Here is a 141,811-nt window from a genome sequence, read left to right on the forward strand (position 1 = left end):
TTTTGGTTTTTCAAGACAGGGTTTCTCTGTGTAGCCCTGGCTGTCCTGGAACTCACTCTGTAGACCAGACTGGCCTTGAACTCAGAAATCCGCCTGCCTCTGCCTCCCCAGTGCTGGGATTACAGGAGTGCACCACCACACCCGGCACCTTCTTCTTTTTTTTCCGAGACAGGGTTTCTCTGTGTAGCCCTGGCTGTCCTGGAGCTCACTCTGTAGACCAGGCTAGCCTCGAGCTCAGAAATCTGCCTGCCTCTGCCTCCTGAGTGCTGGGATTAAAGGCATGCACCACCATGCCGGGCGCTGGTCTCTTCTTAATCACCACTAATTTCTTAGCTCCAGCTAACCAGCATCAATGGTCCTATTAGTCCCTTCTATTTTTCACTCTAAAGCCAGAGCCACATGGCTGAAGCTGCCGAGTTCTGCTGCTTGCAGGATCTGGAGCATGGCCCCTTGTTCTATTACATCACTAGCTTCCTCTTTTCCAACTTCTTCACTGCCTAAGCTTGGCTGTTGTGGATCTTGCTCTATAGATTGACCTCGAATTCAGAGATCTGCATGCCTGTCTCCTGGGATTAAAGGTGCGTAGCACCTTGCCTGGATCTAAGTTTAGCTGGCTAAGATCTTCCCCCAAAGCCCCACTCCCTTATTTGTTATCTCCTTGAGCACAGGACTCAGCTCCATTTCACTCCCTGGTGCCCCTTTAGTATTCGAGCCATATATTTTATATTTTTCCTTTCTCAGCTTGCTATGCTTGTTTAAAATATTCTTCATGAAACTTAACCAGATAACAAAGTCCATAGACTTTGAGAGTTTCTGAGGCTTCCTTTGTCAATGCAATTAATCCAAGTCTCTTTACCTTAGCCTCAGGTGCACTCTTCAGACAAGGACAAAAGCAGCCACATTCTTCACCAAAATACCACAGATACAGTCTCTAGGGCACACATTGAAGTTCTTCTCCACTGAAACCTCTTGGGCCATGTCTGCACAGTTCAAATCACTCACAGCAACAAAGTCTTCCATATTCCTACTAGGATAGATAGCTAATTAAGCCCCACTTAAAACATTCCATGGCTTTCCAAATCCAGAGTCTCCCAAATCCACATTCTTTCAAACAAAAACATGGCCAGGTCTATCACAGCAATACCCCAGTCCCTAGTACCAACTTCTGTCTTAGTTTGGGTTTTATTGCTGTTAACAGACACCATGACCAAGGCAACTCTTTTTTTTTTTTTAATATTTTTTATTAGGTATTTTTCTCATTTACATTTCCAATGCTATCCCAAAAGTCCCCCATACCCTCCCCCCCACTCCCCTACCCACCCACTCCCACTTTTTGGCCCTGGCGTTCCCCTGTTCTGGGGCATATAAAGTTTGCAAGTCCAATGGGCCTCTCTTTCCATTGATGGCGACTAGGTCATCTTTTGATACATATGCGGCTAGAGTCAAGAGCTCCGGGGTACTGGTTAGTTCATAATGTTGTTCCACCTATAGGGTTGCAGATCCCTTTAGCTCCTTGGGTACTTTCTCTAGCTCCTCCATTGGGGGCCCTGTGATCCATCCAATAGCTGACTGTGAGCATCCACTTCTGTGTTTGCTAGGCCCCGGCATAGTCTCAGAAGAGACAGCTATATCTGGGTCCTTTCAGCAAAATCTTGTTAGTGTATGCAATGGTGTCAGCGTTTGGAAGCTGATTATGGGATGGATCCCCGGATATGGCAGTCTCTAGATGGTCCATCCTTTCATCACAGCTCCAAACTTTGTCTCTGTAACTCCTTCCATGGGTGTTTTGTTCCCAATTCTAAGAAGGGGCAAAGTGTCCACACTTTGGTCTTCGTTCTTCTTGAGTTTCATGCGTTTAACAAATTGTATCTTATATCTTGGGTATCCTAAGTTTCTGGGCTAATATCCACTTATCCGTGAGTACATATTATGTGAATTCCTTTGTGATTGGGTTACCTCACTCAGGATGATCCAAGGCAACTCTTATAAGGACAACATTTAATTGGGGCTGGTTTACAGGTTCAGAGGTTCTGTCCATTATCATCAAGGCAGGAACATGGCAGCATCCAGGCAGGCATGGTGCAGGAGGAGCTGAGAGTTCTACATCTTCATCTCAAGGCTTTTAGCAGAATGTTGACTTCCAGGCAGCTAAGATGAGGGTCATAAAGCCCACGCCCACAGTGACACACTGTGATAGTTTATATATGCTTGGCCCAGGGAGTGGCACTATTAGGAGGTATGGCCTTGTTGGAGTGGGTGTGGGCTTAAGACCCTAATCCTAGCTGCCTGGAAGTCAGTCCTCCACTATCAGCCTTGAGATGAAGATGTAGCACTCTCAGCTACTCCTTCATCATGCCTGCCTGGATGCTGCCATGCTCCTGCCTTGATGATAATGGACGGAATCTCTGAACCTGTAAGCCAGCCCCAATTAAATGTCATCCTTATAAGAGTTGCCTTGGTCATGGTGTCTGCTCACAGCAGTAAAACACTAAGACACACACCTACTCTAACAGGGCCACACCTTCTAATAGAGCCACTCCCGGGGCTGAGCCTGTACACACCATCACACCAATAAATCTCTTGCTTAGGGTCTATTATGTGGTCTGATCTCTGTCATTCCTTGTGCCTAATCTGCCTTGGTTCTCTTCCACCACAAACCCTACTGAAAAACCTTTCTCCCTGTACATACATTAAAAAAAAATGTAGAAAGGGATGGCCAAACGTAAGGGACCTTTGGGGTTGGAGAGATGACTCAGTAGTTAAGAGCACTTAAGAGCACTGACTGCTCTTCCAGGTGTCCTGAGTTCAATTCCCATCAACCACACAGTAGCTTACAACCATCTGTAATGGGATTTGATGCTTTCTTTTACTGTGTCTGTAACTCATATATATGTGTGTGTGTGTGTGTGTGTGTGTGTGTGTGTATATATATATATATATATATATATATATATATATATATATATATATCACCCCCTTGTTTAAAAATCGAGGCTGTGGAATTGTTGGTTAAGGAAGCCTTGGATAAATTGACCCAAGGCCAGAATCTGTCATATCTCCTCATGCCATGCCATGAAGGGAATCCTTGGAGGATCCCCATAGCAATGGGTCTGCAATCCCCCAGGAGCCCACTATCAACCCCTGCTACTGGATCAACCCCACATAAGGTTGAGGCCCCTTTAAATCCTGCCAGTCTCCTCCTGGAAGGGGATGGAGAGATGCTACCTCACATGGTTGTACAAAACAAGTACAGCTCTGTTTATACTCAGATATGTCCCCTCAATCGACCTGGACATAAGTCTGTTCACAGATGCAGTCGGCCTCGTGGTTAGTGGTGAACTGTCATAGACACAGACTTCTGCTTGCCAGGCTGAACTGCTAGCTCTCTCAAAAGAATTCTTGCTTGCCCAAGGAAAGAGCGTTTCATAACGACGATTGCTTTGAATTTGCCACCCTCTCTACCCATATATGAAGAAATCACCTGCAGGGGACAGAAACAAATAAGATTGGGGGGCTAGGGAGATGGCTCCACAGCTAGGAGCATTGGCTGCTCTCACAGAGGACGGGAGTTCAATTCTCAGCACCCACATGGCAGTTCTCAGCTGTCTATAAAACTCCAATTCCAGGGGATCCAACACCTTCACAAAGACGTACATGTAAGCCAGACACCAAATGTACATTTAAAAAAATAAACTTTTATCAAGTATTCCCGATTGGTGGCAATGTGTTACCATTTAAGAAAAAATAAGATTGAGATCCTAAACCTTTTGTGGAAACTATGGAAGCAAAAGGAACCTGGCTAGCTGACCGAGCAGCCTGAGACGCAGGCACGAGGTATGTAGACTCCTGTCTCACCTCGTTTCCTTATTCTACCTCTGAAGCCAGAGACCAGGCCTGGGCTGAAAACGCAAAACCCCCATGAAGACATAGAGGGAAAGTCCTAGCAACTAGGAATTAGTGAATGGGTTCAATGCATGCAGGTAAAATCATAGCCTTAGACCCTAGAACAGGCCAACCTGTTCTTAAGACCATGGCAGAGACCATGGCAGAGGGTAGGGTAGTTATTGAACACCAGAGTTTGGTATGGCTTCAGGGAAAAAAGTTTTTGTTTTTGTTTTTAAGATTTATCTATCTATCTATCTATCTATCTATTTATTTATTTATTATATGTGTGAGTTTGGTATGGCTTCGGGGAAAAAAGTTTTTGTTTTTGTTTTTAAGATTTATCTATCTATCTATTTATTTATTTATTTATTTATTTATTTATTATATGTGTGTACACTGTAGCTGTCTTCAGACACTCCAGAAGAGGGCATCAGATTTTTGTTACGGATGGTTGCGAACCACCATGTGGTTGCTGGGATTTGAACTCAGGACCTTTGGAAGAGCAGTTAACCGCTCTTAACTGCTGAGCCATCTCACCAGCCCCCAGGAGAAAAGTTTTTAAAGGGGCTTGGGAAAAACAAAGTTACGCATGTCTGGTGTGGGGGAGGTGCACTGCAAAGCTGTGGTGACTGAGACTGACCACTGTGCTCACTGGGACTGTGAAACCATAGCTGATGGGCAGAAGTCAGAGCTCGAAGACCCGTGGAGAAGTACCGTCAAACGCCATTGGGGTCTTTCAACCTCCTCCACACAATAACAGTATTGGGGGGGGGAATAGGGTGAATACGGCCAAAATGATCGGGAAGCATGTACATGTATGAAAATGTCATGATGGGGGGTTGTGGGGGCCGGAGAGATGGCTCAGTGGTTAAGAGCACTGGCTGCTCTTCCAGAGGTCCTGAGTTCAAATCCCAGCAACCACATGGTGGCTCACAACCATCTGATGCCCTCTTCTGGATTGCAGGCATAAATGCAGGCAGAATGGTGTAGACATAATAAATAAATAAATAAATAGATAGATAGATAAATAAATAGATAGATAAATAAATAAGGAAAAAGAAAATGTCATGACGAAACAAAACATTGCTTACAACTAATAGATGCTGATTTAAAAAAAAAAAAACCTTCAAAAAAAGAAATGGAGTCTCACAATAATCTGGGCTCTTTGGCAGGTGTTCTGTTTGCAACATCCTAATAGCCAGAAATGGTTTTTCCATCTTTTGGAAAGATAATTGCTTTCTCTGTTAGCTTGTAGACCAAGCTGGCCTCGAACTAGGAGATCCTCCTGCCTTTAGAGAACTGGGATTAAAGGCATGTGCCACCACTACCTGGCTTCGTTCTTTTTTCTTTTCTTTTTTTTTTTTTTTTTTTTTTGTTTTTCAAAACAGGGTTTCTCTGTGTAGCCCTGGCTGTCCTGGAACTCATTTTGTAGACCAGGCTGGCCTCAAACTCAGAAATCCGCCTGCCTCTGCCTCCCTAGTGCTGGGATTAAAAGCGTGGGCCACTGGCTTTGTTCTTTAAAGCAAACTTGGACTTAGTTACCCAACACTCAGCTGATGGATATATAAGTTTCTCCTCTCTAGAGGGGATAGGAGAGCTACTCTGATTGTTAAGCAGACAGAGAAAGAGGCTGGGGAGTGGATACAAAATTACCCTCCAGACAATGAGCTTTAATGGGGCTGGGTGGGAGGAAAGCTGGGGGGAGATGGCAGGTGACCATAGGAACCATGGTTCCCATAAAAGGGGGGCAGGGGTAGAGAGGAAGGGGGAGAGATGTGGGGAGGAGGCAGAAGCCCCTTATTTTTAAGGCTTCCCTAGGGATGGGCGGGGCCATAGCTCAAAGCCTGTTTCCCAAGTTGGTGAAGCGCTTTTGTTACACCTTGGTTAAGTCCTGAGGCCAGAGGAGCCAGAGTGGAACAGCTGGAGGCTACCTCATCCCGCACAGTTTAAGAGCCTGGAACCTTGAAATGGTGAGGGCAGCTATAGAACGAAACCAGGTGGTGGTGGCACAGACCTCTGGATGCAGGTGGATCCCGGAGTTCAAGGCCAGTCTGGAAGACAATTTCCAGGCAGCCAGGCCTACACAGAGAAACCATGTCTCTAAATAAATAAATAAATAAATAAATAAGATGGAAAACCATTTCCCACTATTAGGATGTCACAAACAGAGCACCAACCAAAGAGACCAGACCCAGTGCAATCCTGAAACTCCCATTTCTTTATTTGAAGGTTTGTTTGTTTGTTTAAGTCAGCATTTCTTAGTTGTACATGATGTTTTGCCATGTGCATGCTCCCCCGCCCCCACCCCGCCCCCGACTCTGGCCATATTCACCCCCTGTCATAGTGCTACTACAGAGAGGAGGAGGTCCCAGGACACTGTTGGCTCTTGAGTCAGGGGACCAAAGGTGAATCTGGTTGGACAGCATTCCTGTATGAGGTCTTCCTTGGGGGAGGGTGGGCTGCTTCACTGATATTTGCTGATTTCAGATACTGCACGGCAGCTGCCTAAAGTGGTTCATTCCCAGCTGCTGTGTGAGGTTCCAGTTATTCCCCTGCCCCAGGGCTTGGTGCTGCTTGGACAGGAGAAGGCCTGTTCTTCCCTACCACACAGGGAACTATTGACCAAAATGACCCACTGTAAAGGTGAGAGAACCACGACCAGGCTCCCTGACTGGTTTATACTCAAGTCAAAGACCAGAAGAACCCAGGGAACACTATAAAACACTATAAAACTATAGAAACAAAACAAAGTCTACATAAACTTGGAAATAATCATAATTGCATGTACATTGCCCACGTGATTATATAAAATGTAGCTTTGAATGTTTACCTTAGAAGAGAAGAAAATCCTTTTATTTATTTAATTTAAACGTATTTATTTGGAGACAGAGTTTCTCTGTGTAGCTCTGACTGTCTTGGAGCTCACTCCCGTATGTAGACCAGGCTGGCCTCGAACTCAAGGGTCTGCCTGCCTCTACCTCCCGAGTGCTGGGATTAAAAGTGTGTGCACCCACAGTCCCGCTGAAAAGAAAAAAATCTCAAAATTAATGAGATAAGCATCTAGTTTTAGACAGAAAAAGCCCAGAAAGGAAAGAATAAGAATAGCAGGTTCTGACAGCCAAGCGTGGTGGCTCAGTCCCTGGGCCCCCACCTCTGCAGGTTTTCCTCTGACCTCTGTACCTCAGCTCCCCCCTCCCCCCACCCCCACCCTGGGGCAGGCTGTCCTGACTCCTGTAAGAAAGTAGGTGAGCAGGCTAGAGCAGGCCAGTAAATGGTCTGCTTTCACGCCTCAGTTCTGTTCCAGCATCATTCCCTCAGTGAGGGAGCGTGGTGGGTGGGGTGTAAGCCGCAGTAAACCCTTCCCTCCCGCGTGCTTTAGGCCACGATCTTTTATCACAGCAATAGACACCCTAACTAAGAGGGGGCATAAACATGAATATTTAAAAGGAAGTCTGACAACACATCCGGTTAGCAAACAACAGTAGCACTTTCCTCTACCGCAGCCTATAACCTCTGGAGCCGTGGGCTTTGGTCCAGGTTCACAGCGCCAAGCAGGAATTCTCTCCTGCTGAGCGGGCCACAGCGTTTGGTTATCCCTGTAACCTTCGCGGCTCATCTTTGACCGGGAACTGTAGCAGGAAGAGCTTGCTGTGAGATCCCTGACGACTTTTTCTTCCCCAGAGGCCTGCACGGCGAATGTCGGCACCTGGAGGAAGTTTTCAGGTCGGGCAGACTTGATTTCTCTCTATCCTTCCACCAGCGTGTTGGATTTTAAGGGAGTAACCCATTCGTAGAAGTACGGTTAAACACACGACAGCATAGGTGTCCCGTAGAAATACTCCCCCACGCTCATGCAAAGGCAGCCTGACCCTGGCACACGTCCAAGTCATACTGAGTTGTAAAACAAGCCAGTTTGCAAAGCAGTGTACACAATGGCTCCCATTGTTTACGCACTTAAAAATAAATATGTCCACACATGTGGAAAAGAGCGAAACCCCTGTGGGTCAAAACTCGCACCATTACGCGCTTTCTAAGTTCATAGAGAGAGGCTGGAAGGAGGACAAGGTGGGCTTGCCTGGAGAAGAGGAGGGAGGACAAGGGCGGGGAGGAAGGAGACATTTCAAGTCTCGCTATATACAGCTTTCACAGGTTGAGATCTTTCTACAGATGTATGCATATAATGAAAACATCTCCAAGTGCTCTGAGACCGACTGGGCACTGAGCTGATGTCCTGCAGACTAAATGCCATGGTATTATCTGCCACCAGGGAGAATTGTTGTAAGTGCACGGAGTGGCTGTGGCTACTGCAGAAGGCCACATAACCAGGTCCTTTACATGGCGGCCTCATTCTCGCCTGTGAGCTATGCACACTTCCTTTCCTCCTGGGTAGGTGGCTGCAAGCTGAGGACAAGGGACCAAGCCTCCCCACTTGGCTCCTAGGGCTGACCGTCCACTAGCACATGCAATCTGACCACACAGCACGGCTCAGCCTGCAGGCTCGCCAGCCCAGGAAAACCTCCCTCCAGAAGGGAGGTCTGTGGGACGCAGACCTGACCTAACACCACCACATACCAGTTGGGTCCAGTATTCTGCTTGGGAAGACAGAGGCTCGGGCAGGGCAGCTTTCAAGGTGTGAGTCTCCCATTCACGGGCCATGATGCAAAAGAGCTCCTCCCCCAAAAAACACAAATCCCCCAAAAGACACAAATCCAAGAGGACAGATCCGACCCCTCCCTCCCGCTTTTTAGCTTGCTTTTTGAGGCTTACATTTTATTTTGACATGCAGTACTGTCTGTCTGCACTCATGTATATGCACACCACAGGCATGCCTGGTGACCACGGAGGCGGAGGAGAGTGTTGGATCCCCAGGAACTGGAGTTACAGACAGTTGAGAGCCAGCATGCGGGTGCTGGAAACTAAACCTTTTCCTCTGCAAGAGCAGGTCTGAGCCATCTAATCTCAGTCCCTCTGATTTTAATTTTAAGCCACCTAAAAACTTCTACAAACATACTGAATTTAAAAATAAAAAACAACAGCCACAAAAAACTTGCCTGTTTGAGTCAGGGCCACTCAGTGAAAGGGGGAGGGGGAGGGGGGGAGAAGGGGAAGGTGTTGATGGCAATGATGATAGTTGCCCTAGTCAGGGTTTCTACTGCCTCCACGAAACGCCATGACCAAGGGAAGAGCTTATTTCCCTTATTTGTAGGTCACACAGTCCATCACCAAGGGAAGTCAGGGCAGAAACTCAAGCAGGGCAAGGAGGCAGGAGCTGATGCAGAGGCTAGGAAAGAACACAGCTTATGGCTTGCTCAATTGACTTCTTGTCACACAAGCACATCGCCGAGAAACCATAAATTTCCTTACTTCCTCATTCTCAAGATCTTATATCAATATCACAATTCAAACCATCCCAACTTTTTTTTTTTTTTTTTGGTTTTTCGAGATAGGGTTTCTCTGTGTAGCTCTGGCTGTCCTGGAACTCACTCTGTAGACCAGGCTGGCCTCGAACTCAGAAATCCGCCTGCTCTGCCTCCTGAGTGCTGGGATTAAAGGCGTGCGCCACCACCTCCCGGCCCATCCCAACTTTCAAAAGTTCCAGTTTAGCCGGGAAGCGGTGGCACACTTGGGAGGCAGAGGCAGGTGGATTTCTGAGTTCGAGGCCAGCCTGGTCTACAAAGTGAGTTCCAGGACAGTCAGGGCTACACAGAGAAACCCTGTCTCGAAAAACCAAAAAAAAAAAAAAAAAAAAAAAAAAAAAAAAAAAAAAAGGTCCCGGCTTTACAAAGGCAAACACTTTTAAAGTCCAATCTCCTTAAACATCCAGAGTCTCTTCAAAGCTCAAGTCTTTCTAAGATGTCCACAACCTCTCTGAGCCTCTAAAGTCTCTCAGCTGTGGGCTCCTGCAGAGAAAAATCAAAGTAAGTTAAATACATTTTTATTCCGAGAGGACGGAACCAGGGCACAATCAGATCAAGACACAGCCAAAAATCTAATAGTTAAGGCGCAAAGACAGACTTGCCATACTCATGATTCTCTGGGCTCCAAAGGGCTTGTCACAGCAGCTCGTCCCCTAAGCTCAGGCCGGATCCGTGCCACCACTGCCGCAGTCCTTGGTGGCCATTCCATGGTACTGACATCTCCAAAACATGGGGGTCTCTGCAACCAGCTGTACCTTCACCCATAGCCTCTCCTGGGCTCTCTCGGGAGCTCTAACCCTGCCACATGGTTCCAAGCCTCAACTTGTATCCATGACCCCTTCAATCCCGGGGCACCTACTGCCCACCGGGCTGCACCTTCACCCACAGCCTCTCCTGGGCTCTCTATAGGGACTCCAGGCCACACCACACAAAGCCACAGCTGTTCCCCGTGATCCCTTCATGTCTTCAAAACCAGTATCACCTGGGTGACTCCTACACATGATCAAGTTCAAACAGCACGTGAGACGCAGCCTTGGCCCCCTCTGGATCACAGCTTCTGTGTGCTGACCCTAAGGAAGCGCATCTGGATTTGCCATCCGCTCACTTCTCAGCGCCAGCTAATGGATGCCAATTGTCTCAGACCGGTTAGGCTTTCGTTCACTTCAGTGGGGCCGGTCTCTTGCTAATCACAGCTCACTCTTTAGCCCCAGCTGACCAGAACCACAGATTCCTGACTCAAAATAAGCAGCGGCCCAGAGAAGAGTCTTTAAGGCGCTCGCTCTCAAGCTTCCGCTGGGACTTTGGCCAGCCAGGCTGTTCTCAGGTGCACCACCTAATCCTCCAGGAAGCCGAGCTCCCACAGACCGGCCCAATGAGATAGACGCGAGCACTCCGTGGCTCTTCCGGCCTCAAGTTCCAAACTCTTTCCACGATCCTCCCAAAACACGTGGTCAGGTCCATCACAGCAACACCCCACAGCTCGGGACCAACTTGTCTCAGTTGGGGTTTGTACCGCTGTGATAAGACGCCATGACCAAAAGCACCGTTAGAAGTAAGAGTTCTTTCAGCTCACACTTCCACAGCCCAGTCCCTCACTGAAGGAAGTCAGGGCAGGAAGAGTGGGAACCCGGAACCCGGAACCCGGAGGCAGGGGGCTGATGCTGAGGCCATGGCGGGGCGCTGCTGACTGCCTTGTTTGGCCTGCTTTCTTAGTCCAGGGGTAGCACGGCCCACGGTACTCACGGTAGCTGAGTTCTCTTACATGAATCAAGAAAACGTACCACAGGCTTGCTCATAGGCCAGTCTAGGCAGGGACGCCTTCTCCATTGAAGCTTCAAAATGACTCTAGCTTGTGTCAAGTTGACATAAAAGCTCAGGAGCAGATGAGTGACATGTCGGTGGTGATGTTGAAGGCGTTTATGCCGAATCCCAAATCTGACCCCTTCTCAGTGCTGAGGCTCAGAACTGTTCAGGCTACCTCAGGGCTCCACGCCCAGGGAACACTGGGCACTGGGAAATGTACTCGCAGCCCCCAGGTGAACTGGAAGGGCTCCTGCCCTTGGCCCTCACTCTCTTGTCCCATGGGGGCTCAGGCTTGGAGCTGGTCTGTACCACAGACTGTCATGTGTGAGCCAGTCCTGCAGCTCCTCGGGGGCTGAGGCCTGGCTGCTGTACACTCACCAAGGCAAATGGGAGACATATTCCTTTAAAAAATCCCAGAGGCCTTTGCAGAAAGAGCTTTGGAAGTTAACGTTCTTCATCCTCTGTGGACCATGAATAGAACATGGACCAAGGGACCAGCCTCCAGGATGACACAGTTGGCCACACACTAAATGCTTTAAGAAATGTGTTTTGCGTGTCCAATGCCAGGGCCAAAAAGGGGGAGTGGGTGGGTAGGGGAGTGGGGGTGGGTGGGTATGGGGGACTTTTGGTATAGCATTGGAAATGTAAATGAGCTAAATACCTAATAAAAAATGGAAAAAAAAGAATAAAAAAAAAAAAGAAAAAAGAAAAAAAAAAAGAAATGTGTTTTGCTACATCCTGTGGCTTTTGTAACACACCATGACAGAGGACAGATGGAGTCATGACTTCTAAATCAAGGTTTTCTTTTCACAGTGGATGGCTCTCTGTCTGGTTGCCAGACAGGCTGACCTGTCGGATGGAGCCGGTACCTGTATCACTCACGGGCAGAGCCCGGCTCTCTGAGCTTTTCTGTCACCTTTTGAGACTCGGTTTCATGGGATCCAGGCTGGCCTCGTTTTTGATATGTAGCTAAAAGTGATCTTGAAGTCTGATTCTCCTACCTCCCGTGCCCAACGTTGGAGTTGGATGCGTGTACAACTCTCGTTGGCTTGTTTGCTTTGTGGTACTAGGGATCAAACCCGGGCTTTGTGTATTGGGGGTAAGGATGTCCAGCACTCAGGCTGACGCAGGAGCACTGTGAGCTGTCTTTACAAAACCAATAGGAGGAAACTGCAGGTACCAAGGCCACTCCCAACGGAAGGGCCCCCACCCTTAGGTGCTAGGTACAGAAGTGCTGAGTCTTCCTCTTGTGGGATACCACTTTGCACCCAATGGTCCCTACCATCCTGCCACCCCCACCTACTCCCCCACACCTCCCATCCCCCTCCCCCCCCAGCAGCCCACAGAGCTGGCTCGGAACTCAGCTGAGGAAAGCCACTCCTGCAGCTGGCTTAACGCTCTGAGTGCCTGGCCCCATGAAGATGATCTTGTTTCAGTCACGGGAGCTGAGCTCTGGGCAAGGGTCAGGATTGGATTTGGTAGGAGCAGCACAGGCTTGGGGCATTGGGGTGGCTGCGCTATAGCACTCTGAGGTGAACAAAGTTTTACAAAAAAAAAAAAAAGGATCGAACAGACAGTCTGAGCCACTCCAGACTGAGAAAGAGGCAGCCCACTGACAGGCCACACCCAACCCTCCCCCACCCCCTCAGTTCCAGGTCCCCAGCCACCTGTTGGAGAGAAGCAAGCTGGACTAACACTACAGAGTAGCCCAGGGGCTAGACTCTTATCAACCCCAGAGCCAGCAGGCCACAACTGGTCAGAGCTGAGGGTTTGATGAGCTAGCTTCCTGGAAGAGTCCACTCCACACCCCAGGGGCTAGACTCTTAAAACCCCAGAGCCAGCAGGCCACAATTGGCCAGAGCTGAGGGTGTGATGAGCTAGCTTCCTGGAGGAGCCCGCTCCACACTCCAGATGTGCAGATCGATACCACTTTCAGGGTTGGCTGTCCAATCACCTCCTGCTGCTCCAGGGTGGGACAGGAGCACACATCTCTCCCGCTATAGATGGCATTCCAGGAAACCATGGAGAGCCAGGGGTGCTACTCGGGATTTGGAGTCTGAGGACAGTCATCACCAACAGTAAATTACTTACAGAGAATAGTTTGTGACTGTCGGGATAATGTGTCCAGAGACAAGGGTCTCTAGCTCAGGCTGGCCTGGAACCATGTGACCCAGGCTGGTCTCAACCTCAGACCTGCAGTTCCAGATGTCAGCCACCACCCCTGGCCTTTGGTTTTCATGACCATATGAAGTATATTTATAGGTACCTCAAATTCAAGCTGAACCCCAAATTCACCCTGTCTCTGCCATCTCCTCTACCTGCTGAAATGTGAGCAGCTTCCGGCTGCCTTCCAGGCCTGAGCACTCTCCATTGTCATTAACCCTGCCTTAGCTGGCCAGGGGTGCTGCTTGCTCCAATGGTGAGGCTGGCAACTGGGCCCCCGCCACCTGCTCCTTGGCTAGCTTTGGTCACCTCTCCAGCCTCCATTCACCGGCTCCTTCTCATGCCACGCCTCCCTGCTCCTCCATTACCCCTAGCCAGCGGCTGCTTGGCCTTTGTGCTTTTTCTTTCAGGTTTGCTTGAGGCCTCTTATCAGAGACCAGCCTATTCGTTCTCAGATTTCCCGGAGACCCTCATCAGGAGTCTTGTGCTAGCAGGCAGGAAACTCCATGTTTTACCATAGGACACGAGTGTGCCTTGAGCCCACAGACTGACTCCCCGGACCTGGCACACATTACTCGGTGGAAGAGGGACTGAATGAAAAGTCCTGCTGTAGCCCAGGCCGTCTCTGAGCTCACTGTGAGAGAGCTGAACTTGTGGACAATCCTCCTGCCTCAGCCTTCCTAGTACTAGGGTCAAAGCAGTGCCCGCCACAGCCCCAACCCCCACAGTAAACACAGTCCTCAGGCTGCCCACCACTACCACCACATCAATGAAGTCCCCGTTGTTTCTCCCTCAGCAGCCTCTGTATTATTTTTTTGGTTTTTTTTTTCTTCTTTCTTTTTCAAGACAGGGTTTCTCTGTGTAGCCCTGGCTGTCCTCGAACTCAGAAATCCACCTGCCTCTGCCTCTCAAGTGCTGGGATTAAAGGTGAGCACACCACTGCCCAGCCCTCTGTATTATTTTTACTAGTGTTTATTACGGTGTGCACTTATCCCCAGTGCTCAAGAGGCAGAGGCAGGCGCGCCTCTGCTGTGTGAGGCCAGCTTGCTCTACATACTTAGTTCCAGAGCTACATAGTGAGTCCCCGTCTCAAAACAATGTGCAGTTTCCAGCTTTGCTTTCTTGACAGGAGCTGCCAGGTCCCTCCTGAGGACTGCAGGTGTGTTCTTTCTTCACAGTGACAAGATGGCTGCCAGTACTCCATCTTTAAGTTCCTTCGTGGCTATCCCAGCAGAGAAAGAGAATACCCAAGCTGAGCCTTGTCCACTGACCAGCCTAGCCTGGGCTACATGGTCAGGGCAGATGAGGCCCAGCCCCAGCACATTTTACTCCTCAGTGAGAGCCCAGTGACTCTCAGAGCGCCTGAGGAGCCCAGGAAGCGCCCGCCATCAGAGGCCGTCCGTCTCCGCAGCAGGAGGGGCCGAGCTGCTCCGTCAGTCTGCAGCTGCACCAACAGCAACCACCTGCAAATGTAGCCAGCCACAAAAGACCCCAGACACAAAGGTAGCTGGCAGGAGCTTGGTAAACTGTTTATTCTACTAGCAAGGTTCAGAAACATACAGACCCGGGATGAGAGCCCCGTGTGGCGGCTGCTTCACATACTACTGCTGAGGTTCCCTGGGCTCTGGACACACCAGTGGGCTTCCAATGCCTGCTCAAGCGTGGGGCCCAGGGCTTGGGCTCTAGTCTTTGAGAACAAGCGGTGCCTTCACTTGGTTGGCCATGTCTTTCCCCACGAGTGCCTCCACAATGGCTAGTGCAAACTCAAAGCTGGTCCCCGGCCCGCGGCTGGTGAGGATCAGGCCGTCCTTCTCCACGCGGCTCTCTGAGTAGCTGTAGTGACCTACAGGGAGCAGACAGTCACTCTACACACACTGCTGCCGCCATTCCCGAGGTCTGTCTCCTCTGCCCTCCAGACTACCGGGTACTGTGGGGACGATGGTAAAGTGACTGCAAGGGTGGCTGGAAGGGACCAACAGCGCACGTGGGAGAGCTCTGTGGGCACTGGTGATGGACTTCTCCACTGCCTACTTTGTTTGCCACAGGGCTGCTGTGGCAGAGGCAGGGCAGCGGTGAGGACAGAGACTGCCTGGTCCTCTGCAGTCCCAGACCACACAAGACCAGCACATGAGGTCTCTTCCTCTGCCTCTCCCTGTTCCTCTGAAACAATGTGGTGGGCTCCACCAAGACTCCCCACGTCTCCCCCACTTTCTGTCTCGTACGACAGGACCCAGGCTCCAAGCACCCGCCTGCCCTCTGGGGCCTTACTCATCTCACACCCTCACCCCACAGGCCAGAGTTGCTTTCCGGGAGCCTAGCCGTGTTCCCAGCATCCGGCCCTTGGGCCAATCTAGTGTGGTCCTGAAGCAGGCCTGCTGGGGCCACAGCTGGGGCCTGCTGCCTGTCCCCTCCAGCACCCGCAGCAGCTGGGACCCTTTGCTTTCTTATATCATCTGCTATTCAAAGTGCTTGGGGTCTCTTCTGTTCTCGGTCTCTGACCAGAACACGGAAGCAGGTTTCGTCCAAAGTTCCTGACTCAGTCCCCCAGGCAGTCTCTCTACTGTTGAAGAAGGGCTCTGCACCAGCATCTCACCCTGGCCAGCTCTGTCTCCCTCCGCACCGAGGGCACTGTGTGGAGGACCTCACTCTCTCAGGTCCCTGTAGGAGACCCTCTGCCCAGGATATCTGGGCTTGGGCCTTGGCACAGAGGCAGGGAGTGGAAGGGCTGGTCGGAGACAGAACTTTAGGGAAGAGATGGATGTTGGGAAGGGAGGGCGGCCAGAGTACGGGAGGCCTCCAGGCAAGGACTCCTGCAGGAGCAGGGTCACGTGCGGACGTGAGGGCGGACACCAAGGATGATCAGGAGCTCCACATGCAGCCCTGTGGGAACCACCAGCATGGCCCCAACCTGAGATGCTTGGGCACAGCTTCATGTACCCTGTTTCTGCCCGAAATGAAGAACCCAGGACATCCAGAGTTCACTGAGAGCCCTCAGAAGCGCGTTTCTCCTCCAAGCGGGGCAGCCACACCAGGAGGAGCCTGCCTCTCTATCTCATTCAAAACTCCATCTGCATCTGCTGACCAGACAGAACATACCAGAACCTTCCCACTTACAGGACGGTAAAGAAAACAGAGACCGCCACTGGAAGGGACGTCTCGGTTCACCCAGCCCTACTTTCTGATGGCTAAACCAGGACAAGACCTTTTAAATCAAATACTAGAAACCCAGCCTCGGCCTTAACCAGGAAGTTTAAAGGTCTCAAACAGGGTTACCACTTGTCCACGGCCCCCACCTAGTGGCCACAGTGAGGAACAGCCTCACAAAGTGTACCAATGCAGCCGGGGCTGCTGTGGAGCCTGGGGGAAGGAAGAGGATTTGGCGGTCAGGATAGATTTGCAGACATGAAAGAATCTCTTCAGAGAAAGGCACTCACTACTTAGGCCTGTCTATGACAATCAGGGAACACCATTGCAGAGCAGTTTCCATAGAGACCCAAAGCCCAGAGAGCCCAAGTCCTTGGCCCTTGATCCCTCAAGAGAAGGCAGTCAGCCTCTGAGCACGCGCCTCCTCAGCCTGCCCTCAGGCCTTGCTGCCTGAGTACTCACTCATCCAACACACTTCTGAGGACTACTGCTGCTGCCATGGGCAGGGGGAGCCCAAGCCAAGTGTTACGGAGCCCCCAGAAGAACCTCGCCTACAAGAGTCACGTGGAGGATGGCTACTGTCCCTCAGACTGCTTTCAAAGGGTACAATGGACAAAGAGTGTCCTAAAACCAGGACTTACTGACCCTGGCAATGATGTAGGGGAGGGAGAGCCTTCATTACAGAGAGGAGGGGAGGGGAGCCGGGTTCCTTGCCTTGCCAAGACACCGTAGGCTCCAGGTAAGCTGGGCACTGTGTAGGCTATGAGGTCCCACTGTGTGCCCTCAGTACCCGTGTTTCAGAAGCTCAGGTGACACAGGACCAGCATGTGCTTTGTCCCCTTGTGCGCATGGTACACATGGCGCACACGGTGCACAGCGCAGCCTGAGTTCGTGCCATCCTTCCTACCCTGACCTCACTTCCTGAGGCTCACACAAACTCAACTCCCAAGAGCCAGAGCTCATAACAGAGCGGTTTCACCCAGTTTGACAGTCAGTCTCCCTCTAATAACTGAAACAGAGCAACAGGCTTTCAGGGAAACAACACTTGGGACAAAGCTAAGAACACGCGAAAGTGCAGTCACAGAGCAACTCCATGTGTCGCTGCACACCAAACACACACTCTACTGCTGAATCTTAGCCTCTAAAACAAAAAGGTACGAACTTTTAAAAACTGCGTGTACACTATTTTACTTCAAAAAGGGAGCTCTAGTTATGCCCAGGTATGTATTTAAGAATGTTCTCAGGGCTGGAGAGATGGCTCAGTGGTTAGAGCATGTCCCGCTATTGCCAGAGGACCCGGGTTCCATTCCCAGCACTCGCGCCAGACAGCTCACCACTGCCTGTAACTCGGCTCACAGGGGACAGAACATCCTCTCCTGGCTTCTGTGCACACCTCCTCATGCACACACATAACTGAAAATTAAATAGCAACTTAAGGAAGTTTCTCGACAGCATGGGTTCACATAGGCAAAGAAGCAGAAACCAACCACAGCCCACACCCAGGAGCCAAAGAAACAAGCAAGACACAGGAAATCCAACTAGCAGTGAAGTCAACCTGCCAAAGCTAAAAAGGTAATGACGAGGTTGAGGTGAGAAGGTGCAGCCTCATATGGCACACACCTGCACGCCCATTTAGGCTGAGGCAGGAGGATGGCTTCAGTCCAGGTCAAAGCTACCTGTGCAACACAGTGAGGGCCCATCTCAAACACAAAAGCAGGCTGCAGAATGGCCTAACTAGATCTGAATAACAAACTACCTGGAAAGGCTACAGCGGAGCTTTAGAGTCACAGAGGACACGTCACGGGCCTTACTGACAAGCGCAAGGAGGAAAGCGCAAGGGGAGGGGCATCCAGCCTCGCGTCAGCCCTCCTACCCTGTCTGCTCACTTCACCAGAAAGAGAAATTGCTTTCAGAGGGTTAATAAAACTCAAATGCCTAGCTGATAGGAAGGAAACGCATCACCAAGCAAGCTGGCCGCCCACTGAAGACATTGCCAAAGGTCTGCAGCACTGTGCACTGTGGGCAAAAGGCATTTGCTGAAACTGCTGTCACGGATTCGGTAAAAACACTACCTAAACTAGCACTTCACAACCCTCCCCGCTGTCGAGTCAGGGTTCTGGTGGCCAGGCTGAGGCTGGGCTGGCGCCGCTGAGAAGTGCGTGCAGAGCCAGGAGCCCTCCACTTGGCTAGGATTCTGTCATATAGGGAAGCACAGGGAGGGAGGGATATACTCACTGCCATTCATCATTTTGTCCTTAGCCAGTGGGTGTGTTGTGACCTTGCATCCAAAACCTACTTCGTGAGCCAACAGAGCCGTAGGACCTAGGAAGAAGATGTATATATACAGATGAGAGGGGAGAGAGAACCTGTGCTGTAAAACAGAAATACAGCGTGTGAGGTGGCGCACGCCTGACCCCAGCCCTTAGGAGGCAGAGGCAGGCAGATCTCTGTGAGTTCCAGGCCAGCTTGGTCTACAGAGTCAGTTCCAGAGCGTGTCCCAGGTCAGTGAGGACTACAAAGAGGGCTCTGCCCCAGAAAAACAAAGACAAAACAAAGAGTTTACCAGAAGTATTCTTCTAAAGCAAACACCCGAGTCTGAACAGTCACGGCTCTAAATCCCACTGCTTAAACACAACAGAGGCGCATCCTCCCGCCATGAGCCCCGTGAGCACCGGGCAAGGTGTGCACGGCCGCCTTCCTGTCATAGTAAGTGACTAACTAATGTGGTCAAAGGCCTGATTTGAAAATGAAGACAAAACAACTTACCACTGCCATTATCTGAGCCTCTAAAGAAGGCCATGCCCAGCCGGGCGTGGTGGCACACGCCTTTAATCCCAGCACTCGGGAGGCAGAGGCAGAGGCAAAGGCAAAGGCAGAGGCAGGCGGGTTTCTGAGTTCGAGGCTAGTCTGGTCTACAGAGTGAGTTCCACGACAGTCAGGGCTACACAGAGAAACCCTGTCTCGAAAAATCAAAACAAAACAAAACAAACAAAAAGAAGGCCATGCCAAGAGTTAGCTCTGGGAACCGGCAGCAAGCTCAAGGCAGCAGACCCCACCCTTTCCTACAGCGCCACCTGGTGGACACTTGAAGAACACCCCACCAACTACAAGTCCTTGGGTGTCCTGGTTCCTGGTAAGTCCTTCCACTCCCTGCTTCTGGCCACCTACAAGCTTCACTGCAAGCTTCCTTCTCTCCCCTCAGGAAAGCCTCCCTGCGATGACTTTCTTCTGGACTCAGCAGCACCGAGGGTGATGCTAACAACGGAGCTCCTGACTGTAACATCACGGTCACTCTTGACTGCTGATTGAAGACAGGCTTCATTACAGAGCTCCACTCCCTGCCTGGGCCACCCCAGTTTTCTGTTTATCATCCCGAGACCGTGACACAGGACAGTCTGCTAGTAATGTTTCTTTTTTTAACAGTGACTTGGTTCGGAGGAGGGCCAGGCCCTCAGGTCTGACTGAGCGCAAGTGAGCGAGCCAGCTGCTGCTGTTCCAGTCAGCGACTCGGAACACGATGACACTGCAGTTTACCTTCAGCCAAGTCTAAGAACAAACCCAGGCAAACCCTAGGGAGGCCGGTCTCCCAGGTCAGCGAAGGACACCAGCCCCCTGATGACTTCGTACCCACCGTCAGGACAGTCCAGGTTACAGGGATTGCAAGACCACCAACCAACAGAAATCCCTGGGCCTCGGCACGGCAGGAAGTCAGAGCTGTGGGAGCCTAAGACGGGATGCCCAGGGCAATGCGTAGGTGCTCCCAGTGGCTCTCTAATGTGCTCTCAAGCATGCAATCGTGGCATCCCATGATGCCCACAACCTCTGTCACTTCAGGGAGTTAGAATGGCTTTGTATGTCGGTTTTGAATGGAGCTTCTCACATGCTAGGCACATACAGCTCAGTTATGCTTGGTCCTAAACTGGGAACTTTTAGAGCTTTTTCCACATGTTTTCCCTCCATTCTTTCCTTCAGTGGAGAGAGGCTCTCTTACGTAGCTAAGGATGGTCTTGAACTCACAGCAGCCCTGCCTCTCCCTCAGCACGGCAGTTACAGCCTGGTCTCCCAGACAACCCAAATGTGATTTTTTGTTTTGTTTTGTTTTGAATTTAACTTAATTTTATATGCATTGGCACAAGGGTGTCAGATCCTCTGGAACCGGAGTTACTGACAGTTGTGAGCCACCATGTAGTTGCTGGGAATTGAACCCGGATCCTTTGGAAGAGCAGTCAGTGCTCTTAATTGCAGAGCCATCTCTCCAGCTCCCAGGAAGGATCTTAAAACAGGGGAGGAGCACACAGCCTTTGCCCGAAGGATGGCGCTTGTCAGTCTGATGTCATTTCAGTAAGACAGCAGCCACAGATGTCTCTACAGTATCTGCTTTGTCCCCTGGGGGAGGCAAGGGCACCAGAGCTAAGATAGAGTCCCTTGGTCCCCAAACAAAACCATCCACTCCTCAGTCACTGATTCACCTGTTCTGTGACACACTTAAAAGGCATCTGATGAGGAAGACGCCGGATGCCAGACCGTCACCTGAGAGGAAAGCCACATCAAGGATTTGAAATGGGCCAGGAAGCAAACTGTTATAGTCTCAAGGCTCAGGATATGTACGAGAGAGCTCATCTGAAGCCATGGGTTTCAAGAGCACCCAAGCCAAGACTCAGCACGCACCCAGGCAGGCGAGGCCGGGGGAAATGTGTGGCGTTTGTGCCGGTCAGATTCTTGCTGACTCTCCTGGCAGGCCTAACTGCTGGCACAGAGATGCGCCGGAACAAGCTGTTTGCTGGATTCCAGAAGCCTGATTTTTCCCTGAGGTCAACCAAACAGGGCAAACACTGAGTTTCACAGATTAGCGACCTAGGGCAGACAGAGACAGAAAGCTCAACAATTGGGCTCAGTGCTGCCATGACACGAGTTCATGCCACCCAAACCAAACAGCCAGTGTGGGCGCCTTTTGGCTTCCTGAAGGCAAGCTGTGTGCAGTCAAGCTCCCAGAGACAGGCCAGCCCCTCGCCAGCTACAGCTCCACACCCGCACTTACTCACCTGCACAGATGGCAGCTATGAGGCCCTTCCTGCTCTCCTGCTCCTTGAGGATCTCCTTCACCATAGGCGACTAGAGAGAGAACCCAAGCACCCAGTCACCATCGAGACACGGTCTCTCACGGGAAAGCTGGGACCCTCACTCCCAGCTTAACTCGCTTCTAGCTGTTTCCCAGAAAGCGCTCTAACCCGGAAGTACAAAAGTGGCCAGGTTCCTAACATGTCTGTGCTCTCAAGCCCGGCCAATGGCACTCACCCCAAGGGAAAGGCCCACCACAGTGACGACAGGAAGGAAAAAGCAATGTCACCAAGGCACGTAACCCTGTCCTGTGCTCTAGGAGAGGCAGAAGCGAGGGGACACGGGGTTCAGCAGCTACAGATGGCAGAGACCCCAGAAGGAACAGCCCACTCCCTACTCCTGCCTCCTTTCCTGCATGACTCTTCACATAGAGCTGGAAACGAGAAGCAATGGCTGCCTCTGATGCCATCCTGCATTCACACTGTCACTGTGGTCCCACAGCGGTCCTGGACCCTCGGCTGAGCAGGCAGCACTTTCTAGGCTTAACCCACTCCGCTGCTGCAGCACTGGTCCACTGACCTGGCTAACCTTGCTGTAGTGTCCTTTGTCATCCTGCTTGCATTAGGCTGTTGTAGTTTCCCATTGACTTTAATCACAGGACATGGTAGTACTAAGAGACGCCCTAAGGGATCTCCTACACTCCAGACAATCTTGCTTACCACCATTGTGAAGAGGTAATCCAATTTCCCCATGGTAATCTGGATCTATCACCCCTCCTAACACTGTTACTCCTTTTTTAGCCTGTTGGTTTAAGGGCATTAGAAGCCCAAAATGACCAGGGGGAAGTCTGAGCTTCCAGTTCAATGGAATGTTTGTTGTAGCTCCTGGTAGGAGCACTCCCCTCTCTGGAGCCAAAACTTCTAAGCCAGCAGAACCTAGAGTTATGGGGACAGGAAGCAAAAATTTTCCTAGAGGGTCACTAGGAGTGATAGTAAGTGGAACTATTCCGTTTTCCACCCCTTGATTCCTGGACCCATGAATCCTGGCTATGGGTGAAACTGTACCATATATCGAGCGCTGATTCAAAGCATATACTGCCTTCTGAAGAACTCTGCCCCAGCCTTCCAAGCTGTTACCACCTAATTGGCGCTGTAACTGCATCTTCAAAAGGCCATTCCATCTTTCTATCAGACCAGCTGCTTCAGGATGATGGGGATTGTGGTAAGACCAGTGAATTCCATGATCGTGGGCCCACTGACTTGTGCTCTGCAGCGTGAGACACTCACTGCCAACCTCTGCTGTCTCTCCTGTGCCTACAGCACACCCATGAAGCACAGAAGGGCAAACGCAAGACAGCGAAGCAGAAGCTGCGACTTTCCTCACAAGCCCTTCGCTTAGGCATGACTGTGCAGCTTTTACCTCAGATAAATTCTGTGCACCCAGATTTCCTCCTGGAAGAACCACCACATCGTATGGTCCCTGCGAGTTGGGAAATAAAAGGAAACATTTCATTTTTACTGTGTTAAATGGCAGCCCAGTATCTGCCAAAGAAAACTATGTGTGCCTGGGGTGGGGGCGGAGCTACATGTACCTCTGTGGCAGAGCCCATTCTTAGCAAGCATGAGGCCCTGCGTTTGACTCTAACACCAAAAATGACTAAGTGCTAGTCATAGTAGTGCACACCCATAGAAAGAGGTAGAAGCAGGAAGGTCAAGGGTTCAAGGCTGCCCTCAGCTACTTACTCAGTGTAAGGCCAGCCAGGTACACAAGACCCTGTCTCAAAACAATAACAACAACAAACCACCCAAAATGAAACAGATAAATAAAGGTGTATCCCTCTGGTGGAACATTGTAACCAATAAAAAAAACAAAAAACAAAAAAAAAGAAAACAAAAACAAAACAACAACTGCAGGTCTGAAGGCTGGCGAGATGGCTCAGTTGTCAAGAACTCTTGCTGCTCCTGCAGAGGACAGGAGCTCAGGTCCTGCCACCCACACAGTGGCTCACAACTGCCTCTAACTCCAGCTGCAGGGGATCCAACACCCTACCCTGTTCCCTGGGTGTGCGCGTACACACACACAGTGTCTTATTTAAAATGTAGAAAACTGTGATGGAACCTGTCTGAGAGGAGGCCCTGCGAGCATGTGTAGTGTAAATGCACTTGAGTGGCGAGGAACCCACACGGAGCACGGGCCTTGGAGAGACACCCGGTAGCTGACAGGGACCAGCCTGAGAAAAGAGGGGTGTGGGGCTGGAGAGATGGCTCAGCGGTCCATGAAGAGCACTGACTGTTCTTCTGAAGGTCCTGAGTTCAATTCCCAGCAACCACATGGTGGCTCACAACCATCATCCATAACGAGATCTGATGCCCTTCTCTGGTGTGTCTGAAGACAGCTACAGTGTACTTACACATGATAAATAAATCTAAAAAAAAAAAAAAATACCCACAGAAAAGAGGGGTGTGTCACTCTGACTTTATATATAAACGTCTTTACCATGTGACTTTTTCAGTAGAAATACAGATAGTGATATTTTTAAAACTATTTTTTAAAAAAGATTTATTTATTTAATGTATATGAGCAACCTGTTGCTGACGCACCAGAAGAGGGCATCGGATTCAATTACAGATGGTTGTGCACCACAAAGTGGTTGCTAGGAATTGAACTCATGACCTCTGGAAGAACAGACAGTGCTCTTAACCACTGAGCCATCTCTACAGCCCAGGTAGTGATTTTTAAAAGTTTAAACCAACCAACCAACAAAACAAAACAAAACACCCAAATATTAAAAGGCAAAGAAAAAAAATTAGCAATCTAAAACTTTGTGAAGAGAAAAATCACAGTATTGTAGTGACTTAAACACTCAAATATCCAAGAAACCTAATTCATTTTAAACTTGCTGAAATTAAAAAGAACAAAGAGAGAGAGTGAGAGCACTATCATAATAGTATAAACTGCCATACGTGCCATTTATTTAGTCTTTATGGTGCTGGGCATGGAACCCACAGACTAGCTAAGCAAGTGTTCTCCCACTGAGCCACACCGTGCCCATCCCCACCCACCTTCTGACACAGGATCCAGACCCTCCACCCAGGCCAAGTCCTTCTCCTAAAGGAAGTCTGTTCTAACTGCAGTCACGGATACAGCCAAAAGCCGTTCAGAGAACTAATAAGCCCCAAGAAGAAAGAGTCCAGGTGGACAAAACAAACCTGCGTTTTTGCATCTTCCAGACTGGTATCTGGACAAATCATTACATCACGGCTACACTGCACGGGGTCCTTCCCAGCCAAGCCTGCAACAGTGACTTTGATCTAGAGAAAGAGCAGATAGATGTTCAAGACCATGAAAGCACAGACTCCGGGCAGCCTGACACCCATTCTGTGGTTTGTAAGTAACCTGTCGGGGAGTACAAGACCAAGCCCAGGCAACGGTAAATAACACCTGGTCTCTTCTGGTTTGCCAGGGACAGCCCTAATTTGTAGCTGAGCCACTACTCTGGCTCTGCCTGGCTAGAACACCCTCTATTCCACAAGTGCTGAGTTGGGAGATGAGTTACCGGGCCGTCCTAATAATAACCCACGGGTTGAGGGTGGCATTATCATTACAACCGTATGGGCTTTTCTTAAAGTAGAAGTGCACAGCACACAACTAAACAACACTTTATCCTGTAAAACATTGAGTAGGTGACACTGCCAGTTGCTAGTCCCCGAAGCTCAGGAGATACCCGACAGTCCTGGGGGAGGACAGGTGAGTGCACTGGAGGCAACTTTTCAGAACCCAGTGATGCTGACTACACAGTCAGCAACCCCACCTTCAGGTGCTGAGCCTGAAAAACCATCCTCACGTTTGCACAAATAAACCCCACAAGAGAATATTTATTAAAGAGGCTGCAGAGATGGCCAGTGGTTAAGATCACCCCGGGGTTTGGTTCCCAGCACCGACATGGCGGCTCACAACCACCTCTAACTCTAGTTCCAGGGGATCAGGCTCTCATGTGGTGCACAGACAAACATGTGGGCAAACATTCATATATACACAAAAGATGAATGAACGCCTCGAAGTATTTACTCCAGTGTCATAAGGTTGTCACTGGAGGGGAGGGGTGGTGGCTTTCCTATGCTGTCCCAACTGTGCAGCGATGTGAAATGAAGAAACCGGGTCTGAGCCCTGCTCTAACTGGAAATCAGCGCTGCTGAGCGTCTCTGCCTGGGGTTTGTGAAAAGAGGCAGAGAGCTGACCATGCTGCTGCCAGGTCTGAGTGAGGAAATGCTCAGGGTGAGCCTGGCAAACCTGAGTGCATCCCATGCTCACCGTGTCACATAAACACAGAGTGGGGAGCCCAGGCTAACACGGAAGACAGCGCACAGCCCCTGACCGCCACATCTGCACCACGGGATGCAGCTCACACACAACATTAAACAAATAAAAGTGACTTGGAGTCCCCTCGTTTTTAAAACAGGGAGAGCTAGCCCATGAGGGGAACTCACCCCGGCTCGCCGCATGACATCCACAGGAATCACTGTCTCCATCTCCTCTGCTCCTTTGGCCAGGATGACCAGAGCTCTTTTGGAAGCCATTTCTATTTCTTAAAGACTTAAAAAAACAGGAAAAAAAAGTGTTCAAAATGTTGCCTCTGTAACAACCATCTGTTCACGCAGAGTAAATAACTTCTGTGTGACAGGTTGGGATCCATGGAAGCAAGCAGCTTAGATTAAAACTGGTTCACATGGCAGAGTTTCAGCACTCTAATCCCGGGATGAAAACAGGGTGGCTGGGGTGGGTAGTCTGTGGCTAAGAGCACTGGATCAAGGTTTAGTTCCCAGCACCCACAGGGCTGCTCCCAATTGTCTGCATCTCCAGGTCCAGGGGATACAGCGCCCTCTTCTGGCCTCTGCACATACATATATGCAAGCAGAATGCTGATACATCAAAATTAAATCCTTGCATGCCTTTAATCCCAGCACTCGGGAGGCAGAGGCAGGTGGAGTTCTGAGTTCGAGGCCAGCCTGGTCTACAAAGTGAGTTCCAGGACAGCCAGGGCTATACAGAGAAATCCTGTCTCGAAAAACAAACAAACAAACAAACAAACACCAACCAACCAAAATCTAAATCCTTTAAAAAAAATAATAAATGTGGGATTGCCAATGTGTGCTAGTATTCTTTGCATTTTCCCTTACTGTGCTTTCTTAGGACCAATCTCTAACGAAGACAGGTCACATAACGGGCCCTGCATATCAGTCACACTGTGGAGAGGCTGGTTTTCTTAAAATACTCTGAAGGAGGGAGGGAGGGAAGGAAAAGAATAAGAGAAATAAGAGAAAGAGAGAAGGGGAGGGGAGGGGGAGCGAGTCGAGCGCACACCTTTAGTCTCAGCGCTTGGGAGGAAGAGACAGAGACAGGAGTATCTATCTGTGAGTTCGAGGCCAGCCTGGTCTACAGCGTGAGTTCCATGATAGCCAGGGTTACAGAGAAACCCTGTCTCAAAAAACCCAAACCAAAACAAAAAAGCAAAGCAAAACAAAAAACCCCAAATCCACAATTTCACTGGTAAAAAACCAACTTGTAAATTTCGAAGGTTTTGTTCTTGTTGTTGATGTTCCAATAAACTGCTAAAATGTCAGGACCGGGTTGGGGGAGTCCAAAGGTGCTAAATCTCTGACCACACTGCTAATGATTAATAAAGATGGACTATCTCTTTAGGAGGTCAGCCCTGCTGCGGCCGGGAACAGCTAGCCGCCACTCGGAGGCACTTTCCGCGTGCTTTCCCTGCACGCTCCCCACGCATCACAACTTTGGTCAAGCCTTCCAGTAACTGCGCTCGCTCCAACCCGGAGGATGCTGTGCAGAGCCTGGCCCGGCATGCACTGCGGCCGCTGCCCCCAGCCCGCCCAGCCGGGACCCTCCGGGGCAGCGGGCGGATCACAGCCCGGCCTCTAGCCCCAGGGCGCTGACCTGCAGCCGCGCCTCCTCCACCCACGCGAAGCCACCGCTAGTCCGCAGGAACCTCGCACCCGACGTGTACCCAGCACGCATGCGCGCCACCCGCACTGAGGCTGCGCACAACCCCTCGCTTCCGCCTCGGCCTGCGTCATGTCCGGCTGAGCCCAGGCCCCGGGGTGGGGGTGGGGGGAGGAGCGAATAGAGGCTACTGCGGCTGCGCAGCGCTTGTACCATCTCGCCCCCAGACAACGGTACCGCCCACCCTGCGGGCGCCTGCGCAATTGCCCCTCTCTGCCTCTTCGACGTTTAAGTTGATAGTGGTTCCGAGTTTGAGGCCTGGCTGGGCTACAGCCTGAACCCCACACTTGTAATCCTAGCACATGCGAATTCACAGGCTGAAGTTCAGTCATTTTTGGAAGCCGTCTTACATTACGGTTTTTGTGGACCGTTTGCCTTTCTTGCCCCTTACTGTGACATCCCCTCTATTTGCCCCTGGCCTGCTAGTCTTCGTTCCACGTCATCCCAGGCCTGTCCCTCCCAGCTAGGCCTGGTCACCCTGTCCCCTGGGTCACAGGACGGTGTCAAGCTTTAAGAGCTCTTGCTGGTTTTGCAAAGGACCCAGGTTCGGTTCCCAGCATCCATTTGGGGAGACTCACCACTGCCTAACTCCGGATCCTGAGGATCTAATGCCATCTTCTGACCTCCACGGGCACTGCACTCATATGCACACAAATAATAAAATGTCCTACTGCACCCTCGGGTTGGAGCAATGCTATCATCTACGATAAGATAAATTATTTAATTATCTCATTTTATTTCAGCTTTTTACACTTCTGGGTTGACAGTTACTGTGTGTGCATCTCAACCTGTGCCAAAGGGTGCACGTGGAAACTCACAGAAGACCACTCGCCTTAGTGTGTTCTTTCTTTACTACAAGGTCTCGGATGGAACTCAAATCCTCCGGTGTGTGGCAAGCACCCTTACCTGTCGAGCCCTCCCACCGGCTCTCTCCTGAGTTTTTAATAGTTATCTTTCAGCTTACAGGAGGGAGACCCACCCTCACCTGGTCCTATCTGTACCCACCTCAGAGAAAGCCAGCTCGTTTGGCAAGTCTCAGTACTTTTTATACAAACCCCCGACAGGATATAAACTTGCTTTCCTTCCTATATGGAGATTGAATACCTCACATACATTGGCTGACCTCCATCATAGGTTCATATTGGAAATCTTATAAACTGGAAATTCTTTTTTTTTTTTTTTTTTTTTTTTTGGTTTTTCGAGACAGGGTTTCTCTGTGTAGCCCTGGCTGTCCTGGAACTCACTTTGTAGACCAGGCTGGCCTCGAACTCAGAAATCCGCCTGCCTCTGCCTCCCGAATGCTGGGATTAAAGGCGTGTGCCACCACGCCCAGCTTCAAACTGGAAATTCTTACAGTAGGAGTAGTTTAATTCTTAAAAATTGCTAAGTCATGTATATATACAATAAAACTTGGGCAACTGCTTTAGGAGTTGTGGAATGGACTGGTTCTTCACTATGTGCAAAGGGAAAAGACAGAGCCAGCCCCTTCAGCTTTGAAGGTACGGAAAGCTGGAGTGACAGAAAGAAGACCAGGACAGCTTGTCAGATGTGAGCTTCAAGATCCACAGAGGGTGTTGGGCTTGGTGGCTCATGCCTGCAACCCCAAGTACTTAAGTAAGGAGTGAAACCTGCCTCCAGGGGAACACAGGCCCTTGTCTCTTCCCTTAGGGCTTAATTCAGTGGTGCAGTCCAGGACCCCACTAGGACACTCCATGAAGGCAGCTTCACCTTGAGAAGGTGTGCATCTCCTTTCTGGAGTCTCTGGAATGGAAAGGCAGAACTGTTCCTTTTTCTTCTGTTTCTCTTTCTGACGCTGGCTTCCTCACTCTTTTCTAAAGCTCCTCTCCGCATCGTGTAGCTGCCTGCTACCATGTGCTGACCCCTGCAGCCATGTGCTGACCTCAGTGCCATCTTAACTTTTCTATTTTCTTACTCCGGGTAGCTTCAAGATGAATAGCTTGACTCTCTGGGGGTTTTCTTTTTTTTTTGTTTGCTTTTTTTTTTCCCCCCCCAAGACAGGGTGTTTCTCTGTATAGCCCTGGCTGTCCTGGAACTCACTCTGGAGACCAGGTTGGCCTCGAACTCAGTAATCCGAATGCCTCTGCCTCCCCAGTGCTGGGATTAAAGGCGTGCGCCACCACACCCAGCTGGGGTTTTTCTTTTAAACTCTGCTATATTATCCTCAAGCTCCCATTTGATCCAGTCTTAAATTATTTTAGTAATGAAGAGATCCTGATTATCCACAGTCTCTATGATAACTCCACAGAGACTTCCCAAGATCTGTGGTAACTCATCCTTCTGCCTCCTAAGTCTCTAATTTGCAGAGATTATGAACCCATTCCTGCACCTCTAGACAGGATCATTTGGAAAGTTGAGGCAGGATTTCCAGTACCAGGCCAGCCTGGGCAACTGAGGGAGAGCCTGTCTCAAAGCAATAATGTGGCTAAAGCTGTAGCCTGCATAGCCATGGGTCAGGGCCCCTCATTCCAAACTCCAGAGCCTAGAAGGAAGAACAAGAAAAGGAAGGCTCTGAGAGGTTGGCTGCTGTGGCAAGAAACAAACTCAAGAAAAAAAAAAAACAAAGGTAAGACCCGTGGTGGGCTGGTGGCAATGCCATGACAACACTTTGAGGGGACACAGAAGTTCACACTCCTGACATCTCCACACCACCAGCAGGAACTGAAACAGAGCAGTCTGGTTTTATCCAGTGAATACCCTGTGCACAGTTTTAAAACACACATATTGGGGTTGGAAAAATGGCTCAGTGGTTAAGTGCAGCAGAGAATCTGCATTCAGTTCCCAGACCTACATTGGGTGGCTCACAGCTGCCTGGAACGACTATGTCAAGGGCTCCCATGCCACTCTCTGACCTCCAAGAGCATTTTCACTTGTATGTGAGCACATGCACACACACACAGGAGCACACACACACAAACAACTACACAAAAGAAGAACATAATTAAAAATAAATATTTTTTAAAATCCTGGAATGTTGTTACTTCTGGGAGTTGGATTATCCCTGTGTCCCCAGAAATAATCCTTCCCCCTTCCAGCTGCATGCAGGGTGTGCTTCCTTCCCTTCCCTCTGCCAGTCTTGCCAAGGCAATGTCAGCCCAGGACTGAGCAAAGCTTTGGAGAGCCATGGCCTGACGGAAAGCAACTGCCATGGTTCCTCAAATGACACCGGTGGAACAACAGACTTTGCTATCAAGTAACTGCTGACTGACACAGCAGGAGCTCATCGCCCACCAGTCCTTCCTACCCCAACTCTTTATTCTGCCAAGGCTGGCCTCATGGTGATCTGCCTTCCTCTGCCTCTCAAGTGTTGGGGTTAAAAGCATGTGCCACACCCCCGACTCGGTCTCAGGACTTCTAGCTAGGACGCTGTTTGTTTTCTCTTTGACTTTCGAAGGTGTCTGTCTGTGGTGGTTAATATTGTCAACTTGACAAGACGTGGACTCTGAGCACTGGTGTTCACGGATCTATTGCTTGTGTGACCAAAGCTCAGGCTCCTGCAGGGATGTCTTTCCCTCACGACGGGCCAGGGCCCCTCCAACTGTAAGCAAGAATAAACCGTCCATTCCCTAAATTACTTCTTGTCAGGTATTTTGCCACAGCAAGGAGAGAGTGACTGATACAGTATCATAATTTTCATTTTACAGATATGAAGAGGAAAATAAAATGACTCTATAAGGTCTTGCAGTCTTGGGCAAATTTTGATGTTCTGAAGCCAAAATTCACACTCTGCCCACCACACACAGGCTGCCAGTATTAGTTAATACTGCCAGTAACGCCCAGGACAGCTCAAACATATTTCTCACTACGTATTCATAGAACAAAGCCAAAAAAACCCCCAACCATTTACCAAAATATACTGCTGTAATTCTGGTCATGACGACGCCCCATGCCATCCACCAACTTTTTCACCCAATGTTTCTCAGGTCATTATGCATTGTGGGGAGACGTACAAGCTAAAACCTCCCTTGGGTTTCAAGTAAGTCGGTGAGTTGAAGCAATTGACATATTTAATCTCATTGCTCACATCAGGACTGTTGTCTGTGCAGATCGTGACTGTAACACAGGCCGTCTGTGCAGATCGTGACTGTAACACTGGCCGTCTGTGCAGATCGTGACTATAGCACGTGCCATCTGTAAGCGGGAAGTTAACATTTTCAACTCTTTAATGCTTCCCTTAATCTAAATCGCAGATATCAGACAGAGGAAAGGCCTTTGGGACCTTTACCAAAAAAAGAAAAAAAACTTTTTTTTGAGATTGTCCCACATTGCAGTTCAGTGAACTAGAACTCGAATTAGCGGGCATCCTCCTGCCTCTGATTCCCGGGTACTGTGCATCAAAGACCTGTGCCACCACGCCCCGCTGATATTCCTGTTTTCAATATCGCGGAGAACTTCCCCCTCGGAGCCCACGAAAGGTCAGGTCGGCGCGAACGGAGAGTGGGCGAGCTCTGACCTTTAAGGCCACGCTGGCGCAGGGGGAAATTCTGACTCGGAGACCTGCGAGGGGACTAGACCCGCCTCGCCTCGGCCGGGACGCTGTGAACGCTTCTCGGGGGTGGACCACCCAGAACGCCTCCCACAGAGCAACGCTTGCCGGAAGTGAGTCGGCTGACCGCCAGAGGCGCACGGCTCACTTCCGTCAGGGCGCTGCCGTCGATTGGCTGAGCCTAATCGTAGTGGGCGGGCGCGCGAACTGCTCTTGCGGGACTCAGTGCGCTTGCGCAGCTTCACTCCGACCCGGTTCGCAGCCGGAAAGTTTCTGGGGAGGACACTGCGGTCCCTGGGCACCCTGGGGTTACCGAGTACCGCGACCTTGCGGACTTCCGGGGCAAGAAGGCGGCTTGAAGGTGGGACGCGCTTGCTGCCGACTACTGCAAATGGGCTGGCCAGAAAATGACAGTTTACCGAATTCCCTTTCTGCTTTTTACTGTTAATTCAACGCTTAATTAGCTCATTGAGGACAAGTGGCCCGACCTTCCTTGGGGAACAGATTTTGACACACAGTCAAGATGGATATTAGTTAAATATAACTAGGACCTTTCTGTTGTAGGTTAAGCAGTGGTTCCCCCCAGGACAAAGAAATCCTTGGGTGAGGCGTGCTTATTTGTAGTTCTCTGATCTGCAGATTTGGGCAATGACCCCTAGGTAGGCATTACAATTAATAGGAAGAGTGCCAGCCACATTTCATCCACATTCCACAGCTTGGCTCAACATCTGTAGTCTCAAGGCCCTTTGTCCCAAAACAATAAAGCTGTGTGCATCACGTATGTTGCTCCCTCCTCTCCTAGCTGTGAAGCAGTGCTGTGTCCAAACACGCCTCACAAAACAGGAAGACGTTCATGGCAGTATATATTGTTCTCTGAGTCCAAGGGATGGAACAGTGGACAAACAGTGTCCTTCCCTGGTTATCAGATTCTGTTCAGTGGGGAGAAACTGACGGCAGAGAAGATAATACCCAATCTGTGTCACTGATGACGGAGAACTGTTCTGAGAACTCCATTGTCGGTTTTGTATGGACGTCACAGACGCACATATGCACACTCAGCATCAACATCATTAAGCGAGCACCTTCTGGGACCAGGCTGGTGTGTGTGGTCTGTTGCTATTATATGCAGCACTTCACTCTGTGTGTGTGTGTGTGTGTGTGTGTAGTATGTATTATTTATTCCATGAAGGACCCCAGAGGATGAACAGGTGAATGTGTGTGTGTGCATCTGTAGCAGTCAAGAGTTTATTTTTTCTGTTCTGAGATGGAAACATGAGTAAGATTGGGGTATGACTCACACAGTGGGAGGAAGAGTATTTCAAACTAGAGAGCAGCCATGAACAGGCCAGCCTGCCACAGCGTGTATTTGCTGTGTTGACAGGCAAGAAAGGAGAACACAAGGTGGCATGCTGAGCAGAAGCAGTCAGGACCAGGTGTGGATGCTCCTACAGCCCACGGATGCTGGGTGGAGTGATTTTGCTGACTTGAGAAGAACACTTTATGTGTCTATTTTTGGTAGTTGACACACACTTTGCCTCCAAGTGATACTGGAAGCTCCCAGAAAAACTTAATTACGATAATATAAATCTTGGAAATTACTTGTGGTTGAATATAATGAGTCTCTCTCTCTCTCTCTCTCTCTCTCTCTCTCTCTCTGTGTGTGTGTGTGTGTGTGTGTGTAAGACAAGTTGCACACAGGTATTTTAAAACTTTGATTTAGTGTGGTAACATTTAACTGAAAAAAAAAAAAAAACCAAACAAACCAAAAAGCAATGCTTATACATCAGTCCTTCATCGTGAAAGAAATGTAAGAGAATAGGAGACGGACATGCAGGGAGAGCTAGATTAATCTGAAATTATTTAAATGATGATTTAAAAGCTCAGGGGTAGTGGGGACATGGCTCAGATGTGTCCACAGGCGTGCTGCAGAAACTCAAGGACTCACTTTTTATCCCAGAACTCATGTAGTAAATGAATAAATAAGCCAAACACTCTGGCATGTGCCTGTGATCCCAGCACTGGGGTGGTGGAGACCAGGATCCTCTGGGCTCTCTGACCAGTCTGTCAAGCCAATGGCTAGGCCAGGCCCACTGGGAGTATATAAAGAGGGCAGAAGAGGGATCAACCTCCTGATTGTCTTGTTCTTTATTTGAATAACAATAAAAATTGAATCATAGTTGACAAGAGCTGAACCTATGAAGTAATCAGGTGAATTTGGGGATTGGTTTGGATAGTGTCTTGTGTGTGTGTCATGTCCCCCTCCTGTTTATCCCTCCCTGTTCCTCTCCCACCTCCCACCTCCCACCTCCCACCCCCGTGCAGTGGTAAAACCTGATACACAAAAGTCATACAATTCTAGTTATTGCTTGCAGATGATTCTGTTGGGCTTGTCACAATTGTCACCGCAGTCCGGTGAATATATTTCTTTTGAGTGACATTCAATTACTTTCTAAAATAAACACAGCATATTTTATATTTATTTGCTTTTTTTTTTTTTGGTCACGTGCTCTTGATTTCTTCCTCTTGTTTCTGAGAATTGAACCCCGAACATATCAAGTTTACATTGTACCACTGTGATTAGCTTAACTGTTAACCCAACCTAGAATCACCTGGGAAGAGTCCTTAATAAGGGACCATCTTGGTCAGGTTGGCCTATGGGCACATTGTTAGTGGATGGAGGAAGACCAACCAAGCCCACTGTGGGCAGCACCACTCCCTAGGCAGGGGTCTGCAGCCGTCCAAGAGGAAAAACTGAGTTGAGCACAAGCAAGCAAACATGCGCCCATTCATTCTTCTCTGCTTGACTGTGGATATGTCATGACCAGCTGTCTCTCATTCATGCTGCTGTGAGCCCCCTTGAGTAGACTGTGCTCTGGAGTCCTGAGATAAAATAAGCAGTTCTTCTCTTAAGTTGTCTTTTTTTCCAGGATGTTTTTATTACAGCAACAGAAATGAAGCTAGGATAAAAAGAGTTTGTGTGTGTGTGAAGAGGGGTTTAGATTCCTTCCAGTCAGGGATTGGATGCTCAGAAGACCAGCCAGTAGCACACAGCTCTCTCTCCTAGCCAGGATTTGTAAAAGTGAGGCTCCATGTAGCCTCTGATGCTGCTCCTTGTCACGTCTGTGGAAGGTGGGTGGGTATTCATTTCTCCATTTCTGGGTATTCATTCACGTAGTTGTGGTTTCAGCCTGTGCCCTCAAATCACTGAGTCAACCCCCCTCTTTTTTTTTTTTTTTTTTTTTCATTCACAGGAGTAAAACCTACTCAGCAGATCCGGAGTCAGTCATCTCTCCTGTCCCGGGCTCAGGTTGGCTTCTGAATGAGAAGTCCTGGGTTCCATCCGGGCATCTCCCTCAACTTTGGTTGCCCTTGGAAACCCTGCCCCCTCTGGTGTCAGCCTGCAGAGGCTAAACCCAGCCCCTTGCAGTCTGAGTATTCCTGAGCAAATTACTAACCCCTCTCTGCCTCAGGCTCCAGGCCTGTAAGACCTAATGTGCGTCATTCAGGCTCTGCTTCCAGGAATAGGTGCTGCTGGACATGACCTTATAAGGGGAAAGGAAGTTTAGCTTGACTTCCGGCTACGTGACCTCCTCCATGGTGAAAGCCCCTCCTGCCAATCTCAGGACAAGATTTCCAGGATTTGGTCACATCTCAACTGGCTCTAGCTCCAGGCTGGCTCCTCTGGTCTCATGGCTTTCTCCCCCCCCCCCGCCCCCCCTTGTTTTGTAACGGGGAGAAATCTTCAGAGCCCTGCCTCTAGGTTGGGACTGGTTTGGTACTGAGGCAGAACCTGGCTGGTAGTGACTTCAGCAGGGTTGCTGATGTGTGTTTCAGAGACTTGATGAACCCAGACCAGAAGGAGCAAAGGCTCCTGGCACTGTTGGAGGACAATCTCCTGTTCCTGAAACTCTGTTGTATCTACAATAGGTTTCTCTAACAAAAATTCTCCAGTGGTGGGTGTTGGGAAGATCAGGGAGGGGCTGGGTGGTAGCCGAGTTAGAATGGAGAATCGCAAAAACAACTGTTAGAGTGGAGGAGAGAGAGGCCTGTGCAGCTACCAGGTCATGGATGTCCTTCCAGGACATTCTGTTTCCTCGGGAGTGGCACCTCCTTTTCCTCCTCAGTCCTTGACCCATCAGGGAGAAACAGGCCATCTTCTTGGTTGGTGCAGTGGTATCTATCAGACATTTCTGTCTAGGATACAGATAGGCCTGGGCAGGTCTCATGGAAAGACACAAACCTTGTCCAATCATGAGGAGAGGGTCAGGTACCTTCCATATTCTGTCTAAGGGAACACACAGTCATACCAGGATGGGAGGAGTTAGTCCTGGTGTGTGTCAGTGGATGGATATAGGAGGGTGTTGGGAGACTTTGTAAATATTAAATATATTTAGAGTAGCCAGGGCCATTGCTAATGGCATGTTAGGGAGGTAGGAGATTTTTTTTTGCTTTTAAAGTTGGGATTTTAGAGTTTGATGCATTCTTTCTATGATACCTTGGCTCTGAGGATTGTAAGGAATCCCCATATGATGGTTATCTCTCACTGTGAGCAGAAGGTCTTGAATTGGGAGCTAGTAATTGAGAGATAGTTTTTATCTGTTGAGGAATTCTCATGAAGGCAAAGGTGGAGAGAATGTGGTGAAGTCATCTTTTTGAACGTTCTCCCATTTGGGCTGCAGTGTTGCAGGATATTTGATCACACTGTGAACCCAGAGATTGTGTTATTTACTGGAAAAACCTGTTTTTAGTTGTGGTGTGGCTCAGCCTTAGCACACACACCTTTAATCCAAGAGCTTGAATATTGTAAACAGGATTAAATAAAGTCAACCATAGGTCAAGAGACCAAGCAAGCAACCAGCTGACAGGAAGGGAACCTAGGGTTGTTAAGAAATAAAACAATAAAGTGGAGGCTGTGAACACTCCTTCCTGTCCTGTACAGACCTTACAATCAGGGAGAGCACCTCCCTCAGATATTAGACCTGCCAGGGGACTGTGAGCTCTGACATGCTGGATGGAGAGGGGAGGGGCTTTTCCCTGTAAGAGGATGGAGACATGTATGGGGTGTGGGGGGAATAGTGGGTTAGCATCTAATTTTAAAAGGCTCTTGAGAACCATGGAAGCAAATTAACAGCAGCATATACACTGAGAAAAGATTAAAGAGCCCATTGACGTCTTTGAGAGCTAAAGAAATTGTGTATGGTTCCTTTCATTGGGGGAGTGGTGGGACAGCTCTCTGGAATGGAATAATGTGGGCTCATCCCTGGGAGAGCAGTACATTATTGCTGTGGCTCCCCTCGTTCCTCTGTCAGTAAATACTGAGGGGGCCTTGGTGATGGGTTTTCCCAAAAGCTTTGGAGGGGGGTGAGAGTTAAGGTTTGAGGGAAGGAAACGGTGGGTTTGAGAAGGCATATTGAAGTGAGGGAAATTTCTGTTCCCAAGAATGTGATGGGTGGACTAAGCTGGATTTTGGGAGGAGACATTTTGAATCCTAGGGAAGACAAGGTATTAATGATCGGGACAGGGAGGGGGATGAGTGTCCCCACACAAGGATATCGTCCATATAGTGAATGACTAATACCGTTGGAAATCTAAACAGCATTGGCTTAGTACTTTATGCTCTGATTGTGTTTGGTTTTCTATTAGAAGTTTTTAGTTCCCCCCAATTTTTCCCCCACAAAGGGACCATTAATAATTAGTTACTTCTGCTACTGGACAAAAGCCAATCAAAGAAGAAAAGTCATAAGTTCTGGGCCAGGCTGTGACACTGCAGCAGCAAAACCCCACCCACCGGCCCGCCCATCCTTCCTGAAATTCAGGTGCTGCAGGCAGCCCTCAGCACAGAGAGCTGACAGGGACCCTGGGTCAGGGGTTCTGAGTTCCAGCTGCCACTATTCTTCTTCACCTTTGGGTAAGTTTTGTGCCTTTGGTCTTGAGGGCTCTTAGCCCTCTGATTTGGGACTCCTTTTGATGAGATGAGGTATTTCCCGTGATAGGAAAGGTTTGGAATTGCCCAGGTCAAAGAGAATCTTTCCTGTGCAGCCAGGACTTGAGCCTGCCTGCAAATTTCAGAGAAACCAATGACCATCCTGAGGATGCATAAGTGGTCACTGTGTAACTGTGTTTTGTTTTGTTTTTCAAGGAGCGATAAAGATACCGGCTTTGGCTGACATGTGGGCAGGGGGCTGGGAACCTTCTACCAATGCCAAGGAGTAACCATAGCCAGAAGGTGACATAATAAAAAGAAAATACAAGATGGTAGGCAAAACCAGACTGCCAGTCCTCATGAGGAGGAGGCAGGATCTGGTGGGGCTGATGGATGCCCCCTGGTATGTGTGGGTACTCACCTTCTTCTCAGATGTCCTGGTTGTGTCCGTGTCCCACATTGAGGTGCCAGCTGTCCTTCAGGCCCCACTTCTTTGCCCATAGCAGCACAGTCAGCCTCCGACTACAACCTGTGGATCCTAAGGGGGAGGTGAAGCAGGAACAGTTGAGAGTAAAGAGACCAGAGGCGGCGAGCTCTGGGAGTAAAGAGACCAGAGGCGGCGAGCTCTGGGAGTAAAGAGACCAGAGGCGGCGAGCTCTGGGAGAACAGAGTCTCAGGAGACAGGCTTCAGTGAGACAATTCATTTTAATGGGGGTGGGGAAGCTTTTATTTACTTAACCTTTGCGGGGTGACTAGGGGCTATTATTGAGGTGAGCATACATCACTGGCCAGGGTCAGGATGCCTCATTTGTGTAAGGAGGAATTCCATGTGCTACTGCATGTGACTTTATAAGGAGAGAGGAAGTTTGCCTGGCTTCAGGGCTACAGGACTTCCTCCAGAGGAGCAAAGGTGAAGGGACAGGGCTATGCGTACTGGGACGTGCAGGCCCAAGGCAAGTCGCGGGCCAGGGCAAGTAGGGGTGATCCTACTCGTGCCGATCTCAGGACAAGATTTCCGGGGTTTGGACACCCCTCAACCCCACTCTTGTTCCAGGCCTGCTCCCCTGGTCTCAAGGCTCCCTGCTCCTTACCCCCACCACATCCTGTCCCATGGCTCACTGGTTCCACACTAGTGGCATCTGTGGTTGTCATGGCGATGAAGAGGGGGTGCAGAAGTTGGAACATTGGCCTGCAGTCACACAGTTTTTTCTTCCTCCCACATTAGAATGGTAACCACAGTTCTGAACGGCTATGAGGTTAGGTGTAAGATTCAAACCAGGTGTGGTGGCTCATGCCTGTAATTCCAGCACTCAGGAAGCCAAGTGTCTTAGTCACCGCTCTAGTGCTATAAAGAGACACCATGATCAAGGAAGAAAGCATTTAATTGGGGGCTGGCTTACAGTTTCAGAGGTTCACTCCATTATCATCATGGTGGCAAGCATGGCAGCCTGCAGGTATGGTACTGGAGAAGGAACTGAGAACTGTATCTTGATCTGGGGGGTGGGGAACAAACAAGACAGACAGACAGACAGACAGAGACAAACAGACACCGACAGAATGAGAGAGAGAGAGAGAGAGAGAGAGAGAGAGAGAGAGAGAGAGAGAGAGAGAGACTGACTGAGACTTCCTCCAACAAGGCCACATCTGATCACCCTTTTTTTGTTTGTTTTTTGTTTGTTTGTTTTTGTTTTTTCGAGACAGGGTTTCTCTGTGTATCCCTGGTTGTCCTGGAACTCACTCTGTAGACCAGGCTGGCCTCGAACTCTTTTTTTTTTTTTTTCCTGATCATCCTTTTAATCCTTTCAAATAGTTCCACTCCTTGATGACTAAGCATTCAAATCTGTGAGCCCACGGGGCCATTCTGATTCAAACCCCACACTTAGGAGGAGGGCAGGAGGGCTGCAAGGTCAAGGACAGCCTGTGCTACCCAGGCTCAGCTACAGATGCTCAGGCGATACACGGATCTTCAAACGTACCTCACCTCACCTCATCTCACCTCACGAGGCCCTAGTGCCCACAGATCAATAGGGAAACCAGGAATGTTAAGCACACGGGGTGACCTGTCTTTCCATCCAGAAGTCTGGGGATTGGAGGTGGTTAACAGCATGGTGATCTGTATGATCTGAAAGGCCAGGCTATACCGAGCTTCCAAAACCAGGACCACAGATATGAAACAGTCTAGATGACCCTTAAGTTATCTGTACATTCAGGGGATTCCCCACGCTCCCACGGTTAGGACAGAAGATGACTAATAGCCCAAATGGCCGGCACACTAACAGTATGACTGAGCTGTGACCGGTCCTTCCCTAGGCCTTAAGCTAATGCATGCATGGAGGCTAGAGCTGCAGAGGCTAAAGAAGCAGCTCAGCTGGTCAAAGCAGGCGTCAGCATCCAGAAGAAGCAGTTCACGATTGCCTTTAACTCCAGTTCCTGGGGGTCATGTGCACACATGCAAGACACACACACACACACTCAAGTAAAATAATTTATTTCAAATTTTGTTTGACTTTAAAATATATTTTTCTAAAGATGTCAAAATTATCTGTTAAAATTAAAATATAAGGGGCTGGAGAGATGGCTCAGCGGTTAAGAGCACTGACTGCTCTTCTAGAGGTCCTGAGTTCAATTCCCACCAACCACATGGTGGCTCACAACCATCTGTAATGAGATCTGATGCCCTCTTCTGGTGTGTCTGAAGACAGAGACAGTGTACTCACATACATTAAATAAATAAATAAATACATACATACATACATAAATACATAAATCTTTTTTAAAAATTAAAATATAAACTAAAACAAATTAACCCAAAGTATTTATTTTAAAATATTAAATATGGGATTTTTTTAATGTTTCAAAATTTTCTAAAGTTGTGTTGAAATTTTTTATTTTTTGAGATCCAGTCTCATTATGCAGCCCTGAGTAGCCTGGAACTTGCTATAGAGATTAGATTGGCCTTGAACTCACAGATATGTACCTGCCTCTGCCACCCAAGAGCATAAGCAGGGTATATGGGGACCAGGATCTCCTACATAGAGTCAGCTGTACAAGAGTGGGTCACACCCTCTGTATCTGGAAGGCAGGGACCTTCGCAGGATGGCCACTCACTCGTAGGCACCACCTTCCAGGTCCCAGTCATAGGTCAGACACCTGCAAACTGTGTTGTGGCTTGTAGGCCGGGCTGGAGAGTACTTAGTAACAGATCTTACCTGACACTTTTCTTCTAAATATCTGAATGTGACATTCAGGTATCCCGAGATACCCTGTGCATTGCTTGAGCAGTGCACGGCGAGGATATGCAGTGGACAGCACACAGGGAGAGCTGGCTTCCAGCCCCTCATCTTTCCCTACGTGTTGCTTCCTTCTTCCAGGTCACCCTTCATTGTGATTTTTTTTTTTAAATCCACTTTCCTTTGTCCAAATTTTGATTGATTTTCCTCTTCTGGGTCATGTTCTATTGGTATCACAAATGAATAAATGCCTTCTCTGATATTACCTACTGGGTGGTTGCCCAGGGTGTGGGGTAAAGGCCACAAGGACGCGGGACAGTCCTTGGGTATTCTTCATGGGAAGAGTCTCTTTTCCTTTCTAGTTCTTTCTTCTGCCATGTCCCCCTTTCCCATTTCCCTTTCTTTCTCTCCCCACCTATCTCTTTATGGAATCTCAAGTAGTCAAGGCTGGTCCTGAATAGACTGTGTGGCTAAAGATGACCTTGAACCTCTGGTTCTCCTGCCCACACCTCCAAATACTGGGCTTGCATCTTTATCTTTCTTAGAAACATCTCTTTAGCTCCTTAGAGCCGGTGAGAACTCATGTTGCCTAGGCTCAGAGTCACACCCACCTGACATGTTCATAGACACACAGAGCTGATCCCCAGCTCAGATCTGAGACGGTGGCAGAAGCAGTTTAGTGGGGCTGGCGCTCTCTGTCCGGACTTAGGAAGATGTTTTAGTTTGTGATTTTTTTTTTTTTTAAGATTGCATTTAGAAGACTAGAAAGGCAACGTGGATAAAGCAGTGTTGTGAAAGCAAATGACCACCAAGCACTGTGCTGGCATGGGCAGTGACTCATGTCATCTACCTCTGTGGCCGTGGTAATTTTATCACACGAGACCACAGAGATGTGGTGACAGCTGAGAAGAGCCTTTCGCAGAACACTCCTGGAGCGGTTGGTCTGGTTCTATCAGCTGCAGGCTGATAGAACTAATCTTGACAATCTCTTAACTCAGGAGAGACGTGTCATGGGCAGAGGAGCCCATGAATGTCACTGTGGTGGGAAAGAAATGACATCCCTTCAGGGGAGGTGACGCTCTGCCCACAACCACGAAGATGGCAGGAGTAGGCTGCCGCTCAGCTAAATGTCACCGCCGCGCAGCGGGGGCATAGAGCACACATGCACACAATACACGCAAAGGCCACTGGGTTAGCCCATGGCATCAGAAGCCTCCGGTGACCTGGTCAGCAGTGTGGCTGTGTGTTCTATGGTGTGACAGACTTCAAGAGCTCTGCTTTCTTTGGAAACACATGCCTGCTGCTGAGCTATGTAAACCACGTAACTTTGTTTCTCTTATTCCTCAATACATAGGATTACTATACTATAAAGTCCGATTGGTCACATAAGCATAAATGTGAGAGTCTAGATTTATCCAGGTCAGACTGATGGCGAAGTGTGGGCTTGGCCACCACACCATGCTCTGACTCCCTCCCTCTCAGCAGTCACTTGAGTCAGAATCCCAAGGACAGCAGATCAAACCTCTGTGACTTACCGTGACACCAGCCTCCAGGACGGCCAACCACTTTTCTTAAGTGGAAAAAAATCACAAGTGTTAGTGTGTGGGGACCTTGAAACCCTTGTTTGCTACAGATGGAGTTGTGAATTGATGTAGCTGCGGTGGGAAACAGTGAGCTCAAAGTGAAACCGAGCTACTACTTGGCACAGGAGCCCCACCCTTAAATGTACACCAAAGAGAACGATTCAGTTATGCACACACCTGAATGGCAGCATAAAAGCCATGAGTGGAACCAATTCAGATGTCCATGAACTGCTGAGTGGATAAACAGCACGGGATATCTCTGTCTAAAGGAATATTACTACACCAGGAAAAGGACACATTCGACAACAGGAAAGGAGCCTGTCACAGAAAACCACAGGTTGGCTAATTGTATTTTATGAATGTGTAGAAGAGACAAGATCATTCTCAGGGAGACACAACATATGTGGGATTTGGTCATGTTGTCCCCCAACCCGACCACCAACCCCAGACAGGGTTTCTCTGTGTTTCTGGCTGTCCTGGAATTTGCTCTGTAGACCAGGCTGTCCTTGAACTCAGAAATCTGCCTGCCTCTGCCTCCTGAGTTTTGGGATTAGAAGTGTGTGCCGCTGTGCCTGGCTTTAGATATTTTTGTTTTAAAATATTTCTTAAAAAGCTAGGCTTGAGCTGGGCGTGGTGGCACACACCTTTAATCCCTGCACTCGGGACGCAGGGTCAGGTGGGTTTCTGAGTTCGAGGCCAGCCTGGTCTACAGAGTGAGTTCCAGGACAGCCAGGACTACACAGAGAAACTCTGTTTCGAAAAACCAAAAAAAAAAAAAAAAAAAGCTAGGCTTGGTAGCACATGCCTTTAATCCAAGCATTCAGGAAGCAGAGGCAGGTACAAGTAGATCTCTGGGGCTTTGAGGGCAGCCTGGTCTTCACAGTGAACTCACAGCTGAGGCTTCATACTGAGACACTGTCTCAAAAATTAAAAACAAAACAAAACAAACAAACCATGCTTATGTGTGTTCGCCTGTGTATTACACCCTATACATGCAATGCCGGTGAAGGCCAGAAGGGGGCACCACATTTTCTGGATCTAGAGGTTTAGGCAGCTGTGAGCGGGCCTGTGGAATGCTGGGAGTCAAACCTAAGTCCTCCACTAGAACAGCCAGTGCTCTTGATCACGGAACCAATCCAGGATTTCTTTTTGATTAATGGGAGTGTTCTGTAATCGACTGGAGAGGACAGTTTCCTGTATAGTGAATAGTCTAGACTCTTCTGAATGATGTATAACTCAGATGTTGAAGGGACCTGAGCTGTGAGTTACAGGCTGCTGTGAGCCACTTGGTATGCACTGTGAGTTGAAGCTGGGTCCTCTGCAAGGGCAGTATGTACTCTTAACCACGGAGCCGTCTCTCAAGCCCCTTTTATTTTTAAATTATGTGTATGTTGGGGGTATGTGTGCATGAATTCAGGCATCCAAAAGAGGACACCGGATCTCCCTGGACTTAAAGGCGCTTGTCAGCTGCCCAGTGTGAGTGCTGGAAACTAAACTGAAGTTTTCTGCAGGAGCACTAAGCCACCATAACCACAGAGCCATCTCTCCAGCCTCTCTATTGCATCCTTCTACGGTGAGCAGTGATGTGACTGGCCTCATGCAGACCCAGACAGTTTTCAGCATGTGCGTTACTAAAGGGCAGCTCTCTTCCGGTCTCCCGTCTTACCGTCCAAGAGCAAGCCTCCATTTCTCTTGTGGAAGAACATTTCCTAGTCATTTGAATTCCAGTGGGAAGTCGTCTATCTATTTTAGATAAAACTGACCAAGCCGGGCAGTGGTGGCCCACGACTTGGTGGCCCATGACTAATCCCAGCACTTGGGAGGCAGGGGCAGGCGGATTTCTGAGCTCGAGGCCAGCCTGGTCTACAGAGTGAGTTCCAGGACAGCCAGGGCTACACAGAGAAACCCTGTCTCGAAAAACCAAAAAAAAAAAAAAAAAAAAAAAAAAAAAAAAAAAAAAAAAAGAAAGAAAGAAAAGAAAAAAGAAAAGAAAAGACAAGACCGGGTCTCGTTGCATAACCCAGGCAGACTTGGAACTTGGGACTCGTGATCCTCCTGCTCCAGCCATACAAGTTCTGGAATTACAGCTGTGTGTATGTCCACGCCTTCTTGCTATGACCTCTCCCCAGCTGGCCATCTCCTGAGCATCTTTAGTCACGTGTCATGCTCGGTTTCCATAGCAACCGCGTCCTCCTCTTCCCTTTCCCTCCTCCCTCCCCTCTTCTCCTTCCTTCTTCCTTCCCTCCTCATCTCCCTCCTCTGATCTTCCTCACCCTCTCCTCCCTCTTTCTCCTCTTCCAGTTCTTCTTTTTTTTCCCACTCAATTTAACGTTTCTCTAAAACTTACAGATCTCCACCTTGTTCAGCGACATCACCTATCTCCCGCCCTGCAGTTTTTCTTCTCCCCAATCTCTCACACTCACTCACAGACATCACAGAACATCCTGCCCTGCTGTCCTTTGCCTAGACACACAGCCAGAGCCTTCTCACTTGCATAAGGGCACCCTAATAGTAATACTGGTGAGACAAATTCCTGGGCTTCCAGGGTTGGATGGCACTCTCCACAGTGCAGCTCAGTACTGGGTTTAAGAGGTCTCTCTGTTCTTACGGTTAGGAGATGATTTGTGACAAAAACCACTTGGGTCGGTCTCAGTCCTTAAGTCTTCAGTATTTTAAGGACACATGAAAAGTTTTGCATGGATGAAGGACTGTGATAAGCGACCAAGTCTGTTTCCTAAAGTCGTCCAGGAAACGTCCTAATGGGCAACAGCTGATTCCAAGAAACCCTTCAGAGTGGCATTGAGTGGGGACTGAAGCTCTGGGGATTTTGAGGGTAGCGAGGAGACAAACCACCTCACAGAGCAGCTGGGGATTTCCCAGGAGGCCCTGCTCAGTTGAGTCACAGGTCCTGTGTTTGACCTGTGGTCTTGTGGAGCGGCAGAACCTCACCGAGCTGCCAAGGAAGCAGAACGCTCCTCGCTGCCCTGAGATCGAAAGGTTTGTCTGCTGGGGACTAGTGGGGGACTAGAGGAGTGAGGACGGACTGTGTGCTCCAGTGCAGATTTCTAGACTGTTCTTCCCTTGTAGTTTATAATTTCCATCTCATAGCCCACGACATAAAGATTAAAAAATGAAGTTGGTCCCCCCTTTTCTTTTTTTCTTTTTCTTGAGACAAGGTCTTGTGTAGCCCAGTCTAGTCTCAAACTCTCTGTATAGCCTGACACTGAATTTCTGACTCTCCTGCCTCCATCTCCTGAGTGCTAGGATTACTACTGTACCTGATTGAGTACCTGGGTTCCATGCATGCTAGGCAGGTGCTTCACCGCCTGAGCTTCAGCACCAGCCTTAGAATTTGTTTTTAATTGCCTTTTTTGTTTGTTTACAATCCTCAAATCTCAAAATTGGCAAGTACAGGTCTGTGCTTAAGAAACCCTGACAGTGGGCTGGAGAGATGGTTCGGTGGTTAAGAGCACTGACTGCTCTTCCAGAGGTCCTGAGTTCAAATCCCAGCAACCACATGGTGGCTCACAACTATCTGTAATGGGATCTGGTGCCCTCTTCTGGTGTGTCTGAAGACAGCTACAGTGTACTTATATATAATAAATAAATAAGTCTTTTTTAAAAAAAGAAAAGAAAGAAACTCTGACAGTAAATTAACAGGGGTCTTTTAAAATGAGCCCAATTAAATGTTCAGTAAAAAAAAAAAAAAACAAAAACAGGGCGATAGCCACAGGCTCTCCTTTCATTGAGGGGACCCCTCAGATGGCACTGGCCATCTGGACTTTGCTTCAGGGGCAGCATGGCTGCAATCTGGATGCCAACATGGATACTCTGAAAGTTCTAATGCTTCTGTTCTCATTGTCCCTGTGTTTGTGAAGAACATGAGATTTCACCCTTGGGCTTTGCAGATATGCGCAAAGCCGGTGGCTGCTGTAGAACTCTGAACTTTGTGCTTCCATAGTATCCCAGTTTTTTCTTAAAGGACTTTAAAATGTTAAATTGTCTTTGTATGTTTGGACACTTGAGTGCAGACAGCCGGAGGCATAGGATCCCCTGGAGCTGGAGTTATAGACAGTTGTGAGCCTCCCAGTATGGGGTTGGGAATCAAACCTGGGTCCTTTACAGGAGCAACGTGTGCTTTCAAGCATTGAGCCATCTCTCCAGCCCCAATATCCCAGTCTTAACTGCTCTTTAAAACACTGTGGAACTGGGGGCTGGAGAGATGGCTCAGTGGTTAAGAGCACTGACTGTTCTTCCATAGGTCCTGAGTTCAATTCCCAACAACTACATGGTGGCTCACAACCATCTGTAATGAGATCTGATGCCCTCTTCTGATGTGTCTGAAGACAGCTACAGTGTACTCATATAAATAAAACATATCTTAAAAAATACTGTGGAACTGCTTAAATATGGTTGATAGTGTAGACAGTTCGGGAAAGGAACCCCACCCCACTTATAGTTTACAGAATGACACTTGTGAGATATCCCCCTCTTTTAGAGACAGGGTTTCATGTAGCTCAGGTTGGCCTGGAACTTTCTCTGCAGTCGGGGATGGCCTTGAACTCTTGCTCCTCCCGCTCCCATCTCATGTGTGCTGGGGTTACAGCATCCACTACCACTCCGGGTATCTGCACACTGGTTCCTGTTTAGCAAGCATGCTATCAGTCAAGCAACAGCAGCAGCCAGAGGACAACTCATCTGACTGAGACACTTTCGGAATCTCCTTTGCTAGTGTCCTGTGCATGTGACATTTCGCCATGGGAAACAACTGTTACAACGTGGTGGTCATTGTGCTGCTGCTAGTGGGCTGTGAGAAGGTGGGAGCCGTGCAGAACTCCTGTGATAACTGTCAGCCTGGTAAGTGCCAAAGTGACATGACTGTTGAAGACTCAGTTCAGTTAGCCTGGTGTCTTAGTTAGGGTTCCGTTGCTGTGAAGAGACACCACGGCCAAGGCAGCTCTTATAAAGAACAGCATTTAATTGGGGCTGGCTTACAGGCTCAGAGGTTTGGTTCATTATCATCTCTGTGGGAAGCATGGAATCTTCCCACCAGGTAGGCTTGGTGCTGGAGAAGGAGCTGAGAGTTCTACATCTTGATCCAAAGACTGCCAGGAGAAGACTGTCTTCTGCAGCTACTCATTCCCTTGCAAAAGCTTGTTGAGGGGGCTGGAGAGATGACTTTGGTTAAGAGCACCGACTGCTCTTCTGAAGGTCCTGAGTTCAAATCCCAGCAACCACATGGTGGCTCACAAACATCCGTAATGAGATGCCCTCTACGGGTGCATCTGAAGACAGCTACAGTGTACTTAGATATAATAATAATAATAAATAAATCCTTTTAAAAAAAAAGCTTGTTGAATCCAACAAAGCAGCCATGAGGACTCCACTTGCTCACTTAACCTTGCCACCTTGTCAATTTGCCATCTGAGCTTTCTTTGTCATGGTATTTATATGTTGTTCTTCCTGGCTGCTGGACTGTGCTGACGGTCACCCTGCAAACATGTGCAGTCCTAAAATGCCAGTCATTGTGATGCCAGGAGGACAGACAGAATATTTATTTTGATATCCTCGAAAATGTCACAATGCTGAGAGAACTGGTCATTTGTTGTCAGACACAAATGCCTGTGACAATTCTTGCAGGTACTTTCTGCAGAAAATACAATCCAGTCTGCAAGAGCTGCCCTCCAAGTACCTTCTCCAGCATAGGTGGACAGCCGAACTGTAACATCTGCAGAGTGTGTGCAGGTAGGTCAGTCTGTCTGTCTGTCTGTCTGTCTGGAAAGGAGAGCTTGCTGTTGCCCAGGCTAGACTGGAACCTGTGACTCTTGTTCCTCAGCCTCCCAAGTCTGGAGGTTTGCTTTAGAGGGGAGACATCTTCATCTTTAAGACCATTGGGCAGAGTTAAGCTTTGATCCGTTTACTGACTGATTTTTGATTAAAAGCTTGAGCCTCACAGGTGTGCTAATGCCTCTGTCCACAGCCAGGTGTGGTAAAATTCTTTCATGCAATAACAATCATTTTTTTTTTTTGCTGAACTTTTTGAATAACAGAGCAAATACTCACTTGACGTGAGAGGCATTTTGTTGTTGTTGTTGGTTGTTGTTTTGTTTTGACGCTGGATCACATTATGTAGCCCTAGCTGACCCAGAACTTACTACATAGACCAAGTTGCCCCAGAACCCAGATCCACCTGCCTCTACCTCTGGAGTGCTGAGATTAAAAGTGTGCACAACCATTCCTGGATTGTTTTTTAATTTTTTTAAAGTCCCATGTATCCCAGGCTATCCTTAAACACCTCATCTTTCTGTCTAAATGCTGAGATTACAGGTGTGCACCACCACACAGTTTATGATAGTGGCTCTCAACCTTCCTAATGCTACAACCCTTTAATACAGGTCCTTGTGTTGTGGTGACCCCAGCCATAAAATCATTTTCATTGTTACTTCCCAACTGTAATTTTGCTACTGTTATGAATCATAGTGTAAACATCTGTGTTTTCCCATTATCTTAGACAACCCCTTTGAAAGGGTCGTTCAACCCTGAAGGGGATTGCTACTTACAGATTGAGAATACCTGGTTTATGAGGTGGGATGGGACCCAAGGCTTTGGCACACCATTGAGCCACACCACCAGCCCAAGAAAAGGTTTCAATGAGCAAAGCGTAAAAATATTGTAGTGGAGATTGAAAATAAAACAGTATGATCCAGGCATTACAGCACAAAGAGCCAGCACTAGGCAACTGAAGCAGGAGGATTTTCAGTTTAACGCTAGTCTGGGCCACACTGTGAAACCCTATTTCAAAACAGAAAAAGAAAGTAAACAGGCAAACATGATGTTCTAAAGTTATAATGTCACTAACATATGGAGAGCAATCATGGATATGTATGTACATATATGAGTATATATAGGATGTATATGTGTACATATGATATATGTGTGTATATGATGTATATGTGTGTGTGTATATGATGTGTATATAATATATATCATGAATATGTGTATATATGTTCATATGATGTATATGTGTATATGATGCATATATGTGTGTATGATATGTATGTGTATATATGTACATATGGTATATATGTATATGCATGATATGTGTATATGATGTATATGTGTGTATATATACATATGTGTATATATTCACACACACAAAATTGTAGAACAGAGATTTGCTTCCTGAATTTAGAGGTAACACGGAGCTGGGGCTTTGTAGGCTATTTCAGGTTCAAGAAGTTTTGCTCCTCTACCCACAACGCGGAGTGTGAGTGCATTGAAGGATTCCATTGCTTGGGGCCACAGTGCACCAGATGTGAAAAGGACTGCAGGCCTGGCCAGGAGCTAACGAAGCAGGGTAGGTTGCTCTCTCTCCACCCAGCAGGCACGAATCTGTCAACCTGAGCACAGCAAGCAGCAGACAGAGACACAGAAGTGTTGCCAACAGGTGATTTCATTCCACTCTAGTGCATATTCCATAAATGGGAATAATCAGAAACCAGGACATTTTGTTAGTCATCAGAGCCACGGATCTGTACATGGTTTAGATGAGCACCGTATGAATCCATTGAACATGAGCTCTCCCAGGCTTCCAGGGCAAGCATCATTAAGCAGGTGCTTCAGAGAGACTGCTGCGCTTGCAGAAGACCCAAGTTCATTTCCCAGCATCCACATCAGGCAGCTCACAGCAGCCTGCCATGCCAGCCCCAGGAGCTATGGTGCTATCTTCTGCATTCATTCTGTGGGTGTCTGCACTCACGTGATCATGTGCACATACAGGTACATGCACACATGCATGTGAATTAAAAAAAAAATTAAACAAATCTTCAAGATAACCACTGAGCAGTTTGTGCAGGTTAACCTAATGACCCGAGATAGTTGCTCATCACCAGGAAAGCTGAGAGATGGAAAATGCCTTCTACTGATTCTCAACCTTTCTTCAAGGTTGCAAAACCTGTAGCTTGGGAACATTTAATGACCAGAACGGTACTGGCGTCTGTCGACCCTGGACGAAGTACGTATGCACTCTCATTTTTCTTATAGCACAAAGACCCTGGGGCAAACTGAAAGAGAAGGACACTGTCACTGGAATGACGATCTGCAATGACAACCCCTAGGTGACAGGGAAACTCTGTGCTTACAGAAGTTTGTGTGAATACAGGCATTTCCTCAGAACCTATTCTCTGTGTGCTGTGCTGGCCACTGGAGGGACACAGGCAGTGGAAAGGGTCCAGGTGTGCTCATGGGCTTGCAAGGTTGGCGCTGGGCTCTGGGGGTGGCCACTGGTCCAGGTGAGGTTTGATGCTACCTAGGACAACAGGGATCTGGGCTGGAACGCATGGCTCAGAGGTTGTGAAGGCAAGCTGGCAGTCATACGGACCCCTAATGACCCTTTTTTGCTACTTCAGTTATATGTTTATAATGTTTAACAAGTGTACTGGTGGGTAACAGACTAATGTGTTTTTTTTAAGCTCTTTCAACTTAAATTGATTAGAATGTCCAAGTTAGTGTTTGTAAAATGGGCTGTGAACAGGAATCTAAAGAAAAAGAAAAATCCTATATGGATTTATATGGTGGTGATAGTGATGATGATGGTAGTGATGCAAGAACAGCTGCTATTCATGAGTCTGTGTCCCTGGGGACTTTTTTGTTTGCTTTTATCCCACTCCTGGGAGCACAGGCTGCCCTTCTTTTAAGCTGCTGAGCAAACCAAGGCATAGTTAGGCAGGCTTTATAAATCTCCCGACAGTCACTCTGAAGTACAGACCCAAGGCTTACACCTGCATTGTCTAATGATGCTGCTGGAAACCCTTGTCCCTATTAGTGTCCCACATGTGCCCAGGTCACTCAAAGGAGCAAAACCTCAAGGGGAAGGGTTGAGAGACTCATGAGTCAAAACATGTTGAGTCACGATGGCTGAACTTGGCTGTAATGGAGTAAGATGGAATATATGTGGCTCCTGAGGCTGGGGAGAGAGGAGCCCTGATGGGAGGTGGAGTGAGTGACGCTTAGTGTACCAGGAGGTGAGGGAGACAGGTGCAGGCCAGAGAGCCTCTTGGTACCTCTTGGCACTTTCTCACATCATCTGCTCCCTGCTTGAGATCCCAGGCCTGCCCACTGAGTCACTTGGATACAAAGTTTCTCACGGTGCTGCTCTGTAAATTAACCATCTGATTTCTTTCCCTTGACTTGTCTAAGCTGCTCTCTAGACGGAAGGTCTGTGCTTAAGACCGGGACCACGGAGAAGGACGTGGTGTGTGGACCCCCTGTGGTGAGCTTCTCTCCCAGTACCACCATTTCTGTGACTCCAGAGGGAGGACCAGGTGACTGTCTAATTGCTTTTATTTAAATAAAAGTTAATGAGCAGCTATGGTAGCTTACAACCGGAATCGCTCCACTAGGAGGCTGAGGCAGAAAGTTGGCAAGTTCCAGGATAGCCTAGGCTACATAAAAAGGGGCTACCCTTTTCTTAACCCCTTCAAGAACCTCACCCAAACAACCGCATGATGTCCATTCAGACTCCATGGGCACTGCTGGGTCTCCCAGCTCTTCCCACGGCAGGCAGTTCTGATGTACCATGCTCTTTGTACTGTCTTGTTTCCTGGATGTTGTTACTAAGTCAGTAATCAGTAATAGTGACCCTTGTCCCACACAGGTAATGTACCTTTACAAAGGCCAAGTCCATGGAACTGACAGGTCTCACACTTCCTCTGTGTTTAGTAGGACAGGCTACCTAGTTTCCGCAGGCTTCTAGTAAAGCCGTTACATATAAGTACATTGTCTACATTGTCACTCTCTTCAGACACACCAGAAGAGGCCATCAGATCCCATCACAGATGGTTGTGAGCCATCTGTGGTTGCTAGGAATTGAACTCAGGACCTCTGGAAGAGCAGCTAGTGCTCTTAGCCACTGAGCCATCTCTCCAGCCCACTTTTGGGTTCAATTTTAAAAGCTGCTTAGGTTTAGGGCTTGGGTTGTGACTCAGTTGGTAGAGTACTTACCTCACATGCCGGAAAGGCCCCGGATTCCCTCCCCAGAACTGTATGAATCTGGGCATGGTGGCGTATACCTATGATCTCCACTCTGGTGGCAGAGGCAGGAGTTTGAGGTTATCCTCAGGTATACGTGGAGTTTGAGGCTAGCCTGGGATACATGAGACCCTGTCTCAAAAACAAAACAGAACAAACAAAAGACAGTAAAGTCATAAGGTTATTGAGTTACGGGTGGGGGTGCCTGGGCACTGCCTCTCCAGAGCCCATGCATTTCCAGGGTGAGCTCCAATCAAGCTTGCGCTCACCAACCACTGTGGCATCTGTCTCCTTGCTCCCTCAGGAGGGCACTCCTTGCAGGTCCTTACCTTGTTCCTGGCGCTGACATCGGCTTTGCTGCTGGCCCTGATCTTCATTACTCTCCTGTTCTCTGTGCTCAAATGGATCAGGAAAAAATTCCCCCACATATTCAAGCAACGTAAGGCCAACACAGCATGGGATGTGGGGGCAGGCAGGACACACGTCTGGAGTCAGAGGACAGTCTCTCTCTCGGAATGTGTTGTCTTCCTGTTTCAGGGACTGGATGGACGCAGGTCCTCAGGCTTTCGTGGTGGGAATGCCTTTACTCACCCATCCATATTGCAGGCTTGGATTTTTTTTTTTTTAAGTTATGGGCATACAGTTGGCTAGCCCATGGTTGCAAAGCCAGAACAAGCTTGCTCCCACAAGGATATTGGCAATGCCTGGAGGCAGTTGTATAGCGAGACTTTTGGTTTCTTTCTTTTTTTTTATTACATATTTTCCTCAATTACATTTCCAATGCTATCCCAAAAGTCCCCCATACCCTCCCCCTCACTCCCCTACCCACCCATTCCCACTTTTTGGCCCTGGCGTTCCTCTGTACTGGGGCATATAAAGTTTGCGTGTCCAATGGGCCTCTCTTTCCAGTGATGGCCTACAAGGCCATCTTTTGATACATTTGCAGCTAGAGTCAAGAGCTCCAGGGTACTGGTTAGTTCATATTGTTGTTCCACCTACAGGGTTGCAGATCTCTTTAGCTCCTTGGATACTTTTTCTAGCTCCTCCATTGGGGGCCCTGTGATCCATCCAATAGCTGACTGTGAGCATCCACTTATGTGTTTGCTAGGCCCCAGCCTAGTCTCACAAGAGACAACTATATCAGGGTCCTTTCAGCAAATGCTTGCTAGTGTATGCAATGGTGTCATCGTTTGGAGGCTAATTATGGGATGGATCCCTGGACATGGCAGTCTCTAGATGGTCCATCCTTTTGTCTCAGCTCCAAACTTTGTCTCTGAGACTTTTGGTTTCTTTAAAAACACAGGAATATTATGTGTTTTTGTTTAATTCCAGGTGTGGGATATGGGGCAGCTTCAGACTGTCCGCAACAGCTGTCTACAATTTGCCTCTAACAGGGGCATGATTTTGCCAGCTGCAGATGGTTTCCGCAAGTGTGTGATATATGGAATTCTGGGGACTTTTCAGAGGTTATATAAACTATAGAGCCCTGCTAGAAGGGGTTTGTTAAGTAGTAGGGTGTGAAGAGAAGAAATTAGGCAAAGATCATAATTGCACCAAGGGACTTGCTACCCCTAGTCTAATGATATCATTGCCCTCCCTCCCATTTTATTCTTTTTTCTCTCTTATCTGGTGTTAGGGGCTTGGAAGAAGTGAAGGGGTGGAGAAGGAAGGAAGAAAAAGGACCCACAAAGTAGCCAAGGGTCTGGTGACACAGTTGGGGTGGTTGTGACTTGGTGCTGGGAGGCATAGCTGGAGCAAGGGCTGAGGAAGCTGTTCTATCCCACAGTGCAGAGTGGCCACTAGGGCAGAAATGAAGACAGAACAGAATCTAGGGTACAGATAGGACATCAGACACATATGCCACAGTCCCAGATAACTGTGCACATGTGAGTGTGGGCACCCAGTCAGCCTGTGCCCGTGGCATGGAAGAACCGGAAAAGAACATTGTTCAGAAGCTGGGGGTTGAGGGGGGCATGGCTCAGTTGGCCAAGTGTAGACACACTAACGCCCAGATCCGTGTAAGAAGCAGTGGCATGCTCCCAACAGTGCAGGCAGTGACAGGCAGGTCCCTGGGTCGCGCTAACCAGCCTCACCTAGTTGGTGAAATCAGAGCTAGTGAGAGACCCTGACTCAAAAAAAAAAAAAAAAAAAAAAGCAAGCAAACAAAGGTGGACCTCTGCCCTCCAACACACATGTGCACTTGCACACATGTCAATGCATGCACACCCCTACACCCCTATACAGAGCACCACCCTACTCACCCAGCCTTACCTCTCTGGATGGTAGATAGCCTCGGCCTTGGCTCAGGTCTACACTTAAGTAGAGAGAACTGGAGGGTGTGGAAGTGAGTGTAGGATGGACTGCTACGGTGTGAACAAACGCTTTCAGAGGTGGATTTCACCCACTCATAAGCTAAATAAGATGCTGTTAAGAATCAAGCTAGTGTCTGGCACTGAGTCAGTACCCTACACAAAAGCTTTCAGGGTCTACTCGCATTTTATGGTCCAAGATGGGGCAGCTTGTGCTCTGACTTTGTGAAAGACAGGATGAGGGCACAAGATGGTCAGAGATAAAGAGCATCCAGATGGCAAAATTACAGCTTCAAATGAGAGCGGACCGAAGTGTCGAAATTGATTAAAATATTTGAGGAGAGCTCAGTAGGTTAAGACACTTGCTGCAAAGCCTGATGACCTGAGCTCCAACCCTGGGTAGTAGGAGAGAGCTGACTCCCGCGGGTTGTCATCTGGCACGCAAGCACACGCCCGCACATGCGCCCGCACATGCGCACAGGCACACAAGCGCACTGTAAAAGCCTGAGGCTAGAACCAGAGAGGTGGTCCAGCAGGGTAAGGGTGCTTGCTGTTCACTAGTCAGAGAATCATCTCCCAAGCTTTATTTGTGTTTTTGTTTGTTTGTTTGTTTGTTTGTTTGTTTGTTTTTTAACCTGTGGCGGGGGGATGTGGGAACAAGGAACTGAGGTCGTGTCCAAGGCAGTAGGTCAAACTTTTCCGAAATGATGGGGGGGGGACGGGGACTGTACTGGATGCCTCTTCAGAGAGCTTCGAGTTCTCCACTTGCTCCGCTTCCGTGTGAACGGGGCAGCGCTATTTTTATCTGTCTGGTGGGTGGGGAAGAGGAGCTCGTTGTGTTTTGAATTTACATTTCCTTGATGATGGTTGAAGTTAGCTGCCTTTTGCCTTTTTACATTTGATTGGCTGTTTGGATTTCTTACGCTGAGAAGTCTTCCTGCCGGGCCACCTGCCCTTTCCTTATCAATGAAGGGGACACCGTGCATGTCCCCAGCTGTAGATGTCTGTTCCTTTTCTTTGGTCGTTCTCTCTCCTGCCCAGGCTTCTTTCCGGCGCAGCCCTCTAAACTACCAAAAAAATCCTCATCACACCCCACTCCCAGAGAGCCAACAAGGTTTCTATGAACATGTCTTCAAAGGTATTAATTAGTAATGACTGACCTGCAATTTTATAAAAAGCTTTAAAACCCTTTTAGTTTTTATATAATTACACATTCACAGAAAGTCACAAAGAGCAGGATAGCGTCACATGGCATCCGTGAGACCCTAAGGTCACCACGAGGCCAGGACAATGATGGTGTGAACACACATAGCTGTCAGTCACTTCATTAGCTGTGTAGATTCATGTAACATAACTGAACCAGGCAGCTTGTAAAGTGGGGCGTGGGGTGCAGATCTGGAGCCCCGGCATGAGAGAGACTGAAGCAGGAGGCTCATGGCCCTAGATCACAAGACTCAACAACAATCAAGCAAACAAAATGCCCCCAGACTATCCACAAGCAAGGTCTTGGCCCCCGCTGGCTCTCCTCAGCCCCTACTCCTGTCCCCCTTTCTCTGGCAGCCCCCTCATCTATTTTCCATTTTAACTCCTAGTTGTTTAAAAAGTATATTTATTATTTAATGTGTTACAATTAATTTGTTACAAAAACAATTGCATGAGTTTTATTGTATAAAATGCACGCAGGGACATGTGGAGGCCAGACCCTCTGGAACTGGACTTACAGGCAGTGATATGTCACTGTGTGGCTCCTCTGTGTGGGTGCTGGGAACTGATCTAGGGTCCTTTGCAGGAGCAGCGAGTGCTCAACTACTGAGCCAGCTCTCCAGCCCTGTGATATTTTACTCTTACATGTAAAACAATCAACCCAAACCAAACAAAAACAACAACAACCCACCCCTAAATCTATGGATGCTTATGGGTAGGTTTCATGTGAGGGTAAGTTTTTGTGTCTCTTAAGATAAATGCACCCAGAGAGTCAGATGTTTCTGAGTTTGCTTTTGTTTACTTTGTGTGTGTGCTGAGATCAGAAGACCACCTGCAAAGGGAGATTCTCTCCTCCACTTGGCTGAGTCTCTCTTGTATCCACCAAGCAATGTAGACTAGCTAGCACTGAGTCTCCATCCCCGGCCCCACCCCCATTCCCCACCCCTGTCTTTGCCTCTCATCCATCTTGCCATAGGAATGCTGGTCTCACCACTGGATTTGGCTTCAAAATATTTTCTTAATGGAGCTGGAGAGATGGCTCCTCTGGCTGAGAGCACTGACCGTTCTTCCAGAGGTCCTGAGTTCAATTCCCAGCCACCACATGGTGTCTGACAGCCACCTGTAATGGGATCTTATGCCCTCTTCTGGTGTGTAGGTGTACATGTAAATAGAGCACTGACTTTTTTTTTTTCCTAAAGGAAAAATAGTTTTATGTCTCTCCCTCCCCGAGAGAGAGAGAGAGAGAGAGAGAGAGAGAGAGAGAGTGTGGTGGATGTATGAGAGGAGGAGGTGTAATGAGGCATGAGTGCGTGCGTGTGGGGGCTATGGATGTGTGTGCATGGTGGAATGCATGTGGGGGCACGGGTGTGTGTGGGCAGTCACATGCAAGTGCATGTGTGTAGGTCAGAGGAGTCCCCGTGGGAGTAGGTGCTCTCCTTCTACCACATGGTTCACAGGGATTAAACGCAAGCCTTCAAGCTTCAGCAGCAGGTGCTTTTCGCCCAGCTACCTCGCCAGCCCACATCTAAGAACCCCTCCCTACGTCCTGGGTCGGAAGGGTTGAGACTTTCCCCAGTGGTAGTGTCTACGTTTTACACTTTTGTGTTTGACATTTAAAGCTATAAGTTAGCTAGCTATAAAGTGTCAGAACTTAAGGTCGAGACTTTTTCTTTTTGGGGCTAGGGAGCTGTGCTTGCCATATTCCAGTGTTACTCAAAGAAACAGTCTCCCTTCTCTGTCTACCCACATTTTTATTGGCTCTGTGCTCATGAGGGGGTGGAGTCCCTGATTATTGGCAGTTCTTGTGAGGGGGCGGAGTCTTCTGTTACAGCTGTGTGTCTATTCCTGCACCATCGAGTCTTGATTACTGTGATGATAATATCAGTCTCAAAACTGGGTAGAGAGTAGAGGACCCTCCCCGCCCCATCTTACCTGTTCAGGTTTGTTTTAGCTGTTTATTCTGTTTCTTTTATAGTTCCGTGTAAACTTTATGAGATTCTTATCTGTGTCTACAGAAAGGCAGCTGGTACTCTGATGGAGGTGTCGTGAAATCTGCGGATCTTCCCGCTAGCTGTCCCTCTCCATGAACCTAGTATGGCTCTCCATTTACACTTCCTCTTTCCTTACCGATATTTTATAATTTACAATATATAAGTCCAATATGCCTTTTTTTATTTTTATTTTTTAAGATTTGGGCCTGAGTATTTACTGCCCCCCTTCTTAGCGCGCGCGCGCGAGCACGCGCGTGCATGTGTGTGTGTGTGTGTGTGTGTGTGTATTTTTGCACACATCTGGGCATACCTGTGTGGGAGAATGTGCACGTGGACGCCCTATTTTGGTGTCAGGAATCATCTTTGATTTTTTTCTTTCATCTTTTTCATGGAAGTGGGATCTGTCAATCAAACTCAGAGCTCACCTATATGGCTGGGCTTGCTAGCCATCTTGCTCTGAGGATCTGGTCTCCTCTCTCTACCCCCCAAGTCTGGGATTACAGCCAGGCTGCCATGCTCACGTGGTCATTTTGTGGGATTCTAGGGATCCGAACTCACATCCTCATAAGTAGGTGGCCAGCACTTTAGTCACTGAACTATCGCCTCTGTCTTCTTAAAAATCCTTTTCTAAAGCTTTTCTATGTGTATATATATATATATATATATATATATACATATATATATATATATATGCCTGTGTAAGTGAATGCTGTGTGTATTGGAGGCAGACACCCTGGAGTAGGAGATTGTGAGCTCTCTGACCTGGGTGCTGGGAACTGAACTCAGGTCCTCTGCAAGAACAGCAAGCCCTCTTGGCCACTGAACATCTCTCCAGCCCCATTCCTTTGTTTGTTTTGTTTGCTTTTGTTCTTAGAGAACTGTTTATTTTCTGTATGTGAGTACACTGTTGCTGTCTTCAAAACACCAGAAGAGGGCATCAAATCTATTACAGATGGTTGTGAGCTGTGGGTGAGATGTGGGTGCTGGGAATTGAACTCAGGACCTCTGGAAGAGCAGTCAGTGCTCTTAGCCATTGAGCCATTTCTCCAGGCTCTTGGAATTTTTGTTTGTTTGTTTGTTTTTGAGACAGAGTTTCTCTGTGTAACCCAGACTGTCCTGGGACTATGTAGACAGGCTGGCCTTAAAATCAGAGATCTACTGGGATTAAAGGTGTGAGCCAGCAGTGTCCAGCACTCCAGTCCCACCCCCTCTTTTCTTTAGACAACTGGACATGACATAGGGCCTTAGATCATGTGTTCATTATGTGTAGAAGCGGTGTGCTTGTGAAACTGGCTTCTATCCCGTCTCTCTCATGAACACACCCCCATGGTCAAGGGGGGTGTTTTGCAGAGTCCTTGGGGTTTTCTGTGTAGACCACAATGTCATCTGTAAATAGGGTAACATTTCCCCTTCTGTGTGGTGGGAGGCACTTCCTGCTGGCCTCCAGGATTCTGATAAGAGATCCGCTGTTATCCCAGTGGGTTTCCCCGTAAGTAGCATGGCCGGCATGGCCGGCGTCTCTCGCTGCTCTCAAGACTTTTCTCTGCCTTTTGTCTTCAGAGCTCTGACTGCGACGTGGTGTGGATCCCTGGACCCCTCTGGTTTGAGGTCCAGCTTCTAGAACTTGCAGATTTTGCCTTTTCCCAGCTCTGAGGCGGGTGATGGCGATTCAGCCATTATTCCTCCAAATGCCTTTTAAACCATCCAGCCCTGTTTCCCTTCTCCCGCCCGCCGCGCTCCAGTGATGTCAGCTCGGCTCTCTCATCAGAGACCCCACCTGTCCTTGAGGCTCTGTCTGTCCACCCGTCTGTCTGTCCGTCCGTCCGTGGATCAAATAATGACATTTCCTGCTCCACTCCCCTCATTCCATTGTGAAGATAGTCATCGATTTCCTAAATTTTCAATTATCATAATTTTTCAGTTTTAAAATAGCCACTGGGTTCCTTTCCATTCTCTCTCGGGGTCTCACGCTGTTGTCCCTTCTGGTCTGGAACCCCTGACCTCAAGCAGCATCCTACCTCACCTGCCAAGCAGCTGGGAGTCTGGCCGTTCACCGCGGCATGTAGCTCTCTGTCTACTCGTTGCCCTTGTGTTTCTGATGTGTTGCTTGTTGCTTGTTGGACGTTTTCGATGAGGCTACTTTACATTCTTATCTTAGCATCTGCAACTGGGCCGGTCGTATCTTCTCTAACTGAGCTCTTCCTGGTTGCCTTAGGGATCCTGCATTGGATCCTTCACGTTAGGAGACATGGAGTCTAATGTAAACCTTCTCAGACTTTCCCTGAGGCCACTCCCAGGGGTTCGGCTCTAAGCTTCCTTGGAGGAGGGCCTGCTGTTGTCTTTGTATACGGATCCTTTCAGGCCTCAGATGACATTACCCTGGCTTAGAGGACAGGGCACACTTAGGCACTGCTGTCAGGTGACCTCCACTGACCTGGCGCCCGGGTGCCTCCAGGGGTGGCAGTATAGGCTGAAGCTCTATCAGCTTCCTCCAAGGAAGAGCAAGTGGCCCTGGACCTAGGGTGACAGTGGATGTTCTCCCCAGCCCTTCCCCTGGGGCCTGGGACTGGCCCTGGCCTGTGCTGTGATGATTCCCTGGTTGGCTAGCATAGTGGTTCTTCACCTTCCTAACGCTGCAACCCTTTAATACAGTTCCTCATGTTGTGGTGACCCCCCATCCATAGTAAGATTTTCATTGCTATTCATAACTCTTAAACTTTGCCACTGTTATAAATTGTAATGTAAAGATCTGTGTTTTCTGATGCTCTTAGGTGATCCCTGTGAGAGGGTCATTTGATCCCTTGGGGGGTCACAACCCAGAAGTTGAGAACCACTGGTCTAGAAGTTTCCCATCTTGCCAGGCTATTCTGTCCCTGGCCCTGTAGCTGGAGAGAACAGGATTTCCCTGACCTCCGTGCTGGCATCCGTGAGCTCCCAGGCAACTTATTGCTGTGCTGTTTCTGAGGCCCTGAGATTCTTGGCCAGTCTGTCCTCTCCTCTCTGCCTTCCAGCCACCTTGTGTTTGTTTCCTAGGTTATGTCTGGAGTTTTGGACAGTATAGAACAGCAAATCTGGGATCATATGGCCTCTCCTACCTGAAGTGAATACTTATTATTTTGGCGGATACAATTACAAACAAATATCCCAGCAGCCTTTCTCAGTCTTGACTTAATTTTACTTCCCCCCCCTCCCCTCCCTTGCCTCTCCCCTTTAAAATATGATCTAAGACATAGAAGATGTGGCTTTGGAATGGGGCCTTTTGTTAGGTTTAAAAGAACCAGAGGGGGCTGGTGAGATGGCTCAGTGGGTAAGAGCACCCGATTGCTCTTCCGATCAAATCCCAGCAACCACATGGTGGCTCACAACCATCTGTAACAAGATCTGACGCCCTCTTCTGGAGTGTCTGAAGACAGCTACAGTGTACTTATATATAATAAATAAAATCTAAAAAAAAAAAAAAAAAAAAAGAACCAGAGCTGGAGGGGCTGCTCAGCTGTAAGCGCAGATGTGACAGCCCAGAGCTGCAGCTGCAGAGCCGCAGGTACCGGGGCCGTGGCCCTACACCGATCAGTTCTTTGCTTTCATAGACAGAACTAGTGAGCATCTTTAAACGTGTGCCACAGATCTCATGGAAAAGAAATGAAAATCTGAAACACTCTTGAGAATAAAATAGGGGCTGCTGCACTGAACTCACAACTGTGCCTGCAGCATGGCGTGGGCTGTGCTTCTGGCCGCCGTGAGCTGGGCTCAAGCTTTGGTTGGTTTGTTTCAAGCCATTTTATAAAATATAGGAGATGGTTTTTAAAGCCAAAATGGGGGCCGGGGGGGAGATCCTGGCACATCGGGGCGTGCCTGTAATTCCAGCTCCTGGGAGGCTGATCTGGCGGATCATTACATGTCCTCAAAGGCCAGCTTGCTCTACAGGGAGAGTTGTAAGTCAGTGAGACCACAGAGTGAGACCCTGTCTGTGAACAAACCACAGTAAAAATAAAGATACAGTAAAATAAAAAAGCTATCTCTAGAAAGCTCATACCTGCCATCACCTGGTTTGTAAGCTTGCTCACTTTAGGGTCGGGAATGTTCACAGGTGTGACTCATGTAACAAACTGAGACAGTTGACGTGTCTGTTACATTGTGTCTGTTGTTTTCTAGCATTTAAGAAGACCACTGGAGCAGCTCAAGAGGAAGATGCTTGTAGCTGCCGATGTCCACAGGAAGAAGAAGGAGGAGGAGGAGGCTATGAGCTGTGATGTACTATCCTAGGAGATGTGTGGGCCGAAACCGAGAAGCACTAGGACCCCACCATCCTGTGGAACAGCACAAGCAACCCCACCACCCTGTTCTTACACATCATCCTAGATGATGTGTGGGCGCGCACCTCATCCAAGTCTCTTCTAACGCTAACATATTTGTCTTTACCTTTTTTAAATCTTTTTTTAAATTTAAATTTTATGTGTGTGAGTGTTTTGCCTGCCTGTATGCACACGTGTGTGTGTGTGTGTGTGTGACACTCCTGATGCCTGAGGAGGTCAGAAGAGAAAGGGTTGGTTCCATAAGAACTGGAGTTATGGATGGCTGTGAGCCTTTGTGTGGGTGCTAGGAATCAAACCTGGGTCCTCTACAAGGGCAGCCAGTGCTCTTAACCACTGAGTCAGCTTTCCAGCCCTGCCCTGGACAGTTTTTAAAATTTAACTTAATTTTTTTTTTTTTTTACTTAAGCCCTTAACATTTTTAATAGGACTGTGGGAAGATCAATTTCTAGATTCTCCTTAACAATATACATCATATACATATACACATACATATACATATACATATATATTCTGAGAAAATGACAGTTTCAGTTGGATCTCATAGACCAATGGTCCAGTTAAAATAACTGTAAAATCAGTGTGTGTGTGTGTGTGTGTGTGTGTGTGCAAATATGATGCATGACAATAGCCATAAGATGCAGTATATTACCCTATCCCATTTTCCTTTGGTTTCTCACTCACTATAATAACACCTCCACTGTCTGAAGGGGGAGACCCATGCATCCCTGTCTGGAGGAAGCCTGACAGATTTTGAGGGGAATCTTCAGAGCAGTTCAAGGGCCTGCTTCTCCTGTTTCCTCTGTGTCAGGCTTTTCAATAAAAAGGCCGTTTAGGAAAGGGACAAAGCACTGTGAGGTGGGGAACACCTGTGAACTCACAGTAGGAACGCGGCCTTCCAGTCCACCATGGGCAGACATGGCTGCCGCTTGCCTCTGCATGACTCCTGGACAGCTCAAGAGCTGAGAATGGTTGTTACTTTTCTTTATTTTGAGACAGCACCTCCCTCTGTAGTGCTGGCTGGCCTGGAAGTCACAGAAATCCTCCTGCCTCTGCTTCCAGAGTACTGGGTCTTAAACTGTTCACCACGTCTCCCCTCCCCAACCCCCAAACTAGCCTTTCCATTTTTAAAAGCCAGCTAAAAATATTAAAGTTGTGCTCTTACAAAAGTCAAGCCTGTTTTTTCGCTTCATTCCAGAAATCCCCACCGTGTAGTTATGTACCCTGTAACTGTGTCGCGTGTCTTGAGCTTTCCGATACCGTGCTGTGTGGCGGCAGCTGTGAGCTGCTTTAATCACTCAGAATTGTATCTGTAACTCCAATTGCTGTGTGTAGTACCAAGGGTGTCCCTTCTGCAGGGACTGCCTGCCGTCACTTACGAGTCCGTCCTCCTCAGAGCTATGTTTGGCTTCCTCAAGGGCTTCTCAGTCACTGTGGTGGCTGCTGCTCCTTTTCAGTTGCCCGTACAGGAGAGTCCCTGGGGAGACACCCTGTCACTCGGGAGATACCCTGACATAAAATTGCTGGGTTTACAGCAGGTGCCTTAATGAGTTAGGATGGGCCAGGTTATGCAGAAATAACAAATGATGCCCCCGGATCTCAACAGAGTCCAGCAAAATGAAGGAAGACATTAGTCTTTTTGAATGTGTGTGTTATATGTGTATTTGCATGCTTGGAGGGGAGCCTTGAGTACCATTCCTCAGGCCCCTTACTGACCTATGGCTTACCAAGCAGGCTTGGCTGGCTGGCTGGCCCAGGAGCCCCAGGATCTCCCAGGCTCCACTTTTTCCAGGGCTGGGGATTGAACTCTGGTCTGCATGCTTGTAGAGCAGGCATGTAACTGGCTGAGCATCTCCCCTGCCCCTCCCCCCAACTCATTGCTTACTCTGACCACAGGCCTGTTCCAGCTGTGGCTCTAGGTCGTGGCTCAGGTTTGAGATGTCCGCTACAGGCTCATGCTTTGAATGCTTGGCTCCCCACTGGTGGTCGCAGAGCCTGTAGGAGAAACTCTGAGGGCAGTCCTTTGATGGTCCCTGGTCCCAACCTGCTTTCTCTGCTTCCTGACCCAGTCAGTGTGAAGAGCCTTCTGTGCCCATTCCTGTTGCCACAGATGCCACCATGTGCCCCCGGCACCCTGCCTTTTCCACTGTGATGGACCAAACTGTCCCTGAAACTGTGAGCCCAGATAAACTTTTCCACATTCAAACTGTTATGTCTGCTGCTCTGTCACAATAACACCGCAGACAGTGCCCATGACCTCTGTGAGCTGTCTCTGGTATCTGGGTGGAGGGAGTGGCTTTTAATCAAGAGTACTGGGCATCTTACAGCAAAGGGACAGTTGTCACTTCAGACTGTATATGATTGGTTAGATGCCAGCCTTCACACAGGCACATAGCTGGGTCAGGCAATAACTGGCCATAAATATGACAATTACATGGCGTGGTGGTGTACCTGTGAGCCCAGTATGGTAGTGGCAGAGCCAAGTTGCTTTTCCAGGTGGTCTGGCTCATGTGGTTGTCCTTCCATCTGTTATCCAGCTGCTTTAGTGCCTTCCAGCTTCCCACCCTCTGCCATTGTCACAGCAGACAACCACATGTCAGTTTTTTGGTAACAACAGCGCTTCCTGGGGTCTTAGTTTGCAAGAACAGCCAGTGTTCTTAAGCACTGAGCCATCTCTGCCCTTTGTGTCTCTTCTGAAATATTTGCTTATGTTTTGCCCCATTAAAAAGAATGTGATCACCATTTTCTTAGCAACTTATATAAATTCCTTCTGTATTCTAGATTCTGACCTTTGACTGTTATCCCAGCTTCTTTTCTCGTTGCTGTAATAGAATCATCATGGGGCAGAGCTGGTGAGATAGCTCAGCAGGTAAAGGTGCTTACCACCAATGCCAACATGGCCAACAGAGAGAGCTGATAACCATACGTGCCCCACAGGTCACACATTGCCTGCATGTGCATCCACATGCACAGAGAAGAAAATAAACTAATAAACTAATAAAATAAAGTGAGCCCAACAGCCTGGTCACAAAAGCTACAAAGGGGACTTGGCACAGGGGTGGCATGCAAATGAAGCATGGTAATTCCCACCAATCACTGCACAACTTTCAGTTCCACCAATCAGAGAGACCAAGTTCAGGTCTCCTGTTGCACCAATGGCTGTCTGCAGAGCCACCACCAAGGGTTGACAGTTCTCCTGCATGTCTGTATGAATGATGGGTGAGCTGGGCCACCTGTTTAGATAGGCTAATCTTGGAGGACATCTTCCAAGGCTGATGCAGAGCCTGTAGAGAAGTCCTGACAGGAGCAGGAGCCCTACCTCAGCTTCACAGATCTTAGCAGCTGGGGTGGAGTGTCCCTCAGAATGGGAGGGGAGAGTCTGAACCCTCTTGGGCTGTCTTTGAGACGGTCTGGTTATGGCTAAAGAGTTTCTCAGCTGATGGTTTCCCACTAGAGGCAGCCAGGCAGAGGAAGGGTGTTTCAGGGAAGTATTAAAAAGAATGGCAAGTTCCTGCCGTACACCCAGCTACTCTCTGCCCGTGACGGTCTCGCCATCTCTGTCTTTAAGCTAGCCCCCATCCCCGCCCCCCACAGTGACCGATTGCTGTTTTCTCAGCTCCAGTTTGTGTGTCTCAGTGCCACCTGTACTTTCTCAGCCCTGTGATCGGCGGTCCCACATTCCAGTAACCCAGTAAAACAAAACTCTAGAGGCTTATAATTAATCAGTCAGATTTGTATACCAATAAATTCTCAATTCACAAATTTCCCACACGATAAATTCAGCACCTATTGATAATGATACAAGCTGCACACTTAGATTAGACAAGTTATCCCAATTATTCTTTATGATATTTATAGCACCTGCAGCTATTTAAAACTATGAAAAGTCTGGATCATCTTCCTCTTGCTCCATCTTTCCTCCTTCCCCTTCCTCTCTCCCACATCTCCCTCTCTGCAACTCCTTGCTCCGCCTCCCTTTCCCCGTCCAATCACAGGCTTCTTATTGCATTAATTATTAAATTAATTGGATAGGGAAAACCCTGCTACAGAAGGGAACTGATACCTCCAGCTTCAATGGCTGAGTGGTTCCCAGTCCCCACGTCCAAGCAGTTCAAGTTACTTCAAGAGAGAAACACATTTTATATATAAAATAACATTCTTGTCGGAGCTAACCACTCTGTCAGACTGTCTTTATGGGGAGCAGGGTCTCTACTCATTTAATGTTGGCATTATTTGAGATTTGTTATCTTATGTGTAAAATGTACCTATGTCTGTCTGGGTACGTGTGCATCTGAGTGCAGGTGCCCCTGGAGACCCAAAGGTGGCATCAGATCCCCTGGGGTGGCCTTACAGGTAGCTGTGAGGCTCCCGCACCCAGAGGCTACAGGATCTGGGTAAACTCTGAACCACAGAGCTCTCTCTCCAGCCCCCTTGAGAGTTATTTCTAAGAATTTTGCCTTGTGGTTGCTTTTGAATGGGTTGTTTGTAGAGGCAGAAAGGTGGCTGGTTGCTGTTTGAGCAGCCTTTCTTGTTATTGCACATGACATGTAGGTAAATCTGGCTCTTCGTTGGCAATCAGTTTGTTTACACTGACAGAAGTTTCTTCCTTGTTTAGTCTTTATTGTTGTTGTTTTTGTTTTTTGAGACAGGGTCTCTCTGTGTAGCCCCTGGATGTCTTAGAACTCACTCTGTAGATCAGGCTGGCCTTGAACTCACAGAGATCTGCCTTCCTCTGTCTCCCAAGTGCTGGGATTAAAGTCATGCGCCACCACCACTGCCTGGCCAGTCTCTCATTTCTTACCCTTGAGTTAGGTGGTAGAACTTCATTCAACGATTCTTTTTTTTTCTTTTTCCTTTATACAGGAAATGTAAAATTCTTTGATTAGGTTGAGAAAGTTCCCTCCTATTCCTGGTTTGTGCAGAGAATTCTTTTCTTCTTCATCTTTGTCTGCCTTTTCTTATTTTTTTTCTGGGGGTAAGGGTGTGTGGACATTTAGGAAATAGGAGGCCATATAGCCTAGGCTAGCCTTAAACCTGATCTATAATAAAGGATCATGTTGAATTCCTGATCCTCCTGCCTCCGTTTCCCAAGTGCTGGGGTTACATGTCAGTATCACCATTTCTGGTTTTCCTTTCTTTTTCTTTTCTTTTCTTTTCTTTTCTTTTCTTTTCTTTTCTTTTCTCTTCTCTTCTCTTCTCTTCTCTTCTCTTCTCTTCTCTTCTCTTCTCTTCTTTTCTTTTCTTTTCTTTTTAGCAAATTTGTTTGTTTTGTGACACAGAGAGTCAGGTTGCTGCCAGGCTGGAACTGCCAGGATCAAGGAGCCTCAAGCCTTGGCTTCCCGAACAGCTGGGACAGGCATGTCCCCAACTGGCAACCCCTGTAAGTTCAGAAGTGACTTCTCTTGCCTTTGGACACTTGGTGTCTTGGTCTGTCTGCGCCCCCCCCCCATCCCCCAGTCCACATGTGATGCACCCCCCACCTCTCTGATGCAGCACATCTTGGGTAAGAGAGTTAGACTCTCATTTATTTCCAACTAGGAACACAGAAAGCACACAACAGGGTATGCTTATCCGATGGAGGCTGTGTTAGCTACCTCATCTCTGTGACACAGAGACAGAGTGAGGGAAGGTCTGCTTTGCTTCTGTCTCAGAGGAATCCAGGCTATCCTGGTAGGGAAGGTGTAGCAATGTTAATGTCAATGGGAAGACCATGTTATGCGGTTCCTTGCATATTGGTGGGTAGGAGGCTAGACCAGCACTGGAGGCTCCTATAACCTTCAACGGCCTGTCCTGAATGGTCTACATCCTCCAGCTATGTCCCGGATCCCAAAGTTCCATAATCTGTGGAAACCACCAGTTCTGGACCGAGTGCTCAGACTGTATGATACATTTGTCATAGTGTATTTTGGCATCACAGGAGAGTAATTGAAAAACGCACTAGGATCTTGGGATACGAATCACTGACTGTGCAGTAGATAACAGAAAAGGAGAGGGAGATGGGGAAGATGGTTTCCTCTGGAAGGTCGTTTGGGAAGTCCGATAATGTGTTTGACTAGACTAGTCATTTCGATGATCAAAATAAATGAAATTATCTAAGCTTTCAGATTCTTAAAAACAAACCCACGTTATTTCTGAGACAGAGTTTGATTTTGTTCTTGGTGGAGGATGTCACCCTGATGGAAACTTTAGCTCTCAGGGACGTGGGGCTACTCGAGTGGGTGTCTTCAGCTGGGCCAAGCAGATGTTTCCATTCGTGGGTAGGATGTACCACACACCAGGGCTACAGCATACACAGCACCTGTGTGCTCTGCGTGGGGTGGGGTTAGAACGATTGTTATCAGCGAGATTACAAAAAGACTATCACAAAACCCAAGGTTATCTTTAGGAAGAAAAAAAAAAAGGCTGAAAAAACATAACTTTAGCGTTATAGTGTTTGCGGGGAGGATGCTTGTGCCTATCCGTGCACGTGGAGGCCAACGCAGTGTCAGGTGTCTTTCTTGATTGCTCTCCACCTTGTTTCCAGCACAGGGTCTCTCTCTCAGAACCTGGAGCTCACTGATTGGCTAGTCTGGTTGGCCAGCAAGCTCTCGGGGAACGCCCTGTCTCTCCCTCCCTCGTACTGGGATTCCAGGTGTGTGTTCTACCCAGATTCTCATGTGGAGCTGGGGGAACGAACTCAGATCCTCAAACTTGCACCATAGCCACTTCAGCCAACAAAGCCAGGTCTCTAGCCCAAGCCAACATATGTTAAAAACGTCCTATTATTATTTCAACAGTATTACCAAACTTGAGTTCACACGCTGTACCCTGAGATGCCAGGCTCTGCCATCTGTCCTTGAAAAGCCAATGAATGCAGCCAAATTCAAAGCATAAAACAAACCAAACAACCCCCCACCCCCGCGCCCCGACCCCGCTGCTCACCCGCTCGCCTGCCCGCCCCAACTCTCAGAAGGCTCAGAGGCAGGTTCAAGACAACCTTCTTATTCACTGCAGACATAGTAAGGAGAGACACAAGAAAAGTTTCTATCCCCAGGAGTCCTACCTACGGCAAGGTTAAAATACATACAGGGGGCAGGGATGCGCACAGCTAAGCAGCCCCCACTAAGGTGTGATCCTGCCCGCTGGTAGCACTCTGTTGTCTGGGTTACAGTTTCTCCAGCAAGGTAGTCGCAGTGTCAGCCACCTGAAATCTCCTTGGAGATGAGCTGCCTACTGGCTGGTGCCTCTTCCCAGGAGGCAAGCCGTCCTCTGGCTGGCCCCGGGCTTTAGCCAAGATTCCTGGGACAATTCCAGTTTCTTGGGGTCCATTGTTTCAATATAGCCTGTTTGGAGACTGAGGGAACACGCTGGTCTCTGACAAGCCACTTCCAATGTTAGCCGAATTAAGAGGAATCATGAACAAGTATGACATTCTTGCTAGATAATGGAAACGTGGTGGTCCCAAGTATGTTACGCATTTTCAATGTGGAGCCAAGCACAGTGCATGCCTATGGTCCCAGAACTTGGGGGCAGTGGCAGCGACAGGCAGCCTATGAGTTCAAGGCCAGTCTGGACCACAAAATGAGACCCTGTTCTCAGCTATCTCTCCCTCAAAAATGACTTCATATCTTAGATTCTTTCGCCATCAATAACTTACTTATTAGCTATGTAATGGTTTGTATATATGCTTTGCCCAGAGAGTGGCACTATTTGGAAGTGTAGCCTTGTTGGAATAGGGGTGTCACTATGGGCATGGGCTTTAAGACCCTCATCCTAGCTGCCTGGAAGTCAGTCTTCTGCTAGCAGCCTTCAGATGAAAATGTAGAACTCTCAGCTCTTCCTGCACCATGCCTGCCTGTATGCTGCCATGCTCCTACCATGATGATAGTGAACTGAATCTCTGAATCTGTAAGCCAGCTCCAATTAAATGTTGTCCTTTATAAGAGCTGCCTTGGTCATGGTGTCTGTTCGCAGCAGTAAAGCCCTAAGACAAGCTCCATACAAGAACCCTGGTTCTGTCGAGTTCACAGAAGGAGCGGACATGGCACAGATGATTCTCCCACTGGGTCAGGGCTCCTGAGGCACCTGCTCCCTGTATTCAAAGCCACCAAGATAAATTCCTTCCTGACCAAGAACTCTGAGCCAAGGGAACTGGCAAGGGGACCAGGGCCACATCAGGCAGCACGCACATTCTCTAGGAGGATCCTTCATGACACACAATATCCTGAGGCCCTACTGTGTGCTGGGAATAGACAGTGAGCCAGATCAGGACAGACTGATGCTGCCAGGCAGCTTGGTGCCTGGTGCCTGCAGTGTGAGGGTGGAGGGAGCTCATGTTAGCAAGCTGAGAGAGGGGTGTTTGGGGCTGCTGGGGTCAGAGGTCACAGAGCACACCAGGTCAGCCAAGGAGGGTGAGGCTGAGGCGAGACCCCGGGAGCAGCAACCTGGTGTTCACATTTTCTATGCTAAAGCAGGCATCTGGGATTTTTAACCTGTGGAATCTGGAAGCCCCAGGAGGGATCTGATGGAGTCTCCTTCACTATAAGAAAGATGGATTCAAGAGTGGTATGGCCAGACTCCGATGCCAAGGGACAGTGCAGGAGCCCCATGTGAAGATGGACAAGGGAACCGGGCAGGACTTTATCTGGGATCAGAATGTAGTCTTGGCTAGGGGCTGGGAGGTGAGTCACTGAAAGTCCTAGAGACAATCAGGGGCAGAAGAGACTGACCCAGTGACACCTCGGAGAGTGGAATAAGGCCCAGGGCAGGAAGGACAGCCAAAGCATGAGTGACTCGGTGACAATCCAGGGTTTTCATTCAGATGAAAAACCTGCAGAATGTGGTCTCTGGTGTTAGAATCAAAACTGGCCATCAGCTTGGCAGCTCGGTCCCCATGGCTTGCTTAGTCTTCTCTTGTATGAGGCCAATGACCGCCTGTCTAGGGATGGTACCACCCACAGCGGTTCCAGCCCTTCCACATCACTCACTCAAGACGACGTCCCACAGGCTTGCTTAAAGGCCAGTCTGACAGAGGCATTTTCTCAGTTGAGGTTTCCTCTTCCCAGGTGACCAAAACCTATCAGGTACAACTGACCCCTTGATGTGATACGCTAACTAACACAGCAATATCCAACTACAACCCAGCCAGGAGTGGGGGAACATGGCTTTAATACTAACACTCGGGAGGAGAGGCAGGCAGGTATCTTTAAGCATGAGGCATGCCTGCTCGGTTTGATTCCTAATATATCATGTTTCTATCTCAATATAAAAGACGGTATAACTTTAAAAGTCCCGTGGTCCTTAATAGATTCAAACAGTTTAAAAGGTCGGTGTCTTTAAAATATCGGACATCTCTTTAAAAGCTCAAAGGCTCCTAACTGAGATCTGTAAAATACAAAAATAAATCACACGTTTTTACCATTTCAAAAAGGAGGAGGCAGAGCTCAGTTAAATCACAGCAAAGTCAACGGCGGGCCGTGCACAGACGGCTGCTCTGCAGGCTGCTCCTCTGTGGAGCACACCTGCTGTGGGTGCTTTGCTATGTGCCATCCAAAGTCAGTAGGCTGCATCCTAATCCCAAGGTGGCATCTTGCAAGGCCAGTAGGTCTTGTGGGTGAAGCCTTCATGCATGGAATTAGCACCATCACAAAGGGCTAATCCCACAGTCCTTGTTGGGACATGGTTACAAGCGTCCATCTATAAACCCAAAATGAGCTCTGACCACAGCCCAGATCTGCTGGCTCAAGCTACACCAGCCACTGTCCTTGGTGGTTGTCCCTTTGTGCTGGAATCTCCACTAGGCTGGAGTATCCACTATAGCTGAGGCAGCACCTTCACCAGTGGCCTCTCCTGACATCTTCGGAGACTGACTCTACTGCCTGCTTCCTCAGCATCTCTCCTTGACCCCCTCATGCCACCAAAATGAGCAGCTTATGGGAGATGTTTACACATGAATAATAATTAGTTCGCTTCCGGCTTGAGATGTGGCTGTGGCCCCTCTGGACCATCGCTTTGATGTGATGAGCCCGAGAAACACTTCCTAGAGGCTCTCACCCGAGTGGTGCTGGCCTCTGGTTAGTCCCAGCGGATCCCTCATCTCCAGACGACCAGAAACCACAGATTTCTAATCCAATCCATCACACATGGCCCCAACAGAGCCTTTGCTTGCCTCTGAAACCTCACAGCCAGGCCTCCGTCATTTCTCTCAATAGTCTTACCTCCCAAGCTCCTGCAGAACAGCATGTTACGCGTTGAACGTCCGATGGCTTCTTCAACGCAAAGTTCTATGTACTTCCAAAATCATCCCTAAAACAATGAGGTCACCACAATGGTTTGTTTGCTGTTGCTGTGATAAAACACTGTCCCAAGCCAACTCTGGGAAAGGAAGGATTTGACTTACAGAGTTTAGTCCACCATCAAGAGGAGTCAAGACAGGAGAAGCTCAAGCAGAAGGGGACAGGAACCATGGAGGGATGCTGCTCACTGGCTTGCTCCCACAGCTCACTCAGCCTGCTTTCTCCAAGAACCCAGGACCACCTGCTCAGGGATAGCACTGCCTCCGGCGTGCTGGGCCCTCCCACGTCAACAACCAATCAAGAGAATGAATGCCCCATAGACTTGCCACATACGAAATCTGATGGGGATATTTTTCCAGTTGAGGGTCTTCTTCCTAGATGACCACAGCCTATGTCAAGTTGTCAAACAACAACAAAAACAACAACAACAACAACAACAACAACAAAACCAGGATTTTATTAAATAGCCCAAGCAGACTGAGGCGGCTTCCGTGCCAACGGAACAAAAGCTTGCTCTTCTCCCTGTGCAGGGGACCCATCTTTCCTCTCTGGGGACCTCCTGGGTGTCTCCAGATCTAGTTGTGTTTGCTGTGCCTCCCCTGATCTACACAGTGTCTGTACCCCACCTCTTTTATTTTACCTTAAAGCCCTTCTTGAGAGACACAGGGCTTCCATATCCCTGGTCTAGAACAGGCACTTAAACACACCTAAGGCCCCTTACACCTCAAAATGTTTATAGCTGCTACTAGATAGGAGGACACTCTTTTTGTATTTCTTTTTTCTCTTTTTGGGTGGGGTCTCAATATATAGCTCAGGCTGGCCTTGAACTGGAGACTCTTAGAACACAGCACAGATGCCACACCCCGAGTCAGGCAGCCTCCTTGTGGCTCTCTTCCAGACTTGAGTTAAGAAACAGTCTGTGTTGTAACCTGACAGCTTTCAAACAGTATGCTTTTACTTCATGTTGCTTGTCCTGGCGGAAAGGTTATAAAAGCCGGAGAGCTGTTTGTTTGTTTGTTTGTTTGTTTTTTATTCATCTTTCTTTAGCTTGGGCAATTGGTCCAAACACTCTTCAGGGAGATTGGCCCAAGGAGGTAATTGTGAAGACTGCATGCTCTGAAAAGGCTCCTCTGACCTCCCCTCTCACAGGACATCCCTCTCAGCATGCCCTGCCTCTCTCTGTCTCTGCATGTATTTATGTATGTCTGCCATATGCATGCCTAGGACCTGTAAGGTCAGAGGAGGGTGTGAAACCCTTAGGCCTGGAATTCTAGATGGCTGTGAGCAATCGTGGGTGCTGGGAACTGAGCCCAGATCCTCTGTAGAAGCAGCCAATGTTCTCAGCTGCTCAGCATCTCCCCAGCCCCCTCACTCCCACTAAAGGAAGCTCCTCCCAGACTTGACAGGGATGCCTGTCCTCTCTAGGTCCCATCATGTGGACTCTCCACAGCGTTGATTCTGTCCAGTGCCCTCCTGTCCACCATGAGACCACACCATAGTCCGAGGCTTTTTGTTACGATAAGCCTCACTCTTGAAGGGTATTATGAAGTGCTCCTTAGCTTCCTTCCGCTGACCACTGCTGTTCTTGTTTATATCTCTGTGATAGAGCCGCCTGCATGCTGGGACTGCACAGGCCCCGACCAGCTGTCCCCATTGCCACTGTAAGGCGCACCACAATGGGAAGGCACTGCAGCTCCTGAATTAAGCCGTAAGTTATTTTGGAAACTTGCCAGCCGCCACCTCCAATAGTGTATTCTAGAATGTCTGAACAGAGCAAAACACAAGGCTGTGAGGACCCAGGAGGATCTGAACTGAATGCGTCCCGGTGGAGCAGTTGATTACGGTATTAGACAGATGTCCTGGAGCATTCTGGGTAATCCTCCCACACAGTTATGGATGAAGAAAGAGAGCAGGCTAGTGTGAGACCCACACACACCATTTCCAGTGGGGAGACAGCTTAGAGGTTTAACGTCTGGGATTTGAAAATGTCACAGCTGTTATGTTTTTAGCATAATTTGTAAAGGATGGACTGGCTGATGGTTCCTTAGACAGGGCTGAGCCAGCTCAGTTCTGCAGGGGGTGCTCCCCCACCCCAGTATTGTGCTGAGTGTAAACTTTCCCCCTGGGACCCTAGTCTTCCTCCTTTCCCTCTTTCTCTGATTCATTTTTTAAAAAAATAAGTTTTACTACTTTTAAATTACTGTGTGTGTGTGTGTGTTTTAGTGAGTCCAGGGTCTGTGGAGGCCAGAAGAGGGTGTCAGATCCCCTTGATTTAGAGTTACAGGTGGTTGTGAGCCACTGAATGTGGGTGCTGGGAACCAGGCTCAGGTCTTCTGAAGAGCAGCGAGGACCCCCTAACCACCGGGCCATCTCCCCAGCCCCCGCCTTTTGGTCCAGGCAGGGTCTCACCAGACTGGCCTTCAACTCTCATCGCTCCCGAGGATGTCCCTCAGCTATGGCTCCTCCTCCTTCCTCCTCCAAAGTGCTGGATTCCCTGTGTGTGCTGCTCTGTAGTGTTGGTGGTGGAACCTGGGTGTCGTGCATGGTAGGCAGTTGCCCACTGAGCTACACACCAGCCTCTCAGATTTCCTGCTGCCCAGGCAGAGGGTAGAGTTCTGCTTCACTTTCTTTTTTTTTTTTTTTTTTTTTTTTTTTTTTTTTAAATTTATTTATTGATTATATGTAAGTACACTGTAGCTGTCTTCAGACACTCCAGAAGAGGGAGTCAGATCTCGTTACGGATGGTTGTGAGCCACCATGTGGTTGCTGGGATTTGAACTCTGGACCTTCAGAAGAGCAGTCGGGTGCTCTAACCCACTGAGCCATCTCACCAGCCCTCTGCTTCACTTTCAGTAATAATTCCAGGTGTGTCCACACAGGTCCGCTGTGATTACCTACGGCTCTGTAAATGTCTATAGATCCTGCACACGTGTGAGCCTTGACCAGGCTTCCCTGGCGCAATGTGGCTCCCTGGGTTTGGCACACTTGCCCCAGAAAGTCCTGTTATCCACGTCCATCCTGCTCCTGGATTTTGGTATTGCTGTTGGGCTCGCAGGTTTGGTGGCTTTTTGGCACCAGTACTGATAATTAACCTGGGGTCCCTGGGTTGGTAGCATTGGTGGTGGGTTGGTGTCGGTAGGCATTAGGTTTAGGGTGTGGGTTAGCGTGAGCGTTGGAATCAGGGGTTTGGTGCTGGGTTGATAGCAGTGTTGCGTTTGGTTCCTGGTGTTGATAGTACTTTAGTATTTTTGTCCAAGCTGTGCTCAAGGTGGGGAAATTTGAAGAGTTTCTATGTTCGCTTGCCTACCTTGTGGGAGTAGTAAGAGAGTTGAGGAGCAAATTCTATGGCTGCTGAGACATCAGAAGGTAAAGGCACTTCCCAGCAAGCTTGACAGTCTGAGGAAGGGCTGGCTGTGTGCGTCCATCCGGCACATACCCAGAGACTGCTGACGAAGCTGCTGCTGCCCTCTCCAGCTCCATCTCTGACTAGTTCAGCCGCCTGTGCCATGCTTCCTGGAAATGAAAACAGGAGGTGCCCTTACAGACTAAACATCCAGGTATCAGATACGCTTCTCAGAATTCCATAGGAGCTGGGGAAGTGCCCGCTGGCTACACAGAGGCCTTACCACAACTCAACCGGGTGCCTAATGGGCAGGGCTTCCTGGTCTCCTGATAAGAACTCCACCCTGATGGGAAGCCTCTGACAGGCTGCCCTGTGTTTCCAGCAGGTCCCTAGGGCACCACCCACCTCATGGTGAGAGTCCTGAGATGATGTTCCTGAAGCGACGAGCAGACCCGCAAGATACAACATGTGTGTTCCTTGTCTGCAGGAGCAGGAGAGAGATGGGTATTCCTCGGTAGAGCTAGTGTCCCAGCCTCTGGTTTGAAGGCCATCAGCTGGGTGGAAGAGCCGTCGCTCTTGGACTTTTGATTGACTGGGTAGCACCCTCTCTTCTCTATTTCATTCACCCTACACATTTATTTTAATGTGTTGAGTAGCATATATTAATTATACATAACAACGCTTTCATTATAACACCTTATATGTATATGTAATGTATTTAAGCCATAGTCACATATCCCCTTATCCATTCCTGCCCTCTTCCTTGTCCCCATAAGCCCCTCTGCTCTCGGCTATGTCTTCGTGTATGCTGACTCAGTGGGTCCCTAGGAGCATGTAATGCTGTGCCCTGAGTTCACGGGAAACCCAGACGAGCCCAAGAATTGCAAAATCCACTGAAACTCACAAAAGAGTCTTTTATTTTCAAGTTCAAACTCGGTTTGCCCACCTAGCACCCACTTTGTGAATGCTGGCAAGCGACCCCTAGTCCAGAAAACATTGGGTTTATATATAGTATAGGAAAAGGGGGAGTAGAGGGTGGAAGAGTACTGATGTGGGAGGAAGGGGTTTAATGGGTTCAAGGACTAATTTTAGGGCCAGTCGTAGCTGTCTGTGACCTGACCTCTGTTTAACTTTTACTTTTTCCATGGTCTCCCTTGAGCTTCTTATTTCTCTAAGGTCTCAAGGACAGGCACGTGGAGTTTCCCTGCTCATCAGCAGCAGTGTTGAGTGCCATTCTAAGGCTAGGGGAGGGGGAGGGAGGATGGGAGCCTCTGGCTGGAATGCAGAGGCAAACTGTCTGTACAACACTGAAGTCTCTCTAGTATCAGTAACTCAGGGGCTACAACAGTGTACCTTCTCAGTAGCGTCACCACCAAGGGCAATGTCTCTCCTGCCCTCAGTGACCATTAACTGCGTGTAAGTCCTCATAGAGAAGTGGGGTACCACGAGTTCCCCCATTCTACAACAGAGTACTGGTTTAAAGATAACCCCAGGTTGATATTCTCAAGATCCATCCATTTGCCTGCAAAATTCATGACGTCTTTGTTTTTAAGTAGCTGAATAGTATCCCTTTGTGTAGATGAACCACATTTTCTTTATCCATTCTTCAACTGAGGGACATCTAGTTTGTTTCCAGTTTCTAGCTATTACGTGTAACTTTGATTTTTTTCAGAACCTATTTTTTAAATTTTATTTATTTATTTACTTTATTTAATTTATTTATTTACTTTACATCCCAATCAAAGCTTTCCTTCCCACCTGTCTTAGATAGGGTTTTACTGCTGAGAACAGACACCATGATCACGGCAATTCTAATAAGAATAACATTTAATTGAGGCTGGGTTACAGGTTCAGAGGTTAAGCCCATTATTCTCAAAGTGCGAGCATGGCAGCATCCAGGCAAGCATGGTGCAGGAGTAGCTGAGAGTTCTACATCTTCATCTGAAGGCTTCTAGAATACTGACTTCCAGGCAGCTAGGATGAGGGTCTCAAAGCCCATGCCCACAGTGACATATCTACTCCAACAAGGCCATACCTACTCTAACTGGGCCACACCTTCTAATAGTGCCACTCCCTGAGCAGCATATACAACCCATAACATTCCACTCCCTGTCTCCCATAGGATTGTTCAAACATACGAGTCTATGGAGGCCATACCTAAACATACCATACTAAAAAAGTACATTTAGTCCAACTTCCCAAGTCCCCATAATCTATAGTAGTATCAACAATGTTAAAATTTCAAAGTTTCTTATGAGATCTATCCAGTCACTAAATTGTAATCCCCAAAGCAAGACAGGAAACCAAACCAACTGGGCAAACTACAAACTCTGCATCTCTCTGTCTGATATTAAAGCAGTTTTCAAATCTCCAACTATTTTTTTCACCTTTGTTGTCGGCAACAAACTTCTGTCTCCTGGGCCGGTTCCACTCTGTTAACAGGTTTCCTTAGCAGATAGCTCCTGGCTCTGGCATCTCCAAAGTCTTGGGGTCTCCAAGGCAACTTCAAAGTTACAACTTCCTGTTTCAATGTCTGGGATCCACACATGATCTTCTGGGCTCCTCCAAAGGGCTGGTGTCACTTCTCCAGCTCTGCCCTCTGTAGCACTCTAAACTCAGGTTGATCCACTCCATTGCTGCTGCTGTTCTTGGTGATCATCCCATGGTACTGGCATTGAAAGATCCTGACAGAGTGTAAAAGGTCACAGAAGCCCATGCCTCCTTTTCTGAGAATCCGGCCAGCCTGACGGGTCTGGTAGAGTCTCTTCTCATCAATCCACTTGAGATGATTGTCAGTAGCTCCTCCAGGTTCTGTTTACCAAGGTTCAGAGGTCAGTCCCTCATCATCAAGGTGGGAGTAGGGCACCCATCTAGACAGGCACGATGTAGGCAGAGCTGAGAGTTCTACATCTTCATGTGAAGGCTGCTAGTGGCAGACTCCCAGGCCCTATTTTTAATGATGGTTCTCAAACGCTTTAGCCTCCCTTGTAGCCCATCTCCCACCAGAGGTAGTGGGAAAGAAAGGATATGGTGGAAGTGGACCTGTTTAGAAATGGTTCTTTGGAACAGCTCCCATCTGTGTTGTCTGGAAATCGGCAGTTCAGTTCACAGGTCAGCAGCAGCAGCTTGATCCACTCGCAAACACTTCATAGATACACCAATAGTCCAGTTTGGTAGCATTGTGTATCGGTAGTTGATTAATCTGCTCTAATCTCCCCTGCAGCGGCACACCTCACCACCTGCTCCTGGTGCTCTGGATTCTCTAATAAAACACACACACACACACACACACACACACACACACACACACACCCTTCTATTTTAATATGTCTTAAACATTGTAATGGCTGGGCCACTCCCAAACTTCCACATTGCTAATGCCTCCCCTCTGACACCCCTGAGTTATTACTAAAATCTATATTCCATCTTTGCTACCCTAGACCCAATGGTGTGTGTGTGTGTGTGTGTGTGTGTGTGTGTGTGTGTGTGTACTGGGGCCGACTTCCCTGGCTGGTACTGCCTTCTGCAGCTCTCAAGCCTGCATCTTATTCCTTTCTTGGCATGGTGACTATTCTTCCTCCCCTGTGTTCCTTGCCAGGGAACCTAAATAGTCCTGCCTCTGTCTCCCCGCCCAGCCATTAGCCGCCGGCAACTTTATTTACCAATCAAAGCCAACTGAGGGCAGGAATTCCCAGAGTTTTACAGGTAGACATTCGGGTTCCCATGTAATTTTGGGAGCTGAATTAACACAAGAAGCGTTAGAACCAATTCAAGAACAAGAGTTGGGATAGCAAGCATGAATCAGCAGCTGTGGCACTACCTAGCAGAGACAGCCAGGCCTCAGCCTTGGCACGAGTCATCAGGAGAGACCTGGAGGAAAGCCAGAAAAAGTTCTTGGCTGTGCCTCAATCAGGGAAGCAAAGATCAGGGAAGACTGGAGACCCACAAGTGTTGCACAGCTAACTCTATAAGCAAGCCTGGCTCAGCCTCTGTCACTGTCGAGTCCTGTTTACACTCCCTCCAAACATCACGTGCCCTTCACACGTCTTGCCTCAGCACAAGCACTGTCTCAGCTGACATCCTCTGCCCATCAGCTGGAGTCTGGGGAAGCAGCAAGAAACTGCAGCACACTACCAGAAGTTTTTTGGTGCATTTCTGTCTATGGAGTTCCGACAAATGCAGCTCAACTATGCAACGAAAGGTAGACCAACACCTGCGTGTTGTTAGCAAAGAATCCTTCATCACGTGTCCTTTCACATGCTTGCTTTAGTAGAACATCCTCTCTCCTGCGTCTGCTTCAGCTAAACACCATCCAACTGACTTTCCAAAGAACCCTTAGATTTCCACTTCAATTACAAATAAAGCTACTATGAACATGGTGGAGCAAGTGTCTTTGTGAGATGGCGGGGCATCTTTTGGGTATACGCCCAGGAGTGGTATAGCTGGATCTTAAAGTAGAAATATTCCAAGTTTTCTGTAAAACTGCCAAATGATTTCCGAAGTGTTTGTACAAGTTCGCACTCCATCAGCAATAGAGGAGTGTCCCCTTGGTCCACATCCTCACCAGCATGTATCACTTGAGTTTTTGATCTCAGCCATTCTGACTGGTGTAGGATGGAATCTCAGAGTTGTTTTGACTTGCATCTCCCTGCCCAGTCCCCTAAGCACAAGCATGGTATGTACTCACTGATAAGTGGAGATTAGCCATAAAGTACAGGATACCCACGCTACATTCCACAGACCCTAAGAAGCTAAACAAGAAGGAAGGCCCAGTGAGGAAGCTTGACTCTCACCTAGAAGGGGGAATAAAATAGTCATAGGAGGCAGATGGAGGGAGGGGACTGGGTGGTAGAGGGGATGGGAATGGGGGTGTTCGGGATCAAGTTTGGGGAGGGACTGGAGAGATGGTCAGATAGCCAGGAGAATGAATGGAATTCTGCAACTGACAGGGGTGGGGGCATCTCCAGGAAGAGACAGAGACCTGGGGTTATTAAGTAGGTATCCAAGAATCAATGGGGGTGGCCTTAGTTGTGGCTCACAGCATGAGGGATATAGAACTGGAAGAGGGTACCTCTTATAGCCAGGCAGGAACCTCAATGGATTGGTAGGAACACCAACCTACCCACAAAACTTTTGACCCCAAATGTATCCTGTCTACAAGAAATGCAGGGACAAAGATGGGGCAGAGACTGAAGGGAATAGCCAACCAATAACTGGCCCCAACTTCAGACCCATCCCATGAGCAAGCACCGATCCCTGACACTATTAGTGATGCTCTGTTATGCTTTCAGACAGGAGTCTAGGAAAGGCTCTCCTGAGAGGCTCCACCCAGCAGCTGACTTAGACTGATGCAGAGACCCACAGCCAAACAGTGGGTGGAGCTTGGCGACTCTTATGAAAGAAGAGGAGAAAGGATTGCAGCCTCTAAGGGAATAGGGATTGGAACTCCTCAGGAAGGCCAACAGAGTCAACTAACCCTTAGGGCTCTCAGAGACTGAACCACTAACCAAAGAGCATACATGGGCTGAACCTAGGCCTCCCCACACATAGGTAGCAGATGTTCAGCTTGGGTTATGTGGGTGGGTCCCGAACAACTGGTACGAGGGCTATCCTAAAGCTGTTGCCTGTCTGTGGGATATGTTCTTCTAGCTGGGCTGCCCTGTCTGGCCTCTGTAGGAGAAGATGTGCCTAGCCCTGCAGAAACTTGATATGCCAGGTGGGGGGATACCTAGGGAGACCCCCACCTTCCCAGAGGAGAGGGGAAGGAGGGAGAGGGAGGGGAGAAAAATTGGGAGGGGATGACAAGGATGGGGCAGTGAGCAGAATGCAAAGTGAATAAGTAATAATAATAATAATAATATAATAATAATAATAATAATAATAATAATAATAATAATAAAAATAAGGATAAGCACTGTGGAAAAGCCCTCCACAGCAACACCTAGAGTTGAGTTTGAGCTGTGCACCAGGCTCTCGCCAAGGTGCTCAGCAGTTGGGCTTCACTATCAGCCCACTAGATTTTTCTTTAAACTGTTTTTCTGTGCTTTAATTAAAAAAAAATACTGCATGCTGTATGAATTTAAGACTAAGTAATAAATAGCAGTAATCAGAATTCTTCTGGGGTGAACAGAGTTAAACACGAATCACACGCACATGTCTTTACTGTATATGTCGGGCAAGCTTATCCGTAGTCACCCAGCAGGGGGCACACCATGACCACAAGGTGGTTTCCCGGTGTGAGGCTCCTCCGCTGCCCTCGGATGTGCTGACCCCCGAGATCCCCCCCACACGTGGGAAATTAACTGCGTAATCTGTGGTAGTGGGGGCTGCGTTCCCACACCCTCCTAAAGGAGATCTCTAAAAACCGCACATAATAAAAGTTTACAGTAGAGACTGGAGGACAGTTCAGCTGTTGAGAACACTTGCTGCTTTGGCTGAGGGCGTGGGCTCTGCTCTCAGCAGTCACATGGTCTCCTTTCCGGGGCTGGAGAGGTCGCTTACTGAGTACAAGCACTTGGTGCTCTGACTGAGGGCTCGCCTTCAGTTCCCAGCATCTGTATCAGCGGTTCGCAATCTCCCTCATGCTGGGACTCTTTAGTCCCTCATGTCATGGTGACCCTCAACCATAAAATAACTTTTGTGGCTATTTCACAACTGTAATTTTGATACTGTTATGAATCGTTATGTGAATATCTGTGTTTTCTGAGAATCTTAGGCGACCCTGTGAAAGGGCTGTACAGTCACGACCCACAGGTTGAAAAGGGCTGATCTACATGGTGGCTCATAGGTCTCTAGTTCCAAGGGATCTGATGCCCTCTTGTGGCCTGCCTGGGGACTGCACAATGTGGTTCAGAGACGCATGTAGTCAAAAATACCGTAACACCACTACTAAATAATAATGATGATGTTGACGATGATGATGTTTGTTTGTTTGTTTGTTTTCGAGACAGGGTTTCTCTGTATAGACCTGGCTATCCTGGAACTCACTCTGTAGACCAGGCTGGCCTCGAACTCAGAAATCCGCCTGCCTCTGCCTCCCGAGTGCTGGGATTAAAGGCGTGCGCCGCCACTGCCCAGCTTTGATGATGATGATTTAAAAAATATATCCACTAGAACCGCAGTCGAGAGTGCATAGTGCTCTTGCAGAGGAACCAAGCACCCATGCTTGGTGGCTCACCTGTAACTCCAGCTCCAGGGATCTGACGCCCTCTTCTGGCTACTGCAGGCATCTGCATACACTTGGTATGCTTTCTACACAAATGCATACATAAATGAAAACAAGTCGTAAAACTTGAACAGTAGCAAAAGCAACAAAAAACCATATTCCAATATAAATACCAGAAGACCTTCATTCTAGGATCCCAAAGTCTCTCAAATCACAAAACCAGAAAAGCCCGGTCTTCAGTCGTGAGCACCATATTTGTTTTGGGCATATCTGTACAGAGCATCTCCGATGACAGATGACACGTGGGTAACTCTCTGTTGAGATCTGCATCTGGGCTCTTCAACACGCTGAAACAGGTCTCTGGTTGTTTGGCTGTTGAATTAAATAATTAATTAATAAGTCCCAGTGGCAGGCTCACCACCCGCCTCAATGATATATGTTCCCCAAAGAAAGACATTCCTCCCCCTCCCCCCACACAGCCTTTATATTTTGATAGGCCTTAAGTAGCTCAATAGCTGGGCCACTGCCTAACCTCCACGTGCCAATAATCTCTGTTCTCTCTTCGCTGCCCTGGACCCAGCTGGGCAATCCTCTCTGGCCACACTCTCCCGGCTCCTTCACATGGTAGCTACCCTTCTCCGTCTGTCCCAAGCCCCAGGAAATTAAAAATACCCGACCTCTGTCTGTCCTCCCCAGCTTGGCTGTTGGCATTTTTATTTAACAGTCAGATTCCATTGGGGGCAGGTTCCCAGAAGCTACTTACAGACACTACTTGCAGTTTTGGGGACCCAAATTAACATTAGAAAACAAGCAGCATTTGGCCAAACCCACCTCATTTGGCAACCTGGATCTTGCTTAAAGGTGTTCAGCTTACCGGGGTCTCTGGATCCTCCTCCGCATTTACCCCTAATGTCACTTAGCGCGATGCTCAGATGTAAATATTTGACACCCACACTCACCCACTCACTTCTGCCACCCTGCTGTTGGAACTTTTTGTCAGATGAGAAACTGGAAAGAACAAAAACTCCCTCCGCCACAAGAGGGCGGTAGACACCACCATTGTGTGGGTGGCTACCTGGGACCAGGGAGACTCCAGGATGAAGAGGTGCCAGGAGTCATTTAATTATCACCTGTCTTCTTGCAGACAAGAAGGGAAAATGATGGTCATCTTCTGGGGACTAAGGAGATCACACTGTTGGCCAGGGTCTATACCCTCAGATGTTAACTTGGTCTCAATTAGACGGAACCAGGAAGTTCCTAACCACGTGCAATCAGCCCATCAGAAGAAAACATGGTCTTGGGCAGAGAATGAAAATTAGAGACAGCAATTTAAGTAACTAAGACCATTCTAAAGCATGCATGACACGTGGCTTTGTTTGGTTTTTGAGAGATGGTCTCATGTAACCCAGGCTCATTATGTAGATCAGCCTAATTCTGAACTCCTGATCCTCCTGCCTCCACCACACAGGGTGTATGCAGTCCTGGGGATGGAACCCATCTCACGGCGGCACTCCCACGGGCTGTTTCAGATCCAAGCTCCATGTAGTTAATGTAGCCTGAAATCTCACCATGTTCCAAGAAATTGCTAGAGCCAAGCCTGCTGGTATGTGCTTATAACCCTAGCATTCCCGAGGCTAAGGCAGGAGGACTGTTCCAAGTTTGACGCCAACCTGGTCTCAGCATTGAGTTCTAAGCTAGCCCGAACTATGTGTCCAGACTGTGTCTCAAAAACCCAGGAACAATGGTTAGATGAAGACTCCGTTGGTGAGATGCTCACTGTGGAAAAATGATGGCCGGAGAACTCCAGTTCGAGCCCAGAGCCAACGTCAAGAGGCTGGGTGACCTACTGCGCAGACGCAATTCTAGCACGGGGAGATGGAGAGCAGTTGGCTCCATGGCGCTTGACGGCCAGCCAGCCTAGCCAGAAAGAGAATTCATCTCAAGGAATCAACGTGGAGGGCAGAACGACACTCAAGTTTGTCCTCTGTCCTCCACAGGCACCTCTACATACACATATACATGTAAACACATACACATAAACACACACACACACACACACACACACACACACACACACACATACACACACGATTTCTAGGAAGAGATTCCTGCTAGGAAAAAAATGATCAAGCTGTTTGGTTGGAGCTTGGAGTCCACTGCTCACCCCTGCGTGGCCTGGGGAGCCCCGTCTAATCTCCGCCCAAACCCTCGCACACTGAAAAACTCTGAACAAAAGAAGGGCCCCAAAGGCGGGTGTGGTGGCGCACGCCTTTAGTCCCAGCACTTGGGAGGCAGAGGCAGGTGAATTTCTGAGTTCGAGGCCAACCTGGTCTCCAGAGTGAGTTCCAGGACAGCCAGGGCTGCACAGAGAAACCCTGTCTCGGATACCCCCCCCCAAAAGGCCCCCAAATCTCAGTTCCGCATTTCCAGCAGCTGATGCAATCTGCCAGCCCACCCGTGTAAGCGATCAGCTTTTGACTATATTTGGGCACAGTTCCGGCTCCTGGCTGATACATCATCGCCCGAGATCTATAAACCCCCTGGCCTTAGCCTGGGCTCGTGGTTTCCCTGGCTCTGTTCTCTGGGACCTGCGAACCCACCCAGGAGCTGCGCCCAATAAACGTGCACCTATTTACTTTTACGGTGATCTGATCTGGCCTATCGCGCTGGTGAAAACCTATTACAATCTTCTAGGAAAAGCATAATTTACCAAAACAGACTGAAGAAAGGAAATGCATAAATAAAACTGCCGTTGAGAAAGCTGAGGAAGAAGTTACAATTCCTGCCATGTTAGTCCAGAGGCCCAGGTAGTCCTTGACAGCCATGGGTGCAGTTATTCCAATATGTTCCAACTTCCGTGGGGTACAGGCAGGCCTGGAAAGTAGAGGGAGCAGTCTACTTACTGCCATGTTAATCTAATTGCTTCTGAAATTATTTTTTTTTTAAAGTTTTATTTTATGCGTCTCTTTGCGTGTGTACACATGCACCCGTGTGCTGGTGCCCATGCAGGCCAGAAGAGGGCATCAGATCCCCCCACCCCACCCCGGAGCTAGAGTATCAGGCAGTGGATGTGTTGCTGTGTGGATGCTGGGAGCCAAACCCTGGTCCTCTACAAGAGCAGCCAGTGCTTTTCAACTGCAGAGCCACCTCTCCAGTCCCTCAGATCTGAAATTCTTAAGCAAACTAGTGATTTTTGCAAATGAAACAGATTGGACAATACAAACTCTTGTCTCTCCTTTGCAAGAGCTGTTTCCCAGTTTTAACCGTGTCAGATGGTGGTTACCTTTGAATTAACGATGATTGACCAGTTAGTGATTGTAACAGGCATTGCATCCCTGAAGCCTTCACTTTCTGATACGGTCTATCCTGAGCTTCCTGCCCTGTGGTCAACTCTGACTCACTTCTTCCCTGTCACTTCTAAGGGATAGAAAGGGGCGAGGCTCACTGCCCACACACAGTCAACACAGGGCTGGGGATGACACATAGCTCATTGCCTTTGTGCTGGCCTCACCTGTGCGAAGATCAGCACTGCATTAGAATCAGGTGTGGTGGAGAACTGGGAGCCCTGCGCTTGGAGGAGAAGCTCAGGGTGACTCCTCGGCTACCCAGTAAGTTAGAGGCCAGCCTGGGCTACCGAGAACCTGAGTTTGATCCCCAGGACCCACACAGGAGGAGGGAACTAACTCCTGCAAATTGTCCCTTGGCCTCCACATTTGTACCATGACATTCATGTGCACATGCTCACACACATGAACACACACACACACAAACACAAAAGCAGTGTAGTTAAAAAAAAATCTTGTCTTAAAACAAGAACATTGTCACTGTAGGCCTGATTTAAACACATTTCTCTACATGCAAACCTGCCAGAGGTGTGTGTGTTAGCATCTGATCAGTCATCACAACATCTAAGGTGTGCAGGCAACAGTGAGCCTCGCCCAGCTGATCTACACAGTCAGTTCCAGGGTGGGCCAGGCCTGCACAGTGACACTGTCTTGACACAGCAAAGGGTCATTCAAAGGGCTCCATGGGTACCTGTCACCCAGCGAGACATCCGTGGGTACCTGGGTACTTGACAAGCTGAGTCAGGTCCCCCGGAACCCACAACTCCTGCAAGCTGTCCCCTGAAATCCATATGCACACTGTGGTATTCACCCCGCCCCCCCCCCAACACACACACGCTAAAATTAATTAAAATGTCGTTTAAATGTTTTGATAGGAACAACAAACATTTAGAAACCTTGGTCTTTCTAAATCAAGCACAACACAATGATATGAATGGGAAAAAAATCCCATTAAAAATAGCAGCTTAGGAAGGTGGTGAGATGGCTCAGTTGTTAGGAGCACTGGTTGCTCTTGCAGAGGAGCTGGGCTCACAGCACACTTGACTCCAGATCCAAGGGGATCCGACACCCTCTTCTGGCCTCCACAGCCTCCTCATACACACGTGGTGTACATAAACTCAAGCAGTCTCACAAACATACACATAAAGTAAAAGTAAATGAGTAAAAACTTATGTAGAGGGGTTGGAGAGATGGCTCAGTGGTTAAGAGCACAGGCTGCTCTTCCAGAGGTCCTGAGTTCAATTCCCAGCAACCACATGGTGGCTCACAACCATCTGTAATGGGATCCGATGCCCTCTTCTGGTGTGTCTGAAGACAGCTACAGTGCACTCATATACATTAAATACATCTTTAAAAAAAGAGAGAGAAGACGGGCGTGGTGTCGCACACCTTTAATCCCAGCACTTGGAAGGCAGAGGTAGGCAGATTTCTTAGTTCGAGGCCAGCCTGGTCTACAAAGTGAGTTCCAGGACAGCCGGGGCTATACAGAGAAACCCTGTCTTGACCCACCCCCCCCCCCAAAAAAAAAGAGAGAAAGAGAGATTCTGAAAAGCAGTTCAGAGTTCAGACCTTCAACAGATGATCCCCTGCTGTTGAGAAGCCTAAATTCATCCTGCAGTGTCTCAATCAATCAATCAATCAATCAATCAATTGTCAAGCATACCCTGGAGCACCAACACTATTTCTCAGTGACCTTGATCATTTTTCCTGTGATCTCTGAGTGTGCTACAGACTTAGCTCCTGTTTTTATCTTGTCTACATGATTATCCTTGTAGACGACTGCACAGAAAGACCTGGCTCTGCAAGAGAGCATGTTCCATCTAAGCATGGTGGTACACACCTATAATCTCAGCATTCAGGAGGTTAAGTCGGGAAGGTTGGGAGTGTGGGGCCAACCTGGGCTACACAGCAAGAACCTGTCTCTTTTGTTATTTTGTTGTTGTTGTTTAAGTAGGAGACAGGGTTGAAATGATGGCTTAGAAAATAAGAGCATTTGTTGCTCCTGAAGAGGACTCACCGAGAGCAGCTTACAGTGACTGTAATTCCAGCTCCAGGAGACTCGGCATCCTTTTCTGTTCTGGGTGGGCACCTGCACACACATGACATTGGATGAAAATAAATAAATAAAAAGGAAAAAAAAATAAAAGGACATGCCCGTTCCTACGTATGGTGGAGGGAAAATTTATTATAGACACCTGGGAGAGCATAGCCAGAGGCAGACACATCTGGGAGAGTCTAGAGGAGTGGTCTTGACCCTGAAGCACGTGGGGGGGGGCAGGGAGAGAGGAGAGCCAAGTACAGAGCCAGAAGCCAAAGGTGCAAAAGAGGCAGAGAGGGTAGGTAACTAAAATGTCTGGATTATATAGGGAACAGCCTCTGGGGGTTGTGGGCGGGACCATCCCTGGGCTGGTAGTCTTAGGTTTTATAAGAGAGCAGGTTGAGCAAGCCAGGGGAAGCAAGCCAGTAAGGAACATCCCTCCATGGCCTCTGCATCAGCTCCTGCTTCCTGACCTGCTTGAGTTCCAGTCCTGACTTCCTTTGGTGATAAAGAGCAGTGTGCAAAGTATAAGCTGAATAAGCCCTTTCCTCCCCAACTGCTTCTTGGTCATGATGTTTGTGCAGGAATAGAAACCCTGACTAAGACAAATTGGTACCAGAAGTGGGGTATTCCTGTGACAACCTGACCATCTTTTGGGGAGGATTGTGGAAGGACTTTGGAACTTTGGGCTAGCAGGTCCATTCAGTGTTAAGAGCTCTGTGGGATGTTGTGTAGGAGCTTGGAAGATAATGTTTCCAACAGTGCAGAAGATGGAGGCCTGGCTTGTGAAGTTTCAAAGGGAAGATTAAAGACTCTTTTCAGGACCATTGCTATTTTGATTGTGAAGATTCAGTGGTTCTGGTTAGCTGGGGCTGAAGAATCAGCTGTGATTAACAAGATACCAGAACTAGTAAAGTGAAACCTTTGCATTACTGGGACTATTGATGCTGGTTAGCTGGAGCTAAGAAATTAGCTGTGATTAAAAAGAGACCAGCATCATTGAGGTGACATCTTCTGGGAAATGTTTTCTGAAAGCACAAAGAGGCTGTGTTCCAGAGATAGCCAAGGTTTTAATTCGTGCTGCAGCAGGACTTGGTAATGTGAAAGAGTCACCCAGGTGGTACTGGTTTTGAAGGCACGAAGGGGTCATGAAGAGTGGCTGAGGCTTGGCACTGTGAGAGGCCATGGAAGGCCATTGGTGAAGGTGCAGCTTCAGTTGGAATTGATGGCCCAAGACTGAAGGGGTCATGCAGTGTATTGAAGATGCCAGTACCATGAGATGACCACCAAGAACAGCAGCAGCAATGGAGTACAGGCAGCTGGAGCCTAGAAGACAAAGTGTGTGCTACAAAGGACAGGGCTGGAGAAGTGACCCAAGCCCTTGGAGGAGCCCAGAAGATCGTGAGTTGGATCCTAGACATTGGGCAGTTGGCATTTAATTTTTGCTCTTGATTGTGACTGTGTCCTGATGGTTTTTCCTCTCGAAGGAAGTATTTTAGTGGAGCCCACAGTTAAGAGACTTTTAATTGTAAAAATTTTAAGAATTTGCAAAGACTGTGGGACTTTTAAAGTTATTTAGACCTTGGGGATGAATAAGAATGTAAGGGTTGAGGCTTACTAATGATGTGTTTGTGTGTCAAGTTGACAAGGGGCCAATTGTACTGGCTAGTTTTGTGTCAACTTGACACAAGCTGGAGTTATCACAGAGAAAGGAGCCTCCCTTGAGGAAATGCCTCCATGAGATCCAGCTGTAAGGCATTTCCTCAGTTAGTAATCTAGGGGGAAAGGCCCCTTGTGGGTGTGACCATCCCTGGGCTGGTAGTCTCAGGTTCTATAAGAGAGCAGGCTGAGTAAGCCAGGGGAAGCAAGCCAGTAAGAAACATCCCTCCATGGCCTCTGCATCAGCTCCTACTTCCTGACCTGCTTGAGTTCCAGTCCTGACTTTCTTTGGTGATAAACAGCAATGTGCAAAGTATAAGCTGAATAAACCCATTCCTCCCCAACTGCTTCTTGGTCATGGTGTTTGTGCAGGAATAGAAACCCTGACTAAGACAATGCCTTACAGATGGATCTCATGGAGGCATCTCTTCAAAGGAGGCTCCTTTCTCTGTGATAACTCAGCTTGTGTCAAGTTGACACTCAAAATCATATGTGAGGTCTACCCTTCTATCAAGATTTTGGTTTGTTTGAGACAAGGTCACCAGGGTGGCTCCTGCAGAAGGCAGAGATCATGCCATAGGGATGAGGCCCAGACACAGCAGGATGGAAGTGAGGCTGCTGGCATCTTCTGGTACAAACCAGGATGCCAACCGTGCTCCGGAATGAGCAAGAGCCATGACTCACCGGTGACACGTCAGAGGCTGAGCCCAAACGTGGGTGCAGCACATTTGGAGAGTCAGGGCAAGTGGGGCAGGAGGGCAACAGAACCATCTTGGAGCTGTGCCAATTACCGGCTTTGGCATCCGTGGGGTGGGTAAACTGAGGCAGGCAGGCAAGGGGTCAGTGCTAAGAGCAGATGCCAGAACTAGTCTAGAAACTGACGGGGGCTGCTCCCTATGGCAGCCAGCAGTTAGAGAAATTACTCAGCAGACTTTTCTCTGAGGGAACAAAGCTTGATTCACTGAGCTGGCACTCCCTGTGGTCAGTGAGAGACTCTGAACTTTTTTCTTTTTTTCTTTCTTTCTTTCCTTTTTTTTTGTTTTTTTGTTTTGTTTTGTTTTTTGGTTTTTCAAGACAGGGTTTCTCTGTGTAGCCCTGACTGTCCTGGAACTCACTCTGTAGACCAGGCTGGCCTTGAACTCAAAAATCCACCTGCCTCTGCCTCCCAAGTGCTGGGATTAAAGGCCTGTGCCACCACTGCCCAGCTTAGACTCTGAATTCTTTTAACTGCTTGAGGTCTTTGAGAAAGAGAAGGAAAGAGAGAAAATTCATACCACACATGCACATAATACACACTGAGTAAATGAAACAAAAGGCAGAATAACTTCATATGTACAAATTCATACATGCATGCATACATACATACACATATTCACACATAGAATGGATGGAGCAAAGGTCCAACAAGCAAATTCCAAGCATTTCACAATACACATATGTACATACAGACATACACACAGTTGGTTGATGGGAGCAAGCTCCAGTATGCACCCAAACAAGCTTTACACACACACACACACACACACACACACACACACACACACACACACACACCTGATGGATGAAACAGAATTCCAGTACATTCCCACACAAACTTTACACAAATACTTACACATACATGTATACATATAGACTTGGAGGGTAGAAGGAACGAAGTTCCAACATACTCCCACACAAACTTTGCATATATACATACATACACATACATGTATACACACATACATATAGTTGATGGATGGAAGGAACAATGTTCCAACAACTTTATTCTGTCTCCCACGGTTTATACATCGCAACGAAACCTGCCAAGCAGTATAAAGTTACAATGTGATTGTGTTCTATTTTTCTTCTAGTGAATGACTATGAAAAAAACCAGTGTGTTCTTCAATACTTTTACAAGAAATAACATTATGTACTACAGGTTAAGAAAACAAATTATTGCCCAGAACCCACATACATTCATAACCAAGGAACTTGTAAGAGATTAACAATCTGTGAGCAGGTGAGGTAATTTTCTCAGCCAGTTTCTATTACTGGCAGGTTACAAAGAAAGGATCAATTATTTTTATTATTTATCTTTAAAAGTAATCTTATAAAAATCTTAAAAGAATCACAAATGTAAGCTTTTACATAAAAATCAATCACATGTATTTTAAATCTTCAGAATACATATCTACTCGTCAGCAATTCTTACTAAATCACATCAGGAAGCTGAGGGCAAAATGGGCACAAGAAATCAATTGTCACCGGTCCAGCCTCAGTGAGAGTCACGCCAGCCAGTGCTGCCATTGTTCTTGTTCCCTGATCATAAAGGTCCTAGCTTAACTAATAAGAACGTGCATTTCTGAACTTCAAATTGCCCCCTAAGGTTTTCTACATCAGAAGCAGTAGCAAAAACATCTTAGCCTAGCTTCATTAACAACTTTACTTTTCCAAATGTTTTCTAAGGGTGGTGGTTAGAGTTGACAATCTACACCTCTAAGTTCTTTCCAAGGGTGGTGATTGAATCATTAATCTGCTCCAGCAGCAATGCCAGGAAGAGGTCAAGCAGTTGTGAGTGCCAGAGAGACTGCCCAGTGAGGGGCTGGAAGGCCCTTAGAGTTTTCACACGGTTCTCAGCTTAAGAGGGAAGTGAGAGCAGAGCAAACTCCATAACAGCATGAATCTCTCAGGACACACAGTTCTCAACCTTTACACTGCAACCCTGAAGTGGCTTCATTTTAAAAGAATGATCACTGACCTAAGTTCACTTCTAATGGGTTTTAAATTCTAGGTGTGTGTATGTGTGTGTCTATGTATGTGTCTGTATGTGTATGTCTGTCTATATGTGTATGTGGGCATGAATGTATATATGTGTGTGTGTATGTCTATGTGTTTCTGTGTGTGTATGTGTGTATATGTATGTATGTATGTATGTATGTATATGTGTGTATATATGTGTATGTGGGTATGCATGTATATGTGTGTGCGTATGTCTATGTGTTTCTGTGTGTGTATGTATGTATGTATGTATATGTGTGTATATATGTGTATGTGGGTATGCATGTATATATGTGTGTGTATGTCTGTTTATGTGTTTATGTGTGTGTATGTGTGTGTATGTATGTGTGTCTGTGTGTGTCTGTAGGTGTATGTATATGTGTATATGTGTGTATATATGTGTATGTGGGTATGCATGTATATATGTGTGTATATATGTCTGTTTATGTGTTTCTGTGTGTATGTATGTCTGTTTATGTGTTTCTGTGTGTATGTATGTCTGTTTATGTGTTTCTGTGTGTGTATGTATGTGTGTATGTATGTGTATGTATGCATGTGTATATGTATGTATGTGTGTATGTATGTATGTATGTATGTATGTGTGTGTATGTGTGTGTGTGCATAGTCATGCTAGAATTAGAACCCACGGTCTTCTCTATGCTAGGCAAGCACTCTATTACTGAGATGCATCTCCAGTCTCAGCTGCAATGGCACGCATGCACACACACAGATGCACTCATGCACATATATAAGGGGTGTGTGTGCAGAGACTGATGTAGTACAGGCTGGTCTTGAAGTTGCTATTTAACTGAGATGCCCTTGAACTTCTGATCTTCCTGCCTTTACCTCCCTAGTGCTGGGATCACAGCCTGCACCAGCATACCTAGTTCTTGTAGTTGTGCGAACGGAACCCAGGGCTTCATACATGCTGGGCAAATACTGTGCCAACAGAGCCCACAGCCTCAGGCCCACACTCGTTTTTACTGTGGTGTTCTGTGGCTGCAGACCTGCAAGCGGTTACCATTGTCATCCAGCAGAGGGGTCACCACCTCTGCTTGAATTCTGCTCAGCCTCCATTCACACACGTTTGTCTGCCTCCATGTGTCACACCAGAGTCCTTTGGCTACCACATTGTAAGGTGTCCCTTGGATGGAAGACTGCTTCTGGGTACCTCAGATGGAAAGGCCCTCCAGTGACTTAATTCTGTCTTGGAACTTCTTAAGAATGGTATGAAACTGTGAAATTGAAACTTTGGGGTTCTTTGGAAAGTCAGTTGGATGGTGCTTTGCTGGGGCAAACACGTGAAGGAACAGTTAGCTGAAGCAGACACAGGTGAAAGGATGTTCTGCTAAAGTAAGCCTGTGAAAGGACAGGTGATGAAGGATTCTTTCTTAATGGCATAAATGTATTGATCCACCTTACATTTGGTTAATTAAGCTGCATTTGTCAGGACTCCATAGACAGAAATGCACCAAAAAAAACTTCTGGTGGTGTGCTGCAGTTTCTTGCTGCTTCCCCAGACTCCAGCTGACTAGCAGAGTGATGTCAGCCGAGACAGTGCTTGTGCTGAGGCAAGACACGTGAAGGACACATGATGTTTGGAGGGCACGTAAACAGGACTCGACAGACAGGGACGGAGGCTGAGCTAGGCTTGCTCATAGAGCTAGCTGTGCAACACTTGTGGATCTCGAGTTTTCTCTGATCTTTGCTTCCCTGGAAGAGGCACAGCCAAGAACTTTTCCTGGCATTCCTCCTGGTCCTTCCTGTTGACTCTGAGGCCTGGCTGTCTCTGCTAGGTCGTGTCACCTCTGCTGATTCCTGTTTGCTCGCCTGACTCTACTGAACTGGGCTGCTGATGTATCTATCCGTGAAGAGTTTGCGAGTGGATCGAGCTCCCACTGATGACCTGTGAACTGAATGGCTGATTTCCAGACAACACAGACAGGAGCCGCTCCAAAGAACCTTTCTAAACAGGTCCACTTCCCCTGTATCCTTTCTTTCCCACTCCCTCTGGAGGGTAATGGGCTAAAAGAGAGGTTAGAGTGCTTAAGAACCATCATTAAAAATATGGCTGAAAAAAGTTAAAGTTACAAAAGTGCCTGACAATTTTTCCAACTTCATCTCTGTCATACCCACAACATTCCGCCCGAGACCATCTGGCAGGGAAGAGTGAACATCATGCAGAGAGAAAGGAATGTGGGGTCCCCACAAGGACAGCCAGACTTGAGCCTTCATTTGCAAATTACTCCCTGAATCCCATGCCCCACCCCCCCAAAACCCCTAAGCAACATGATAGTTTCTGGGACATGTCAGGCTGTGCTGACCGTGGACTGGTGGAAAGTCAAGAGGGGAGAACGCACGGGAGATGATGCGCTCTGGTTAGAGCTATGATTCTGGAGCAGAAAACCCCCACCCTACTGGCTGCCAATAGTCTGTCTTTAAAGCTGAGGCTCCAGGAGTTGGTGAAGCTTTGGCAACAGGAGAAAGAGGCTGAAGCCATCCTGGCTAACCACTAGAACTACTTCCCAAACCAGTGTGACGTCTCTGGGTGACACCCACCTGCATCCTGTTACTTTCTTTAAGAACAATTTATTTATATTTTATTCGCTTATATTTATTTCATGTATATATGTACATATATATACATATGCATGCCTGCCTCGGGGGGACCAAATCTGCTGGTACTGGACTTCCGGGCAGTTGTGAGCTGCCGTGTGGAGGCTGAGAACCAAAGCCAGGTCCTTTGCAAGAGCAGCCACAGCTTCTAATCTCTGAGCCCTATCAAGCTGCCTGGAGCCTGTTACATTGTGCTAAGCATGTGTGTGAGTCCCCACAGAGGCCAGAAGAGGGCATCGGATTCCCCTGGAGCTGGAGTTACAGGCAGGCATGAACACCCACCTGAACTCACATCCTCAGCCAGAGCAATGCACGTTCTTAATCACCGAGATGTCGCTTCAGGCTCTTTGATTTTGATCTCAAGGCACAGTTTCCCTCTGTCGAACTGATGTCAGTTGTAGGTGCCGCACTAGAGAGAGAAGCTCACCAAGATGCTAAACCTTCATTTTTCAAAGGATGCAGAGAGGTTCGGCCTTCTTGGGAAAAAAAAAAAAAAAGGCTGGACCACATCTAGCTCACGCCAGTTACGTTTATTCAATCATTAGACAAAATTAATTAGGTCTGGGAAAGGTTCCAACTACCAAGGTTGGTTTTCTTTCCTTTGCTACCAGAGAGAGCAAATGACCCATACGAACTTCAGTCGCTTTGATCACGGCTAGCCGGAAATCAAGAGGAAGAACTCCAGGTTTGCCACGCGTGTCTTAGGATCAAGGTTTGTGTGGCGGCAAGCTCTCAGGTAGCACCAAGTGCGGACCTTCGAGAGACACAACATTTCTTCTCTAAGTTCAAACAGCCTCAAAATACTTCTCAGCCTCTATGGATCGACCCAAACTTAGCATAGGCTCTGCTGAAACATTTTACTCAAAGCCAGACATAAAGGCTTTACTTTGCATTATCACTATTGACAGTTTGGACTCCACACCTGGCTGGCCACTGTTCGTAATGGAATGAATATCCAAAGGCATCAAACACAGTGGGGGAAGGGCATCAGGCGGAGAGGAGGTGGAACGTAGACTTGGGAGAGCACAGTTGTACACAGTCTGAAGTTCCCAGGTTGTGTAACAGACACCCCAACAGTTAGAAGTATAGGGTGAACATTTCAATGTTCATGGATGGGGGCTGGAGAGATGGCTCAGTGGTTGACAGCACTGGCTGCCCATCCAGAGGACCCAGGTTTAACTCCCAGCACACACACACACACACACACACACACACACGGTGGCTCACACCCACCTGTAACTCCAGTTCCAGGGGATCTAATGCCCTCTTCTGACCTCCTCAGGTACCAGCCATGCACAGAGTATACATACAGGCAAAACACCAATACACATACAATGAAGCCTTAAGGAAGGGTTTAGAATAAATAAAATGCTCATAAAGCCAGGTGCAGTGGCACACATCTTTAATCCCAGCACTCGGGAGGCAGATCCCTGTAAGTTTGTTTGAGGCCAGCCTCGTCTACAGAGATTTTCTGACAGCCAGGATTACACAGAAAGACCCTGCCTCAAAAGCTAAGTTAGATAGATAGAATGCTCATGGGTTTGTGGTTGCGTTCAGACAGGTATGAACTTGCTCTGTTCTACGATGCAGCTGGGCGGAAAAAGGGAGTGCGGCACCCGCACTCACCATTCCCTGCTTCACCACATCTGACTGTGGATGCCCTGTGACCAGCTGCTTCATGCTCCTGTCCTCACACCTTCCTGCCGTGATGGATTGAACCCTTACGCCTGCAGCTAAAATAAACCTTTCCTTTCTTCAGTTGCGCTGGTCAGAGATTTTTCACAGCAACAGGAGGAATAACTAATAACCCTTCGTGTGTGTGTGTGTGTGTGTGTGTGTGTGTGTGTACCCAGAAGAGCAGAGTGAAGGTCGAAGGAGCCGAGGTTTTAACTGAAACTCCTGCCTGGGTCCCAGGATAACCTCTACATGGCACAAGCATGCGCTACACCCAAAGGAACAGAGAGAGGACAGATCCTAACAGCTTAAGTGACAATAGGAACTCTTGGCAGAAATGACAAGATGGGACTGGTATGGACCTACTCAGTGATGGCAGAGAGCTATGGGAAGATGGAGTCCCACAGCACAGTCATCAAAGAATCAAAAGCTTTCCATCACAGGAAACACCAGCAAAAGACGAGCTATTCGCACGGAAAAAGAAAATGGAGGGTTAACAGTGCCAGGTGCCCTAGATGCTGGGACAAAACACTTAGTCTTCCACCAACAGAAAGGTACTAGCTCTTAACAGAAAATAGACATCGAGAAAAGGAACAGAAACTTTTTAACTAGAAAACTCAACATCTGAAACATTGTAACAGAAATGAGGGCAACACACGAAGAAAACCAACTAGAATCCAAATGAAAGTATCCCATTTGAAAAAGCAGATCAGAAATCACCAAAAGCTGTCAGGGAAAACCTTGTGTGGAGTAACACACAAAGATCTAGCTATTCGAGCTGTTGGAGTTTCAGAAATAAGGAGAAAGGCACTGTATTCATCTAGGACAAACGGGGAGTAATACTAAAGTTGCTTAAGAAAAACTAAGCTACACTATGTAGAATTTAGATAAAGGAGTGCTTCCCAGTTCTCTTGTTAGGAGGAGCATGGTTCTGCCAGCCAGGCAGGATGGCCCTAGCTAGCAGCTGCCTAGGGATAGCAGTCCTGGTCTGTCCAGAGATAAAGTGGCAAGGTTTTGACGTCATAAATTGTGGATATCCCTGGGGCTAATTATATTTGATGTTAATTCCGTTCTCCTGTGAGGGGTTGTGAACAAGGAATGAGTCTGCACTCAGGTGATTTCTTGTAAACCTGCTTCACACCTAAATTTGTAAAATAAAGGAGAGCTGATGATTAGACAGAGGAAGGGAGGGTAGAGTGGAAAGTTGGGGGAGAGAAGGAGAAAATGGGAGAGAGAGAGGACGCAGAGGAGGAGGAAGAAGAAAAGTGGAGCAGAAGCCCATGGCCTGGAGAAACCGCAAGTTCTAAGGGGCCTCGTCGATGTGGAAGATGGTGGTGTAGAGGTAGATCTGCCCAATCTAGGCGCACAGCATGTATTCATATTAACTGAGTTGTGTTTTCATTGCCGGGGCATATTTGGGTTGGAGATTTACTGCAACAGTAAATCTCCCTGTTTGTCCAAACAACCAATCTTGAAATGTCCGTCTCTGTGAAACATGTTTAGGTGCTCACACTCGAAGCTGGGGCTGTGAAACCGTGTAAGCTGATGGAAATTTCTGTTTGGGGCTGGTTCCCTTTGTGCATTAGCCAGAACCAGCCTTGGGCTGTTATTAGAGAACTTTTCCTTAATCTCTAAGCCCTGACTTGATTTTTCAATGGGAAGGCGTATTCATCCCATGACAGTGCAGGAAGACATATGAAGTCATAATGACCGAAGGCTTCCTGCCTTAGTCAGGGTTGGTACTGATGTGACCAAAACACCACGACCAAAGCAACTGGGCAAGGAAAGGGTTAATCCAGCTTACCTGTCCACATCACTGTTCATCGCTGAAGGAAGTCAGGCAGGAACTCAAGCAGGACAAGAACCTGGAGGCAGGCGCTGATGCAGAGGCCTTAGAGGGGTGCTGCTTACTGGCTTGCTCCCAATGGCTTGCTCAGCCTGCTTTCTTATATAAGAACCCAGGACCACCAGCCCAGGGGTGGCCCCACCCACAATGAACTGGTCCTTCCCCTATCAAAATGGCATATGGACAGATCTTATGGAGGCCTTTTCTAAATTGAGGTTCTCACCTTTCAGACGGCTCTAACTTGTGTCAAGCTGGCATAAAACTAGCCAGGACACTTCCAAAACTCTGGAAGGCATAACTGCCCAGGGGAGCAACGGAGAGGTCAGCTGTGTGTGTCATCCTCACCAGGTACAGAAAGACAGGAGGAAAACAACCCTCAACTGGCAAGATATCTCAGTGGGTGGAGGCACTTGCCTCCCAGTGTCACAAGCCTGAGGTTACAAGTACAATTCCCAGAACGCCCATAGAAAGGTGAAAGGAGAGAACTGACCTACAAAGTTGTCCTCTGACTTCCACACATGGGCCATGACACTCCCCCCCCCCACACACACTAATAAGTAAAAATAATTAAAAATAAAAACCCCAATGGTCTAGATAAATTAAGGCACTAAAAAGCATTTGAATGATCTAAAAGAATAGGGGGAAGGTATAATAAGGGAATTTTTAAAAAGTGGAAAAAGGTGGGGGGGTCAACAAATCATAAAATGGGAGGCTGAAATTGAACCACAACAACTATATTACATGTAAATGGTTCAAACACACTGATTAAAATAAGATTGTTGGATTGGATTGAAAACACACGACCCAACTATGCGTGCTCCACGTAAGGAAGCCAGAGCAGGCCCAGACAAGCCTGAGTTCCGAACAAGCAGTCGAGCTGGGGACGAAAGTGAAAATTACTGAAGGATAAAAGAATTCATTGGTTTGTTAAAGATACTCCACCTCTGCATCTACTGAAAAAAGAACCTTACTGTACATTAAGCCAACGTAGAAGGAACTAGGAAGGCAACAGAGGAAGCCTTGCTGACCCTGGTCGGCAGGAAGGTGAGGGCGTGAGGGCATGAGGGTGTGAGTGCGGAGCAAACTCAACCCCCAACAGACTTCAAAGGTCATGCCCGTGGTCCCAGCACTGGCCAGGCTGAGGCTGTGAGCTCAAAGCCAGCCTGGTAGTGCTACACAGTGAGTTTTAAGGCAGTCTGGGACACTGCCTTAAAAATGAAATTCCATCCCCAAACAACAGAATATATGCTCTTTTCAAATGCATGTAGAATACTAATTGAAATAGGCTACATCTTGCGGTTATACAATTTAAGAAATTTAAAATAACTAAAATTCGATAAAGTTAATCCTCAAACCATGATATTGGACAGCCAGCTGCAGAAAGGTGATCTGAAAATACGGAAATGTTTAGAAATTTAAAAGTTAAATTGTGAAGATCTTTTACTTATTTTTGTTTATGTGTATGACATGGGTGCAGGTGCTCAGTGAGGCGGGAAGGCATTGGATTCCTGAGTGTTGTGAGGATCCTGGGTGTCCTGGGTGGTTGTGAGTTGCTTGATATGGGTGTTGGGAACTGAATCTGAGCCCCCTGCAAAGGCAGCATGCTCTTAGCTGCTGAGCCGTCTCTGCAGCCCCTACATTAAAATCGAAAAATACATTCCAGGAAGAGGCCGTAGTCTAGGAAATAGTGTGCTTGCTCAGCACGTGCTTAGGTCCTGGGTTCAGTGCCAGCACTACAGCAAAACCAAGCATGCACTTACAGTCACAGTCACAGTAACAGCGGTGGGCATTTGTAGCTCATTTTGGGGAGGAGACAGGTGGATCCTGGTGCTTTCTAGCTAGCTGTGTAGTCTGCTTGGAGAGTTTTAGTACAGTGAGAGAACCTATCTCTCAAAAAAAAAATGGTGCCTCAATTGTCTACTGGCAACACACACACACTCACTCACACACAACACACACAAACACTTGTATACACACACACTTGTAGGCACACACCACACACTTGTATACACACAACACACATATATCCATGTTCACACACTCATACACACACATATATGCACATGGCACACACACATATAGCACACAATACACTCACTCATACACACACATACTCACACACAATCCACACACAAACACACACACACACACACAGAAAAAAAAGACCACTTTACCTGTAATTCTGTCTTCCTAGATAAAAATAAAGAACATTATTAGAACTGAAGAAGTAACTTCCTGTGGTGTGAGGAGCGGGTGTGGCGGCAGTCCCAAAGGCGCCAGGGACTGCAGCTAAGTCATATGACTTGCATCTGACTTCCTCATATAGGACACAAACATCTTGAGTGCTGCGCAGGTGTACCAGGATACAGGTGAATCCAATTTGGTGGAGATTTGCCCCTCCTGCCCTGATTAGCTGAAGCTGCGTGCCTGGTGAGGTGGCGTGGCCTGCTGTGCGTGGATGGGAACTGAGAGTATAAAAGAGTGAGAGGCCCAGGGTTCGGGGGAGATATAAAAACAAGGGAAATATATAAACAGGGAAGATATAAACAAGGGGGATATAAACAAGGGAGATATAAAAACAAGGGAGATATAAACAGGGGAGATATAAACAAGGGAGATATAAACAAGGGAGATATAAAAACAGGGGAGATATAAACAAGGGAGATATATGGAGAAAGAAGAAACAGGACTGAATAAATGTGTGCAGAAGGATCCTGTAGCAGCGTCGTTCTTCCTGGCACGTTGGGCGCACGTAAGAGTTGGTGCTGAGACCCGGGACGAGAAGACCTGGGACGAGAAAACACGGGACGAGAAACCCGGGACAAGAAACATCTTCAGGCACAAGCGAAGACCCCCTGCTACAGGGAGGATTCAGAACTGCATAACGGGGAAGAAGGGGTTAATAAAAGTTCCCATAAAACAGACTGTTGAGAAGGATCCAGCGTGGATTCAGAACTCTTCAGCTGGGGAACGGTACTGGTAAGTCTCCCAAATTGATCCCCGGGTTAAAGGGGGATATAGATGAAGAGAAAGAAGAAAGATGAAGACTGAATAAACTGCTGTTAGAAGGACTGGTGGTCGTGTCGTTCTTGCTGGTCGAGAGCGGGCGCGACAATTGGTGGCCCGTACGGGGAACCGACTCCCCCACCGAGTTCAGAACTTTCAGCAGTCAGTGGTTGCTGGCAGGGTAAGTTCACGGTGAGTGAAACTTGCGACCCCAGGAGTTTGGGAAGGACCTCGGATAAAATAGAGGTGAGCATAAAGTTGCCAGCAAGCAGGCACAAGGTAACGAAAGGTTCCTGGTTTGGGGACAAGTTAAGGAACTATGATAACCTCAGTGTAGTGATCAATAGATCCTCACTGTGTAGTTATGCTTTTTTCTCCCATTGACCCTTTGTGGGTAGGTCTGATAGTTTTGGTCTTGTTTGTTCTGATATATGGACTCTGTTACTGTTTGAAACTGTGTGTAGAGGCAGTCAAGACAGGTCAGAAAATCCTTACAGAGCAACAAGAAAGTATGTCGGAAGAGGAGAAGGGCTTAAAAAGAAAAAGGAAAAAGAAAGGAGACACAGTGTTATCAGGTGGACAGAAAGGACAAAATAAAAGAGCCGAGGCGGAGGAGGAAGGCGAATTAGCTTCTGTGCCTCCTCCCTATGCCTCCTCAGCAGTGAAAACTTGACTCTCATATTGACTCCCCAGATGGACACACAGGTGATTGAGGTTATGGTCTCATCACCACGAGGTATTGTGTCCATCCCCCCTGGGGATCGACCAGATCAGGTGTTGACGTGGGCGAGAGGGTCTGTTTGTGTGTTCCCACAGGACCAGACGGAACCTCTTTGGGTGCCGGAGAGATTGATGAGACGCTGCAAGAATGAGGCTCCTGATCCAGTTGCCCCTGTGGATGTGGTGGATGATCCCACAAGCACAAAGGATGGAGCCGAGATGAGAGATCCTTTCGGTATTCCAGAAGCCGATACCAGCTCGACATGACATTCAAATTTTTCCACGCTTTTTGATCCCTGAATTCCCCTTAAAGAGATAGCCCCTCTGGCTATCTATCCCTTGCTTCAGGGAAGATGAGTGGGGATGAGAGCCCTGGGATGTATGCTTGTTATAGTGTGTGTGTGTTGTGTGTTTGACACGTGTTAGGTGCAGAGTGTGTGGGCCCACACTTTCGCCATGGTAGCGTAGGCTTTTGCTGCAGTGGAGGCGGGACAATCTCCTCAGATTTGGTTTGCCACTCTAAAAGAAATTATGCTGCATTATGCCGTGGGGTGCGAGGCTAAGCACTGCACAGAGGATAGCTTGCTGTTGGCATCCTGTGGAAGGCACGTCTGATTGCATGAAGGTTCAGTGTCCTAGTTCCCTTCCCCCAGGAAAAACGACACGGGAGCTGGCCAAGACCTCTCTGGGTGATGAGCCTAAGGGATGGTTTTGTGTAGGGCCCCTATGCTTGCACACTGGGGATCAGACCTCTACCTTCACCCATGAGGCTTGCTTGCAGCGATTAAGATCTGGCCATAAATTAATCAACATCCTGGCCTTTTGATGCACCTGCCGCAAGCAAAACACAATCTCCCCAGGTGTGGCTTGGCATAATAGAGAGGTAGTCAGTGATAAGACTCCCTGGGCATGTCACCAACCTAAGACAGGGATCAAACCAATGCTGTTTGTCTCCCAAGGACGGGTAAGGGGCATGGCTGCGGGGGGCTATCTACAGACATTCTCTCTGCCAAAAAAGAAAAAAGGGGGAGATGTGAGGAGCGGGTGTGGCGGCAGTCCCAAAGGCGCCAGGGACTGCAGCTAAGTCATATGACTTGCATCTGACTTCCTCATATAGGACATAAACATCTTGAGTGCTGCGCAGGTGTACCAGGATACAGGTGAATCCAATTTGGTGGAGATTTGCCCCTCCTGCCCTGATTAGCTGAAGCTGCATGCCTGGTGAGGTGGCGTGGCCTGCTGTGCGTGGATGGGAACTGAGAGTATAAAAGAGTGAGAGGCCCAGGGTTCGGGGGAGATATAAAAACAAGGGAGATATATAAACAGGGAAGATATAAACAAGGGGGATATAAACAAGGGAGATATAAAAACAAGGGAGATATAAACAGGGGAGATATAAACAAGGGAGATATAAACAAGGGAGATATAAACAAGGGAGATATAAACAAGGGAGATATAAACAAGGGAGATATAAAAACAGGGGAGATATAAACAAGGGAGATATAAACAAGGGAGATATATGGAGAAAGAAGAAACAGGACTGAATAAATGTGTGCAGAAGGATCCTGTAGCAGCGTCGTTCTTCCTGGCCTGTTGAGCGCGCGCAACACTGTGGGGCTGGAGAGATGTCTTAGCAGTTAAGAGCACTGACTGCTCTTTGTAGAGGACCCAGGTTCAGTACCCAGCACCTACATGGTGGCTCACAACCACCTGTAATTCTAGTTCCAGGGGCCTTTAATATGACCCTGTTCTGGACTCTTTGGATTCCTGTAACACACACACACACATGTTTTTAAAAGTCCATTATAGGGGCTAGAGAGATGGCTATGCTCTTCCAGAGGTCCTGAGTTCAATTCCCAGCAACCACATGGTGACTCACAACCATCTGTAATGAGATCTGATGCCATCTCTTCTGGTGCGTCTGAAGACAGCAACAGTGTACTCATATACATGAAATGAATAAATAAAATCTAAGAAAAAAGTTTAAAACAAATTTTTAAAAATGTCTATGTGTGATGGATGCTTGTCACCAACAGCTTTAGCCTCTAACAGGCTGTAGAAGGTTCTTCCAGATGAGATATTGTCTTAATTTCATTTCTGTCGATGTAGAAAATATCCTGCTGAGAAGCAGCTTGGGGGAGAAATGGTTTATTTTCTCTTAGCACTCCAGGTTCCAGTCTATTACTTCAGGGAACTCACAGCAGCTGGAGTGTGAAGCAGCTGCCCACATGACCACCAGCCACAACCACGGGCAAGAGCAAGCCATGCAAGCTAGCATTCTTACTCAGCTTTTCTTACACAGTCCAGACCCCAAACCAGGGAAGGGGCTGCCCATACTCAGGATGGATCTTCCTACTCATCAGTCAATGCAATCAAGGCAGTCCCCTATAGATACTACCACAGGCCAGTCTGAGCTAGGCAATCCCTCAGTGAGGCTTTCTTTCCAGGTGACTCTAAGCTATGTCTTAGATCCAGTGGGATAGACGGGGTAAATGACCATCACAGTCAGCCTGTCTCAGGTTCAGTGGGATGGACGGGGGTAAATGACCATCACAGACAGCCTGTCTCAGATCCAGTGGGATGGACAGGGGGTAAATGACCATCACAGTCAGCCTGTCTCAGGTCCAGTGGGATGGACGGGGGTAAATGACCATCACAGACAGCCTGTCTCAGATCCAGTGGGATGGACAGGGGGTAAATGACCATCACAGTCAGCCTGTCTCAGGTCCAGTGGGATGGACGGGGGTAAATGACCATCACAGACAGCCTGTCTCAGATCCAGTGGGATGGACAGGGGGTAAATGACCATCACAGTCAGCCTGTCTCAGGTCCAGTGGGATGGACGGGGGTAAATGACCATCACAGACAGCCTGTCTCAGATCCAGTGGGATGGACAGGGGGTAAATGACCATCACAGTCAGCCTGTCTCAGGTCCAGTGGGATGGACGGGGGTAAATGACCATCACAGACAGCCTGTCTCAGATCCAGTGGGATGGACAGGGGGTAAATGACCATCACAGTCAGCCTGTCTCAGGTCCAGTGGGATGGACAGGGGTAAATGACTACTGCACAGAGCCTGTCTCAGGGGTAAAGGTCCTTTGCACCAAGCCTAACAGTTTGATTTTGATCCCTGGAATTCACATGGTGGGAGGAGAGAACTGGCTCCTCCCACAAGGAGTCACCAAACCACAGTGGCACTGTGGCAAATCCATGCCTCTCTCCCAAATAAATAAATATAATGTAAACAAACAAGCAATCAAAAATCCAACCAACAAACACAAACCCCTGGCAGAGACTATTTGACTCCTGTCATCTACTCGTGGCTAAGCCCGACTTCCACAGACGCCTCTCACCCAGCTCAAGCGCAGGCAGGGCCAATAAGCTCTTTCAACATCTCCTAAGAATGATCCCTTACACAGACTTCGTGCTGCACAGCTTTATGAATGCGGCAGAAACCCAGCTTTCTTTGCTTATAGGTATGTTCCTAGTGAGTTTAGCTGAAGGATCCGATAAGAGAGGCATAGAAAAATTAAACGAGCAAGCCCAGTGGTCTATAAAAAGTTGAAGACATGTTTGAGTAAACGGCAGCATTCAGGTGGATTCTTGCCCTGAACCGTCCTCGAGAACCATAACGACTTTAGCAACTAAAGCTCCCTTCTTACCTGTGCTGCCTGGTTTTATGTTAACACAGCTAGAGTCATCAGAGAGGAGGGAGCCTCAGTAAAATGTCTCTCTAAGAACAGGCTATAGACTGCCTTGTAGGCCTTTTATTTTGCTTTTACTTTTTTGAGACAGGGTCTCACTATGTGCTCCAGATGTCCTGGAGCTTGCCATATAGACCAGGCTAGCCTTGAACTCAAAGATCTACCTGCCTCTGCCTCCCAGGTGTTGGAAGGAATGTTTTGTGCCACTACACTAGGATGGAAGGAGATTAGTGATTAATGAGAGAGAGTATAGCCCATTGTGGGTGAGGCCATCCCTGAGCTACTGGACCTGGGCTCTATAAGAAAGCAGGCTGAGCAAGCCATGGGGAGCAAGCCAGTAAGCAGCATCCTCCGTGGCCTCTGCATCAGCTCTGCCTCCAGGTTCCTGCCCTGCTGAGTTCCTGCCCTCGCTGCTGTTGATGATGCACTGTTCTATGGAAGCTGAGTGAAATAAACCCTTCCTCTCCAAGTTGCCTTTGGTCACGGTGTCTCACAACAGCAATAGTAACCCAAACTAAGTCCTGACTCAAGGGACAAGAATATTCTCATGGATAAGTTAGGTAACACCGTGAGCCAGGTGCTCTGGCGTGTGGGGCAGGATTTGTTGTTTTTGATCACGATGAGATCTGAGTGCACTGTCGCTCTCTTCAGACAGACCAGATCCGGGTGCACCGGATCCCATTACAGATGGTTGTGAGCCACCATGTGGTTGCTGGGAATTGAACTCAGGACCTTGGGGAGGGCAGTCAGTGCTCTTAACTGTTGAACCGTCTCTCCTGTCCTGTGATGAGATTTTAAATAAAATAGAATTCTTGGGTGGAAATAGCTGGGTTGACAAAGTGCTTGCCATGTAGATGTGAGGACATGAGTTTGATGGTCAGAAGTCATGTAACAATCAGGCCACAGAGCACATACGTGTAATTCCAGTGCTGCGAAGCAGAACAGGTCGGTCCTAGGGCTTGTGGGCCAGTTAGTACAGAGACTCTAGTTGAACTCTGTTGAAACGAGAGGACACTCTGATCAAAAGCAACTTCAGGAAGAAAGGGGTTGGTTTACAGTCCAGAGGGACAGAGTCTATCAGTGTAGAGGAAGGCTGCGGGAGGGAGGGGCAGCCTGGTAGTCAGGGATTAGAGAGATCACCTTTCATCCCCACACAGGAAACAGAGTAAGAGAAGTTAGTGGGACGAGGTACACAACTTCAAGGCCCACTCCCAGGGGCATACTTCCTCCAGCAGGGCTCTACCACCTCATGGGTTTCTAAACGTCACAGACAGCGCCACCTGCTGGCGACAGTGCTCAAAAGCAGGAACCCATGAGGGAACTTTCATAGTCAAATCAGAACATCGCCTGGGTCATAGAGTTCCAGGTTCTGTAAGAGATGGTAGCTCAAGGAAACAGGCTGGACAGCCCTGCAAACCAATCCTGGAACTTGCCCTTTGAACTCACTACCCCCAGGAGAATTACCACTGGCGTAGTCCACTCTGGCTGCTGGGCCTTTCTCGCAGGCCTGCAGGCTAAAGTCCGAGGTGCTGCAGGTTGGTCCTTCTAAGGTATCCTCTGCTTGCAGATGGGTCTTCCCAGGTGTGCCCTTATGATGGTATCTTTGTCTGTCTCTCCATGCTTCCTGCAAGGATACTATCCGCCATTTTAGTTCGGGGCACACATTAAAGGCCTCACTTTGGTTTAGTTGCTTCTTCAAAGACTGTCTGCAAATACATCCTCATTCTGAGATTCTAGGTCTTAGAGCTTTAACAGATAGGCTTTAGATAATACATCTCAGCCCACCCCTCCCATCCCACTGCGTTACAGACAGGGACTAGTAAAAGTCACGAACCAGGGCTGGAGAGAAGTCTCAGGGGGTAAAGTGGGTGACATACAAACACGAGGGTCTGAGCATGGATCTCCAGCATCCGTGCAAAAGCCAGGTGTGGTGGTGCACATCTGTAATCCCAGTGTTGGGGACAGGAGGAGACAAGCTGGGATTCAGTGGTCAGAGAGTCTAACCAAATCAATGAGCTCCAGGCTCAGTTAGAGACTGCTGCAAAAATGAGGTGCAGAATAACTGAGGGCTATACCCAACATTGACCTCTGTCCTCCAGCTGATGCAAACACATGGGCACACACCTATATGAATGTGCTCGTGTGTACACACACACACACACTCATCATGAAAGAAAATCATGCAGGTGGCTGATCCTGAGAGCATCCACGTGTGGTATGGCTGTGCTGTGATTCTTCACTTCCGTTCAGCTCCACAACTGGCGCTCAGTATCCTTTAATATCAATAATAGGACAATGCACTGGCGAAGCCGTGCCGGCACCAGAGAGGTGACATTTGAGTCACTGGGTAATGTGATGAATCAAATCAATAACTAGAGCGGATGTTTACTGTACGTCACCCTTCCTGTCCCCATCACGCGGGTGTGTGACACATCAGTGCTGGATTGTACCCAGACGTGGAACAACGTTCCTTTGGCAGCTTTGTGAGGTGGCCTTCTGGGTCACAAGGATAGTTAGAGACACCTCTCCTGGAAGAACAATACCCCAAATAAAAGCATCGGCCTGCACACGTTGCCTGCAGCACCCTGGGGCGGCACAGGGTTCTGGGGGCTCGACTAGTGTTTACAGCATGTGAACTAGGCTCTGTGGAACAGAGCTCTGACTGTGCACTGTGGCTATCTGCTCCTGTGTGCTTGCCTCTTCACGATGGGATGGACAGAGCTACATGGCCTAATGCACAAAGTTGCTTCTGGGCACTCTGCAGTGGGGGTGGGGTGGGGGTGGGGGGTGGGCTGGGTCCTACCTTTAAAAGAGATTAGTACACACCTTTCAATATGGTCAAGGTCATACCAAAGACAACAAAGCAACCAAGCGTCTGCCTGGCCTGAGCCAGCATCTGTGACGTGAGAAGCAGGGACACCTGCATAGCTCCGCGCCTCATTCCTCGGCTCCGGAGGTTTGTTCTGGCTGCTGTTGACTGTCCCATCCTTCAGATCCACATATTGAGGCCTGAGGGGTCTCACACGGACAAGCCTTCCCTGTCTTGGAGGCTGGATAACCACGTCCAAAGTGCCGGTGCATTCAGTCCTGGTAGAGCTCATGCCCTGATTGGTGGACAGAGGACGTCTTTAACTGTTTTTACATGCCCAGAATTCTCAGGCCTTTCCCTTTTATAATGGCACCGATCACACTCTGAGGGTCCCACTCCCCTGGTCTGACCTCACTTTGCTTTTCTCCTGTGGCCCCCATCACACTGGAGATTAGAGTTTCAGCAGACAATCATGCAGGGTGTGCATGCCCAGAGCCTTGGGACTCCTGCATGTCGATGCCAAAACTGTCCGGCTTAGGAAGCAAGCTTGAACATGGCCATCCGCCTGTCTCACTCACACAGGATGACGGGGATGTGGACATTCTGATGGACTGAGGAAGACAGGCTGGGGCTCAAGGGTTAACGGTGGAGCTGGGCATCCCTGAGAATGTCTTCATCAACTTGGTTCCATCACGTCTGTGCCTGCCTGGCACCCAGACCTGAGCCCTTGTGTGAAATCTCAGTAAGAGGAGGCAGGAAGCGGGTGGAAACAGAAAGGAGGGCACCGGGACAGGGAGGAGAGCAAAATGTCATGATACAAGTGTGGGAAGATGCCACGATGAAACACGTTATTCTGAGTATAGAACCCAAGATTCAGAACTTCTGATTTTATCCGTGGTCTGCCTCAAAAAGCCCTGTGAGTTGTCCAGGTTAAGGCTGCTGCGGATGATAAGGGGAGAGAGGCCCAGTAGTGATCCTGGGCTAAGCCCCAAGTGGACAGTGAGGTCACCTCCTCAGTGAGGGCAGCTACAGGCTTTCAACAGCTAATGCCAGGATAGTGAACTAGTGACAGGCTACTAACTGAATCAAATTGGCGGGATGGGGGAGTCTCCGACGCTGTTCTATTACTGTGAGGAGACACCATGACCAAGACAGCTTATGAAAGGAAGCATTTAACTGGGGGCGGGGTGGGGGCTGCTTAGTTTCAGAGGGTTAGTTCATGACCATCATGGCAGGAAGAAGCATGGTTGAGCAGTAGCTGAGAGCTCATGTATGATCTATAAAGATCATACATGAGAGAGAGAGAGAGAATGAATATATGTGTGGGTCTGGCATAGGCTTCTGAAACCTGCAAGCAAGCTCCCCTGTGGCACCCCTCCTTCATGAAAGCCACACCTCTAAAAAGGCCACCCCTTCCAATCCTTCCTAAACAGTTCCACTTAGTGGGGACTAACCATTCGAATACATGATGAGCCTATGAGGCCACTCTCATTCAAACCACCATGGGGTGTGATAGATGACCAGGTAGGACACTTACAGAACCCAAGCACTGGGCTAAGGGATCTGGCATTAATGGTGCTAAGGCACCTACTGTGTGTGAGGAGTGGCCAGGGACTTGGGACAACTCACATTCTTGTGGATCATAACCCCAATAAGCAAGACACATTGTGATGGTTTGTATATGCTTGACTTAAGGAGTGGCACTATTAGAAGGTGTGGCCCTGTTGGAGTAGGTGTGGCACTGTGGGTGTGGGCTTTAAGACCCTCATCCTAGCTGCCTGGAAGCCAGTCGAATGCTAGCAGCCTTCAGATGAAGATGGAGACCTCTCAGCTCCTCCTGCACCATGCCTGCCTGGATGCTGCCATGTTCCTGCCTTGATGATAATGGACTGAACCTATGAACCTGTAAGCCTGTCCCAATTAAATGTTGTCCTTATAAGAGTTGTCTTGGTCATGGTGTCTGTTCACAGCAGTAAAACCCTAACAAAGACACACATTAACAAAACAGGGCATGGGATATCAACATGACATACTTAGTGTGTAAGGAAAGAGGGTGAAGATACTCGGGTAGGAGATGCCGGCTTGCAAATTGAAGTTTGCCCATTATGAGTGCAGAATTGGGGCTGAAGTGAGGCCTCTGTGGGTAAAATGCTTACAAGACAAGCATGAGGGCCTGAGTTCATAGTCCCCTGAAAAAAGACAGGAGCAGTTGTCACACCTGTCATCCTAATGGTGGGAACAGAGGCAGGAGGATCCCTGCAGTATGCTGTCCAGGCTGTCTAGCTCATTGATGTGCTCTTTGAGAATATGTGGAAATGCTGTGGGGAAGACATCTGACATTTTCCCTTGGCCTTGCTGTGTTCTTCCAGGGACTTACGTATGAATATACATGCATGCATGCAATGCGTTCCCCGCCCCCCCCCCCCCCCCCCCCGCCTCCAGAGAGAGAAGGAGTGGAGGGAGGGAGGGAGGGGAGCAGGGAGAGAGGGAGGGAGGACGAGAAATACAGGCTGCAGTTTTAAATGAAGTTGATCGACTAAAGTAGGGGAATGAGTTAGCTATGTGGGGGAGAGCATTTCGGGTAGAGGGAATAGCCAGCAACCCAGATACCTGAAATCCAATCCTACAACGATTATTAACTTAGTTGTTACACATTAAAATCCCCTTTGTGTGCCAGTAACCTAGGGTTTCACTTTGGTTTTGTGACAGGGTCTTGTAGGGCAGGCTAGCTCCAAACTTGAGATTTTCCTGCTCCCATCTCCCAAGTGCTGGGCTTGCAGGTGTGCTCCACCACATCTGGATCCCTTTGTTTTAAGAAAGAGTTCCGCAGCTAGCTAAAGATAGGATACCTTTCACGGGCGTCGCAGCATAGGTGTGAAGCCACAACTCTTGTGCTACAGCTTGAACTCTCCCTGGACAAATTCGAACAAGCATCTGTTTCCGCCAACCACAGACAAAAGGTGTGACTCCACCTAAGTTCAACCTGGTCAACCAGGTTCCTCATTGGGCTTACAGAGCATGTGTAAGGGATGAAGATGAAGATGGAGACCTCTCAGCTCCTCCTGAACCAAGCCTGCCTGGATGCTGCCATGTTCCTGCCTCGATGATAATGGACTGAAATGGGAGCACGGGTCACCCCAAATCAGCTGCATCAAAGAAGAGAGACTCACCCGGGGTATAGATGGAGTCCTCCATTCTGTCACCCTCCACACTTAAGCGCCTTCTGAGACCATGCACAGCTGTGCACAGTGACATCCAGCTGGCGGGGGAGGGGGAGGGCTAGGCACAGGAGGAGTGGCTGGAATCTCAGGTGAGGTCAGATGACCTTTCTCAGGCCCCTCCCCTTCTGTGAGGCCTAATCTGGAACAGGGATCTCTGGTGAGATGGCTGCTGTGCTCAGAGGGCAGTGTATGAAGCAGTAATGCTCTATACACCCTCACACACCACCTGTGGGGGGTGGCTGAAGCCTCAGAGCCTTTCTGGGACAAGGTGACATTGTCATTGACAGCCTATTGAGGAGAGATGCTGATTTCCATTGAGGCCCACGCCTTCCATCCTAACTTAATTAGGCCAGGCAGTAAAACCTTCACTAATAACTGTCAGGACCCCTGAGTCACCAGGGAATGACAAAGCTTGGCAAGCAACCTCTGTGGGAAGGAAAAGTGTGACTTCACTGCTGTCTCCCTCTACAACCGTCCTCGGGGGGTCACCAAAGACCCCTCAATTGGTCAGCTTGCTCCATACCAAACCTGTTGGCAGACCACGAATGACTTATACACACGTCTGCACAGAACGCGTCCATGCAAACATTCCATCACCGATTTCTAGTTTTTGTTTCATTTTTACTTTTTTAAGACAGGTTCCTGTCTGTAGCTCTGGCTGTCCTAGAACTCACTCTGTAGATCAGGCTGGACTTGAACTCAGAGATCTACCTGCCTCTGCCTCCAGAGTTCTGGGATTCAAGGTGTGCACCATCACTTGGCCCCAGCATAGACTTTTAAAAAGATGTACAGTCTTTGATCCCTCTGCTCCATCTCCCAAGTGTTGGGGTTGCTAGGCTGCATCACCCTACCTGTTTATATGGTACTGAAGTCTGAGCCCAGGTCCTCACAGAAGCCCCACCCCACCCTGCCCCCAGCTGAGCTGCATCCTAGGCCAATAGTAGAGCATTTTGGGAAAAGAAAAACAGTCTCTTTACCCCAAGCCCACTACTTCCAGCTTCGTAATATTCCATACCAATCCTATATGACACATCTTCGGGTGACCCTTTTGTTGCTATTCTTTGTAGTTATTGTCATCTACTAATTTATAGGCTTGGCTGGGGTCTTAAGTTTAACACTGAGAGCCTGTAGGTTAAGTGAAGACTCATGGATGTATCCCAGGCTACCCTTAAATTCAGAAACCTCTTGCCTGGGGCATGTTTGGCCATAGTTGTCAGTTACTTCATGCACATACTCTTGAAAACTTGTGTGTGCACACATACAAACGTACCACATGTACACTCATGTGCGTGCATGCACGTGCACGCACACACACACACACACACACATACACACAATGTTCTGAGATGAGTAGGCTGCTAACAGAACCACTTTGCTGGGTTGAGTCTAGTGAAGCCGGCTGGCCAGGCCGCCTGGGGATGTCTATCAGTCCTCCTTGCTGGGTACTATCCAGCCCTAAGGAAACCTTACTCTGAGGACCGAGTGCTTGTGATCTTACATGCAGCCAAGCACATGTGCTGGATCTGAGCTTTGAGCAATGCTTGCTGTGTCTTTGCTATTTTGAACAACTGGTTTAATACAACCTGACAACTCATCTATTTACTGGTGAAGGATTTTTTGGAAAAAGAAGCCGAGATATTTCACGTCATACCCCGCATCGCTTCTGCTAACATTCATAAATCCTTGTCCTTCTGCCTTGGCCACATCATGTCTGTCCCCATCTTTCACCTGTGATTTATTGCTGAGTGACTTATTTTGCCAGATTTATAAACTTCATGATGCTCTGAATACCCACTCTGAACACCAGTCAACAAGCCAGTAAATTTATTGTCTATGAATTGTTACTCTGAAAAATTACATCAATGCAAAGTGATTGCCTTTCAGCCTCCCTAGCCAATAAATTCATTCTAATTTTTTTGGAGGGGACGTATGAGGTCACAGGATGATAGATAAAACGGGCAATCCCTCAATGAGGAGTGTCGGAAGTTCTCCAGAGCAGACGCCCAGACGGACTTCTCGCCGCATCATGGACAGGGTGCCCTTCTGCTGCCTGCTCTTCATAGGACTTCTGAATCCACTGCTGTCCCTTCCCGTCACGGACACTGGTGAGAGGACTCTTCAGCTTCCAGGTGAGGTGACTTTTTGTTTTTTGTTTTTTTTTTTCAGTTCTGGGTGCCACTCAGGGGCAGGAGGAGGAGGAGGAGGAGGAAGAGGAGGAGGCTGGCTGAAAAGGGTCCTCTGTAGGAGCAACCATGCTTTGAAAAGAGGCTCTGAGGGATCCTTACTGCAGGTCTTAGCTTTAGCGATGGGCATGGTCTTCTCTAAACAAAGTGCGTATTTCATGTAACAAATGTACTTCCGAACTTTCCTTGTCACTTTTGTTCATAAAAATTGGACAGACTTAAAACATTACCTTGGGTTTTGGAGTGAAATGGTTGAATACAGGAGTAGTGTTTTCCAACGACAGAGAGTAGTGTACTCTGTTGTGAGTTAGAAAGCACGCCTCTGCGTGTGCTATATGCAACGAAAAGGCTTAATTAAGCAGAGCGGCGGCTGAAGCTGGGGACCAAAGAGGCATCCAAGTTTGCTTTCCTTTTGACTTAATGTTCTATTCAGGTTCAGCTGAAAGGGGACAAAATTAGAAATTTTACCACAGCCTCTCAGTCTGGTATCAGGTTGTGTATTAGAGTCCATAAAAAATTGTTAACTGGGTTTAATATTTGATTTTAGATACCTAAGCAAAATTTCCTTTATGTTTATTGTGTATGCACACACACGTACCAGGGCCCAGATGTGGAGGTCAGAGGATCCTCTGGTTCTCCAGCACATGGGCAGGCTTGGCGGCAGGCAACCTCTGATAAGCTAGTTCACTGGCGTGGCTCTTGGGTCCTTTCAGACCTTTTCCTCAGCAAGTTCTCTTCCTGCCACTGCCACTGGACCGTCCAGCCTCCGCCAGCATTCTGAGCATCTCAGAGCATCACTCACGTTCTGTCCATCGGCTGCTGGGGTCACTGAGTTCACACTGGCACGGAACCTGATGCTCAAGACCAGGCATGAGCCAATGCTCTTACTTTAAAAGAGCGGTGCACCCTGCTCTTCCTCTCTGAATCAGAGACCAGGAGCGTCAGATACTGATGCTACGTTAAACAGCTACAAGGGAAGGGCTTAGGAGAGGGCAGGCGCCTTTAGTGTCTCTCCACTGTCTTTCATCAAGGTTGCAGATGAGTATTTGTCCCTCTGCAGCATTCCAGGGTCTTGTGTGGCTTTCCAGCCAGACTCCCTGAGCATCTCAACATGCTGGCACCTGCCCAGGGCACATGTCCCACTGCCAGCCGCCACTGGTCGCACACACCGTGCACTCTGTACATTTACACCTGTTATCATGAAGACCACGCCTCACACACACTTGTCATACACGCTGCCTGCCCTTATACTTCACATCACACACAGTGCACACAGCTTGCACATAGCATATACCCACATATATTCACCTTGTATACCACACTTGCATTTACCACACTTCCCTCCGCATACACACTTCACATCACCTTTCACACACAAGTCACAACGCAGCGTTTGAGCTTCCCGAGAATGTCCACTGTGAGGTGAAATAGAGGTGCCACAGTCAACTTCACTATGGGAACACAAATCAAGAGGCAATAGGTCACAGTAGATACACAGAAATGAGGATCAGTCAGACTTCTGGCTCCTGCCCAAGGCAGGTGCTAGGGTGACCACATCGGCAGGGAGGGGTGGCCCATGGGTTCCTCCATGGACTCCTGATGACTGGCATAGCACTTTATATCTGCTAAGTGCCACCGTGGCATGTCACCAGTTCTCACCTCTCTGTCCCCGGCACTCATCGACGATGGGAAACAGAACAGCCAAGTGAAGCCCAGGTTAGGCTACTTGTCTGTCTGTACCCCACAGTGCTTGAGGAAGACGCTCTTCGGGCTCTGGAGGAGCTGGAGAGGATGGCCCTCCTGCAGACCCTGCGTCAGACCATGGGCACGGAAGCAGGGGAGAGCCCTGGAGAAGCAGGTAAAGCACTCTTGGGGTTGTGGGCGGATCCCAGAGCTACTAGAGAGAGCTCGAAAAGCTGAACTGTATAAACCTTCTTAGTCTATGCTTTTACCAAACTCTGTGTACCCTTCTGAGACCTGAGGCTAGCCTGGGCTACATAACGAGACTATATTAAAAACAACAACAGCAGCAATGAGGAAACGTCCTTTTTGGGTTGACTTTCAAGTAAAATGTAAACAGGGTAAAATGACGAATGACAGACATGGGGACTCACACCTGTGAACTGGGAGTCTGAGGCTAGCCCGAGGTCCTACTGCAACACAAACAACTGATAGGAAAGACCACAGCTTTGACTATTTTCTTCTGTTGCTCAGAACACGTGGGTAGAGGACGAAGAGTCTTTCAGTAGACATTGCTTACTGACAGTACTGTCAGTCCAGCTATAGTTTAGAATCCTTGACTGCTCTCAAGTACACACTGCCTCAGTCTGGAAAGGACTGGAAATGAGACACGATTTAGGGGTGTTCCACTTGTCTTTTCTTCTTCGCACATGCAGTGTGCCTGCATGAGGTGGGCTCATGTGGGGGTGTGGGAGGCCCAAAAGTGACACTGGCTATTTTTCTCCAGCTCTCTCCAACTTATTTATGGAGGCTGGGTCTCTGGGCCTGGAGCGCCTTAATCCAGCTGTTTACCTAGCCCAGGGATCCTGTCTCTATGATCTGAGTGCTTAAGGGGCCAAGGTGGCCTCTATGCCCCCCCAGCTTTTACCTGGGTTCTGGGGATCTCAACTTTGGTCCTTCAGCCTGTGCACCACGAGTCATCTCCCAGCCTTGGGATCCCAGATTCTGTATGTTTTGCAATAAGCATAACTGGCGGGTGTGGTGGCAAATGGCACAGGTGGTTTTCTGGGAGGCCAGCCTGGTCTATATAGTGAGTCCCTGCTTAAACAAGGAAAAAGGAAGAGAAAACACAGCGGCAGATCTAATGAGAAGGTGTCAAACTGTTTTCCAGGTCCCAGCACTGAGACTCCCACTCCACGGGGAAGCATGAGGAAGGTAAGACGCTCTGGCCTTTGAGAGAGAGAAACGGAACTTCTCATAATTCACGACCCAAGAGTGTTCTAAGGAATCACACCGTAAAATAATTGGCCAGTGTTCTTATGAGGCAGAATTTTTCTAAAATTCACAGAATTTGTAACTGTAACAAGAATGTAACAGATGCCTACTCTGGGTAAATTGTAACAAGAATGTAACAAGCGCCTGTTCTGGGTATACTGCAGTAGGATGCAAGAGAAAGGAGCAGCAGGTCAGGCTGCTGCCAGGCTTGCCATCCACTGTCTTGCCACATGGCCCCATTGGCAGTGCCATCCCTAGGAAGCTGGTAAGAAATGCTCAGACTCCACCCCTCCCTGCTAGTCACACCTGCAATTCAACAGCTCTGCAGGGGACCAGTGATAGATTAGTCAGCTTGGGGCACCCACCAGGCAGCGTGGGAAGGGTCGAAGGATGCTGTGCTCGCCTCCCCAGGATGAAAAGGGTTGCAAAGGCTGGACCAGAGACACCTCTGTGGCTGGAATCGCCACTGGCATCCTGGTAGCCATCACTGTGACAGGGGATCCTAGAGACAGGGAGCACTACCTGAAGCCCTGAGGGGACTAAGTGTGGCTTCCGTGTGCAGCTGGGGGAAAGTCATCACTCAGAGGTTTACATCCTTCTGAACAGTAGGACAGTCTCAGGCGGGGTTACTACTGCTGTGACGAAACACCAGGACCAAAGCAACCGGGCAGGAAAGGATTTATTTGGCTTACACTTCCACATCACTGCTCATCAATGAAGGAAGTCAGAGCAGGACTCACACAGGGCAAGGACCCGGAGGCAGGAGCTGATACAGAGACCATGGAGGGGTCTGCTTACTGGCTTGCTTCCCATGGTTTGCTCACCCTGTTTTCTTATACAACCCAGGACCACCATCCCAGGGACAGTACCATCCACAATGGGCTGCGCCCTCCCCATCAATTGCTAAGAAAATGCCCTAGAGGCTTGCCTGCAGACAGATCTTATGGGAGCATTTTCTCAGTTGAGGCTCCTTCCTGACTGGTGACTCTAGTTTGTGTCATTGACAGAAAACTATCCAGTACAAGGATTATCCCTAGGGTCTCAAACTGTAAATGGAGGATGTGCCTACTGTATTCTAGAATCACAAGAAAACATGGATCAACCTTTAAAACAAGCCAATTTTGACAGCTAGGATCTATGTTACACAGAAGGCAAGTGTCTAGAACCCCAACAGAAGCCTGGCACAGAGAGGTTAGGGGAGCTCAAGGCAACCGCAGAGTTAAGCTGACTGGACGAGAGCTCCAGAGACCCAGCCCGAGGAGTCCCCAGAAAGGACTCTGACTCGGGGCTGTTTATCTATTGTTCTGGTCTTGTGGTTTCAGGCTTTCGCTGGGCAAAATTCTAACACTGTACTGAGTCGTCTCTTGGCAAGAACCAGGAAACAACATAAGCAACACGGGGCTGCCCCAGAGTGCTTCTGGAAATACTGCATTTGAGGAGACACAAGCGCCCGTTGGTCTCTCAGAACCATTGCTTCAGGAAACGGGCAGAGCAGATGCTTGAAGCAAAATCACGCTAACGACGCCTTGTTCTTCATTATGAGAAATAAATCCTCTATGTTTCTCAAGTTATCGCACACAGTTTAGTTTACTTTGCGTATACACCCTGAAAAATCGACAGCCCACCTTTGCCCCCATTTATCTTGGAAATGTACGAGTTGGGCTGGAGGTAGCTCGGCGGCAGAGAGCCTGCCTAGCTATATGAACTCTGAACTCTGCTCCATCCTGGGCTTTGCAAAAAGGGGGAGAAAACCACTTAAGTAAAGAGCACACAGCTCAGAGGAGGAAGAAAAGGCATAAAGTCAGAAATTATTTAAAAATAAATTACTTTCTTGACATTTTCTCAAGCCCTAAAAGGTGAATATGTACATTGCTTTGGGGTGTGATTGGAGAGATAGGACCTCATGTATCCAGCACCAGCCCTGAACTCCTGATTCTCCTGCCCCACTACTTCCTGAGTGCTGGGTGTGCAAGTGGATGTCACCGTATCCAGTGCCGGTTGGTGGTGCAGAGGCTGGAACGCAGAGCTTCGCTCGCTCCTGAGGCAAGCATTCGCTAGTTTGAAAAGCTCTAATGTAAAGGCAGTGGCGGGCGGGGCCTGGGGATGCTCTGAACTGTTTCTTGGGGGCAAGCTTGTGTGTTCACACCCTTGCTCTCAGCAGGCTCAAGCACTTGAAAACTTCCCTGCTCTCAACCTCTGTGAGCGAGCTTCAGTGTCCAGATGACTCGCTTTGAGTGCTGGAAACTCACTTCCCTTCAGCTAACAAAAGCAAAATACTTAGTGTTCTTAGAGCTGACACCAGGATTCAGGCTGTGGAATGGGATCGGCGGGTTATTCATCTTTAAGGCCCACAAATACCCAAGTAGACCAGCATTTCATGCACAACTGTGGCAGTCTGTAGATGACCAGACACTTTGTCTGGGTGCCACAGGCCGTGACTGACCACAGAGCCACAGGCTGGAAGCACTAAGTCTCTCACAGAAGCAACGTTCCTGTATGAGAAAGTTTGCAGGTGAGCATCAGGTCTGTGCCAACCATGAGGCACTGTGTAAACCTCACTCTCCCTTGTCCCCAAACATCACCAGTGCCTTCAAGTAACTGTGACAAAGATGTTCTAATTTAGACACGACAGCAACAGCTCAGTAGGGAAAGCAGGTGTGCAGATTCAAGCATTCAGCTGTCAGATCTGCCTATGAGGCTCGTGGCTCCTTAGTGTCAGAATCAAACTAGCTCTCTCTCCCTTTTGGCAATCCCAAGAAGCCTAAATGGGTTTCTAGTGTACTAGCATAATCTACAAAACCGTCACTAGGCGTAATGATTTGGGGCGATTATCTTAGGACAGACTGCTAAGCCCAGTCACTGGAGCTGAGTCCTCTGTCGACTCTGCAGCCTCCACGGGCTCTTGTGAGGCTGGGACGAGAGACTTTCTATAGAGTACTTACACTGGAGGCAGAAACTGTAAATCCTGGGCTCTGTGGCCCTAGGTGCTGGCATGAGAGGAAGGCACCACTGGGCAGGCCTGAGACTTGCTGGCTGGGATCAGGCTCCAGATTCTGATGTCTGACTTTGCTCCAAGTCACTCAGAGTTTGTGAAACACAAGGCCGGCCGTCCTACAGAAGCTTCAGGGTAATTTTGATAATTCCGCTTCACTGGCATAAATGATAGCATTATCCATATGCTTACAGGTATAGACATCCAGGGCTCAGTAAACTCTCAGGGCTAGAATGGAGACTGAACACAGTGGCAGATGCCTGTCCTCCAGAGTGGGAACAGAGACGAGCTTACACGGCAAACAGTTGTGAGTGTGGTGATGTGGACCCAGCACGGGGCCTTCAGGGACCGCAGCAAGCAAGTGTCTCTGGCTGACACCAAGTGTGCTCAAGGCTCGATTACACAATGAAGAGCATTCTCCACTTGAACACATATACTGTTTATTGTTTTTACTCAAAAAGATACCCAATGAAAAGATAAATGTCCACTAAGTACAAGCAAATTCACAGTTAATTATGAACAAATTGCCAATTTGGTTAAAGTTTGCCACCTTGTGAATTATAATATTTTATTTAATCCATTTATTTACACATCCTATTTTCATAAATTTTGACCTCTGACCCAAGAAAATAAAGCTTTGGGGGGAATATTTATGTAGACATTCAAGTCTACAACACACACTTTTCTTACCAATTCTCTAGTTATTAATACACAAGTCAGTGAGCTTGAGTTTCCACTGGGTATGACCCCCATGGGGGGCAGCAGGCTCTGCTGGACCAGCCCACAGCAGCAGAGATTGCCGGTGTACTGATGGCATCCTAGCAGAGGTGAGACGTGGTAAAGGACTTTACAGACCTGACTACAGCACCATTTTCAAATCAAGCCTGGCATAATACAGACTCCATAAGGTGTGGACAAAGGCAAGGAAATAAGGAACTGCAGAGAAAACGGGGATCCAGAACCAGCAGGAACCAGAGACCATCAGGTCTGCTGTATGTACAGAAACGCAGAAGGATCCTGGTAGCTTCGCTAGAGAAGGCCAACCTGACAAACGCAGGCCTCCCAAATCACTTCACTACCAGGATGGACTAGGTTCTGAGAAGTCTCTCTGTTCACACAGCAGGAACACGTGTCAGGAACTGCTCAATACCAGAAAGCTCCAAGAAATGTCACAGGCAGCATCTTAAAATGTTTCTGACACCTTCCAATAGAACTGCGGTCCAGAAAAAGCACTATTTTAGAAAAGAAGTCTGAGCCACAGAGTTGGGAGCACTGGGTACAGCGGCCTCTATGACAGTCTCCTGACCACAATGACAATACAGTTATCAATAGCTATAAACTGTCAGAGGAGAACAAAGTGTTCCTAAAACAAAGCAAAAACAACAGCCAAAAAAAAAAAAAAAAAAAAAAAAGAAGAAAGAAAAAGAAAAAGAAAAGAAAGAGAAGTAAGTTGGACTGCAGGAAGTGAAGCAGGAAAAGGCCACTGTAAACCTCCTCCCCGTCAGTTCCTTCCTGACCTGCACGGGTGGCTCCACTGCCATCTCGAGTTCAAGAAGGAACTTTGGGCTTCTTTAAACCAGAGCACCAGACAGTGAGAGGACAGACGCGTGAACAATCACACTCACTTCTGAGGCAGAAACTGCCTGGAGAGCGTGGACTCATGGGACTCTGCTGTCACCGAGCTGGGGTCCCCGAGCTCCCTTAAGTGTAGTCTCCCAAACTCTTACCCCTCTTCAAGGGCAAACAAAAGGCAGACCGCTGGTCGTCATCGTGTCGTTTGGTGAAAAGGAAAGGTTAACTGTTTGTTTTGGTGAGCCGGGGCACACACATCTCCATGATAACATTAACGTAATATTTAAAACTGTTGAAAACACTATTGTTTGGGTAAGAAGCTTTTTGCCATGCAAGGCTTAACTTCAGTCATCCAAGGAGTAAGTCCTGGCTAGCTGACAGATCTTAAGGAAAGAGCCCCTGTGAAAGGCAGCTGCCACAGGAACTTCATGGACGAGAATGGGGTCAAACAACCAAAGCCACGAGTCCCACAGTTCCTGGGGAATGATGCGCTCTGACGCTCTGAGAGAAAGCTGGAATGTCTTACCATCAGGAAGAGAAGCACCATGCTGTACAAAACCTAGATCAATGTGGTAAGTTCACGGACACCCCGTGAGAAACACACAACCTACAGACAGAAGTTCTTCAAGTATTCTAGTGGGAAAGTGATCTTGTAACAACATAAAAAAGCAAACGAGACGAAGGCCTGCGACTCGTTCCAACTGTAACTTACTCAGGGTGACCTCTGAAATCTGCTGTCAGACACAGCCCAATGTCTTCAGGTGACAGATGAGTTAGAGAAGACGTCTTGTTGACTGTTTTACTATCATGAACAAGAGCCAACGTCTGCTCATGTTTTGGGAAAACCAAGAAGGGAGACCTGGGGAGACAGGTCAGCAGTGGAGAGTGCCAGCCTAGTGGATGTGAGGCCCTGGGTTTGATCCCCAGCGCCACCAAAACCAAACCAGAACAAAGCCAGGGAAGACCTTAATGTCAATGACTGGCGTTTCAGAGTTAGACTGTGGTGAGGTAACGCACGGCTCTGTGTCCCACGTGACCTGGAGGGGGTGTGACATCTTTACAGCTGCTCAACTGGTGTCTTCTGCTGGGTGCTGTTCCAGGACCTCTGCAGTGTCACCCACTGAACCTCTGTCTTCACAGGCGACACAGCTCTCCAAAAGAGACCAAAGGCAAGCGTGTTATTTGACGTTAATGCCAATCGAAGAGTTTAAAAGTAAGGAACAGGCTGAGCCGAGGGAAGATTTACTGGTTGGTTTTTGTAAACGTGACAGACACAAACCCAGGCATGTCTGGGATGAGAGAACCTCAACTGAGAGACTGCCTCCATCATACTGGCCTGTGGTCAGGTCTGTGGTGCAGTCTCATGACTCATGAGGGATGTGGGAAGGCCCCACTCACTGTGGGCTGTGTCACCTCCAGGCTGGTGGCCCTGGGTGCTATAAGAAAGCAGACTGAGCAAGCTATGGGGAGCAAACCAGTGAGCTGGCCCTCTCCACGGCCTCCGCTTCTGTTCCTGCTCTGACTTTCCCTGTGAGGTGAAACATCCCTTCTGAGTGCTTCTGGTGCGTCTATCACAAGGATAGAAAGCGAGGACAGAAAGTGGAGAGGAGGAATAGACGAGCAAACATAAGCATCAGTGAACTGAGAGGACACCTACAGAGAAAGCCACCAAAGCCTTCTAACCCTGTGAAAGACAAAACTGAGATAAAGCTCCCTGGAGGAATAAAGGCAAGGCTGGAAGAAGTGAGAACTAAAATCCTGAAGACCAGGTAACGGTATATAACGGATGCAGTGGAGGGAACAAAGGAAAAGATGTATGTGAGAAGAAAAAGCCTGAAAATCTTCCCTATTTAATGATGATCTGAACATCCAAGGTCATCTTCCTGAATGAGCATCCAAGAGGCTCAACGGCCTCCAGACGGGATCAGCTCAGACATACACACCCAGACACATCACAACCACTCAAACCAAAGCAGGAGAGGACACGCCACACACGGGATTCTTAGAAAATCATCCATAGATGTCTCAGCAGAAGTTCTGGAGGCCAGAAGACAGAATGCTGATACAATCAAAGTGCTAAAAGGGAAAACAAAACAAAACAAAAAAAACCTCCTTCCACCAAGAGTCCTTTATCTGGGAAAACTCCTTAAAAAGTAAGGGAGACATTAGACAATCCAAAAAAAAAAAAAACAAAGGCCTGGAGAGTGGGGCATGATGTCACCCTCTCTGCAGTGTAAGCAGTGCTGAGGGTGGCACTGGAGATGGCAGGGTGGTTAAGAGCCCAGGCTGCAGCAGAGAGCTCGGTTAGATTTCCGGCATACACAGCTCTAGAGGATCTGGCGCCCTCTTCTGGCCTCTGTGGGTACCACGCATGCACGAAGGTGTGCAGACATATGTACAACTACACACAACTGAACACAAAGAGGAGGAACGGATGAAGGGATACTGCAGCTGGGTCAGAGGGATGGTAACCCAAGGCTGGGTGCTGTTACAGCCCTGGCTTGCCAGTCCATGATATGACTTAGGACACTAACACCCAAGAATGACCTGGGTTTCTGTCCCAGGGTTCTCAATGCACCAACAAGCAGCAGGAAATGGATAAGGAGCTCCTGTGGAGTGAGAAAGTTTCCTTCAGGATGCGCCTTTCTTATACTTTGGATTTAAGCTTTTAAAGAGGAATGTATATTTGAACTATGTATCTCCATACCTCCCCTCAGCTGGTCACACCCCAGGGAAGTATCTTTATCACCCTAACCATTCCAACTGGTGGGAGAGAACTAGTTCATCATGGTTGTGGAATGGTGTTTCAGACACATAAGGAAAGAACTGTGGCTACTCACAAGAGACTTTTAAGACTGGGACTGCTGACATTCCCTTACAAAAAGGAGGTAGGGAGTCACTAGACCGTCACCGTAGACCGTCACTGTAGACCCTCACTGTAGACTCCAGCCTCTTCCCTACACTTACCTCCCAGGTCTGCATGGTTTCACCTCAGGTGTCCTGTGTTCTCAGGAGGTTCTGAGGGTCTAGAGTGCAGAAGGGACTGAAGGGGGTGGAGATGGAGCGCTCCATCGGTGGAACTATCACTCATGCTGGGGTGAGATGGTTTCAGTAACATGGCTGTCTAGGGGTCGCCTATGCTCTGTAATGTAAGCTCTATTAACTTACTGGTTTGCCAAGACGGCCTCTACTTTACAGTACTTGGTCTGGGGCTGGGCCCTACCTGGCATGAACCGACATTTGTTTATGCTTCTCCTCCTAGGAAACTTTACACGGTAAAACAGACCTGTATTCAAACCCCAGCACACATGACTTTACATGTGCACACTCTGTATTCAGAGCACACAGGTAATCGTTCAGATGAAGGACACCAGGTGCCTGGCACGCGACAGTCATGATGCGAGGGAGGGCATGCTTACCTGGAGGTGTCCCTCCTGAGGGGCTGTGTGGCTGTGGATCCAGGAGCGCACCTTGGCCAGCTCCTCCCTCTGCGCGGGAGAGAACAGGGGCTGCTGCTGTTCCATGCTCTGGAGCTTCTCCAGGTCCTGCTTCAGCACCTCCTCTCGACCCCTAAGATCGAGAAGGCCTCTGAGCGCCGTGCGTCCCCCCCAGTGCCGATGCACTTCGTCTCTTAACTTACGACACACTCAGGTTGTCTGCCACACTCACGTGGCAAACCTTTGCTTCTTGGTGGAAAACCGTGACGCTAAAACGAAGCACATCAGGAAATGAACTTTCCCGGCCCCCCTCTGCCAGGACAAAGGCAAACATCTCGAGTGTGTGCATCCTGGAAGGACAGCACGTGTGCGTGTGTCCTGGTTGTGGTGAACAGCGTGTTTGCTCTGTATGGAGCTGCACATGTGTGGCTGCAATTTTTCCTCCAAGAATCATTTGTTGCTTGAATTGAGATGAACAAATTTGTAAGCACATTTTTTTAAATGATTGTATCTAAAACATTTAAAAGTCATCTTATGCCGGGCATGGTGGCGCACACCTTTAATTTCAGCACTCAGGAGGCAGAGGCAGGTGGATTTCTGAGTTTGAGGCCAGGCTGGTCTACAGAGTGAGTTCCAGGACAGCCAGAGCTATACAGAGAAACCCTGTCTCAAAAAACCATTAAAAAAAAAGTCATCTTATGTAGAAAAACCACATTAGAAACCAAAAGAACAGCCAGTGTGATGGCTTGAAAGGGATGGTCACTTCTAGGCAAGTGTGGCTACAGGACGCTGTCCTCTATCCTTACGTACACACCACAGCTGGGAAGGCACTTGCCCTCTTACCAAGCCTGAGTCTGATCTCTGGGACACACATGCTAGACAGCGAGAACAGGCTTCCACATGTATGCCATGGCAACAAAATAAATGACAGTAATATGAAAGTTTTAGGATTAAAGAGATAACTCATCCAAACGCTAAGTGGGGTTTGCAGAGTGCTTCCGTACCTCTCGGGCACCTGGTATGTCATGAGAACACACTCTGGTGTCCGCTCTATCATTCTCCAGATGGACTCTTCAGCCGCCCCGGGAAGGGCTTCGTCTCTCTGTCTATCCTGTGGCCTCTGTCTGTTTTCAGAGACTTCAGAAGCATAGTCAGTGCTACTGAAGTATATACTGCTGGCACTGCTTCCTGCCAAAGATCCACAGAATGGAAAACACCCGTCAGACGTTCACGTGCCAGAGAGGTCCTGTTCCAACTTTGGCACCTAGCTGTCCATCTCAGCAGGGACAGTTTAAGATGTTAACCAGATACTTACCAGATGACCTTACAATTTCAAATGACTTATAGCATTATTGATCACAGGCCCAGACCAGAGACAGTCCAGTAACCATCTATACAATGCAATCCCAATAACTATCCATACAATGTAACCCTCCTGAGCAACAGAAAGGACGACTACCAATACACATAATGAGGATCAACCTTAACAGCACTACTCTGAGAGACTCTTAATGCAAGAAGCTCTCATGCTGCACTACAGGAACTGAGGTGGTAGAAAGCACACCAGTGGTGTCAGGACCAAGGTCGACTATCAGTCTGACTAGAAAACACTCTCACAGCACACGTTTAAACACTTGGTCCCCTGGTGATGGCAGGGTCCTGGGAAGTGGTCAACCCTTTGGGGCAGGATGCCTGAGAGGTGGGTGGGTGGGGGGGAGATAGGAATTTGAATGTTACAACATGGCCCCACTTCAGGTCTGAGCTGATTCTTGTCTGCTATGTCTAGGTCCCTCCACCTAAGGCTCAGATGGTCTAGCCTCCACTCCTTCTCAGCCGCGATCCACACAGATCCATGAGCCCAAGCAAATCCTCCTCTAAATTGCTTCCAGCAGATATTGTCTCAGCCATGAGAAAAGCAACTCACACAGACCGTAAACGGTTACGGGAGAACTTTCTAGAGCAGCAGGAACAGCCTAAGTGCTTGTAACAGTTACACCAATGTCTGTTTTGTCAAATATAACCCTTCCCGAAAGGAAGCCTACAAAAAGAAGGGGGGTGGGGAGCCCCAAACTTCCTTTCTATGCTGGTGTCCAAGCTACAAGGCCTTGGGCAGAGTGATCTGGTAACGGTGAGGGGCTGTTTTCCTGGTCACCTACCTGAGGCAGCAGCAGACTCCTGCTGCGCTGTTGCCGTGGCCAGCTCACCAGAGGTGCAGTGACGGCTCCTACTGCCACTGGGACCTGTAACACAGTGCTGGAGGGGAGGACACAAGGGCACTTAGCACTCCCAAGAGCTAGCTAGCAGGCAGCTCTTCAACTTTACCTGTCACGTGGAATGAGATTCACATATGTAGGTGAGGAGTGGAGACTCAGGGCTGGCGTCAAGAATGTGCTTAAAGTTTCTTTGGAACTACTGTGCTCTGACCCCGGCTGCATGTCAGGCACCACCCAAGGGTGGGCTTCTGTACACCTCTGTCATCTGGCAAGTGGACCCGGACACTTTATATGCTCTAAGCATAGTGTGTCAAACTCTAAAAACACAGTAGCAGGCAAAACAGAGTCCCAGCCCTCTGAGAAGACAGGCTACACAGGGTGAAGCACCACGGAAATACTGCATCCTTCAGTCCTCAGCGGAAGCCGTGAGAGAGCCATCTTCCCAGCTTTCTCATGAAGACACAAGCCAAGATGAACGCACCACTGCAGTGAGCCCATCTCACTAGTGACAGAGCTCCCATGAGAACCAAAGTCACTGTCTCTATTTTCTCAAGATTTATATGACTAGGTCAGCGAGATCTAGTGAAGGCACCTATTACCGACGACCTGAGTCTGATCCTCAAAACCCATGTTATAAGGAGAGAACCACCTGCCCAGAATTGTCCTCTGACCTCTGCGTGGACACTGTGGCACATGAGTGCCCACCCCAACAGTAAATAAAACGTACTTTAATTAGAAATATTTATTATGTCTGTATGTATAGGTGCATACGTGTTTACAGGTGCCTGAAGCAGCCAGGTAAGAACCCTGGGTCCTTCGGAGCTGGAGTTAAGGGGTTTGCAGCACAGCCGATGCCATGCTGGGGTCTCCTCGGGCCCTCGTGACTACACAGCAACCACTGAGCCTCTTATCCAGCTCCTGAGCTGCTGTCTTATTTCTTAGCCCCCAGGCTTTTTTTTTTTTTTTTTTTTTTTTTTTCATCCAGGCTATCCAAAGTAGTGACTGGGGAGACAGCCCATCAGTTAGGAGCCCTTGATGTGCCTCCAGGGACCCTGGGTCTGTTCCTATCACCCACACGTGGCAGCTTACGACTGTCTAAAACTCCAGTTCCAGGGGATCCGGCTACCTCTTCTGGCATGGCCCCGGAGCATACCACACACACGCTGGCAAAACACTCCTACGCATAAAACAAAACACTAATTTTTGATTTCCCACTAAAATGCAGGAATGCCAGACTCTGAGGTTTAATCTGATAAATATCTCGAAGTGCTTTTATAGGTTAAGAGTTTGGAAAGTTCAAGATACTTGACCTAAAAATTTTCAGTTTTGAAAATGGCTTGTATAAGCATGGCAGGATCAGCTGGCTACTTCCTGATTATGCTGAACACTGGCTCCTGCCTCATCCACACACTCCTGCACTATGTGTATAAACAGAAAAGCATGACTCTACATCTCAAGGCCAGCCTGGTCTACTGAGTGAGTTCCAGGACAGCCAGGGCTACACAGAGAAACCCTGTCTTAAACAAACAAACAAACAAACAAAAACAAGTTGTTTTTGAAAGACAGAAATCAGTGGAAACCCTCCCCAAGAATCAAGAACAGAAGATTCCTTCGTCTCCAGTCTACAAGTGGACAGGCACACTTCTCATTTACACAGAGCAGAGCTTAGTCCTCATCACAGCAGTGGGGCTGATCGCCCACTACGGCTGGGCGGTCAGTGCTGAGCCCTGGCTTGGTAAGGGGACCCAGGCTTTCTCAGTTGGTAAAACAAGCAGCACTCACATGCTTAGCGTCTGGCCCAGCGCCTCTTCTCACTGCGTCTGCGGACTCTGACGGCGCAGGCATTTCTTCCTGGAGTAAATTTAACTGTAACGGTGAACTGCTCCGTGAGCTAATGAACGGAAGCTCTTCACTGTGTGCCTCCCAGTTCTCCTCCACTCTCCTTTGGCTGTGGCCTGAAGTGGTTGGTTCCGGGTTTGGAGCCATTGCTGGTACTAAGGGTGCCAGTTCAGAAGACCCTGCGGCCCCCAGGGATGGGTATGGGGAGAACGAGGGCGGCCACAGAGGGAAGAGAGGGGCGTTGTGCAGGAAGATGGTCATCAAAGTATCCACGTAAGCGGAGGGGAACGCGGCAACAGCCTGGGGGCCGGCGGACAGAGGTGGACATCCGGCTGCAGCTCCCCAGGCTGCCGAGACCCCCACTCCCTGAGAGGCCATATCTTGGAGGGGAAAAGAGGGGAGGAGATAAGGGGTCTGGCTGGGAACTACCAGGGCCGAGGGGAATGCTAAGCCTGCGCCGAGGGGGGAGGGGCTAGCGGATGGGCCCCAGTGCTGCTCATCCGGGAGGAGTCCTGTGACATGGGGACAGAGGTGGGCACCGGGGCTGCTGGTGTCCACAGGTGCTGGCAACTTCTTTCGTTTGTGCTTCTGCCTCTCGCTTCCAGCACATCTGCTGTGCTTAGCAGTGGACCCTGCTGATGATAACCAAGGAGAAAGTCATTGCAGGTAACTCTAAGTATTACCTCAGGAAGCGAGTATTTGCCAATACTTTTAAAAATACAAAAAGTTGTTCTAAATCAACAAAAATTCTAGGTAACAATTAGTGCTCCAAATCAAGCAATTCCAGCACTTTAATCGGTTTGTTACTCTTACTAGAGCTCCTTTGTAAACTGTGGAGCAAGTGAGGTCACCCGTTGTTCACCTTCTCCCCAGTTCAGCTGGCCCTGTACAGCCACAGGGAGCAGAGCTGCCCACCCGACCAACTACAGACTGAAAATACTCAGGGAAAAAAACACAGCTAGCGTGAATATGTACAGATGTCCCCATTATTCCTTCAACTGTAATAATAAGTGTGTTAAGTGTTAAGTAAGGGTAAGGATGAGGACACGGAAAGCCTGAGTAGGTTTTACGCGAAGCCGTGAGCGTCCGTGTGTCAGGTAGTTCGTCCGTGTGTCAGGTAGTTCGTCCGTGTGTCAGGTAGTTCTTCCTGGAAGCAACTTCCCACTGACACAGGAGGACAGTTCAGCCTGTGTATGATTCATAGCCATCTAAAGATGTAAGGGGTATACTCTAAATGTAACTACCTTGAACACAGGAGTACTGAGCACGGTTTCTGCTCTCTTGCTGAAGATAGCAACCGTAGGGCGAGGTCAGGATCTTTTCCCGGAACCTGTCAACGTAGTTCTGCTCTTCCTTCTGTGTGTGTGCAGAGAGGACAGCTGCTGTGAGCCCCACGTGCTTAAATCCTCCTGCAGCCAGGTGAGAGGCCTTCGTTCTCAGGGCCCACGGCTTACACGCCACGGCAACACTTTCTGCTGGGATCACAGAAAACAAAATTAATTATAACTAATAGCAACTGTTTATTTTATTTTGTAACTCCCCTTCAATACATCTCAACAAACATAATTGTTGGAATATAAAAACTTCATCAGTACAGAGCAATAATTCTTCTCATCTTTCTTTACATATATACTACTTTATGATTGTAATAGCAGCAGATACTATTTAGATCCTGTTTTATAAACATTTTCTATGTCCTTACATTTTTAGATTTTTAATTTAGAAACAGGGCTTGGCGTTTCCTAACTAAGCTACCTTGTCTTGAGTTCGTCAGTCTCTGGAGGACTGGATTACAAGTGTGTGCCATCACATAGTTTGAATTTCTATTCGTTTTCTAGAGACAAAGTCACTTTATGTAGCCCTGGTTGTCCTGAGCATGCTATGAAGATCAAGCTGTCCTTGAACTCAGAGATCTGCTTGCCTGTGGCTCCTGAATGCTAGGATTAAAGGTGTGTACCACTGTCCTTTCGCTCAGTTGATTTAAAAAAAAAAAAAAAAAAACAGGAAACATACTCGCATGATTGGAAAACCAGGTTTTAAAAATCAATCTAGCACATTCTTCCTGAGCCTTCCACGGTGTACCCTGCTTCTTTTCATTCTCCCCATGGACAGCCATTCTTTTTCTGCCCTGCTAGTCTCTGTATGGACAGACAAGGGAGCATGAGGGCAGAGGCTCACCTGCTGCCACCCACCCTGTCTTCCCTGAAAAGGCACACGTGGATGCTAACCTGCTCCTCAGGGAATGCAGCAGTGCACCGGATCTCATCCTCTTTACATGCTGCAAGGCATCCACTTTACTCACATGGACAGCCGCATGCGCCTGGATGCAGAGTCCGAGTTGTTTCTAGAGTTACTGTTTTCAAGAGTAGAGAGCATGCTGGGTGCTGGGCTGGGTTTCCGAATACTCTTCCCACCTCTCAAAGCTATGTCATATCCAGGTATCCTGGCGAGGCTTGGGCCTCTGCCACTTCTAGAAATGGGCTCTGACTTGATCTGAGTTGACTTAAGTGCTGTGGACAGCAGAGTATTAAGGACAGAGCATTTTTCTTGCCTCAAACAATGGACACCGTTGTGAAATCAAAGGTTTCAGGGCCCTGAGCCTCAGGCAGAGTCTAATCAACTCCCTAAGAAGCAAGGCTAGAGAGTCCAGGAGAGTGGCAGAGGAGACAGTGTGGAGAGAGGCCTCCAGAGAGTCAGACAGCAGCCCACCCCCCACCCCAGGCCCCGGCACTCAGGGGAGGGTCTGCCTTGAGTTCTTGGGTGGGAAGCACGCAAGACAGAGGGAAGGACAGCTCAGGCTTAAGGAGCAGAGCTTCCTTCGTTGGCCAGGCTAGAAAACCTCATCTCTGGCCAGCAAGATGGCTCAGCAGGCAAAGGTGCTTGTCATACAAGCCTGGTGACTTGAATTTAATCCCAGAAATCCATGTAACAGGAAAGAACAGACCCCAAAAAGTTGTCCTCTGACCTCTATATCTGTGCTGTAATATGCGCGCGCGCACACACACACACACACACACACACACACACACACACAGAGAGAGAGAGAGAGAGAGAGAGAGAGGGGAACAGTGCAGAAGCACACACACATGCTATATAAACAGTTAAAGAAAAAGAAACAAAAGCAAGCGTTGGCTTTCCCGTGGTTGTGGATGACGGAATCAGCAGGAGGGGATGCATGGAGGGCACAGAGCCTGAGTCCTGCCCTAACAGATTTTAAAAGTGTAGTCTGAAAAAACCAATCTGTTTCCAGGAAAATTAAATGGGTCTCAAAAGAAATCCCACAAACTGTCCCAGGAACACAAACACTGTGACTCACGTAACCGTGATCCACATCTAATAACAAACTGCCCAACACAGGTTCGGTCGTGCACACCCCTACTTACCACACTCAGGAGGCAGAGGCAGGTGGCTCTAATGAGCTCCCAGACAGCCAGGCTACACAGAGAAGCCACGTCTGACCCCCACTTCCCAAACAAGGATTTCATCTTTATCATCAGCATTTAGAGTTAATTGTCTGTTTTACTGCTGTCTTCAAATTTTAGTATGTTGTACGTTCATAAATATTTATTTCAAAGTATCTTCAAAGTCCATTTTCCACTTTTTCTTTGACCCATTATTTAGCACTGTGTTATTTACTAGGTTCTTGGGTTTTAACATAATTCTCCCTAGCACATTCCACATAGCATCAATCCTTCTACACCTGAGACTTACATTTCAGCACAACGTATTTTATATGTCAGGGCGCCTCCTGAGGGTACCGGAAAAGAAGCTGCGCTATAGTCAGCTGTACAGCGCTACGGTCTACAGCGTCTGCTAAGGGTTACTCAGGTCAAGATGGCCAACACCGTGGCTCAGCCACTTAAGCACACTTTAAATCAATTACTTTAATCACATACAGCTGTAGCTGCCTGTGGCTGGGTATTTCTACCTGAGTGCGAGAGCCCTCAGAGGCCAGAGGGCTTCCTGGAGCTGGAGTTACCAGCGGCTGTGAGCCACCTGACATGGGTGCTGAGAACTGAACCTGGGTCTGAAGGAAGAGCAGCAAACACTCTTAGGCACTAAGCCAGCTCTTACGCACATTATGCACACTTTTGCCCAAATGTTTTATCAGCTGCATACAGAGTTACATTTTCTAACTGCGGCTGCTGTGGAAAGAACACCTTGTGTATTGTATGGGTACATCACCTGTCAATTACAAGACCTGTGGTCTATAGGAAAGGGGAGAACAGAAGGTGGGGCACCTGGGAGGCAGAAAGAATTCTGGGAGAAAGCCAGGTGTGGGGAAATCACCCGGGAAGATGTGATGAGACAGACACATAGCACCTGAGCACAGGTAACTGGTTATGTGGCAGAATGTAGGTTAAAACAGTTGGCTTATTTTAGTTATGATCTAGTCAGAGAAGAGCCTAGCTATATGGCCAAGGTATTTGTAAGTATGTTTTGGGTCTGAGTCTTATTTCTGGGAACAAGGGGCAGAGAGGACAAAGCGGATCTAACTTTTCTGGCCGGTGAAAGTCTAATTTTCTCTTTGAGTCTTACCCTTTCTCTTCCTATCTTTGGAAACTCCATGACTAGTGAATACACACTACCACCACGTCTTCCTAGTGAGTTCACCTCTAGCCTGCCCATGAAGCGCAGCTGACAGGACCGTCTTGAGCTGTTTCTCCTGTATCAATGCAAGCAACACACATCCCTTCATACCTGTTGCTTGACCTCTGTATCCTTTCTACCCATTTACTCTCGGATCATTTTTTTCTTTTAATTTAAAGCTGTATGTATGTGTTAGGTCTAAGTAGGGCTTATGGACGTTGGTGCAATAGCTGGGGAGGCCAGAAGGAAATATCGGATCCCTGGGACTGGAGTTACAAGCAGTTGATATGGGTGTTGGGAACAGCCCATGGGTCCTTTCCACATGCAGTGCATGCTCTTAACTGTAGAGTCACTCTCCAGCACCTCACAGCCCTTCCTGAGTGAACTTAAATTGTAGACAGCTCACAGGCAGCTGCTCATCTCTGTTTTTTATCCTCCTGCCTCTGCATTCCAAATGCTGGGATTACAGGTGTAGTACCAAGCCTGGCTCCAAGTTTTCCCTCTTTTTTTTTTTTTTTTAAAGATTTATTTATTTATTGTATGTATGTGAGTACACTGTCACTGTCTTCAGACACACCAGAAAAGGGCATCAGATCCCATTACAGATGGGTGTGAGCCACCATGTGGTTGCTTGGAACTAACTCAGGACCTTTGGAAGAGCAGCCAGTGCTCTTAACCTCTGAGTCATCTCTCCAGGCCCCAGGCTTTCCCTCTTAACTGCAGTATTTAGTCTGTTTTAAATGATTACTGAAAGTCCGGTTTCTTTCTTTTTTATTTCCTGATCATCTTTTGAATTCAGGGATTTTTAAACTTTTTTCACCTCAATTTATGGCCTGGCTGAAGGGAATCTGTGTCTCACACTGCATCTTAATTAGTCCCTGGTCCTACCATGGAAATGCCTGCTGAGGACCTATGTGATGCCCTGTGTCCCACTCCTAGGCATCTGAGGGAGGAAAAGTTCCTTCTTGAGTTTAGGCCTTAGCTGTCCGTGTAAGGAAGGAGAGGCAGTACCTGACTGTAGGGGCGGAGCGTGGCCAGAGGTGCTGCTGCAGCTGCACTGGCTGATGCCAGACGCCACGCTCAGTGCGGCGGTGGACAGGGTCCGAGCAGCACCTCCTTCGATGTCTGTGGATGGTCCAGTTGTTTCCTGTTTCCGTATGTCCAGGAGCTGTTCCGTGTCTGGAGATACAGATGAGAAACTGATGGTGAAAAACGCCGAGTGGAAGCTTACGGCGGTCAGCAACTGACCGTCTAAGTCATCAGCCACCTAAGGAAGACAGCAGCAGAACTCATGACTTCAATGGCATCCACCCCAGAGCGCTCCTGCTACCTCTCTGGCTGCTGTCCACCTCCGGGATTGGCTTGGCTTCTTCTGAGGATGAAGATGTGTTTGTGCAGGAGATGCACTTTCTTTTCAAGGCCGGGAGGCTGTAGCTTGTCAGGTACCTACAACAGAACTGGGCTGAGCCTTCTTATTGGCTGCACCAGGTGACACCCACTGCTGTGCTTTGCTTATGCCACTGAGGTGTGGGGGCCAACTCGGCCCTTTCTTATCGGATGAGGTCAGTCCTCAACACCCCAGCCTGGGTTACTGGCTTAGACTGTCTCTTCCACTCCATTCTTTAATTGGTCTCCACGTCTTGCACTGTTTAACTCTGACCAGCTTAGACATTCACCATCCCACAGTTCCCTCACACAGGAGATGCAGCATCTTATTTTCTGTGTCCTCTATAACAGTCAATAAACTTGACCTGTACGTAACAGGCATTCCATGGCTGACACAGAGGACACAGAGGACTCAGAACCACTGTCCCCAGCAGCTCTAAGAGCTACCCATGTAGCAACCGATCCTATCATGTACAGTAGGAAATCAATACGGACAGCTCTGAGAGTGCTATGCGGCTCCACAGTGACTCGCTAGGCTTCTTCCTAAAAGTGACATCGCTGAGACTTGCCTCTCTTACCTGATGACACTGTCGATACAGTTCATCTGCTGATAGGACGAGCTGGGCTGCTCTTGCTGCAGATTGCCACCGGAGCCAGTATCCGTGGTGCTTTTATTTTTCAGTGTCTGAGAGGAAGAAAAGTCCTTCTGCTCATCTGAAAGGAGATGGAAGGAGATACAATTCAAATGTTCGGCAGCTAGTGAGAAAATATTCAGCAAATCGTAGCAGGCTCATAACCTATGTTTATACAGTATCATGTAGTATATTTAATATCATTAAACATGAGCATAGATCTAAATGACTGACACAGAAATATCAGTAAGGTGAATAAGGCACAAAAGCAAGCCACACACAAGGACTACACTGGTATTTCTAAAACTGAGTGAAGCATGTATCTCAGGCGAGGATTACTAAGTCAACTCTGGGACGAGAAGCTGGTGGGGGACGCCCAGTGTCAGGGTATTATCACAACTGGCTAACACACCTAAGTGCCACCTGTCCCTCCCCTTGTGCACTGCCTGGCTACTGAACACCTGTAGAGTTGGTCAGTGGGCATGGAGACCGGAATAACTGGTATCGCACATATCTCATGTGCTGCAGGGTGCACCACACAGCACTTCCTGGGCTGAGCCTCCGTGGTGACTGATGCTGTGTTCCTGCTGTCCCACGTGCTGGCCACCACCAAGGGATGATAAAATGATACTGCGCCGATCTGAGTTTGAGCTTATCAAGTGTGCCTTGTGGAACAGGCGTGGAAAGAAGGGAAAAGCCTCCAGGCCTGAGCACGAGAGAACCTGAATCTGCTGTCAAGATGACAGAGCCCAGGAAAGGAGACAGAAAACCTGGCAAAGGCGGAATGCCCTGCAAAACAGTGCTATACCCAGCAAGAATGGCAGGGTTCCGGAAGGCGTGCGTGATTACGTCACATGACTGACAGACCTGTGGCCTCAGCTGTGTGTGTTCTTATCGACAGACACGTCTAGCTGGCCTGGAGAGCCTATCTTAACAGGACTTCTTGAATAGCCTCATTTCAACTCTTCCCCATACCCCTCCTAAGAGCGTCTACTAACTACACAATGATGCGCTAAACCACAAAATTCACAGTGGAGGCATGCTTTTCATTGAAATGAAAATTGACTTTTCTTGCATTTTTACTGCGTTATCACTAACCGTAGCTTTTATTTCAGGATCCAGCCCAGGATCTCAGTGGATCTGGTGGTCCTATCTTAACGCTGCTGTAACCTGATCCCTGTCTTGACTTAAGTCTTCCAGTCATTTGTCAGTACAGACACAGGTCATGAAATTTGTTGGGTTATAAACCAACACTATCCTGCCGAGTTCTGTTACTCAGATTGTCCTAGCCTGAGCTATTTGTAGCTTTTCCAAGCTACCTACTCCCTGAGCCCTTATGCTGTCTGTCTGTCTGTCTCTTGAATATATTTACCCTCTGGCCCTGGTTCCTTGTGTTAAAAAACATATATCCAGCAACCAAGATCTTGGAGTTATGAGTGTGTTGTCTCTACTTGTAAGTTTTCCCAGTGGTCAGAGCTGATTATTCAGGTCTGCATGTTAGCCCTTGCTCATCTGTCATCCACCTATCCAGCTGAATGCCTCAGTTCTTCCACATGCTTCTACCTCAATGCAGGACAATCTATTCCAGACATCCCCCTTTGATTACTTAAAACTTCTATAGTAGTGGGAAACCTTGTTAGCTTACTCTCTATCTATAGTGTCTGCATCCGTTTGCTCGACTGCAGTATACACACAAAGTGTCTTCAGAGTTCTGCTGCTGATAAACCCACCAGCCTGGGTTCGGGTTCTGTGCACGTTAGTGTTCTGTACCTGACATCTAGCTGAAATACTTTTTCCTTCTCTAAAGCTACTTAAGCTCACCCCCTTGAGCATGTTTTCGCCATTCCTGCTTAGCAGACTCATCTGCATGTGGCCTTGGGTTCTCTCTACCTTCTGGGACGGGGGTTGATGTTTATGGCTCTTGGCGAATGCACGGATTCTCCCAGCTACCCCTTCGTAGGCAGCTCCTCTTCCCTTTCAGTCTCAGTATGTATCCCATCACTGGTGGCTGGGTTTGCTTCCTGTGCTTTTAGTGTGTGAAGTTTTTAGTTTACTGGAGAACAGAATTGAGCCCCGAGCTTTGTACATCCTAGGCAAGGCTATACAGTTACCCATAGTCGCTTGTCAACTGGAAACAGTTAAGCAGATGTTAACCATTCCTGTCAAACTGCACTACTGTAAACTATGTGATGCGACCTCGCTGTTCTGCTCCAGCCCACATGGGATGTACGGCATCTTTGTCCAGGGTATCCACAGTCTCTCCCCTCCCAGCACCATCCTGAGCTGAGTGATTCAGCGTCACCAAAAGAGCCAATTCTTCCTGAGCTCTTTAAGGTCAACAGTAGATTAACTGTGTCACAGTGCCTTTTCATCTACCGTCCTTCATCCACTTTACAAGGTACTCAGGGGTCACCTCCAATTAGTCCATTCTTTCAGAGTCTAAGGCTGTATGTTCCTCAAAGCTCACCCAGCATAGGGCAATTCAGCTGCCATGTTTTACTTGTATGGCACCAATGAAGAGTGCTATCTGTAATCAGTTATCTTTCATATCAATTAAAAATAAAACTTTTTTTTTATACATTGCCCAGTAATTTTCACTCCTTAGTGTAGATAGGTTTTGTATATCATATTTCTCCCTGCTAAGAAATTCCTGGGGCTGGAGAGATAGATAGCTCAGTGGTTAAGAGCGAGTACTGCCCTTTTGGAGGAACAAAGTTAAATTCCCAGCACCCATGATGGGTGGCTACAACTACCACCTGTAATTCCTGCTCCAGGGGATTCAACACCTCCATGGGCATTCACACTTGTGTGTGATAAGTGTGTATACACACTCATGTATGCACACACACATGCGTGCATTAAAAATAAATCGTTAAACAGACAAAAGAAATTCCTTGGCATTTCTGGTAGAAAGTGTGCTGTCAAATTCTCAGTTGATTGGGAGATCTGATTGGGAAAGATTTCCCATGGGTACGGAACTCTGTGTTGACAATCTTTCCTTTGAAGGTGATGCTTCCTGTCTTCTTGCGTGCGTGTGATTTCTGGAGACGCGCTGTTACGTCTTACCTGTGCCCACTTGTCTCTTGCCGCCTTCAGCGATGTAGACTGATACGCTTTGAATCTGAAGAAAATCTTGACTGTTATATCTTCAGCTCCTTCTTGTAGGATCCCTATCAATCCCATATATGAGAGTTTGATTGTGACCCCTGGACTGGAACTTGGAACTGTTTCTGTTTCAGCCTGAGCGATCTGAGTGAGATCCAAGGCAGTCTACCTTGGAGCTTACTGATTCTTCTGGAGTGTTGATGATAAGCATTTCTCATGTCTTGATTTGCTGAAGCCTTTTGATCCTACATACACGTTAACGTAAGTCTCTTCTGCCTTGTTAACGTAAGTCTCTTCTGACCTGGGTCGTATGGATGTTTTTACGTCACTAAGACACTTCGGGTATGCACAGCGCCTCCAGCCTATCATCAGTTCCATCGGGCCCTTCCGTTCAGTTCCTCCTCAGAGCTGGCCTTGCTCCCTTTGCCCACAGCCTTGCCATGTACCACTCCTAGTTACTTTACCTTGTCAGGCATCTCCACTGCTGTGTTTTGAGTCTTCTTTCAGTGACCACTTTGTCCCCTGGGAGGTGAGGTTCCCTTCTTATCCTTCCATAAACTGCAGAACAGCAGAGACTGAGCAGCCGTTTCCCTGTAAAGGCCGGTGTTTGGACTGACCTGGGCCAGGCTTACAGTCTCTGACGATGGTTTTATGGATGCTTCAGCTCCCAAATTCCTCTAGTAAAACCCTGTGCTTTAAGTGGTGGCTGTCTTGACAGTTGCTTGAGTATCTGCTCCACTCCTGTTATCCCTCTGCATTTATCTGAGTGAGGATTTGTCTCCTGCAAGTTTGCTTGGTTCAGTAAGCCAGTGCACAGCGGTCCGTGTTTCCAGCTCATTTGTTCCCTAAGCCCGAGTCTTGCCTTGGATTCTAGAACTGCTATCTGCTGCTTCAGGACTCCAATGGGTGCAGAAAGGTCATGGACTTGCTGTCTTCTTCTCAGTGAGGAGAGCAATGCTCTGTGAAGGGGGTCAGTGACCTTATAAAACCCCAGGAGGTGGTGACATGCATTTAGTCCTAGCATGTCGGAGGTTGTTACAGAGGATCATTTTGCCTCAGGAGTTTAGATAACCAAGTGACACTGCAAGGCTCCATCTCAAAAACATGAGGTAAGGGAGGGAACTAGCTAAGTTCTTTTTGTTGTCTGTCCTTCTGTCACAACGGGAGAGTTTTTCCTTTTGCTCTGGAGGAGGTGGGGGATTCGAGCTCCTTCTCAGGAGCAGAGCCATTGCTCTCACTGAATCCTGTCCCTTCCCGACCTTGACCCTAGGCACTGAGCCCTTCCATACTGTGAGAATAAACACTTCTTGTTTGAAAATGACAATCTAAGGAAAAAAATTATAGGGAAGACGGGGTGTCATGTTGCAGCCATGGCTGGCCTGGAATTCTCTAGGAAGACCAGGTTGGCTTTGAACTCAATGAAGATCTACCCACCTCTGCCTCCTGACTGCAGGGGTTAAAGGTCTATATTATTACACCGGGAAATCTCAGAAATGTTGATATACTAGTACGCAGTGTCCAGAGCTACGGAACATGTGGACAGTCATCTGCGTTTTGGGGATGGTGAGGTTACTTATCTGTGCACGAGTGTGCACGTAGAGATCAAAGGTCAACTTTAGGTACCTGTAATTCTCCACTTTATTTTTTGACACAGGGTCTTTCCTTGAACCTGGAGCTTACTGTGTTGGGTCGACTGGCTGGGAGTGGGTCCCGGGCATCTGCTTGTCTCTGTATCTCAGCGGCATGTGCAGCCATGTGTGGCTTTTACAGGAGTCTGAGGGGTTGGTGCTCAATGCAAATCACGGCAGACCCTCAACACTCTAGTCACTGTTACTTCTGGCCTTAGAAAGTAAATGTCACCTCTGCTATTTAAGCTCTGCATTTGACCATGATAAATACTATTATAAAAGTTACATGACCAAAACTCATGATTTCTAAAATTGTATTAAATGTCAACAAGAAAAATGAAAGACTTAGGTTAAAAAAACAATCACTGTTACTTCACATCTGAGGAAAGATTAAAATGTCAATGTTTTCCACTCCATCTAGATCTTTCTCCATTTGTTCGAAATGACAAAAAGGGATCATTTCAATGTTTGTTATTATGTGAAATGTATTAAAAATTAGCTTCTTTGTGGATTAAATAGCTCAGAAAGGAAAC

At 48.2% G+C, this 141,811-nt stretch overlaps 4 protein-coding genes, 1 long non-coding RNA gene and 1 other non-coding gene across 22 annotated transcripts in view; 3 read left to right on the forward strand and 3 right to left on the reverse strand.

The window, feature by feature from the left end:
* Positions 1-14,772: 14,772 nt before the first annotated feature.
* Positions 14,773-27,561, reverse strand: Park7 (Parkinson disease (autosomal recessive, early onset) 7). The gene is made up of 7 exons (NM_020569.3): positions 27,423-27,561; positions 25,958-26,063; positions 24,680-24,781; positions 22,890-22,949; positions 21,455-21,524; positions 18,648-18,734; positions 14,773-15,111 (listed from the first exon to the last, which is right to left on the reverse strand). Exons 2-7 carry the CDS (start codon positions 26,045-26,047, stop codon positions 14,951-14,953), a joined length of 570 nt encoding a protein of 189 aa, NP_065594.2. The 5' UTR covers positions 26,048-26,063; positions 27,423-27,561; the 3' UTR covers positions 14,773-14,950.
* Positions 27,562-37,794: 10,233 nt separating this feature from the next.
* Tnfrsf9 (tumor necrosis factor receptor superfamily, member 9) lies at positions 37,795-63,744 on the forward strand. 5 transcript variants are annotated; one of them, NM_011612.2, is made up of 8 exons: positions 37,795-37,900; positions 47,461-47,585; positions 48,369-48,473; positions 49,948-50,085; positions 50,673-50,742; positions 51,927-52,051; positions 53,062-53,196; positions 62,413-63,742. In NM_011612.2, the coding sequence occupies exons 2-8, from the start codon at positions 47,486-47,488 to the stop codon at positions 62,508-62,510; spliced, it is 771 nt and encodes a 256-aa protein (NP_035742.1). In that variant the 5' UTR covers positions 37,795-37,900; positions 47,461-47,485; the 3' UTR covers positions 62,511-63,742. The 5 variants fall into 5 exon arrangements, with proteins under 5 accessions (NP_035742.1, NP_001070976.1, XP_011248530.1 ...); XM_011250228.3 differs by lacking the exon at positions 37,795-37,900 and adding an exon at positions 42,940-43,065 and having other exon boundaries at positions 62,413-63,744; NM_001077509.1 differs by lacking the exon at positions 37,795-37,900 and adding an exon at positions 45,639-45,725.
* An 18,630-nt stretch (positions 63,745-82,374) lies between these two features.
* Positions 82,375-82,533, forward strand: Gm23405. The gene has a single exon (XR_003955544.1). It is a non-coding gene; the product is annotated as a U1 spliceosomal RNA (small nuclear RNA).
* A 693-nt stretch (positions 82,534-83,226) lies between these two features.
* Gm30120 lies at positions 83,227-98,528 on the reverse strand. Of its 2 annotated transcripts, XR_001784506.1 has the most exons (5): positions 96,049-98,528; positions 88,714-88,785; positions 86,063-86,226; positions 85,023-85,269; positions 83,227-83,724 (listed from the first exon to the last, which is right to left on the reverse strand). It is a non-coding gene; the product is annotated as a predicted gene, 30120 (long non-coding RNA). The 2 variants fall into 2 exon arrangements; XR_390979.2 differs by having other exon boundaries at positions 83,227-85,269.
* Positions 98,529-114,657: 16,129 nt separating this feature from the next.
* Positions 114,658-141,811, reverse strand: part of Per3 (period circadian clock 3) — a 47,690-nt gene continuing 20,536 nt past the window's right edge. For 2 of the 12 annotated variants that reach the window (XM_017320034.2, XM_030253311.1), the window contains 9 exons: positions 136,492-136,627; positions 135,858-135,973; positions 135,539-135,706; positions 131,182-131,409; positions 129,881-130,569; positions 128,042-128,138; positions 126,890-127,073; positions 125,868-126,018; positions 114,658-115,368 (listed from right to left, as the gene is read on the reverse strand). In XM_017320034.2, the coding sequence (XP_017175523.2) occupies positions 115,261-115,368; positions 125,868-126,018; positions 126,890-127,073; positions 128,042-128,138; positions 129,881-130,569; positions 131,182-131,409; positions 135,539-135,706; positions 135,858-135,973; positions 136,492-136,627 (1,877 nt within the window). In that variant the 3' untranslated portion in view covers positions 114,658-115,260. Of the gene's footprint in view, positions 115,369-121,294; positions 123,600-125,867; positions 126,019-126,889; positions 127,074-128,041; positions 128,139-129,880; positions 130,573-131,181; positions 131,413-135,538; positions 135,795-135,857; positions 135,974-136,491; positions 136,628-141,811 lie in introns of those variants that run through there. The other 10 variants (XM_017320031.2, XM_017320036.2, NM_001289877.1 and 7 more) reach the window with 8 other exon arrangements.
* On the forward strand, positions 114,737-119,450 carry Uts2 (urotensin 2). Its single transcript, NM_011910.2, has 4 exons — positions 114,737-114,875; positions 116,677-116,787; positions 117,781-117,824; positions 119,207-119,450. Exons 1-4 carry the CDS (start codon positions 114,773-114,775, stop codon positions 119,318-119,320), a joined length of 372 nt encoding a protein of 123 aa, NP_036040.1. The 5' UTR covers positions 114,737-114,772; the 3' UTR covers positions 119,321-119,450.

This window comes from Mus musculus, chromosome 4 (assembly GCF_000001635.26).
Source record: "Mus musculus strain C57BL/6J chromosome 4, GRCm38.p6 C57BL/6J".
Taxonomy (NCBI): domain Eukaryota; kingdom Metazoa; phylum Chordata; class Mammalia; order Rodentia; family Muridae; genus Mus; species Mus musculus.

Bases quoted from the DNA above. Each gene is read 5' to 3' on its own strand.
- Park7 (NM_020569.3), bottom strand. From the start codon at position 26,047: ATGGCTTCCAAAAGAGCTCTGGTCATCCTGGCCAAAGGAGCAGAGGAG. The intron at 22,950-24,679 runs GTTTGTTTTGTC...CCCAACTCGCAG, and splicing joins TGGAAGATGCAAAAACGCAG to GGACCATACGATGTGGTGGT. The intron at 18,735-21,454 runs GTGAGTAAGTGC...TCTTCTTCCTAG, and splicing joins CATAGCTGCCATCTGTGCAG to GTCCTACGGCTCTGTTGGCT.
- Tnfrsf9 (NM_011612.2), top strand. From the start codon at position 47,486: ATGGGAAACAACTGTTACAACGTGGTGGTCATTGTGCTGCTGCTAGTG. The intron at 48,474-49,947 runs GTAGGTCAGTCT...GGGGCTTTGTAG, and splicing joins CATCTGCAGAGTGTGTGCAG to GCTATTTCAGGTTCAAGAAG. The intron at 53,197-62,412 runs GTAAGGCCAACA...GTTGTTTTCTAG, and splicing joins CCCCCACATATTCAAGCAAC to CATTTAAGAAGACCACTGGA.
- Uts2 (NM_011910.2), top strand. From the start codon at position 114,773: ATGGACAGGGTGCCCTTCTGCTGCCTGCTCTTCATAGGACTTCTGAAT. The intron at 114,876-116,676 runs GTGAGGTGACTT...TGTACCCCACAG, and splicing joins GAGGACTCTTCAGCTTCCAG to TGCTTGAGGAAGACGCTCTT. The intron at 116,788-117,780 runs GTAAAGCACTCT...ACTGTTTTCCAG, and splicing joins GGAGAGCCCTGGAGAAGCAG to GTCCCAGCACTGAGACTCCC.